Source organism: Pseudophryne corroboree, chromosome 1 (genome assembly GCF_028390025.1).
Source record: "Pseudophryne corroboree isolate aPseCor3 chromosome 1, aPseCor3.hap2, whole genome shotgun sequence".
Lineage (NCBI taxonomy): Eukaryota > Metazoa > Chordata > Amphibia > Anura > Myobatrachidae > Pseudophryne > Pseudophryne corroboree.
The window spans coordinates 1,036,283,303-1,036,427,481 of record NC_086444.1 but is presented as its reverse complement, the minus strand read 5'-3'; the positions used below and the strand labels follow the sequence as shown (position 1 = coordinate 1,036,427,481).

At 46.0% G+C, this 144,179-nt stretch overlaps 1 protein-coding gene across 1 annotated transcript; it reads right to left on the bottom strand.

The window, feature by feature from the left end:
- Positions 1 to 43,007: 43,007 nt before the first annotated feature.
- TLR3 (toll like receptor 3) lies at positions 43,008 to 121,803 on the bottom strand. The gene is made up of 5 exons (XM_063920795.1): positions 121,601 to 121,803; positions 115,339 to 116,215; positions 115,050 to 115,244; positions 62,454 to 64,288; positions 43,008 to 46,106 (listed from the first exon to the last, which is right to left on the bottom strand). Exons 2-5 carry the CDS (start codon positions 115,900 to 115,902, stop codon positions 45,878 to 45,880), a joined length of 2,823 nt encoding a protein of 940 aa, XP_063776865.1. The 5' UTR covers positions 115,903 to 116,215; positions 121,601 to 121,803; the 3' UTR covers positions 43,008 to 45,877.
- Between the last annotated feature and the right edge of the window lie 22,376 nt (positions 121,804 to 144,179).

Here is a 144,179-nt window from a genome sequence, read left to right as displayed (position 1 = left end):
CAGTACGGTAGGCCACTGCTGTGTACCTACCTCTGTGTCGTCACTCGTCATCCATTAAGTATACTATCCATCTACATTCTATACCTGTGGTGCATTTTAGTTTTGCAGTTTGCTGACAGTGTCCACCAGTATACTATATATATACTTATAGCAGTACGGTAGGCCACTGCTGTACCTACCTCTGTGTCGTCACTCATCATCCATTAAGTATACTATCCATCTACATTCTATACCTGTGGTGCATTTTAGTTTTGCAGTTTGCTGACAGTGTCCACCAGTATACTATATATAGCAGTACGGTAGGCCACTGCTGTGTACCTACCTCTGTGTCGTCACTCGTCATCCATTAAGTATACTATCCATCTACATTCTATACCTGTGGTGCATTTTAGACAGTTTTGCAGTTTGCTGACAGTGTCCACCAGTATACTATATATAGCAGTACGGTAGGCCACTGCTGTGTACCTACCTCTGTGTCGTCACTCGTCATCCATTAAGTATACTATCCATCTACATTCTATACCTGTGGTGCATTTTAGACAGTTTTGCAGTTTGCTGACAGTGTCCACCAGTATACTATATATAGCAGTACGGTAGGCCACTGCTGTGTACCTACCTCTGTGTCGTCACTCGTCATCCATTAAGTATACTATCCATCTACATTCTATACCTGTGGTGCATTTTAGTTTTGCAGTTTGCTGACAGTATCCACCAGTATACTATATATATACTTATAGCAGTACGGTAGGCCACTGCTGTACCTACCTCTGTGTCGTCACTCGTCATCCATTAAGTATACTATCCATCTACATTCTATACCTGTGGTGCATTTTAGACAGTTTTGCAGTTTGCTGACAGTGTCCACCAGTATACTATATATAGCAGTACGGTAGGCCACTGCTGTGTACCTACCTCTGTGTCGTCACTCGTCATCCATTAAGTATACTATCCATCTACATTCTATACCTGTGGTGCATTTTAGTTTTGCAGTTTGCTGACAGTGTCCACCAGTATACTATATATATACTTATAGCAGTACGGTAGGCCACTGCTGTACCTACCTCTGTGTCGTCACTCGTCATCCATTAAGTATACTATCCATCTACATTCTATACCTGTGGTGCATTTTAGTTTTTCAGTTTGCTGACAGTGTCCACCAGTATACTATATATAGCAGTACGGTAGGCTACTGCTGTGTACCTACCTCTGTGTCATCACTCGTCATCCATTAAGTATACTATCCATCTACATTCTATACCTGTGGTGCATTTTAGTTTTGCAGTTTGCTGACAGTGTCCACCAGTATACTATATATAGCAGTACGGTAGGCCACTGCTGTGTACCTACCTCTGTGTCGTCACTCGTCATCCATTAAGTATACTATCCATCTACATTCTATACCTGTGGTGCATTTTAGACAGTTTTGCAGTTTGCTGACAGTGTCCACCAGTATACTATATATAGCAGTACGGTAGGCCACTGCTGTGTACCTACCTCTGTGTCGTCACTCGTCATCCATTAAGTATACTATCCATCTACATTCTATACCTGTGGTGCATTTTAGACAGTTTTGCAGTTTGCTGACAGTGTCCACCAGTATAGTATATATAGCAGTACGGTAGGCCACTGCTGTGTACCTACCTCTGTGTCGTCACTCGTCATCCATTAAGTATACTATCCATCTACATTCTATACCTGTGGTGCATTTTAGTTTTGCAGTTTGCTGACAGTATCCACCAGTATACTATATATATACTTATAGCAGTACGGTAGGCCACTGCTGTACCTACCTCTGTGTCGTCACTCGTCATCCATTAAGTATACTATCCATCTACATTCTATACCTGTGGTGCATTTTAGACAGTTTTGCAGTTTGCTGACAGTGTCCACCAGTATACTATATATAGCAGTACGGTAGGCCACTGCTGTGTACCTACCTCTGTGTCGTCACTCGTCATCCATTAAGTATACTATCCATCTACATTCTATACCTGTGGTGCATTTTAGTTTTGCAGTTTGCTGACAGTGTCCACCAGTATACTATATATATACTTATAGCAGTACGGTAGGCCACTGCTGTACCTACCTCTGTGTCGTCACTCGTCATCCATTAAGTATACTATCCATCTACATTCTATACCTGTGGTGCATTTTAGTTTTGCAGTTTGCTGACAGTGTCCACCAGTAAACTATATATATACTTATAGCAGTACGGTAGGCCACTGCTGTACCTACCTCTGTGTCGTCACTCGTCATCCATTAAGTATACTATCCATCTACATTCTATACCTGTGGTGAATTTTAGTTTTGCAGTTTGCTGACAGTGTCCACCAGTATACTATATATATACTTATAGCAGTACGGTAGGCCACTGCTGTACCTACCTCTGTGTCGTCACTCGTCATCCATTAAGTATACTATCCATCTACATTCTATACCTGTGGTGCATTTTAGTTTTGCAGTTTGCTGACAGTGTCCACCAGTATACTATATATAGCAGTACGGTAGGCCACTGCTGTGTACCTACCTCTGTGTCGTCACTCGTCATCCATTAAGTATACTATCCATCTACATTCTATACCTGTGGTGCATTTTAGACAGTTTTACAGTTTGCTGACAGTGTCCACCAGTATACTATATATAGCAGTACGGTAGGCCACTGCTGTGTACCTACCTCTGTGTCGTCACTCGTCATCCATTAAGTATACTATCCATCTACATTCTATACCTGTGGTGCATTTTAGACAGTTTTGCAGTTTGCTGACAGTGTCCACCTGTATACTATATATAGCAGTACGGTAGACCACTGCTGTGTACCTACCTCTGTGTCGTCACTCGTCATCCATTAAGTATACTATCCATCTACATTCTATACCTGTGGTGCATTTTAGTTTTGCAGTTTGCTGACAGTGTCCACCAGTATACTATATATATACTTATAGCAGTACGGTAGGCCACTGCTGTACCTACCTCTGTGTCGTCACTCATCATCCATTAAGTATACTATCCATCTACATTCTATACCTGTGGTGCATTTTAGTTTTGCAGTTTGCTGACAGTGTCCACCAGTATACTATATATAGCAGTACGGTAGGCCACTGCTGTGTACCTACCTCTGTGTCGTCACTCGTCATCCATTAAGTATACTATCCATCTACATTCTATACCTGTGGTGCATTTTAGACAGTTTTGCAGTTTGCTGACAGTGTCCACCAGTATACTATATATAGCAGTACGGTAGGCCACTGCTGTGTACCTACCTCTGTGTCGTCACTCGTCATCCATTAAGTATACTATCCATCTACATTCTATACCTGTGGTGCATTTTAGACAGTTTTGCAGTTTGCTGACAGTGTCCACCAGTATACTATATATAGCAGTACGGTAGGCCACTGCTGTGTACCTACCTCTGTGTCGTCACTCGTCATCCATTAAGTATACTATCCATCTACATTCTATACCTGTGGTGCATTTTAGACAGTTTTGCAGTTTGCTGACAGTGTCCACCAGTATACTATATATAGCAGTACGGTAGGCCACTGCTGTGTACCTACCTCTGTGTCGTCACTCGTCATCCATTAAGTATACTATCCATCTACATTCTATAGCTGTGGTGCATTTTTGACAGTTTTGCAGTTTGCTGACAGTGTCCACCAGTATACTATATATAGCAGTACGGTAGGCCACTGCTGTGTACCTACCTCTGTGTCGTCACTCGTCATCCATTAAGTATACTATCCATCTACATTCTATACCTGTGGTGCATTTTAGTTTTGCAGTTTGCTGACAGTGTCCACCAGTATACTATATATAGCAGTACGGTAGGCTACTGCTGTGTACCTACCTCTGTGTCGTCACTCGTCATCCATTAAGTATACTATCCATCTACATTCTATACCTGTGGTGCATTTTAGTTTTGCAGTTTGCTGACAGTGTCCACCAGTATACTATATATAGCAGTACGGTAGGCCACTGCTGTGTACCTACCTCTGTGTCGTCACTCGTCATACATTAAGTATACTATCCATCTACATTCTATACCTGTGGTGCATTTTAGTTTTGCAGTTTGCTGACAGTGTCCACCAGTATACTATATATAGCAGTACGGTAGGCCACTGCTGTGTACCTACCTCTGTGTCGTCACTCGTCATCCATTAAGTATACTATCCATCTACATTCTATACCTGTGGTGCATTTTAGACAGTTTTGCAGTTTGCTGACAGTGTCCACCAGTATACTATATATATACTTATAGCAGTACGGTAGGCCACTGCTGTACCTACCTCTGTGTCGTCACTCATCATCCATTAAGTATACTATCCATCTACATTCTATACCTGTGGTGCATTTTAGTTTTGCAGTTTGCTGACAGTGTCCACCAGTATACTATATATAGCAGTACGGTAGGCCACTGCTGTGTACCTACCTCTGTGTCGTCACTCGTCATCCATTAAGTATACTATCCATCTACATTCTATACCTGTGGTGCATTTTAGACAGTTTTGCAGTTTGCTAACAGTGTCCACCAGTATACTATATATAGCAGTACGGTAGGCCACTGCTGTGTACCTACCTCTGTGTCGTCACTCGTCATCCATTAAGTATACTATCCATCTACATTCTATACCTGTGGTGCATTTTAGACAGTTTTGCAGTTTGCTGACAGTGTCCACCAGTATACTATATATAGCAGTACGGTAGGCCACTGCTGTGTACCTACCTCTGTGTCGTCACTCGTCATCCATTAAGTATACTATCCATCTACATTCTATACCTGTGGTGCATTTTAGTTTTGCAGTTTGCTGACAGTATCCACCAGTATACTATATATATACTTATAGCAGTACGGTAGGCCACTGCTGTACCTACCTCTGTGTCGTCACTCGTCATCCATTAAGTATACTATCCATCTACATTCTATACCTGTGGTGCATTTTAGACAGTTTTGCAGTTTGCTGACAGTGTCCACCAGTATACTATATATAGCAGTACGGTAGGCCACTGCTGTGTACCTACCTCTGTGTCGTCACTCGTCATCCATTAAGTATACTATCCATCTACATTCTATACCTGTGGTGCATTTTAGTTTTGCAGTTTGCTGACAGTGTCCACCAGTATACTATATATAGCAGTACGGTAGGCTACTGCTGTGTACCTACCTCTGTGTCGTCACTCGTCATCCATTAAGTATACTATCCATCTACATTCTATACCTGTGGTGCATTTTAGTTTTGCAGTTTGCTGACAGTGTCCACCAGTATACTATATATAGCAGTACGGTAGGCCACTGCTGTGTACCTACCTCTGTGTCGTCACTCGTCATCCATTAAGTATACTATCCATCTACATTCTATACCTGTGGTGCATTTTAGACAGTTTTGCAGTTTGCTGACAGTGTCCACCAGTATACTATATATAGCAGTACGGTAGGCCACTGCTGTGTACCTACCTCTGTGTCGTCACTCGTCATCCATTAAGTATACTATCCATCTACATTCTATACCTGTGGTGCATTTTAGACAGTTTTGCAGTTTGCTGACAGTGTCCACCAGTATAGTATATATAGCAGTACGGTAGGCCACTGCTGTGTACCTACCTCTGTGTCGTCACTCGTCATCCATTAAGTATACTATCCATCTACATTCTATACCTGTGGTGCATTTTAGTTTTGCAGTTTGCTGACAGTATCCACCAGTATACTATATATATACTTATAGCAGTACGGTAGGCCACTGCTGTACCTACCTCTGTGTCTTCACTCGTCATCCATTAAGTATACTATCCATCTACATTCTATACCTGTGGTGCATTTTAGACAGTTTTGCAGTTTGCTGACAGTGTCCACCAGTATACTATATATAGCAGTACGGTAGGCCACTGCTGTGTACCTACCTCTGTGTCGTCACTCGTCATCCATTAAGTATACTATCCATCTACATTCTATACCTGTGGTGCATTTTAGTTTTGCAGTTTGCTGACAGTGTCCACCAGTATACTATATATATACTTATAGCAGTACGGTAGGCCACTGCTGTACCTACCTCTATGTCGTCACTCGTCATCCATTAAGTATACTATCCATCTACATTCTATACCTGTGGTGCATTTTAGTTTTGCAGTTTGCTGACAGTGTCCACCAGTATACTATATATATACTTATAGCAGTACGGTAGGCCACTGCTGTACCTACCTCTGTGTCGTCACTCGTCATCCATTAAGTATACTATCCATCTACATTCTATACCTGTGGTGCATTTTAGTTTTGCAGTTTGCTGACAGTGTCCACCAGTATACTATATATAGCAGTACGGTAGGCCACTGCTGTGTACCTACCTCTGTGTCGTCACTCGTCATCCATTAAGTATACTATCCATCTACATTCTATACCTGTGGTGCATTTTAGACAGTTTTGCAGTTTGCTGACAGTGTCCACCAGTATACTATATATAGCAGTACGGTAGGCCACTGCTGTGTACCTACCTCTGTGTCGTCACTCGTCATCCATTAAGTATACTATCCATCTACATTCTATACCTGTGGTGCATTTTAGACAGTTTTGCAGTTTGCTGACAGTGTCCACCTGTATACTATATATAGCAGTACGGTAGACCACTGCTGTGTACCTACCTCTGTGTCGTCACTCGTCATCCATTAAGTATACTATCCATCTACATTCTATACCTGTGGTGCATTTTAGTTTTGCAGTTTGCTGACAGTGTCCACCAGTATACTATATATAGCAGTACGGTAGGCCACTGCTGTGTACCTACCTCTGTGTCGTCACTCGTCATCCATTAAGTATACTATCCATCTACATTCTATACCTGTGGTGCATTTTAGACAGTTTTGCAGTTTGCTGACAGTGTCCACCAGTATACTATATATAGCAGTACGGTAGGCCACTGCTGTGTACCTACCTCTGTGTCGTCACTCGTCATCCATTAAGTATACTATCCATCTACATTCTATACCTGTGGTGCATTTTAGACAGTTTTGCAGTTTGCTGACAGTGTCCACCAGTATACTATATATAGCAGTACGGTAGGCCACTGCTGTGTACCTACCTCTGTGTCGTCACTCGTCATCCATTAAGTATACTATCCATCTACATTCTATACCTGTGGTGCATTTTAGTTTTGCAGTTTGCTGATAGTGTCCACCAGTATACTATATATAGCAGTACGGTAGGCCACTGCTGTGTACCTACCTCTGTGTCGTCACTCGTCATACATTAAGTATACTATCCATCTACATTCTATACCTGTGGTGCATTTTAGACAGTTTTGCAGTTTGCTGACAGTGTCCACCAGTATAGTGTATATATAGCAGTACGGTAGGCCACTGCTGTGTACCTACCTCTGTGTCGTCACTCGTCATCCATTAAGTATACTATCCATCTACATTCTATACCTGTGGTGCATTTTAGTTTTGCAGTTTGCTGACAGTATCCACCAGTATACTATATATATACTTATAGCAGTACGGTAGGCCACTGCTGTACCTACCTCTGTGTCGTCACTCGTCATCCATTAAGTATACTATCCATCTACATTCTATACCTGTGGTGCATTTTAGACAGTTTTGCAGTTTGCTGACAGTGTCCACCAGTATACTATACAGTATATAACAGTACGGTAGGCCACTGCTGTGTACCTACCTCTGTGTCGTCACTCGTCATCCATTAAGTATACTATCCATCTACATTCTATACCTGTGGTGCATTTTAGTTTTGCAGTTTGCTGACAGTGTCCACCAGTATACTATATATATACTTATAGCAGTACGGTAGGCCACTGCTGTACCTACCTCTGTGTCGTCACTCGTCATCCATTAAGTATACTATCCATCTACATTCTATACCTGTGGTGCATTTTAGTTTTGCAGTTTGCTGACAGTGTCCACCAGTATACTATATATAGCAGTACGGTAGGCCACTGCTGTGTACCTACCTCTGTGTCGTCACTCGTCATCCATTAAGTATACTATCCATCTACATTCTATACCTGTGGTGCATTTTAGACAGTTTTGCAGTTTGCTGACAGCGTCCACCAGTATACTATATATAGCAGTACGGTAGGCCACTGCTGTGTACCTACCTCTGTGTCGTCACTCGTCATCCATTAAGTATACTATCCATCTACATTCTATACCTGTGGTGCATTTTAGACAGTTTTGCAGTTTGCTGACAGTGTCCACCAGTATACTATATATAGCAGTACGGTAGGCCACTGCTGTGTACCTACCTCTGTGTCGTCACTCGTCATCCATTAAGTATACTATCCATCTACATTCTATACCTGTGGTGCATTTTAGACAGTTTTGCAGTTTGCTGACAGTGTCCACCAGTATACTATATATAGCAGTACGGTAGGCCACTGCTGTGTACCTACCTCTGTGTCGTCACTCGTCATCCATTAAGTATACTATCCATCTACATTCTATACCTGTGGTGCATTTTAGACAGTTTTGCAGTTTGCTGACAGTGTCCACCAGTATACTATATATAGCAGTACGGTAGGCCACTGCTGTGTACCTACCTCTGTGTCGTCACTCGTCATCCATTAAGTATACTATCCATCTACATTCTATACCTGTGGTGCATTTTAGTTTTGCAGTTTGCTGACAGTGTCCACCAGTATACTATATATATACTTATAGCAGTACGGTAGGCCACTGCTGTACCTACCTCTGTGTCGTCACTCGTCATCCATTAAGTATACTATCCATCTACATTCTATACCTGTGGTGCATTTTAGTTTTGCAGTTTGCTGACAGTGTCCACCAGTATACTATATATAGCAGTACGGTAGGCTACTGCTGTGTACCTACCTCTGTGTCGTCACTCGTCATCCATTAAGTATACTATCCATCTACATTCTATACCTGTGGTGCATTTTAGTTTTGCAGTTTGCTGACAGTGTCCACCAGTATACTATATATAGCAGTACGGTAGGCCACTGCTGTGTACCTACCTCTGTGTCGTCACTCGTCATACATTAAGTATACTATCCATCTACATTCTATACCTGTGGTGCATTTTAGTTTTGCAGTTTGCTGACAGTATCCACCAGTATACTATATATAGCAGTACGGTAGGCCACTGCTGTGTACCTACCTCTGTGTCGTCACTCGTCATCCATTAAGTATACTATCCATCTACATTCTATACCTGTGGTGCATTTTAGACAGTTTTGCAGTTTGCTGACAGTGTCCACCAGTATACTATATATAGCAGTACGGTAGGCCACTGCTGTGTACCTACCTCTGTGTCGTCACTCGTCACACATTAAGTATACTATCCATCTACATTCTATACCTGTGGTGCATTTTAGACAGTTTTGCAGTTTGCTGACAGTGTCCACCAGTATAGTATATATAGCAGTACGGTAGGCCACTGCTGTGTACCTACCTCTGTGTCGTCACTCGTCATCCATTAAGTATACTATCCATCTACATTCTATACCTGTGGTGCATTTTAGTTTTGCAGTTTGCTGACAGTATCCACCAGTATACTATATATATATACTTATAGCAGTACGGTAGGCCACTGCTGTACCTACCTCTGTGTCGTCACTCGTCATCCATTAAGTATACTATCCATCTACATTCTATACCTGTGGTGCATTTTAGACAGTTTTGCAGTTTGCTGACAGTGTCCACCAGTATACTATATATAGCAGTACGGTAGGCCACTGCTGTGTACCTACCTCTGTGTCGTCACTCGTCATCCATTAAGTATACTATCCATCTACATTCTATACCTGTGGTGCATTTTAGTTTTGCAGTTTGCTGACAGTGTCCACCAGTATACTATATATATACTTATAGCAGTACGGTAGGCCACTGCTGTACCTACCTCTGTGTAGTCACTCGTCATCCATTAAGTATACTATCCATCTACATTCTATACCTGTGGTGCATTTTAGTTTTGCAGTTTGCTGACAGTGTCCACCAGTATACTATATATATACTTATAGCAGTACGGTAGGCCACTGCTGTACCTACCTCTGTGTCGTCACTCGTCATCCATTAAGTATACTATCCATCTACATTCTATACCTGTGGTGAATTTTAGTTTTGCAGTTTGCTGACAGTGTCCACCAGTATACTATATATATACTTATAGCAGTACGGTAGGCCACTGCTGTACCTACCTCTGTGTCGTCACTCGTCATCCATTAAGTATACTATCCATCTACATTCTATACCTGTGGTGCATTTTAGTTTTGCAGTTTGCTGACAGTGTCCACCAGTATACTATATATAGCAGTACGGTAGGCCACTGCTGTGTACCTACCTCTGTGTCGTCACTCGTCATCCATTAAGTATACTATCCATCTACATTCTATACCTGTGGTGCATTTTAGACAGTTTTGCAGTTTGCTGACAGTGTCCACCAGTATACTATATATAGCAGTACGGTAGGCCACTGCTGTGTACCTACCTCTGTGTCGTCACTCGTCATCCATTAAGTATACTATCCATCTACATTCTATACCTGTGGTGCATTTTAGACAGTTTTGCAGTTTGCTGACAGTGTCCACCTGTATACTATATATAGCAGTACGGTAGACCACTGCTGTGTACCTACCTCTGTGTCGTCACTCATCATCCATTAAGTATACTATCCATCTACATTCTATACCTGTGGTGCATTTTAGTTTTGCAGTTTGCTGACAGTGTCCACCAGTATACTATATATATACTTATAGCAGTACGGTAGGCCACTGCTGTACCTACCTCTGTGTCGTCACTCATCATCCATTAAGTATACTATCCATCTACATTCTATACCTGTGGTGCATTTTAGTTTTGCAGTTTGCTGACAGTGTCCACCAGTATACTATATATAGCAGTACGGTAGGCCACTGCTGTGTACCTACCTCTGTGTCGTCACTCGTCATCCATTAAGTATACTATCCATCTACATTCTATACCTGTGGTGCATTTTAGACAGTTTTGCAGTTTGCTGACAGTGTCCACCAGTATACTATATATAGCAGTACGGTAGGCCACTGCTGTGTACCTACCTCTGTGTCGTCACTCGTCATCCATTAAGTATACTATCCATCTACATTCTATACCTGTGGTGCATTTTAGTTTTGCAGTTTGCTGACAGTATCCACCAGTATACTATATATATACTTATAGCAGTACGGTAGGCCACTGCTGTACCTACCTCTGTGTCGTCACTCGTCATCCATTAAGTATACTATCCATCTACATTCTATACCTGTGGTGCATTTTAGACAGTTTTGCAGTTTGCTGACAGTGTCCACCAGTATACTATATATAGCAGTACGGTAGGCCACTGCTGTGTACCTACCTCTGTGTCGTCACTCGTCATCCATTAAGTATACTATCCATCTACATTCTATACCTGTGGTGCATTTTAGTTTTGCAGTTTGCTGACAGTGTCCACCAGTATACTATATACATACTTATAGCAGTACGGTAGGCCACTGCTGTACCTACCTCTGTGTCGTCACTCATCATCCATTAAGTATACTATCCATCTACATTCTATACCTGTGGTGCATTTTAGTTTTGCAGTTTGCTGACAGTGTCCACCAGTATACTATATATAGCAGTACGGTAGGCCACTGCTGTGTACCTACCTCTGTGTCGTCACTCGTCATCCATTAAGTATACTATCCATCTACGTTCTATACCTGTGGTGCATTTTAGACAGTTTTGCAGTTTGCTGACAGTGTCCACCAGTATACTATATATAGCAGTACGGTAGGCCACTGCTGTGTACCTACCTCTGTGTCGTCACTCGTCATCCATTAAGTATACTATCCATCTACATTCTATACCTGTGGTGCATTTTAGACAGTTTTGCAGTTTGCTGACAGTGTCCACCAGTATACTATATATAGCAGTACGGTAGGCCACTGCTGTGTACCTACCTCTGTGTCGTCACTCGTCATCCATTAAGTATACTATCCATCTACATTCTATACCTGTGGTGCATTTTAGTTTTGCAGTTTGCTGACAGTATCCACCAGTATACTATATATATACTTATAGCAGTACGGTAGGCCACTGCTGTACCTACCTCTGTGTCGTCACTCGTCATCCATTAAGTATACTATCCATCTACATTCTATACCTGTGGTGCATTTTAGACAGTTTTGCAGTTTGCTGACAGTGTCCACCAGTATACTATATATAGCAGTACGGTAGGCCACTGCTGTGTACCTACCTCTGTGTCGTCACTCGTCATCCATTAAGTATACTATCCATCTACATTCTATACCTGTGGTGCATTTTAGTTTTGCAGTTTGCTGACAGTGTCCACCAGTATACTATATATATACTTATAGCAGTACGGTAGGCCACTGCTGTACCTACCTCTGTGTCGTCACTCGTCATCCATTAAGTATACTATCCATCTACATTCTATACCTGTGGTGCATTTTAGTTTTGCAGTTTGCTGACAGTGTCCACCAGTATACTATATATATACTTATAGCAGTACGGTAGGCCACTGCTGTACCTACCTCTGTGTCGTCACTCGTCATCCATTAAGTATACTATCCATCTACATTCTATACCTGTGGTGAATTTTAGTTTTGCAGTTTGCTGACAGTGTCCACCAGTATACTATATATATACTTATAGCAGTACGGTAGGCCACTGCTGTACCTACCTCTGTGTCGTCACTCGTCATCCATTAAGTATACTATCCATCTACATTCTATACCTGTGGTGCATTTTAGTTTTGCAGTTTGCTGACAGTGTCCACCAGTATACTATATATAGCAGTACGGTAGGCCACTGCTGTGTACCTACCTCTGTGTCGTCACTCGTCATCCATTAAGTATACTATCCATCTACATTCTATACCTGTGGTGCATTTTAGACAGTTTTGCAGTTTGCTGACAGTGTCCACCAGTATACTATATATAGCAGTACGGTAGGCCACTGCTGTGTACCTACCTCTGTGTCGTCACTCGTCATCCATTAAGTATACTATCCATCTACATTCTATACCTGTGGTGCATTTTAGACAGTTTTGCAGTTTGCTGACAGTGTCCACCTGTATACTATATATAGCAGTACGGTAGACCACTGCTGTGTACCTACCTCTGTGTCGTCACTCGTCATCCATTAAGTATACTATCCATCTACATTCTATACCTGTGGTGCATTTTAGTTTTGCAGTTTGCTGACAGTGTCCACCAGTATACTATATATAGCAGTACGGTAGGCCACTGCTGTGTACCTACCTCTGTGTCGTCACTCGTCATCCATTAAGTATACTATCCATCTACATTCTATACCTGTGGTGCATTTTAGACAGTTTTGCAGTTTGCTGACAGTGTCCACCAGTATACTATATATAGCAGTACGGTAGGCCACTGCTGTGTACCTACCTCTGTGTCGTCACTCGTCATCCATTAAGTATACTATCCATCTACATTCTATACCTGTGGTGCATTTTAGACAGTTTTGCAGTTTGCTGACAGTGTCCACCTGTATACTATATATAGCAGTACGGTAGACCACTGCTGTGTACCTACCTCTGTGTCGTCACTCGTCATCCATTAAGTATACTATCCATCTACATTCTATACCTGTGGTGCATTTTAGTTTTGCAGTTTGCTGACAGTGTCCACCAGTATACTATATATAGCAGTACGGTAGGCCACTGCTGTGTACCTACCTCTGTGTCATTACTCGTCATCCATTAAGTATACTATCCATCTACATTCTATACCTGTGGTGCATTTTTGACAGTTTTGCAGTTTGCTGACAGTGTCCACCAGTATACTATATATAGCAGTACGGTAGGCCACTGCTGTGTACCTACCTCTGTGTCGTCACTCGTCATCCATTAAGTATACTATCCATCTACATTCTATACCTGTGGTGCATTTTAGACAGTTTTGCAGTTTGCTGACAGTGTCCACCAGTATACTATATATAGCAGTACGGTAGGCCACTGCTGTGTACCTACCTCTGTGTCGTCACTCGTCATCCATTAAGTATACTATCCATCTACATTCTATACCTGTGGTGCATTTTAGACAGTTTTGCAGTTTGCTGACAGTGTCCACCTGTATACTATATATAGCAGTACGGTAGACCACTGCTGTGTACCTACCTCTGTGTCGTCACTCATCATCCATTAAGTATACTATCCATCTACATTCTATACCTGTGGTGCATTTTAGTTTTGCAGTTTGCTGACAGTGTCCACCAGTATACTATATATATACTTATAGCAGTACGGTAGGCCACTGCTGTACCTACCTCTGTGTCGTCACTCATCATCCATTAAGTATACTATCCATCTACATTCTATACCTGTGGTGCATTTTAGTTTTGCAGTTTGCTGACAGTGTCCACCAGTATACTATATATAGCAGTACGGTAGGCCACTGCTGTGTACCTACCTCTGTGTCGTCACTCGTCATCCATTAAGTATACTATCCATCTACATTCTATACCTGTGGTGCATTTTAGACAGTTTTGCAGTTTGCTGACAGTGTCCACCAGTATACTATATATAGCAGTACGGTAGGCCACTGCTGTGTACCTACCTCTGTGTCGTCACTCGTCATCCATTAAGTATACTATCCATCTACATTCTATACCTGTGGTGCATTTTAGTTTTGCAGTTTGCTGACAGTATCCACCAGTATACTATATATATACTTATAGCAGTACGGTAGGCCACTGCTGTACCTACCTCTGTGTCGTCACTCGTCATCCATTAAGTATACTATCCATCTACATTCTATACCTGTGGTGCATTTTAGACAGTTTTGCAGTTTGCTGACAGTGTCCACCAGTATACTATATATAGCAGTACGGTAGGCCACTGCTGTGTACCTACCTCTGTGTCGTCACTCGTCATCCATTAAGTATACTATCCATCTACATTCTATACCTGTGGTGCATTTTAGTTTTGCAGTTTGCTGACAGTGTCCACCAGTATACTATATACATACTTATAGCAGTACGGTAGGCCACTGCTGTACCTACCTCTGTGTCGTCACTCATCATCCATTAAGTATACTATCCATCTACATTCTATACCTGTGGTGCATTTTAGTTTTGCAGTTTGCTGACAGTGTCCACCAGTATACTATATATAGCAGTACGGTAGGCCACTGCTGTGTACCTACCTCTGTGTCGTCACTCGTCATCCATTAAGTATACTATCCATCTACATTCTATACCTGTGGTGCATTTTAGACAGTTTTGCAGTTTGCTGACAGTGTCCACCAGTATACTATATATAGCAGTACGGTAGGCCACTGCTGTGTACCTACCTCTGTGTCGTCACTCGTCATCCATTAAGTATACTATCCATCTACATTCTATACCTGTGGTGCATTTTAGACAGTTTTGCAGTTTGCTGACAGTGTCCACCAGTATACTATATATAGCAGTACGGTAGGCCACTGCTGTGTACCTACCTCTGTGTCGTCACTCGTCATCCATTAAGTATACTATCCATCTACATTCTATACCTGTGGTGCATTTTAGTTTTGCAGTTTGCTGACAGTATCCACCAGTATACTATATATATACTTATAGCAGTACGGTAGGCCACTGCTGTACCTACCTCTGTGTCGTCACTCGTCATCCATTAAGTATACTATCCATCTACATTCTATACCTGTGGTGCATTTTAGACAGTTTTGCAGTTTGCTGACAGTGTCCACCAGTATACTATATATAGCAGTACGGTAGGCCACTGCTGTGTACCTACCTCTGTGTCGTCACTCGTCATCCATTAAGTATACTATCCATCTACATTCTATACCTGTGGTGCATTTTAGTTTTGCAGTTTGCTGACAGTGTCCACCAGTATACTATATATATACTTATAGCAGTACGGTAGGCCACTGCTGTACCTACCTCTGTGTCGTCACTCGTCATCCATTAAGTATACTATCCATCTACATTCTATACCTGTGGTGCATTTTAGTTTTGCAGTTTGCTGACAGTGTCCACCAGTATACTATATATATACTTATAGCAGTACGGTAGGCCACTGCTGTACCTACCTCTGTGTCGTCACTCGTCATCCATTAAGTATACTATCCATCTACATTCTATACCTGTGGTGAATTTTAGTTTTGCAGTTTGCTGACAGTGTCCACCAGTATACTATATATATACTTATAGCAGTACGGTAGGCCACTGCTGTACCTACCTCTGTGTCGTCACTCGTCATCCATTAAGTATACTATCCATCTACATTCTATACCTGTGGTGCATTTTAGTTTTGCAGTTTGCTGACAGTGTCCACCAGTATACTATATATAGCAGTACGGTAGGCCACTGCTGTGTACCTACCTCTGTGTCGTCACTCGTCATCCATTAAGTATACTATCCATCTACATTCTATACCTGTGGTGCATTTTAGACAGTTTTGCAGTTTGCTGACAGTGTCCACCAGTATACTATATATAGCAGTACGGTAGGCCACTGCTGTGTACCTACCTCTGTGTCGTCACTCGTCATCCATTAAGTATACTATCCATCTACATTCTATACCTGTGGTGCATTTTAGACAGTTTTGCAGTTTGCTGACAGTGTCCACCTGTATACTATATATAGCAGTACGGTAGACCACTGCTGTGTACCTACCTCTGTGTCGTCACTCGTCATCCATTAAGTATACTATCCATCTACATTCTATACCTGTGGTGCATTTTAGTTTTGCAGTTTGCTGACAGTGTCCACCAGTATACTATATATAGCAGTACGGTAGGCCACTGCTGTGTACCTACCTCTGTGTCGTCACTCGTCATCCATTAAGTATACTATCCATCTACATTCTATACCTGTGGTGCATTTTAGACAGTTTTGCAGTTTGCTGACAGTGTCCACCAGTATACTATATATAGCAGTACGGTAGGCCACTGCTGTGTACCTACCTCTGTGTCGTCACTCGTCATCCATTAAGTATACTATCCATCTACATTCTATACCTGTGGTGCATTTTAGACAGTTTTGCAGTTTGCTGACAGTGTCCACCTGTATACTATATATAGCAGTACGGTAGACCACTGCTGTGTACCTACCTCTGTGTCGTCACTCGTCATCCATTAAGTATACTATCCATCTACATTCTATACCTGTGGTGCATTTTAGTTTTGCAGTTTGCTGACAGTGTCCACCAGTATACTATATATAGCAGTACGGTAGGCCACTGCTGTGTACCTACCTCTGTGTCATTACTCGTCATCCATTAAGTATACTATCCATCTACATTCTATACCTGTGGTGCATTTTTGACAGTTTTGCAGTTTGCTGACAGTGTCCACCAGTATACTATATATAGCAGTACGGTAGGCCACTGCTGTGTACCTACCTCTGTGTCGTCACTCGTCATCCATTAAGTATACTATCCATCTACATTCTATACCTGTGGTGCATTTTAGACAGTTTTGCAGTTTGCTGACAGTGTCCACCAGTATACTATATATAGCAGTACGGTAGGCCACTGCTGTGTACCTACCTCTGTGTCGTCACTCATCATCCATTAAGTATAATATCCATCTAGATTCTATACCTGTGGTGCATTTTAGTTTTGCAGTTTGCTGACAGTGTCCACCAGTATAATATATATATACTTAAAGCAGTACGGTAGGCCACTGCTGTACCTACCTGTGTCGTCACTCGTCATCCATTAAGTATACTATCCATCTACATTCTATACCTGTGGTGCATTTTAGTTTTGCAGTTTGCTGACAGTGTCCACCAGTATACTATATATATACTTATAGCAGTACGGTAGGCCACTGCTGTACCTACCTCTGTGTCGTCACTCGTCATCCATTAAGTATACTATCCATCTACATTCTATACCTGTGGTGCATTTTAGTTTTGCAGTTTGCTGACAGTGTCCACCAGTATACTATATATAGCAGTACGGTAGGCCACTGCTGTGTACCTACCTCTGTGTCGTCACTCGTCATCCATTAAGTATACTATCCATCTACATTCTATACCTGTGGTGCATTTTAGACAGTTTTGCAGTTTGCTGACAGTGTCCACCAGTATACTATATATAGCAGTATGGTAGGCCACTGCTGTGTACCTACCTCTGTGTCGTCACTCGTCATCCATTAAGTATACTATCCATCTTCATTCTATACCTGTGGTGCATTTTAGACAGTTTTGCAGTTTGCTGACAGTGTCCACCAGTATACTATATATAGCATTATGGTAGGCCACTGCTGTGTACCTACCTCTGTGTCGTCACTCGTCATCCATTAAGTATACTATCCATCTACGTTCTATACCTGTGGTGCATTTTAGTTTTGCAGTTTGCCGACAGTGTCCACCAGTATACTATATATAGCAATACGGTAGGCCACTGCTGTGTACCTACCTCTGTGTCGTCACTCGTCATCCATTAAGTATACTATCCATCTACATTCTATACCTGTGGTGCATTTTAGTTTTGCAGTTTGCTGACAGTGTCCACCAGTATACTATATATAGCAGTACGGTAGGCCACTGCTGTGTACCTACCTCTGTGTCGTCACTCGTCATCCATTAAGTATACTATACATCTACATTCTATACCTGTGGTGCATTTTAGTTTTGCAGTTTGCTGACAGTGTCCACCAGTATACTATATATAGCAGTACGGTAGGCCACTGCTGTGTACCTACCTCTGTGTCGTCACTCGTCATCCATTAAGTATACTATCCATCTACATTCTATACCTGTGGTGCATTTTAGACAGTTTTGCAGTTTGCTGACAGTGTCCACCAGTATACTATATATAGCAGTACGGTAGGCCACTGCTGTGTACCTACCTCTGTGTCGTCACTCGTCATCCATTAAGTATACTATCCATCTACATTCTATACCTGTGGTGCATTTTAGTTTTGCGCAGTAAATATAGTATTAGGCAATTGCTATTGATACTGGCATATAATTCCACACATTAAAAAATGGAGAACAAAAATGTGGAGGTTAAAGGGAAAGATCAAGATCCACTTCCACCTCTTGCTGAAGCTGCTGCCACTAGTCATGGCTGAGATGATGAAATGCCATCAACGTCGTCTGCCAAGGCCGATGCCCAATGTCATAGTAGAGAGCATGTAAAATCCAAAACACAAAAGTTCAGTAAAATGACCTAAAAATAAAAATTAAAAGCGTCTGAGGAGAAGCGTAAACTTGCCAATATGCCATTTACGACACGGAGTGGCAAGGAACGGCTGAGGCCCTGGCCTATGTTCATGGCTAGTGGTTCAGCTTCACATGAGGATGGAAGCACTCATCCTCTCGCTAGAAAAAAGAAAAGACTTAAGCTGGCAAAAGCACAGCAAAGAACTGTGCGTTCTTCAAAATCACAAATCCCCAAGGAGAGTCCAATTGTGTCGGTTGCGATGCCTGACCTTCCCAACACTGGACGGGAAGAGCTTGCGCCTTCCACCATTTGCACGCCCCCTGCAAGTGCTGGAAGGAGCACCCGCAGTCCAGTTCCTGATAGTCAAATTGAAGATGTCACTGTTGAAGTACACCAGGATGAGGATATGGGTGTTGCTGGCGCTGGGGAGGAAATTGACTAGGAGGATTCTGATGGTGAGGTGGTTTGTTTAAGTCAGGCACCCGGGGAGACACCTGTTGTCCGTGGGAGGAATATGGCCATTGACATGCCTGGTCAAAATACAAAAAAAAAATCAGCTCTTCGGTGTGGAATTATTTCAACACAAATGCGGACAACAGGTGTCAAGCCATGTGTTGCCTTTGTCAAGCTGTAATAAGTAGGGGTAAGGACGTTAACCACCTCGGAACATCCTCCCTTATACGTCACCTGCAGCGCATTCATCATAAGTCAGTGACAAGTTCAAAAACTTTGGGTGACAGCGGAAGCAGTCCACTGACCACTAAATCCCTTCCTCTTGTAACCAAGCTCCTGCAAACCACACCACCAACTCCCTCAGTGTCAATTTCCTCCTTACCCAGGAAAGCCAATAGTCCTGCAGGCCATGTCACTGTCAAGTCTGACGAGTCCTCTCCTGCCTGGGATTCCTCCGATGCATCCTTGAGTGTAACGCCTACTGCTGCTGGCGCTGCTGTTGTTGCTGCTGGGAGTCGATCGTCATCCAAGAGGGGAAGTCGGAAGACCACTTGTACTACTTCCAGTAAGCAATTGACTGTCCAACAGTCCTTTGCGAGGAAGATGAAATATCACAGCAGTCATCCTGCTGCAAAGCAGATAACTCAGGCCTTGGCAGCCTGGGCAGTAAGAAACGTAGTTCCGGTATCCATCGTTAATTCAGAGGCAACTATAGATTTGATTGAGGTACTGTGTCCCCGGTACCAAATACCATCCAGGTTCCATTTCTCTAGGCAGGCGATACCGAAAATGTACACAGACCTCAGAAAAAGACTCACCAGTGTCCTAAAAAATGCAGTTGTACCCAATGTCCACTTAACCACGGACATGTGGACGAGTGGAGCAGGGCAGACTCAGCACTATATGACTGTGACAGCCCACTGGGTAGATGTATGCCTCCCGCAGCAAGAACAGCAGCGGCGGCACCAGTAGCAGCATCTCGCAAATGCCAACTCGTTCCTAGGCAGGCTACGCTTTGTATTATCGCTTTCCAGAATAGGCACACAGCTGACAACCTCTTACGGCAACTGAGGAAGATCATCGCAGAATGGCTTACCCCAATTGGACTCTCCTGGGGATTTGTGACATCGGACAACGCCAGCAATATTGTGCGTGCATTACATCTGGGCAAATTCCAGCACGTCCCATGTTTTGCACATACCTTGAATTTGGTGGTGCAGAATTATTTAAAAAACGACAGGGGCGTGCAAGAGATGCTGTCGGTGGCCCGAAGAATTGCGGGCCACTTTCGGCATTCAGGCACCGCGTACAGAAGACTGGAGCACCACCAAACATTCCTGAACCTGCCCTGCCATCATCTGAAGCAAGAGGTGGTAACGAGGTGGAATTCAACCCTCTATATGCTTCAGAGGATGGAGGAGCAGCAAAAGGCCATTCAAGCCTATACATCTGCCCACGATATAGGCAAAGGAGGGGGAATGCACCTGACTCAAGCGCAGTGGAGAATGATTTCAACGTTGTGCAAGGTTCTGCAACCCTTTGAACTTGCCACACGTGAAGTCAGTTCAGACACTGCCAGCCTGAGTCAGGTCATTCCCCTCATCAGGCTTTTGCAGAAGAAGCTAGAGACATTGAAGGAGGAGCTAAAACAGAGCGATTCCGCTAGGCATGTGGGACTTGTGGATGGAGCCCTTAATTCGCTTAACCAGGATTCACGGGTGGTCAATCTGTTGAAATCAGAGCACTACATTTTGGCCACCGTGCTCGATCCTAGATTTAAAACCTACGTTGTATCTCTCTTTCCGGCAGACACAAGTCTGCAGAGGTTCAAAGACCTGCTGGTGAGAAAATTGTTAAGTCAAGAGGAACGTGACCCGTCACCATCTCCTCCTTCACATTCTCCTGCAACTGGGGGTGCGAGGAAAAGGCTAAGAATTCCTAGCCCACCCGCTGGCGGTGATGCAGGGCAGTCTGGAGCGAGTGTTGACATCTGGTCCGGACTGAAGGACCTGCCAATGATTACTGACATGTCGTCTACTGTCACTGCATATGATTCTCTCACCATGGAAAAAATGGTGGAGGATTATATGAGTGACCGCATCCAAGTAGGCACGTCAGACAGTCCGTACGTATACTGGCAGGAAAAAGAGGCAATTTGGAGGCCCTTGCACAAACTGGCTTTATTCTACCTAAGTTGCCCTCCCTCCAGTGTGTACTCCGAAAGAGTGTTTAGTGCAGCCGCTCACCTTGTCAGCAATCGGCGTACGAGGTTACTTCCAGAAAATGTGGAGAAGATGATGTTCATCAAAATGAATTATAATCAATTCCTCCGTGTAGACATTCACTAGCAGCAATTGCCTCCAGAAAGTACACGGGGACCTGACATGGTGGATTCCAGTGGGGACGAATTTAAAATCTGTGAGGAGGGGGATGTACACAGTGAAAGGGGTGAGGAATCGGAGGATGATGATGAGGTGGACATCTTGCCTCTGTAGAGCCAGTTTGTGCAAGGAGAGATTGATTGCTTCTTTTTTGGTGGGGGCACAAACCAACCCGTCATTTCAGTCACAGTCGTGTGGCAGACCCTGTCGCTGAAATGATGGGTTCGTTAAAGTGTGCATGTCCTGTTTATACAACATAAGGGTGGGTGGGAGGGCCCAAGGACAATTCCATCTTGCACCTCTTTTTTCTTTCATTTTTCTTTGCATCATGTGCTGTTTGGGGACAATTTTTTGGAAGTGCCATCCTGTCTTGATTGACACTGCAGTGCCACTCCTAGATGGGCCAGGTGTTTGTGTCGGCCACTTGTGTCGCTTAGCGATGTCACACAGCCACTTTGGTGCACCTCTTTTTTTTCTTTGCATCATGTGCTGTTTGGGGACAATTTTTTGGAAGTGCCATCCTGTCTTGATTGACACTGCAGTGCCACTCCTAGATGGGCCAGGTGTTTGTGTCGGCCACTTGTGTCGCTTAGCTTAGTCACACAGCCACCTTGGTGCGCCTCTTTTTTTCTTTGCATCATGTGCTGTTTGGGGACAATTTTTTGGAAGTGCCATCCTGTCTTGATTGACACTGCAGTGCCACTCCTAGATGGGCCAGGTGTTTGTGTCGGCCACTTGTGTCGCTTAGCGATGTCACACAGCCACCTTCGTGCGCCTCTTTTTTTCTTTGCATCATGTGCTGTTTGGGGACAATTTTTTGGAAGTGCCATCCTGTCTTGATTGACACTGCAGTGCCACTCCTAGATGGACCAGGTGTTTGTGTCGGCCACTTGTGTCGCTTAGCGATGTCACACAGCCACCTTGGTGCGCCTCTTTTTTTCTTTGCATCATGTGCTGTTTGGGGACAATTTTTTGGAAGTGCCATCCTGTCTTGATTGACACTGCAGTGCCACTCCTAGATGGACCAGGTGTTTGTGTCGGCCACTTGTGTCGCTTAGCGATGTCACACAGCCACCTTGGTGCGCCTCTTTTTTTCTTTGCATCATGTGCTGTTTGGGGACAATTTTTTGGAAGTGCCATCCTGTCTTGATTGACACTGCAGTGCCACTCCTAGATGGGCCAGGTGTTTGTGACGGCCACTTGTGTCGCTTAGCGATGTCACACAGCCACCTTGGTGCGCCTCTTTTTTTCTTTGCATCATGTGCTGTTTGGGGACAATTTTTTGGAAGTGCCATCCTGTCTTGATTGACACTGCAGTGCCACTCCTAGATGGGCCAGGTGTTTGTGTCGGCCACTTGTGTCGCTTAGCGATGTCACACAGCCACCTTGGTGCGCCTCTTTTTTTCTTTGCATCATGTGCTGTTTGGGGACAATTTTTTGGAAGTGCCATCCTGTCTTGATTGACACTGCAGTGCCACTCCTAGATGGGCCAGATGTTTGTGTCGGCCACTTGTGTCGCTTAGCGATGTCACACAGCCACCTTGGTGCGCCTCTTTTTTTCTTTGCATCATGTGCTGTTTGGGGACAATTTTTTGGAAGTGCCATCCTGTCTTGATTGACACTGCAGTGCCACTCCTAGATGGGCCAGGTGTTTGTGTCGGCCACTTGTGTCGCTTAGCGATGTCACACAGCCACCTTGGTGCGCCTCTTTTTTTCTTTGCATCATGTGCTGTTTGGGGACTATTTTTTTGAAGTGCCATCCTGCCTGACACTGCAGTGCCACTCCTAGATGGGCCAGGTGTTTGTGTCGGCCACTTGTGTCGCTTAGCTTAGTCACACAGCGACCTTGGTGCTCCTCTTTTTTTCTTTGCATCATGTGCTGTTTGGGGACAATTTTATTGAAGGGCCATCCTGCCTGACACTGCAGTGCCACTCCTAGATGGGCCAGGTGTTTGTGTCGGCCACTTGTGTCGCTTAGCCATCGGTGCAAATTTTAGGACTAAAAATAATATTGTGAGGTGTGAGGTGTTCAGAATAGACTGGAAATGAGTGGAAATTATGGTTATTGAGGTTAATAATACTATGGGATCAAAATGACCCCCAAATTCTATGAGCTAAGCTGTTTTTTAGGGTTTTTTGAAAAAAACACCCGAATCCAAAACACACCCGAATCCGACAAAAAATTTTCGGTGAGGTTTTGCCAAAACGCGTCCGAATCCAAAACACGGCCGCGGAACCGAACCCAAAACCAAAACACAAAACCCGAAAAATTTCCGGTGCACATCACTAGTTCAAACCAGTGTGATTTCAGGAAACTCAACACCACGTTAAGATCCCAAGGTGCCACTGGAGGCACAAAAGGGGGCTGAATATGCAGCACTCCTTTTACAAACGTCTGAACTTCAGGTAGAGAAGCCAGTTCTTTTTGAAAGAAAATGAATAAGGCCGAAATCTGAACCTTAATGGAACCCAATTTAAGGCCCAAAGTCACTCCCGACTGTAGGAAGTGAAGGAAACGGCCCAGCTGGAATTCCTCCGTCGAGGGCATTCCTGGCCTCACACCAAGCCACATATTTTCGCCATATACGGTGATAATGTTGAGCCGTCACGTCCTTCCTAGCCTTTATCAGCGTAGGAATAACTTAATCCGGAATGCCTTTTTCTGCTAGGATCCGGCGTTCAACCGCCATGCCGTCAAACGCAGCCGCGGTAAGTCTTGGAACAGACAGGGCCCCTGTTGCAACAAGTCCTGTCTTAGAGGCAGAGGCCACGGGTCCTCTGTGAGCATCTCTTGCAGATCTGGATACCAAGTCCTTCTTTGCCAATCTGGAACAATGAGTATTGTGCTCACTCCGCTTTTTCTTATGATTCTCAGCACCTTGTGTATGAGAGGAAGAGGAGGAAATACATAGACCGACTGGAACACCCACGGTGTCACCAGTGCGTCCACAGCTATCGCCTGAGGGTCTCTTGACCTGGCGCAATATCTCTGTAGCTTTTTGTTGAGGCGGGATGCCATCATGTCCACCTGTGGCAGTTCCCATCGACTTGCAATCTGCGTGAAGACTTCTTGATGAAGTCACCACTCTCCCGGGTGGAGGTCGTGCCTGCTGAGGAAGTCTGCTTCCCAGTTGTCCACTCCCGGAATGAACACTGCTGACAGTGCGCTTACGTGATTCTCCGCCCAGCAAAGAATTCTGGTGGCTTCTACCATCGCCACCCTGCTCCTTGTGCCGCCTTGGCGGTTTACATGAGCCACTGCGGTGATGTTGTCTGACTGAATCAGAACCGGTTGGTCGCGAAGCAGGGACTCCGCTTGACGTAGGGCGTTGTATATGGCCCTTAGTTCCAGGATGTTGATGTGAAGGCAAGTCTCCTGACTTGACCACAGCCCTTGGAAATTTCTTCCCTGTGTGACTGCCCTCCACCCTCGGAGGCTTGCATCCGTGGTCACCAGGACCCAGTCCTGAATGCCGAATCTGCGACCTTCGAGAAGGTGAGCACTCTGCAGCCACCACAGGAGAGACACCCTGGCCCTGGGGGATAGGGTGATCAACCAATGCATCTGAAGATGTGATCCGGACCACTTGTCCAACAGATCCCATTGAAAGGTCCTCGCATGGAACCTGCTGAAGGGAATGGCCTCGTATGATGCCACCATCTTTCCCAGGACTCACGTGCAGTGATGCACCGACACCTGTTTTGGTTTTAATAGGTCTCTGACCAGTGTCATGAGCTCCTGAGCCTTCTCCATCGGGAGATAAACCCTCTTCTGGTCTGTGTCAAGAATCATGCCCAGGAAAGGCAGACGAGTCGTAGGAATCAGCTGCGAATTTGGAACATTTAGAATCCAGCCGTGCTGTTGTAACACTTCCCGAGAGCGTGCTACGCTGATCAGCAACTGCTCTCTGGACCTCGCCTTTATGAGGAGATCGTCCAAGTATGGGATAATTGTGACTCCTTGCTTCCGCAGGAGTACCATCATTTCCGCCATTACCTTGGTAAATATTCTCGGTGCCGTGGAGAGACCAAACGGCAACGTCTGAAATTGGTAATGACAATCCTGTACCACAAATCTGAGGTACGCCTGATGAGGTGGATAAATGGGGACATGAAGGTATGCATCCTTTATGCCCAGAGACACCATAAAATCCCCCCCTTCCAGGCTTGCGATGACCGCTCTGAGCGATTCCATCTTGAACTTGAACCTTTTCAGGTAAACGTTCAGGGATTTTAAATTCAATATGGGTCAGACCGAACCGCCCGGTTTCGGTACCACAAACATGGCCGAATAATAACCCTTTCCTTGTTGAAGGAGGGGACCCTTGACCACCACCTGCTGAAGATACAATTTGTGAATTGCAGCTAACACTATTTCCCTCTCTAAGGGGGAAGCTGGCAGGGCCGATTTGAGGTATCGGTGAGGGGGCATCTCTTCGAATTCCAGCTTGTATCCCTGAGACACAATCTCTATCACCCAGGGATCCACCTGGGAGTGAACCCACTTGTGGCTGAAATTTTGGAGACGCACCCCCACCGGGCCTAGCTCCGCCTGTGGAGCCCCAGCGTCATGCAGTGGATTTAGTGGAAGCCGGGGAGGACTTCTGTTCCTGGGAACTAGCTATGTTGTGCAGCTTCCTTCCTCTGCCCCTGCCTCTGGCAAGAAAGGACGCACCTCGGACTTTCTTGCCTATTTGTGATCGAAAGGACTGCATTTGGTAATACGGTGCTTTCTTAGGTTGTGAGGAAACATATGGCAAAAAATTTGACTTTCCAGCAGTAGCTGTGGAGACCAGGTCCAAGAGACCCTCCCCAAACAATTCCTCACCCTTGTAAGGTAAAACCTCCATATGCCTTTTTGAGTCGGCATCACCTGTCCATTGCCGAGTCCACAGGACCCTTTCTGGCAGAAATCGACATTGCATTTATTCTAGAGCCCAGTAGGCTAATGTCTCTTTGAGCATCTCTCATATATAGGACAGCGTCTTTAATATGCCCCAGGGTCATTAATATAGTATCCTTGTCTAAGGTATCAAGTTCCTCAGATAAGGTATCCGTCCATGCTGCTACAGCGCTACACACCCAGGCCGACGCAAATTGCCGGCCTTAGTAAGGTACCTGAATGTGTATAAATGGACTTCAGTGTACCCTCTTGCTTTCTATCCGCAGCATCTTTTATGGTGGCCATATCCTGTGACGGCAGGGCTACCCTCTTGGATAAGCGTGTTAAAGCTTTGTCCACCCTAGGGGAGGATTCCCAGCGTAACCTGTCCGTTGGCGGGAAAAGATACGCCATAAGCATCCGTTTGGAAATCTGCAGTTTTTTATCTGGAGATTCAAGCCTTTTCACATAACCCATTTAGCTCGTGTGAAGGGGGAAAGGTCACCACCTGCCTTTTTTCCCCATACATATGAACCCTCTTGTCTGGGACTGGGGTTTCCTCTGTGATGTGCAACACATCCTTAATTGCTATAATCATATAACGGGTGGATTTAGCCAATTTTGGCTGTAACTTTGCATCATCGTAATCGACACTGGAGTCAGAGTCCATGTCGGTATCTGTGTCAACAATTTGGGATAGTGGGCGCTTCTGAGACCCTGACGGCCTCTGCGACATAGGATCAGGCATGGGCTGAGACCCTGACTGTCCTAAGGTTTCAGCTTTATCCAACCTTTTATGCAAGGAATTAACATTATCATTTAAAACCTTCCACATATCCATCCAATCAGTTGTCGGCGCCGACACCACATTCATTTGCTCCCGCTCTGTTTCCACATAGCCTTCCTCGTCAAACATGTCGACACAAGCGTACCGACACCACACACACAGGGAATGCTCTTTTTGAAGACAGATCCCCCACAAGGCCCTTTGGAGAGACAGAGAGAGAGTATGCCAGCACACACCCCAGCGCTATATAACTCAGGAATCACACAGTAACTTAGTGTTAACCCAGTAGTCGCTGTAATAATGATTTTTGCGCCTAATTATGTGCCCCCCCTCTCTTTTGTACCCTCTTCTACCGTGTATCTGCAGGGGAGAGCCTGGGGAGCTTCCTCTCAGCGGAGCTGTGGAGAAAAAATGGCGCTGGTGAGTGCTGAGGAAGAAGCCCCGCCCCCTCAGCGGCGGGCTTCTGTCCCGCGTTTATGTACAATATTATGACGGGGCTCATACATATATACAGTGCCCAACTGTATATATGTCCAACTTTTGCCAAGAGGTCCTAATTGCTGCCCAGGGCGCCCCTCCCCCCCCTGCGCCCTGCACCCTTACAGTGACCGGAGTATGTGGGTGTAGTGTGGGAGCAATGGCGCACAGCTGCAGTGCTGTGCGCTACCTCAGTGAAGACTGGAGTCTTCTGCCGCCGATTTCGAAGTCTTCTTGCTTCTTTCACCCGGCTTCTGTCTTCCGGCTCTGCGAGGGGGACGGCGGCGCGGCTCCGGGATCGGACGACAAAGGGTGAGATCCTGTGTACGATCCCTCTGGAGCTAATGGTGTCCAGTAGCCTAAGAAGCAGGACCTATCTGCAGAGAGTAGGGCTGCTTCTCTCCCCTCAGTCCCACGATGCAGGGAGTCTGTTGCCAGTGTGATACCCTGAAACTGCAGCCCAAATCAACTGTGGCACTACAGGTGCCAGCATGACTTTAATCAAAGTAAAATGTTTGCTGGAGTTGCATAAGCACTGTGCCAGCAGCCTACAGCTTGCAGCACAGAAGGAGTTAACAGCACAGCTCATAGCTATACAGATCAGTCTGCAAAATGCAAAGGGCATGACTCACTCATTTGCAGACTCAGAGCGGGAAACTGAGAGCGGGAAAGACAGAGCGGGAAATCCCAGATTTAGAATGTGACCCTGGGAATGCAGGGTTATAAAAAGGTTGTCCTGCAGTGAGACACAACACAGCTACAACAGAATGAGAGCAGCAGCAGCAGAGCAGAGAGCAGACAGACAGTGAGGAGAAGCACATGTTTTAGCTAGCTGAAGTGTGGTGGATTAACCAGAAAGATGTAGCCCCAGTGAGGGCTCCCCACATGTTTAGGTGGGGAGTGATGCCAGCCACAGCAAAGCATTTGACAGAGGGAGACATCGCAGTGTGAGAGCAGCAGTATGCAGAATCCAGTGAAAGGGTGATGCCAGGAGAAAAGTGTGCTCAATGTGTGAGTCTCAAGAGGTATCTGGGTGAAGTGGTTGGAAGCCACGCGGCGTGAGTAAGTGCCCCCATGGAAAAGTATCTCGAGAGGTATCTGGGTGAAGTGGTCGGAAAGCCACGTGGCGTGATTAGAAGCCCCCGAAGGAAAAGAATCCTCGCTCAGTAAGAGAGAGAGAGAGACGGCAACCTGATGTGTAGCACTACTGGTCACCGAATGCCCTGGTATGTACTGATGTTCGCTATAAATATGCCGCTGCGACTAAGCGATGCGCTGGAGGAGGTGCCCTGATATGGGATCCACTGTAACTGATATACTTTGTGCTGGAGGAGTGTTCACAAGTTATCCCTGAAATATCCGTTTGATGTTGAAATAAACTTTATGCTGTTTTTCTGAGATGGCCTGGCGCCCAATTCTTTATGCGCTGCACCGACACCGGTAGTCCACACCCACAATGTACTTGTAGTTAAAGACCTGATTCTTCAGGGGACCCTCTGGTAACTGTGCCTGAACCCATGACAAGCCGGGGTAAAGTAAGTGTGATGTACTATACACGGTGACTGCAGATTTTGCATACCAGATACCCGTGGGGTATCACACCAGCAGAGCTCCCTGAAATAAAAAAACCTAACAAAATACTTTCTTATAGCAAGCTCAGGAGAGCTCACTAAACAGTACCCAGCTCGTCCGGGCACAGATTCAAACTGAGGTCTGGAGGAGGGACATAGAGGGAGGAGCCAGAGCACACCAGAATCCAAATTCTTTCTTAAAGTGCCCATGTCTCCTGCGGAGCCCGTCTATTCCCCATGGTCCTTACGGAGTCCCCAGCATCCACTAGGACGTTAGAGAAAATAATAATTACAACAATGAAAACAATGGGTAGTGTTTCTTTGAATATTACTTCCTCAGATAAAAAGTTAATTAGTACAATGACCATGTAAACCATTTAGAACAAAAATGTTAATATTTATTATAATATGCAATAGAATCACATAAAAGACCGTCAGAGCTGTACATTTTTTTAGGACCATGTAGGCAACAGGGAAAAGTAGTCTATTTACAGTATAAGTATATAGGGGCACAGTTCTGTGGTAACTTGTTATGGTCCTGTCACATGGGGTCCCAGAGCAAAATACAGTAGTTTGAGAACACTATTGTATGTGCATCAAGAGGGATACTGTATTTTGAGTAACAGTTTGTGGGATGATGGTTGAAGTCACCTGCTACACAGCCTTTTACATAATAATCCCAAATTCTTGCCCCTTCCCTGTAGAGAATTTGACATCAGCCACAAGCCCCAACCCCACTGCTCCTCCCCTCCACCCCCGTCAAGCACCACTTGACCAATGACGGTGAAGCAGAGTGAGACAGGGGCCGCCAACCACAGACAGGATAGGTGTGGTACGATTTAAAACTTTGGGGGGGATGCCAGCTGTCTGCTGCATACATATGCAGATAGGGCCAGCCCTGGGCATACTGTTGGTGGTTGTGGCCACCGGGCACTCACCTGCTCCCACCCTCCTCTCTACTCACCTGCTAACCCCCCCCCCCCCCCTGCAACTGGGTGCTCACCTACCCCCCCATTCTAATGGGTGCTCACCTAACTCGCTGCCTGTCAGCCACTGGGTGCTCACACTCCCCCACCTCTCCCTCTCTGCCAGCCACTGAGTACCCACCTGCCCCCACCTTACCCTGTCACTTGCTAACACCACCCCTGCCTCTGGATACTTACCTTACCCCACTTCTCCTGTCACTGGGTGCTCACCTCCTCCCCTTCCCTTCCTCCCTGTCAGCTACTGGGTGCTCACCTCCCTTCTGCTGACTATTCACCTTCACCCTCCCCCCCCCCCTTTCTCTGCTGAGTACTCACCTGCCCCCCACATTCCCATGTGCTCACCTGCTAACACATAAACTGGAATCTCACTGAAACTACTTTTCAAAGACATCTGTGCTATGGGGCAGCAATGCTAACTATTATGTAATCCGTGTTGCTCTAATGTGCCCAATCACTGCCACATCGGTGGATGTGCAAAAATCAGTTTGTCTGTCCAAAGAGGCTTTTCTGGCACCCACAAATGTGGGGGAAAAATCAGGCAGAAAATTAGTATTTGCTCTGCACCTTCACATTTTCTAGCATTTGGAAATCTTTCTTTAATTAGGAATAAAAAGGGTGGTAGCCTCGTACTTTAATGCCTGATTATTCGAGACCCTATTTAATGTCTATTAAATTAACATGTTAACAGGCGTTAACACATAGAATCCATGATAAGTCTATGGACCTAAGCAGGGGCGGATCCAGAAGAAAATGAAAGGGGGGGCACCATGATAGGGGAACGGTAAGTTATATTTTCATGCACCTAAGGCACGCGCGCTCCCATATAAGGGGTGTGGTATCACAGAGGGCGTGGCCTCACAGAATACACCATCAAGTAATGATTGGCTGTAGGAGCGCATCCTGGTTTATTGCCAATGTTTCACCCTGATGAAAAGGCTGATTGGGCCTTGAAATGTTGGTCACTTGTTCCATTTGTTATGGGAGCCTGGAAGGCACCCCAGCACAATATAATTATTATAGTTTTTAGTTGGAGGTGGCAGGTGCAGCATACCTTGTTTTGGGCACTGCACTGAGACTCGGACTGCAGGACACGAACTGCCCATCTTTGATTAGCAGAAGCAGCCAGCTGGATCTCCAACAAGCAGCATAAGACATCTGCAGGACAGCCCTGTCACAATCACAGGGGCCGCCTTCTCAGAGCTGAGGCTGAGTGTGACTTCACCTAGGATGGTGGTAAAGGAAGTGGAGGAGGAAGCGCTGGGAAACTGTGCGGTGCAGTGAGGGCTAATTAAGCCTTCTGCGCCATCATAAGCAACAGTCTTACTGGGTGGTCTTCTGTTTGCCGGCGGTCGGGCTCCCGGCGCTCAGTATACCGGCGCCGGGAGCCCGACAGCCGGCATACCGACAATTATTTTCCCTCGTGGGGGTCCACGACCCCCATAGAGGGAGAATAAAATAGTGTGGCGCGCGTAGCGCGCCACCGTGCCCGTAGCGTGGCGAGCGCAGCGAGCCCGCAAGGGGCTCATTTGCGCTCGCCAAGCTGTCGGTAAGCCGGCGGTCGGGCTCCCGGCGCCGGGATGCTGGTCGCCGGGAGCCCGACCGCCGGCCACCCGTAGTGAACCCGTCTTACTTGATGCTGGTATTTGAACCCCTCGCCTGGGCTGGACTCTGGCTGGCTGGCAGTGGGGGAGGTAGGTTGCAGTGTGAGCAGGGGGAGGCTGGAGCTGCAGCTCCAGCATCCCCATTGGTTACCACACAGACTTGCTGTTAGAGCAGCAGCGGGTCCTAGTGCCTGCCGGCTCTTTCATCAAATCTGACTGACAGAAATAGCAGTAGTGCTGCTGCTGTTCTCCTTTTGAAAAATGAAGAATTCAGAAACGACAAGTGGGGCACGGACCCGAGTGCCCCCCCGAATCCGCCTATGGACCTAAGCGTTAACAAGGTTGCCACACCTGTTAACATGCTAGTTATCAGGGATTCTCTTCATGCCTGCTCAGGCTCAAAAAAAAAATCCCCATTAGCTGCAGACTGTAGGCTTCCTTAGGGGCTAATTGAACGGCCCTGGGGGATGGGGAATCAATTAATTAATCTCCTCCCTTAGTGCATGTTAGTTTTAACAGTTCAGCAGCTTAAAAAAAAAAAGTGAATACAGAACATCAAAGCTAACTAATGTGGGGAGATCAGGGTAAAGGTGCCATCTCGTGGAGTAGATGGGCACCTCAAAACACACAGCAGCTAGGGTTTTCGTGCAATCTAGCCATGGCTAGTTTTTCTGTGCAGTACATAAAACAAAATATAAAAATAAGTCCTATCCCATCTGGGCACTAACTTAATAGATTCCCTCTCTAAGGGTTGTAGGACCTAATGTTCGTACCACAAACACAGGCATAGTACTTATAGTCAGTAAGTCACAGTGCCTGCTACCTGTTTCCCAGGTAGTGAGACCCTGAACCAAGCCCTGACACAGCGTTCCTCAGCAGGTGCAGGTGTAAGAGGGTGCAACTAGGTGTCCCTTAGGCTGTACTCACTACTTCTACCAGACGTTGTGGTCCCCAAACCTTGGTCATTTTCCAGGAAGCAGACAATTGGGCAACTAGAGGAAATGAACACTGGGACAAATGGATAAACACGCAATTAATGGGTATCCACTCTTCACACAAGAGGGGAAGAGGATACGTCAAGGGTGACTGCGATCTTCCCTGGTTAGATGAATGCTCAACATTGGCATGAAACCTCAGAAATCCAATTATCACCTATACAGCACTCGTGGGCTGAGGTGTACTATGGACCTCACACGCCCATGCAAGGTCCACTGAACAGGTGCTCACAAAAGGAGATACAAACACAGAGCACTACTCACACTGGCACTCTTGTCACTTTACTGGGGTAGGTCTTACAGCTCCTACAGAAAAGAACACAACAGCCTATTTACGCTAATAACAGGCTACACTGCACACAATAGGGCCAAATAACAAATTTTTGCACAGAACTATCACCTGTTAAGAACTAACAAACAGCTTTAACAAATGAGCTGTATTCTTTATATTCCAATCACACACATTAATGAGAACAATCAGCTCAAGTATAAGGAGCATACAGTGACAACAAACATGACCGATCAACAGTGCTAGTATACTGTAAGTCGTCTACCCTCTGCTGTACCTGGCTGGCCGGCCCTAACCTAGCAACAAGTTGGAATGGCGCTCAGGCCTGTGGAATGGGTGCACGTGTAAAACAGGGGTACCTAAGAGCACAGTCACCCACTTGCAAGAAAGGGTTGCGAGAGCATGTGGAACTGGACCGCTCCTCCACACTCAACCCAATCACTTAACTGGGGCTGCTACTGGACACGTTACAGGGGTTTTAATTTATTGGCCCTACTGTATGGCCGTACTCTAAGGTAAACCAAAATCTTTCTTGATGCTCGGGTCTAGCGCCCACCTAACCAGTGGTCACTCAAGTGACCTGGGTCTAGGGGACTCAGGTCCCTTTTACCATCTAGCTGGCCACTTAGTGATCTGGGCCTAATACCAAGATCACCTGAGTATATGAGGCTCAGGCCTATGGACCTGCCTAACACGAGGCAAGTTGGAGAGTCCTGGGCCTACTGCTCAAAGCGCTCACACAACAGGCCTCAGGCTTCAAGCATGCCTATTTGTACACTGATGATCTGGGCCTAATGCCCAGATCACCTTATTCACTTGAGGGGGACACTGAATAGAGCCTAGCGCCCTCCTAAATGTGTCACAGGCCTGAGGCCTGACTTATGGCTACAAGACTAGTGCCTGCCTTTCAGTGGGCAGATTATGGTGACTTGGGCCTAATGCCCAAGGCCACCTGGTAACTATTGCAGGGCCCCAACCTCCTATTGCACCCAGGCCTGTTGCCTGATACTGCCTCCTCAGGCCTGGCTACCCTAGTGGTCTAGGGGGAATTTACAGAAAGGTGGTGGTGGCGGCTCAAGGCTGCCTACCTATAATGCTGGGAGAGGCTGCAGTGGGGAGATTCGTTAGCTCTTTTATTTCCCACACACTTCAGTACTCTCCGGTCCTCAACTTCCAGTTGGATCCTTGCCGTCTTCCAGACTCCTCCGCAGGGTCTTCTGCTGCCTCCACCGCCATCTTCTGTTTTGATCCTGCCAGATTCTGTCCTTTTCCACAGCCGCTGGAGCTCTTCTTCCTGTTGGGAGCTCTTCACAGCTCTTTCTCTGCTGAAGAACTGTGCTCTCCCTTTCGGCAGTGTTTAATATAAGACACTGGGAGAGGCAGAGCTATTATGCTGAAAGCCATGATTGGCTCACCGAGGATGCTCCAGATTGGCTGACAACCTATGACCCGTGATTGGCTCACAAATGGCGCCAAATTCAAATTGCCGCAGCCCCACTGGACGAGCTTGAATACATTTGGATGCAAGCTCGTCCGCGCTGTCCCGCTGCACCACCATCATGGCGCCCTCCACCAGACTCCAGTGAGAAACCCCAGCCGCCTCCTACTCCATAATGGTACCCCTGCTCACATAGGCACTAATTAGTCTGCTCTCAGGCTGAAGGCCTAAAGACACCAAAAGGGCCTTGTGGATGTAGTCCTCCTTTCTGTCTCACATCCGCCCATGGCCACCCATGTCAGGCTTTTACCAAAAGCTCTCAGCAGAGCAACCACAAACATCTTCCTGGGCTTTTAAAATACATAGGTGGGAACCCTGGGGCAAACATATCTCCCTTTACCAGTGCTTCTATCACACTAAGGATTGCATAGTTTTTCACAATACAATTACAGAACAGTTATTGTGAGCTACTGTAACTACAGTGTCAATAGCTAGCAAAGTACTCATAGACAAAGTAAATTGCACAAATACACAAAAAAATAGGTTTATTTAGTATTGAATTTAATTACAAAGCCTAACTGGCTGCTAACTTACTTAATTTCTACGAAATTAATGGCCTGAGAGAGATACTGATTCTATTACATTACATTACACACCAGCATAGCTCTGCATTCTGTAGTGCTGTTAAGAGTCTGTGAAACTTTATCCCAAGTTATGACTTCCACTTTTGCCCAGCTGCATGCCAAACACATGCCCTGACCACTTCCATATTACACAAACCAGTCACATATAGAACAGTCTTCCCACATCTTAAGTATGTCTCAATGACAATTGTACAAATAGAGAATTAGACTAGACACAGCATCTACATTAGATGACGTTTGGAAAGTCATTCTGTCATTCAGTCAATGGAATTATCCGGTATGAGTTTAAAGGGGAGTACTCACGGAGCGATCGCTGCTTAAAATCTAAGCAATCTGACTAGATTGCTTAGATTTTAAGCAGTGATCTCTCCGTGTGTACCCCTCACAGCGATAGAGATAATCAGCCCCACGCATCACTATCGCTGGTGCTACAGTAGATTGGCTTCAGTTCACCCGCTGGGTGAAATGAGCGGAACCCCCTGCACGCTCAGCACACATCTCTCCCCACATCTGCCAGTGAGTACTGGCCTTAATACACTTTCTTATGTCCAGCAGGACTTTGACAGGGTTATTTGACGACTCAGCAGAGTCAAGTTGAATATACTGACCACATTAGGTGCGGTAAACAATTATCAGTTGCCCCTGATGGACTTCACGTAGGGAGCATAAAACTGGCACGGCATTACACAAATCCTTTATGTATTTTTTCAGACAATATATGCTTAACATATCAGTGTGTGCACCAATCATTACACTAATTAATACAAAAAAAAAGGCAGTGACTTATTTAATAACACTGTTTTAAGATGCTAATTTCCCAGAACAGCCAATGAAAAATGAGCTTTTATTTTCTAACACACAAGACAGATAACAGTTGATAACTGAGCACAGCAATTAAACAACTTTAATTAGTGTTAATAAATAACCCATATTTATAACTCTTTATCGCTGCTGTTTTTTTTTTGCTTAAATGTGTGACATGTCAACTAGGATAGAGAATAGGAGAATATGGGGGTCATTCCGAGTTGATCGCTCGCTGCAGATTAGGGGAAAAAACGGCATTTCTGCGCATGCGTATGCCCCGCAATGCGCACGCGCGACGTACGGGTACAACGAACGATGTGATTTTGCACAGGTTCTAGCAAAGAATTAAGTTGCACATTAATTAAGAATTAAGAATTAAGGCCGCAGAGTGATTGACATGAAGTGAGCATTTCTGGGTGTAAACTGACCGTTTTCAGGGAGGGTTTCAGGGAAAATGCAGGCGTGGCTGGGCGAACGCTGGGCGGGTGTGTGATGTCAAATCCAGACACGAATAGGCTGAAGTGATCGCAAGCTACTCTGAAACTGCACAAACTGTTTTTGCAGAGCGCGGCTGCACAAGCGTTCGCACTTCTGCTAAGCTAAAATACACTCCCCAGTGGGAGGCGGCATAGCGTTTGCACGGCTGCTAAAAACTGCTAGCGAGCGATCAACTCGGAATGACCCCCAATAGGTGGTGCCAAACACAATCTTAAGATTCATTTTCAATTTGGGAGTACAAAGAATAACCAAACAGTTGGGCCAATGTGTGTAAATAGCGTAAAGAATATACACTACATAAAATACCTAAGCTACACTAATAACATAAGGTACACACTACATCTTTCACTGCCAGTGTAGCTGTTTCATTTACTACAGGAGGACCATAGGACAACCTTACTGAAGAAATAGAAGTGCTAGACCACTACTAATACTTTCTCAGTGGGCTCTGTTAGGAACAAGTATTGCTATCTTCTGGTTTAGTTCCATGGACTACAGGGAATGAAGAGGGGCGACCTGGAGATAGGTTAGCAATAAGTTGGAGAAAGAGTGGGGTAGTGTATTCTTTTTTTTTTTTTTTTTTTAAATCAAATAATTATTAACTCAGTGTGTGTATGGGGGGGAAGGGGGGGGGGGGGCGAGGGTGTCATTGACACACAAAAAAATAAGAATTTACTCACCGGTAATTCTATTTCTCGTAGTCCGTAGTGGATGCTGGGAACTCCGTGAGGACCAGGGGGAATAGACGGGCTCCGCAGGAGACTGGGCACTCTAAAAGAAAGATTAGGTACTATCTGGTGTGCGCTGGCTCCTCTATGCCCCTCCTCCAGACCTCAGTTAGGGAAACTGTGCCCGGAAGAGCTGACATTACAAGGAAAGGATTTGGAATCCCGGGTAAGACTCATACCAGCCACACCAATCACACCGTACAACTCGTGATAACTATACCCAGTTAACAGTATGAACAACAACTGAGCCTCATTCAACGGATGGCTCATAACAATAACCCTTTAGTTAAGCAATAACTATATACATGTATTGCAGAGAGTCCGCACTTGGGATGGGCGCCCAGCATCCACTACGGACTACGAGAAATAGAATTACCGGTGAGTAAATTCTTATTTTCTCTGACGTCCTAGTGGATGCTGGGAACTCCGTAAGGACCATGGGGATTATACCAAAGCTCCCAAACGGGCGGGAGAGTGCGGATGACTCTGCAGCACCGAATGAGCAAACTCAAGGTCCTCCTCAGCCAGGGTATCAAACTTGTAGAATTTTGCAAATGTGTTTGAACCCGACCAAGTAGCAGCTCGGCAAAGCTGTAAAGCCGAGACCCCTCGGGCAGCCGCCCAAGAAGAGCCCACCTTCCTAGTGGAATGGGCTTTTACTGATTTAGGATGCGGCAGTCCAGCCGCAGAATGTGCCAGCTGAATGGTGCTACAGATCCAGCGAGCAATAGTTTGCTTTGAAGCAGGAGCACCCAGCTTGTTGGGTGCATGCAGGATAAATAGCGAGTCAGTTTTCCTGACTCCAGCCGTCCTGGAAACATAAATTTTCAAAGCCCGGACTACGTCCAGCAACTTGGAATCCTCCAAGTCCCGAGTAGCCGCAGGCACCACAATAGGTTGGTTCAAATGAAACGCTGATACCACCTTTGGGAGAAATTGGGGACGAGTCCTCAATTCTGCCCTGTCCATATGGAAGATCAGATATGGGCTTTTACATGACAAAGCCGCCAATTCTGACACACGCCTAGCTGAAGCTAAGGCCAACAGCATGACCACCTTCCACGTGAGATACTTTAGCTCCACGGTCTTAAGTGGCTCAAACCAGTGTGATTTCAGGAAATCCAACACAACGTTAAGATCCCAAGGTGCCACTGGAGGCACAAAAGGGGGCTGAATATGCAGCACTCCCTTAACAAACGTCTGAACTTCAGGCAGTGAAGCCAGTTCTTTTTGAAAAAAAATAGATAGGGCCGAAATCTGGACCTTTATGGACCCCAATTTGAGGCCCATAGTCACCCCTGACTGTAGGAAGTGCAGAAATCGACCCAGCTGGAATTCCTCTGTTGGGGCCTTCCTGGCCTCACACCAAGCAACATATTTCCGCCATATGCAGTGATTTCTTGTAGTTCTGGGTACCAAGTTCTTCTTGGCCAATCTGGAACGATGAGTATAGTTCTTACTCCTCTCTTTCTTACTATCCTCAGTACCTTGGGTATGAGAGGCAGAGGAGGGAACACATAAACCGACTGGTACACCCACGGTGTCACTAGTGCGTCCACAGCTATCGCCTGAGGGTCCCTTGACCTGGCGCAATATTTTTTTAGCTTTTTGTTGAGGCGGGACGCCATCATGTCAACCTGTGGCAGTTCCCAACGATTTACAATCTGTGTGAAGACTTCTTGATGAAGTCCCCACTCTCCCGGGTGGAGGTCGTGCCTGCTGAGGAAGTCTGCTTCCCAGTTGTCCACTCCCGGAATGAACACTGCTGACAGTGCTAGCACGTGATTCTCCGCCCATCGAAGAATCCTTGTGGCTTCTGCCATTGCCATCCTGCTTCTTGTGCCGCCCTGGCGGTTTACATGGGCGACCGCCGTGATGTTGTCTGACTGAATCAGTACTGGTTGGTTTTGAAGCAGGGGCTCTGCTTGACTCAGGGCATTGTAAATGGCCCTTAGTTCCAGTATATTTATGTGTAGTGAAGTCTCCAGACTTGACCACTGTCCTTGGAAGTTTCTTCCCTGAGTGACTGCCACCCATCCTCGGAGGCTTGCATCCGTGGTCACCAGGACCCAGTCCTGTATGCCGAACCTGCGGCCCTCGAGAAGATGAGCACTCTGCAGCCACCACAGCAGAGATACCCTGGCCCTCGGGGACAGGGTGATCAACCGATGCATCTGAAGATGCGATCCGGACCATTTGTCCAACAGATCCCACTGAAAGATCCTTGCATGGAACCTGCCGAAGGGAATTGCTTCGTAAGAAGCCACCATCTTTCCCAGGACTCGCGTGCAGTGATGCACCGACACCTGTTTTGGTTTCAGGAGGTCCCTGACCAGAGATGACAATTCCTGGGCCTTCTCCACCGGGAGAAACACCTTCTTCTGTTTTGTGTCCAGAATCATTCCCAGGAAAGGCAGACGCGTTGTAGGAATCAGCTGCGACTTTGGGATATTCAGAATCCAGCCGTGCTGTTGCAACACTTCCTGAGAGAGTGCTACGCTGACCAACAACTGCTCTTTGGACCTCGCCTTTATGAGGAGATCGTCCAAGTATGGGATAATTATAACTCCCTTCCTTCGAAGGAGTATCATCATTTCGGCCATTACTTTGGTAAATATTCTCGGTGCCGTGGAGAGACCAAACGGCAACGTCTGGAATTGGTAATGACAGTCCTGTATCACAAACCTGAGGTACTCCTGGTGAGGTGGGTAAATGGGGACATGCAAGTAAGCATCCTTGATGTCCAGCGACACCATAAAATCCCCCTCTTCCAGGCTTGCAATAACCGCCCTGAGCGATTCCATTTTGAACTAGAACTTCTTTATATAAGTGTTCAAGGATTTTAAATTCAGAATGGGTCTCACCGAACCGTCCGGTTTCGGTACCACAAACATTGTGGAATAGTAACCCCTTCTCTGTTGAAGGAGGGGGACCTTGATTATCACCTGCTGGAGGTACAGCTTGTGAATTGCCGCCAGTACTACCTCCCTTTCCCTGGGAGCAGCTGGCAAGGCTGATTTGAGGTAACGGCGAGGGGGAGTCGCCTCGAACTCCAGCTTGTATCCCTGAGATACAATTTGTACAGCCCAGAGATCCACTTGTGAGCGAACCCACTGGTTGCTGAAGTTTCGGAGACGCGCCCCCACCGCACCTGGCTCCGCCAGTGGAGCCCCAACGTCATGCGGTGGACTTAGTGGAAGCAGGGGAGGATTTTTGTTCCTGGGAACTGGCTGCCTGGTGCAGCTTCTTTCCTCTACCCCTGCCACCGGCCAGAAAGGATGCGCCTCTGACCCGCTTGCCTTTCTGAGGCCGAAAGGACTGCATTTGATAATACGGTGCTTTCTTAGGCTGTGAGGGAACCTGAGGTAAAAAAGTCGACTTCCCAGCTGTTGCTGTGGATACGAGGTCCGAGAGACCGTCCCCAAACAATTCCTCACCCTTATAAGGCAAAACCTCCATGTGTTTTTTAGAATCAGCATCACCTGTCCACTGCCGAGTCCATAATACTCTCCTGGCAGAAATGGACATTGCATTAATTCTAGATGCCAGCAGGCAAATGTCCCTCTGGGCATCCCGCATATATAAGACTACGTCTTTTATATGTTCTATGGTTAGCAAAATAGTATCCCTGTCGAGGGAATCAATGTTGTCTGACAGGGTATCAGTCCATGCTGCTGCAGCACTACACATCCAGGCTGAAGCAATAGCAGGTCTCAGTAGAGTACCAGAGTGTGTATACACAGACTTCAGGATAGCTTCCTGCTTTCTATCCGCAGGCTCCTTTAGGGCGGCCGTATCCTGAGACGGCAGTGCCACCATTTTAGATAAGCGTGTGAGCGCCTTGTCCACCCTAGGGGATGTTTCCCAACGTAACCTATCCGTTGGCGGGAAAGGGTACGCCATCAGTAACCTCTTAGAAATCACTAGATTCTTATCAGGGGAACTCCACGCTTCTTCACACAATTCATTTAATTCATCAGATGGGGGAAAAGTCACTGGCTGCTTTTTCTCCCCAAACATAATACCCCTCTTGGTGGTAACCGGGTTAACGTCAGAAATGTGCAATACATCTTTCATTGCAGTAATCATGCATCGGATGGCCTTTGTAGACTGTACATTTGTCTCATCCTCATCTACACTGGAGTCAGACTCCGTGTCGACATCTGTGTCTACCATCTGAGCCAGAGGGCGTTTATGAGCCCCTGACGGCCTCTGAGTCGCCTGGGCAGGCGCGGGCTGAGACCCCGGCTGTCCCAAGGCTGCTGCGTCATCGAACCTTTTATGTAAGGAGTTGACACTGTCGGTTAAGACCTTCCACATATCCATCCAATCAGGTGTCGGCCCCGTCGGGGGCGACACCACACTTATCTGCCCCTGCTCTGCCTCCACGTAACCCTCCTTATCAAACATGTCGACACAGCCGTACCGACACACCGCACACACACAGGGAATGCTCAGACTGAGGACAGGACCCCACAAAGTCCTTTGGGGAGACAGAGAGAGAGTATGCCAGCACACACCACAGCGCTATATAACACAGGGATTTACACTATACAAAGTGATTTACCCAATAGCTGCTTAAATATCTTATTTGCGCCTAAATTTATGTGCCCCCCCTCTCTTTTTTACCCTTCTTGTATCAGGATACTGCAGGGGAGAGCCTGGGGAGCTGCTTCCAGCGGAGCTGTGAAGGGAAAATGGCGCTGGTGTGCTGAGGAAGAATGCCCCGCCCCCTCAGAGGTGGGCTTCTGTCCCGCGTTTTGTGTACTGTAATGGCGGGGGTTTTAACACATATACAGTGCTAGACTGTATATGTGTATTTTTTAGTGCCAAAAGGTATTAAAATTGCTGCCCAGGGCGCCCCCCCCCAGTGCCTTGCACCCTACAGTGACCGGAGTGTGTGGTGTGCAGTGGGAGCAATGGCGCACAGTTGCGGTGCTGTGCGCTACCTTAATGAAAACAGGAGTCTTCAGCCGCCGATTTCATCGTTCTCTTCGGTCTTCTGGCTCTGCAAGGGGGACGGCGGCGCGGCTCCGGGAACGGACGATCGAGGTCAGGCCCTGTGTTCGAACCTTCTGGAGCTAATGGTGTCCAGTAGCCTAAGAAGCACAAGCTAGCTGCAAGCAGGTAGGTTTGCTTCTCTCCCCTCAGTCCCACGTAGCAGTGAGTCTGTTGCCAGCAGATCTCACTGAAAATAAAAAACCTAACAAATACTTTCTTTTCTAGCAAGCTCAGGAGAGCCCACTAGGAGCACCCAGCTCTGGCCGGGCACAGATTCTAACTGAGGTCTGGAGGAGGGGCATAGAGGGAGGAGCCAGTGCACACCAGATAGTACCTAATCTTTCTTTTAGAGTGCCCAGTCTCCTGCGGAGCCCGTCTATCCCCCATGGTCCTTACGGAGTTCCCAGCATCCACTAGGACGTCAGAGAAAAGTGCTTCCAACTCTGCTCAGGACCCAGTGAGTGCAAAGGGAGACAAATGACAGAAGTGTATTTATCTCCCTTAGGATGCTTCAGACAGTGATTCCTTCTGGTGACGATGCTGGTGCAATGGCATTACATGATAACATCAAAATTTCAGGGGTGGAAGCGGTACAGGGCGGAAAATCTCCCTGCTCCAGCGCTATATGCAACTAAACCAAAAATAAAAAGTACAACAACAAAAATATTAGTAATAGACTTCTGAGAGCAACAACACAATTAAAACATATAGCGACTAATTCTGAGTCACTTGCAGACGCAGCTGCTGTAGAGATATCACAGTTCTGTATAATGCGGGATGGTGTATCCCTCCAAACAAGTACAATAAATTGCACACCTGAATGGGAATTCCACTGAGGATATAGGGGGTAATTCAGAGTTGATCGCAGCAGCAAATTTGTTAGCAGTTGGGGAAAACCATGTGCACTGCAGGTGGGGCAGATGTAACATATGCAGAGAGAGAGATTTGGGTGGGGTGTGTTCAAACTGAAATCTAAATTGCAGTGTTAAAATAAAGCAGCCAGTATTTACCCTGCACAGAAACAATATAACCCATCCAAATCTAACTCTCTCTGCAAATGTTATATCTGCCACACCTGCAGTGCACATGGAGGGTCATTCCGAGTTGATCTCTCACTAGCAGTTTTTAGCAGCCGTGCAAACGCTATGCCACCGCCCACTGGGAGTGTATTTTAGCTTAGCAGAAGTGCGAACGTTTTTATCGCAGAGCGCCTGCAAAAAATTTTTGTGTAGTTTCAGAGTAGCTCAAAACCTACTCAGCACTTGCGATCACTTCAGAGTTATGATTCCAGCACTCTGGTCTGAGGAGATCTTATTGCAAGGACCGGAGCACTGGAACGTAATGCTGGGAAAGGGGAATGGAAAGGGAATAGCCCCTGGCGCCCTATCTCCGTTGTCTCGCCCGTGCTGTCAGTACACTCTTGCGAGACTATGGTTGCTTGAGCCCATGGCAGCCGCGTTTGAAGGGCGGATTACGTCTGCCCAACTTCGATGCCCCCTCAGGTCTTAATGAGAGACAAAGAGTGTACTGAGACAGGGTGATAACAAGGGGCCCTCTAACTGAAACAACCAAAGCCAGGGGCTACTAACTAGCCTAAAACTAAGTGTATGTGCGGCTTGCCGCCAAAGGAAAAGAACAACAAAGGAAATGCTGACCACACGCCGACACAATACTCTTGTGTCCCGGCGGTGACCGCATAAGCAGAACCCTCTGCAAAACACCAGTGACAGAAATAATAACGGAAAACAGCGGCCTAGGCCGACGAACGCGGCAGAGCCGCTACTCATGGAACCGGTATGAATACTGGCAAACGGACAGGAACTCCCAATGCTGCTGACACAGACTCTCAGAACTGGAGGACAGGCAGAATCCCAAACGACAGACCGGTGGACACCAAGAAGCCAAAAACTCGACTAGGCATAGGCAAAGCCACTGGACTTCTGTACAGGAACACTTCACGGCAGGACACGGGATCAGACACAGGAATCGACACAGGGACTGACACAGGAATCGACACAGGAAGCAGTTCGACAGACAATGCTACACAGGAGCTCAGGAATTGGCAGGCATTGTCAGGAACAAGCTCAGAACTCAAGCAGACTAGAAACCAAGAAATATCACCAGCGTCTGTGAATAGCACTGAGCCAGCATATAACAGAGAGGCCTAATTAATAATCTCATGCAGCTACCCTGTTGCATGACTCCAAACTGACAAGATGCAATTAGCAGCCAGGTGAGGCTGAACACATGGGAACAAGCTGCAATTACACAGACTCACCAGCGGCAGCAACCAAGAGTACTCTTAAACAGAGCAACGGGAAATCCTGGCCTGCGAAACAACTTATAAACATAAAATAGGAATGAACCACTACCTGTGGTTCATAACAGTATCCCCTCCTTAAGGGTGAGTTCCGAGCACCCCATGACACCCACGGGGAACATGAACAGAAGAATAACATAAAATACCTAACTGACATGCAAAACAGGAATGAGCCACAGCCGTGGCTCATAACATTCAGACTATTCAGTTCCGGATTTGACGTCAGACACCCGCCCACCGTTCGCCCAGTCACGCCTGCGTTTTCCCTGGCACGCCTGCGTTTTTCCGAACACACTCTAAAAACGGTCATTTGCCATCCAGAAACGCCCACTTCATGTCAATCACTCTGCGGCAACCAGTGCGACTGAAATGCATCGCTAGACCCTGTGCAAAACTGCATCGTTCGTTGTACCTGTACGTCGCGCGTGCGCATTGCGCCACATGCGCAGAACTGCCGTTTTTTAGCCTGATCGCTGCTCTGCGAGCAAATGCAGCTAGCGATCAACTCGGAATGACCACCCTGGTTTTGCCCAACTGCTAACAAATTTGCTGCTGCGATCAACTGTGAATTACCCCTATAGAGTTAGCCGTATGATGTAAGTGATGCACATAAGCTCACCGCTGCAGAGACTGATTTCCAGTGGATCTCCCAGCAAAGTCCACTGATCTGTAAGTGGAAGACCCAGCTGTGACTGATCTCAGCCGCATGGACAGTGAAACCGGTGAAGTCTGTTACAGAGCCTGCACTCAGCGGTACACGCATGCTGTGGGGCTCAGTCAGATGTACAATGAGCCGATGGAGTGCAGAGAAGGGAGATGCCTTGGTGCAGCACTCCATCCCTTTGCTAAATTATTTGTTTTTCTGAAAACAAAAAGTGAAATATTCCGTACGTACATATGGCCCATGTTCAGTTTACCAAGTTACTTGACCCTAACGCACTTTTCAGTTTTAGTTTAAAAGCATTCACCCTTTCCTTGTGAGCGGGCCACTCTAGAATGCAGCGACTCTTGAACATGCCTCTTCTCAGGTGGATGGTGTGATTTAGTTTATAATCTGGGATGTCCTCAAGAAATAAGAGAATGATGGAATCACGACTCTGCTCAATAGCTTGCTGGACGGCATGTTGTATCTTGAATCTTAAAGAAACAAAGCAAATAATTTATTACATGCACCAGACATACTTCATAGACAGGCAGCAAGTTATACATCTTACCAATGGAAATAAATCTGAGTCCCATATGCTGCTGCATTAATGTTCAGCTCTGAAGGCTGCTGAAACCCCAGGGGCCTCTTGGGATCATTATATAATTTATATATCTCTAAAATGTATCAAGATATTATTGTTAAGGGAATTGTTACTACAGAATAGGACTTCTCTTTCCCTTTGGTTTATTCTTTAGCTATTGCTGCTGGCTCACCATATATATGTAGGTCCTGTAAAACCTCACTGAAACCTGATAAAGTGCTTATAACTGGACTAACGCTTGGGGATTCAGAACTACAAAACACTGAACATGTTCAGAATTTTGGTGTTCTCCTGGATGAGAAAAAACATTTTGCTATCCCTAATGCACACTGAGTGAAAAATAACACTACATAATATCAATCTGATTGAGCAGCTTGGCAATAAATGTGCATTGTAGTTAGAGAGGCATGGATGGGACAGCATTAGGAGGGATTGCTGACTCCAGAGTGCCATTGGAGAAACGAGGGGTGTCTCCAGGTAAGCTGGCTCTCAGATGCTGTAGGAGTCATTATCATGTGGCCTTACACTGGGCTATTAGACCCAGACATATTTGTAATTATTTATGGGGTGGGTTTGGGGTGCGGTTCCCCCTGTGCTGGTGTGGCTGGGCTGCTTCAGGTCGGCACACGTTAACACTTTATTAACACATATTTTTCCCTATCACATTTTATATATTTTTGTATTATTTTAATCTAACTTCTCACTTACATCGCACTTATGTGCTTCTTATTAACCCTTATTAACTTTCACCTGTGTGCTGCCCTGGGGTGGCCGGCCTATGCCGGCATGATGGGGTCCCACACTTAGTATTAGGGACCCACAGTGACAGAGATGCCTTGCCGTTCAACCTGGGTGCTTAGCCCTATTTCTACAGATATATGCAACCAAGATCTCTGTATTATCTGATATTATGTAGTGTTATTTTTCACTATTAGCAGTATCTAGAATCTCCCTGAAAGCACCTGGCGGTCGAGAATTTTTGTGGCACCAACTTTTTGGAAATTGCTTCCTCGCACATTTTGAGAGACCTCCACTCTAGATTCCTTCAAAAACACACTCAAGACTTAATATACCTTTTTTCTAAATCTTTTCCTTAATGTCCCTTTAACAACTTGCCTGGCATGGTAGCATCAGATGCGACCATGCCTGCAAGTGCTCTATCTTACCTGGTCGCACAGGATGCGACCAGTCAGAGGACTAGATGCATCATCGCTTGGAAAATGATAAAATGGGGAGTGAAAAAGTACCAGCCAATCAGGTCCTAACTGCCATGTCACAGCCTCTGTTTGAAAAATGTCAGTTAGGAACTGATTGGCTGGTAATTTTTCACTCTCCATTTTATCACTTACCAAGCGATGATGCATCTAGCCCACAGAGTGTTAGCAGCGGCAGGGAAGGGAAACTTCCTTCCGCTGGTGCTGTCAGAGGGACCGGAAGATCCCTCTGCCTCCCTGCACTCTCCCCCACTGATTGCCGTGCTGCCAATCACTACTGATCGGTCAGCACGGCAGGATTCCCCCCCCCCCCCTCCAGCGGTTGCAGACAACGGCAGCCACTGGGGAGTGTAAATGAACCCTCCCAAGCCACCCCCAGACCCCCCCTGTATACCTGCAGGCTGTACCGGCTTTCAAAATGAAAGCCGCGATGGTCGCGATGTTCCAGATGGTTGCGATGTTCCCGATCGATGTTTCGATGTTTGAAAAATATATATATTTTGTAAAATAAAAAATATATATTTTTTTTTCATTTTTTTTTTTTTACTAATTTCATTTTGGATAGGGTTAAATTCATGTTCTTCACCTAATTCCCTCATAAAAAAAACCCAGACAATTTCGGAGCGGTTTTTGGTTAAATAAATCGTCAGTTAAGTGGTTAATTCCTAATAAAAAAAATACAACCCAAAGTCTTACATTTTGTATGTTGTATTTTTTTTAAATGCATACTATTTTGAGTCCAGTTGCAAAAAAAGTAGTATAAAAATAGCATTATTATTATTATCATCATTATTAATTATTATTATCATTATTACTACTACTACTACTACTACGATTATAAAAATTACTGCTAAAATGGAACCTGGTCTATCCTCTTCTTGTTACTACCTGAATTTGCAGTTTTCGAATAGTTCCGAGTTCGAGGTTTTTGACGCCAGGCAAGGATTTTAAAATGAGGCAAAAGGTCACCTCAGATCTGGCGTGTTTTGGATTCTATAAAAGTCCCTCCATCAGTGATAAGGGCGTCATTTCATGCAGGATGGAGGAGGGTTGGGATGTGGGACTGGAGGCTGCAGCACTGTTACTGTGTCAGTGAAGGGCTTTGGGCTGCAGTACTATTGTGACTGTGTCAAACTGTGAAGGGCTGTGGGGTGCAGCACTGCTGTTACGGTCAGTGACGTGCTGTGGGCTTCAGCACTACTGTGACTATGTCAGACTGTCAGTGAAGGATTGTGGGGTGTAGCGCTGTTGTGACTATGTCAGTGAAGGGGTATGGGCTACAGCACTACTGTAACTGTGTCAGACTGTCTGTGAAGGACTGTGTGCGGTAGCACTACTATGACAGACTGCCAGTGAAGAGTTGTGGGATGCAGCACTGCTGTGACTATGTCAGACTGTCAGTGAAGTGCTGTGAGCTGCACCACTGCTGTGACTGTGTCAGGTAAGGGCTGTTGGCTGCAGGACTGTGAGGCACTGTGTTGTGTGTTCAGTGCAGGCACCGTGTTAAAAAAACAAAAAAATAAATAAAACTAACATAAAATAAGGGTTATTAGGACCCATTGTGCCACCATTACTAGAAGCGCTGTGAGTCGCAGTATGTAAAAGAAAATACATAAAACTTGTGTGTGTTGTTCAGGTCCAGGCATTGTGTTGTAAAATAACGTTCATTAGCTGCCAGTGTGCCACCGTTACTAGAAGTGCTGTGAGTTAGGATGAATCAGTCGATAGAAGAGCAGGAGCAGCAACCCAGTACTAGTGCTATGGCTGCTGCCAGTCATGATAGTACTTAATAATAATAATTTTATTTATATAGCGCGATTTCTCCAACAGGACTCAAGGCACATCTACTGTATTAAATGTGGTCCGGGGGTCACAAAGTTTAAGAAAGGGCACCTGGAACCTAAACAATATTTCACAATGTTAAAGAAAACATCACCCCTAATAATAAAGGGAACATATATTGCAGAAAAACATACAACTGCCAACATGCCATACACCACACACAGTGGCAAGGAAAGTCTCAGGCCATGGCCCTTGTTTATGAGTGGATGTCCTGCTAGTGCTACTGCTGAATCATGCTTTACAATACCTATTGCGGAGGTCAGGGCCAAATGCAATCAAGCATCTTCTTCTGTAACATCATATAATGATGACGCTGGAGACGAGCACGGTCATCGAGTGACCGGAACCGGAAGTGACGTTGAGCGTGTGCACACAAGGATGGAGCGGCAAGGTGCTAGAGCCACGAGCCGGGGGGAGCCAGCAGCCGGCAGCCAGGGGGAAGGCAGCAGCCAGTGGCCGTACCTATTGCGGAGGCCAGGGCCAAATGCAATCAAGCATCTTCTTCTGTAACATCATATGATGATGACGCTGGAGACGAGCACGGACATCGAGTGACCGGAACCGGAAGCGACGATGAGCGTGCGCACACGAGGATGAATCGGCAAGGTGCTAGAGCCACGAGCCGGGGGGAGCCAGCAGCCGGCAGCCAGGGAGAAGGCAGCAGCCAGCAGCTGGGGGGAGCCAGCAGCCGGAGGGATCCAGCGGCCAGAGGGAGCCAGCAGCCGGTGGGGAAGGGAGCCTGCAGCCGGGGAGAACAACTTCTGTGCACAGATCAGTGGAGCAGGGTGCAGATAAGTATTAACTTTTTCTATTAGCTTTTCCCACTGTGTTGCATAACTGATTGTCATCCTTTGTCCATTACTGTATTTTATTGTTAATTCCCTGTATTTATAATAAATGTATCCATATCCTATCCATTTTTTTATTTATATTTATTTATTATTTATTTATTGTCCCTTATTTTAGTTATTTATTGTCCTTTATTGTTCCTTATATATTCATTATATATTGATTGTCCCGCTCTTTTTGATTTTCTGAAGGTAACAAGGACTTAGCACTAATTAAAAAATGGGGGTGGCCGAGAATCTCACTCAGCGCGTGTCATGCATGATGTATGCGCACCTGGCACAACAGTCCGAGTGTGGGTACATCTGTGTGAGATGTGAGCGTACGGCCACCCTGGAAGCCCAGGTAACTGATCTAGAGCAGACCGTTACGCGACTGAGGAGCATTCACAATCTCGAGCAAAGTTTAGATAGAAGGGAACAACTAAAACATTTAACTTTAGAAAAGCTAACTTCAATATGCTGAAACAGGCACTAAACAACATTGACTGGGAAGTTTTGTTTCATGGTAAAGACACAACGAAAATGTGGGATGCTTTAAAAGGGTTGCTTGATAGCAATATTGACAAATTCATTCCCATGAGCAGTAAACGCAGGAGTACTAAAAACAAACCAATGTGGCTTAATAAGAAGCAATGGCTAAAAAGAGGTGTCCTTTCAAAACATTTAAAGATAATGGAGGGGAGGAGTCATTCCAGCATTACAAGGAATGCAATAAAAAATGCAAAAAAGTAATAACGGCAGCTAAAATTGTAAGAGAAAAGCAAATCGCTAGAGAGAGTAAAAGCAATCCTAAAAAGTTTTATAAATACATAAACAGTGAAAGGTTAAAGAAGGAGAATGTAGGCCCATTAAAAGATGAATTGGGAGCTTTGATAAACGATGATAAAATAAAAGCGGAAATACTGAACAATTTTTTTTCCCTGAGTATTCACCAGGGAGGATCAGTTGGTATGAGTAGTGCATAACGATAGTGAAGGTAATGACTCTTGGCTGGATGCTTGTTTAAGTGAGGAAGCTGTCTTGGAGAGACTAAGCAAAATAAAGATTAATAAATTACCATGCCCTAACACCAGGCCCAGATGGTTTTCATCCAAGGGTTATTATGGAGTTTAGGTCACAGCTAGCAAAACCCCTATACTTGATTTTCCATAGTTCAATCAGATCAGGCAGGGTACCTAAGGATTGGCACATAGCGGAGGTAGTGCCTTTATTTGAAAAGGGAACTAAAAATAATCCTGGTAACTATAGACCAGTTAGCTTAACCTCTATAGTGGGTAAAATATTAGAAGGTATTTTGAGGGATAGCATAGAGGATTATCTGCAGGTTAATACGATTACCTGTATTAGCAAAAGTCAGCATGGGTTTGTAAGGGACAGATCATGTCAAACTAACTTAATTAGCTTCTACAAGGAAGTGAGCGAGAATCTTGATCAGGGAAAAGCAGTGGATGTGGTGTATATAGATTGTGCAAAAGCCTTCGATACAGTGCCTCACAGGAGACTGATCATCAAATTAAGGGAACTTGGTCTAGGATATACTATTTGTACATGGATAGGTAATTGGCTGGATAACAGAGTACAACGAGCAGTGGTCAACGGGATGTTCTCGAGCTGGGCAGCAGTAGTCAGCAGAATACCACAAGGGTCCGTACTCGGCCCGCTACTGTACAATATATTTATCAACGATCTAGGAATAGGCCTGGAAAGCACAGTGTCAATCTTTGGAGATGATACGAAGTTGTGTAAGGTAATTAATTCAGATAGCGATGTGGAGTCTCTACAAAATGACTTATTTAAACTTGAAACCTGGGCATCTAAATGACGAATGAAGTTCAATATAGGAAAATGCAAAATTATACATTTTGGGACAAAAAACACACAAGCATCGTATACTCTAAATGGGGACATTATAGGGGTAACAGTGGTGAAAAAACAAATTTGGGGGTGCTCATAGATAATAGGCTTAATAACAGTACACAATGTCAAAATGCTGCAAAAAAGGCAAGTAAAGTGCTCGCATGCATAAAACGGGGCATTGAGACAAGGGATGAGGATGTAATCCTGCCACTGTACAAATCATTGGTACGTCCGCACCTGGAATATTGTGTTCAATTTTGGGCACCATATTATAAAAAAGATATCGGGGAACTAGAAAGAGTTCAAAGGCAGGCTTCTAAATTGATTAAAGGGCTAGAGACACTGGAGTACAAGGAAAGGCTTGCTAAGTGAAATATGTATACGCTAGAAAAGAGGAGACTAAGAGGTGACATTATTAATATATTCAAATATGTAAAGGGTCATTACAAGAAGTTAGCAGGCGATTTATTAATTAAAAGAACTCTGTATAGGACACGTGGGCACTCGCTGAGGCTAGAGGAGAGAAAATTCCGTACACAACATAGGAGACGGTTCTTCACGGTAAGGGCAATAAAAATTTGGAACTCCCTGCCGGAGAAGGTAGTAATGGCAGACTCTGTAAATGCATTTAAAATCCGATTGGACAAATTTCTAACTGGAAAGGGTATCCAGGGTTATAGCATTTAACATAGTGACATTAATCTGGGAGGGGTAAGAATCAGTGTTGTCAATTGGTACTAAGCCATTACTTTAGCAGGTACATTATAATATGAACAGCTGATCACAAAATACAGGTTGAATCTGATGGGCATTTTGCCAGTTTTCAACCTCACTAACTATGTAACTATGTAACACCTTCTCACTCTGAGTGTAGTGGTGTCACCTTTAAAATAGAGAAATCAGTGCCCTCAAAAATAGAACATTAAGGCTGAAGAACAAACTGTGTAGTCAGAAACTTCACAAAATCCTGAGGAGAGTCCAGGGGTGTCCACGTTAGCCATCTGTGAGTCTGACATGTTCCAGATGTGACGATGAATACCAACACTGTTGGCAAACCTAAGCACATCAATAGCTTGGTTTGTAGGTGAGGGTGCTTTTGCCAAAACCAGAAAACAAAGCCAAAACACTGGGGTCGCACATCTCTACTTGCTACTGATCTTTGGCTTAGGCTGTTATTCACACTCATTGGTTCCATTAATGGTATATACACAGAAACAGACTGGCTCACAGGGGCATTGGCGGGACCTGCTGCCTGTCCGTGACAATGTTTAGAGGCACTCGGTTCTCTGCACCCACTCCCGCACGTACAATTGGCATTGCTGGATCATAATCAGTCAGTGATGCCAAATGTGGGGTACACAAAGTGGCTGTAGCTGCAGGCAGCCACATCTGCCTGTTTTATTTCTAAAATACAAGAATCTGTTCAACTAAATTGGGTGTTTGTGCGCGTGCAAGTAGGAACCCCATGCCGGCCATTGATTTCATGCTTACTGGTGCTCATTGGTACCTGCACTTGCATTAGCCCCATGCTAGGTGCTAGACATCCTTCAGAAATAAGCTTCCCTTCACTGTAGTCATTAATTGCACAGAGCTTTTGGTACACTCCCATAAGTCAGAGTGATTCTGTGCAATAGCTTTGTCACCACCCAGATCCCACCCCGAAATGCCCTAATTTACGGAAAAACAGATCTGGGCACGTTGCTTCCGATTCAGAATAGGAAGGACATATGCAAAAATGCATAAAATTGCTTCTGTGCATGTGCTGTATGCAAAAACTCCCACTTGAGCCTGTTAAGAAAGATCTGTGGGATTCACAATCAGCTCCTGTAGGTGCACGTGCTGGATGCCTCTAAACATTGTGAACGCATGCACAGACTTATAGAGGGTGTGAACATGGATGACCAGGCACCTAAACACTAAAGCATAGCGATCTGATTTGGAGTCTCCATAGTAACATGGTAACATCATTCTGTTGTAACTCCAGCAAGGGCTAGGCAAATTAGGGCAAGAAATTAAAGCAGCAACTGGTTACTAGACACATTGGGCCTAATTCAGAGTTGATCGCAGCAGCAAATTTGTTAGCAGTTGGGCAAAACCATGGCCCTCATTCGGAGTTGTTCGCTCACTAGCTACTTTTAGCAGAAATGCAAAGGCAAAGCCGCCGCCCTCTGGGAGTGTATCTTAGTATAGTAGAATTGCTAACGAAAGATTAGCAATTCTGCTATTAAGTATTTCCTTGCAGTTCTGAGTAGCTCCAGACCTACTCTTAGACTGCGATCACCTCAGTCCGTTTAGTTCCTGGTTTGACGTCACAAACACGCCCAGCGTCCGGCCAGCCACTCCCCTGTTTCTCCAGCCACTCCTGCGTTTTTACCTGGCACGCCTGCGTTTTTTTGCACACTCCCTGAAAACGGACAGTTTCCGCCCAGAAACACCCACTTCCTGTTAATCACACTACGATCAGCAGAGCGATTGAAAAGCTTAGTTCGCCCGTGAATAAAATAGCATAGTTTTGTGTAAAATTGCTTAACGCGTGCGCCCTGCTGTGCATACGCATGCGCAGAACTGCCGGATTTTAGCCTGTTAGCAAGTCTGCTAAAAATTAATGACCACCCATGTGCAGTGCAGGTGGGGCAGATGAAACGAGAGATTTGGGTGGGGTGTGTTCAAACTGAAATCTAAATTGCAGTGTAAAAATAAAGCAGCCAGTATTTACCCTGCACAGAAACAAAATAACCCACCCAAATCTAACTCTCTCTGGAAATGTTATATCTGCCCCCTCCCCTGCAGTGCACATGGTTTTGCCCAACTGCTAACAAATTTGCTGCTGCAATCAACTCTGAATTACCCCCATTGATACAACATTGTTGAGGGATAGGAAGTTAATTACAAGTAAAACTAAATAACAGTAATACGGTAAATACATAAATAAAATACTGACAGCCCCTTTCACAAGTTAAAATGTCAGTGACACTTATTCTGATGCATTGTGTGTGGGGTAACAGTCACGCGCGAGTGAAACACAGAATGGCCGTGGATGTATCTCTATTTCTCTTACGTCCTAGAGGATGCTGGGGTCCACATTAGTACCATGGGGTATAGACGGGTCCACTAGGAGCCATTGGTACTTTAAGAGTTTGAGAGTGTGGGCTGGCTCCTCCCTCTATGCCCCTCCCACCAGACTCAGTTTAGAAAATGTGCCCAGAGGAGCCAGTCACAGCTAGGGGAGCTCTACAGAGCTTCTCTGGAAAAAGTTTATTTTAGAGTTTTTTATTTTACAGGGAGGCTGCTGGCAACAGCCTCTCTGCATCGTGGGACTAAGGGGGTGAGTAGTGTCCGCCCTGCGGGGTCTGAGCCACTATCTCCACTGACAGGACACTGAGCTCCTGAAGGGATCGAACGTTCCCCGCCACAGGGGATCGCTCACCCCGGCAGCATGCCGCCACCCCCTTACAGAGCCAGAAGATCAGTGGCGAGTCAGTCACTGGCCCCCCTAGCAAGCGGGGAGCCGGTGTGAAGATGGCGGCAACAGGGTATGGAGCGCAGTACTAACTGCGCTCCGGGGCTCAGCGGTACATAGGGGGTCATTCCGAGTTGTTCGCTCGTTAATTTTTTCTCGCAAAGGAGCGATTAGTCGCTAATGCGCATGCGCAATGTCCGCAGTGCGACTGCGCCAAGTAAATTTGCTATGCAGTTAGGAATTTTACTCACGGCATTACGAGGTTTTTTCTTCGTTCTGGTGATCGTAATGTGATTGACAGGAAGTGGGTGTTTCTGGGCGGAAACTGGCCGTTTTATGGGAGTGTGTGAAAAAACGCTACCGTTTCTGGGAAAAACGAGCGAGTGGCTGGAGAAACGGAGGAGTGTCTGGGCGAACGCTGGGTGTGTTTGTGACGTCAAACCAGGAACGAAACTGACTGAACTGATCGCAGATGGCGAGTAAGTCTGGAGCTACTCAGAAACTGCTAAGAAGTGTCTATTCGCAATTCTGCTAATCTTTCGTTCGCAATTTTGATAAGCTAAGATTCACTCCCAGAGGGCGGCGGCTTAGCGTGTGCAAAGCTGCTAAAAGCAGCTTGCGAGCGAACAACTCGGAATGACCCCCATAGTGCGGCGCTGTGAGGGGCGCCCTGAGCCAGCGCCTACACTGACCTCTGAAGCCTGTCAGGGTCCCGTGATCGCTGCCAGCATGAATCCTCAGTCCAGTATAATCTCCTGAAGAGCGAGAAGACAGCGCCATTAAGGGGGCGGAGCTTCTCCTCAGAGCGGACCCAGCAGCGTTCAGCACCATTTTCCTGCCTGCAGCAACGCTGTCAGTGAAGAGCAGTCCCTCCAGAGCAACTCCAGCTATCTCTTACATTACCAGGGGGTTATAGAAGGGGGGGGGGGGGGGGAAGCTGTGTAAAGACTGTGTAACCTATTAAGGTGCACAGTCAGCGCTGGTTGGGGTCTCCTTATACCTTGAAAGCACTGTTTGAGGGTTGGCTCCAATCTCTGTGTCTCTCTTGCCATTCTTGGGGGTGAAACTGTGTGTGTGTGTGTGTGTGTGTGTGTGTGTGTGTGTGTGTGTGTGTGTGTGTAGTATTTGGGGTCTCCATTTAGCTATGTCCAGGGACTCTGTGTCATATGATGCAGAGTATATGTCCTCTCAGGATGATCTATTTCCATGTAATCAGGACTGCATTGTTTTAGCGCAGATACAAGCAAAGGAGCCTGAATGGTTATCCTCTATCAAATCTATGATTTCTCAGATTTCTACTAGGGTTGCACAGAATGAATCAGCAACTCAGGTTTTACAGAACTCTATGGCAGTTTGGTCCGGTTATGTTACCTCAGGGCCCCCCTCTGTAGGTTCCCACAAACGTGCTCTTGCCCAGATTATGCAAGATGACACGGATACCAATTCTGATGCGGTCGACGGTGATGGGTACGTGCTGCGGGGGGCGGCATCTCTTGCTAAAGGGGTGCAGTTGATGATAGAGGCTATCAGGGATGTGTTGAATATTGCTGATACAACACCTGAGCAGGTTAAGGAGGCTTACTTCACTGACAATAAGAAAGCCTCACTGACCTTCCCTGCGTCCAAAGAATTAAATGCTATTTTTGAAAAAGCATGGGAAAACCCGGAGAAAAAATTCCAGATCCCTAGAAGAGTTCTGGTTGCTTTTCCCTTCCCTGAGGAGGATAGAAAAAAAATGGGAAAACCCACCCATAGTGGACGCGTCTGTATCCAGACTCTCGAAAAAGGTGGTTTTACCTGTCCCAGGATCTACCACCTTAAAGGAGCGCCTGATCGCAAAATTGATACTATGCTCAAATCCATATACACGGCTTCAGGGGCGATACTACGTCCTACTATTGCCTGTGCATTGATTTCCAAAGCTATAGTAAAGTGGTCAGGTACATTACTTGAGGATTTGGATACAATGGATAAAAGTGACGTTGAATTGTTTTTACGGAACATTCAGGATTCTGCAGGATTTATAGTGGAATCAATGAAATACCTGGGTTCAGTTGCTGCTGGAATATCTTCCATGTCTGTCTCAGCTCGTCGAGGACTGTGGCTGTGCCAGTGGTCTGCCGACGCGGAATTCAGGAGAGGTGTGGAGACCCTACCCAACACAGGTCAGGCTCTTTGGGGAAGCGTTTGATGCGTGGATCTCCACGGCTACAGTGGGTAAGTCACCTTTTCTTCCCTCAGCTGCACCCGCTACAAAGAAACCTTTTTCTTCAGCTGCATCGGGTTGATAAAACAAGAAAGGCCAAACCGTCCAACACCTTCTTTAGAGGAGGTCACCAAAGTTCAAGAAACCTGCCGCTGCAGGTTCCCAGGAACAGAAGCCTGCTTCAGGTACGCCAAAGTCCTCAGCATGACGGTAGACCGCATGGCCTGGAGGTAGGGCCGGTGGGGGCGAGACTCAGACATTTCAGTCACGTCTGGGTGTCGTCCGGCCTGGATCATTGGGTACAAGATATTGTGTCCCAGGGGTACCGGATGGAATTTCAAGAGCTCCCTCCTCATCGGTTCTTCGAATCAGGCTTGCCAGCTTTGCCAGCAGACAAGGATACCCTACAGGGAGCCATCCAGAAGTTGGTGGAGGCACCGGTTTATTGTACCAGTTCCTTGTTTTGCATCTGGGGAGGGTTACTATTCGAACCTTTTCGTGGACCCGAAACCGGATGGTTCGGTCAGGCCCATTCTGAACTTAAAATCACTAAACCCCTTTCTGAGGGAGTTCAAGTTCAAAATGGAGTCTCAAAGGGCGGTGATATCAGGTCTGGAGGAGGGGGAATTCCTGGTATCCCTTAATATCAAGGATGCGTACCTCCACATTCCGATTTGGCCGCCGCATCAAGCTCATCTCCGATTCGCACTGTTGGACTGTCATTTTGAATTCCAGGCCCTGCCATTCGGCCTCTCCACAGCACAGAGGGTATTCACCAAGGTGATTGTGGAAATTATAGTTCTCCTCCGCAGACAGGGGGTGAACATAATTCCATATCTGGATGATCTGCTGATAAAGGCATCGTCCAAGGAGAAGCTGTTACAGTCCATAGCTCTCACGACCCAGCTTCTCAGGGAACATGGTTGGATACTGAATCTTCCAAAATCACATCTGGAACCTATCAGGAGGATGTCATTTCTGGGAATGATCCTCGACACGGAAGTGCAGAGGGTGTTTCTTCCAGAGGAAAAAGCGTTGGTGATACAAATAATGGTCCGGGATGTCCTGAAGTCAGCCCGGATGGCAGTTCATCAGTGCATTCGCCTTCTGGGGAAGATGGTGGCCTCTTACGAGGATCTGCTGTACGGGAGATTTCATGCTCGGTCCTTCCAACTGGATCTCCTGGACAAATGGCCGGGATCTCATCTACACATGCACCAGAGAATACATCTGTCACCAAGGGCCAGGATCTCACTCCTCTGGTGGCTGCAATTACCGCAGCTTCTGGAGGGCCGCAGGTTCGGGATTCAGGACTGGATCCTTCTAACCACGGATGCAAGTCTCCGGGGCTGGGGCGCAGTCACTCAAGGGGAAACCTTCCAAGGAAGGTGGTCAAGTCTGGAAACCAGCCTGCCGATAAACATTCTGGAATTAAGAGCCGTCTACAACGGGCTTCTCCATCTTCTAAGAAATCGGGCCATTCAAGTGCAGTCAGACAATGTAACGACAGTGGCTTACATAAACAGACAGTGCGGAAATAAGAGCAGAGCTGCAATGTCAGAGGTAACAAGAATCATCCTCTGGGCAGAAAAACACGCGTTGGCACTGTCACAATCTTCATTCCGGGAGTAGACAACTGGGAAGCGGACTTCCTCAGCAGACACGATCTCCATCCAGGGGAGTGGGGCCTCCATCCGGAGGTGTTCACGGAGGTGACAAATCTTTGGGGTGTACCACTAATAGACATGATGGCCTTTCATCTCAACAAGAAGCTTTGGCGGTCTTGTTTCAGGTTGAGGGACCCGCAAGCCATGGCGGTGGACAACCTAGTGACTCCATGGGTGTTCCAGTCGGTATACGTGTTTCCTCCACTTCTACTCATTCCAAGGGTTCTAAAACTCATAAGGAAAACAAGAGTTCAGGCAATCCTCATTGCTCCGGACTGGCCAAGAAGGGCTTGGTACGCGGATATTCTGAATCTACTGCTAGAAGAGCTGAGGCCTCTTCCTCTTCGGGAGAACCTGCTACGGCAGGGGCCGTTCGCTTATCAAGACTTACCGTGGCTACGTTTGACGGCATGGAGGTTAAAAGCCTGATATTAGCTCGGAAGGACATTCTGAACAAGGTTATTCCTACCCTGATACAGGCTAGGAAAGGAGTAACGTCAAAGCGTTACCATCACATTTGGAAAAAATATGAGTCTTGGTGTGAATCCAAGAAGTTTCCTACGGTGGAGTTTAAACCTGGACGATTTCTCCTCTTTCTCCATGCAGGTGTGGATATGGGCCTGAGATTAGGTTCCGTAAAGGTCCAGATTTCGGCCCTATCCATTTTCTTCCAGAAACAGTTGGCTGCCCTCCCTGAGGTTCAGACTTTTTTGTAGGGAGTTCTGCACATCCAGCCTCCATTTGTGCCTCCTACCGTGCCCTGGGATCTTAATGTGGTGTTGCAGTTCCTCCAGTCGGACTGGTTTGAGCCTCTACAGGAGGTTGAGGTCAAGTTTCTCACATGGAAGGCTGTCACTTTGCTGTCCTTGGCTTCTGCTAGACCTGTGTCGGATTGGGGGCTTTGTCATGTAAAAGCCCCTACTTGATCTTCCATGAAGATAAAGCTGACCTCCGGACACGTCCGCAGTTCCTTCCGAAGGTTGTGTTGGCATTTCATATCAACCAACCTATTGTGGTGCCAGTAGCTACTGACTCCTCAGTTTCATCAAAGTCCTTGGATGTTGTAAGGGCTCTGAAAATCTATGTGAAGAGGACTGCTCATCACAGAAAATCGGACTCTCTGTCCTATATGATCCCAAGAAACTTGGGTGTCCTGCTTCTAAGCAGACAATCTCTCGCTGGATCAGGTTCACTATCCAGCATGCGTATTCTACGTCAGGATTGCCGTGTCCTACGTCTGTTAAGGCCCACTCTACTCGCAAGGTGGGGTCTTTCTGGGTGGCTGCCCGGGGTGTCTCGGCTTTACAGCTTTGCCGAGCGGCTACTTGGTTGGGGTCGAACACGTTTGCTAAGTTCTACAAGTTCGATACTTTGGCCTCTGAGGACCTAAAGTTTGGGCAATCAATTCTGCAGGAGCCTCCGTGCTCTCCCTCCCGTTCTGGGAGCTTTGGTACATCTCCATGGTACTAATGTGGACCCCAGCATCCTCTAGGACGTAAGAGAACATAGGATTTTAATTACCTACCGGTAAATCCTTTTCTCGTAGTCCGTAGAGGATGCTGGGTGCCCACCCAGCGCTTCGTGATCCTGCAGTGGTTACTTAGTTCAGTACTGCTTAGTTCTTGGTTAAGTACTATTTTGTTACTTGGTAAGTAATATTGTTCAGCCGTTGCTGATGTTTCAAGCTAGTTAGCTTGGTTTGCTTTGTGTGTGAGCTGGTGTGAATCTCGCCACTATCTGTGTAAAATCCTTCTCTCGAAGATGTCCGTCTCCTCGGGCACAGTTTCTAGACTGAGTCTGGTAGGAGGGGCATAGAGGAAGGAGCCAGCCCACACTCTCAAACTCTTAAAGTGCCAATGCCTCCTAGTGGACCCGTCTATACCCCATGGTACTAATGTGAACCCCAGTATCCTCTACGGACTACGAGAAAAGGATTTACCGGTAGGTAATTAAAATCCTATTATAAAATGGTGCCATCCAGCAAGTTCTATTCTCTACGCTTAGATAATTGAGATAGTGCACATATACGATTTTCACCTGCATGTAGTTGCTGTATACTATAAGAGGGAAAGCAAACTTTTAAAACTAAGCTACAGGTACTGTAAGTACAGTACATACAGCATTTTCATTGCTTGTATAACTGCATATCAGGAGTAAAGTAAATATTGTTTTTTATGATAAAAGAGGTCCTATACAAATTAATTTAGTGATAAATTGGGGTTGTATTAATTAATTATGTAACTGTTGCTACAGATAAAAAATAAAATTGTAGTTTGTTTGCCGTTAGCCATACACAATATCCAAAAATAAATGGGTTACATAGGCTCCTGAAAGAAAGATGTGCCATCGAAATGGATAGCACATCTAAATAGCAATGAAAATTGGTCTGATCATAAAGATGTGACACCTCCCTGCACTTCGGTGGCTTTATTTCAATTATTGTACCATGTTACTGGGAAACACACAGTTCTCTGGTGTCTTCCTGATGAACCTGGGGCACTCACAATATTGGGGAAAAATACTCTGCATTATATATCTCAAAAATAAAAAAATAGTACAATCATCAACTATGGTTTTATTTTTCAACAATAACCGCGAAAATGCCGCAGGTGTGAATACCTAATTTTTACGAGATTTTTTTATTTTTATTTTTTCACCAATTTTTTTTAATCTCCCCCCATCATGGTCACCTATCTGGTATTTGGCTTTGCGTCCCTGAGGCCGGTAAACCCAGACCCCCGATAAGCATCAGCATCGGGGCTAATAGGATAGCCCCTAGTGAACCAATTAGCTGCAGTAAATTTACCATGGCTAATTGGATACCCCCCTCAGTATGAAACTATGTTTACACCCATAGTTTATATTTAAAAAATTTAAGTTTCATAGTCTTTAATGAAAAAAGTAATATAATAAATAAGTAAAATATGCTTTATTTGAATAATAAAGCATTTTTTCTTTGTTTCTGACACCCAGCTATCAACAGCCTCAGATCATAATAGCGGTAGGAGGACCTGCAGCTGGCAGTAGCAAATAGGCTACCCCATGCACATGAAAGCCCTGTTTCCTATAGCTCTCACTAACCATAAGAAATATATTTTTCCGTATATTATATTATGCTACAGGTTTAAAATTGTCACACTTACCTTCTACACCATTGATCATTTAAAAAATAGTTAGTGATAACAAAAATGATCTTTCTACTTCTGTTGATACTGTTGACTATTGATTGTAGAACAGATAATCCACCTTCAAAATCTCTTTCCTCAAAGCAGAATTTAAGTTTGCAGGTCTTGTCTTTTTCAAGAGGAAGCAGATATCGGTCAACCCAAGCCATGTCTTTCTGGGCATGTATGATATAAGCATCATAATCAAATATTTTATTACCCGGATCAATTTCTCTAAAGCCAAGAATTTTGTTCTCCAAAATACTCCAGTAAAACTTAGTTCTCCAGCCTTGGAAATGTAGAAACAAAACCAAAAACATAAAACAACTTGTTAAAGTGAAAGTGGTGATAAAAACGGCTTTAAAAGGAGCAGTGTCCTTGCAAGGTGAACTATCAAATGACTGCACTAAACCATCATGGTAATTCATGGGCGTGTTACAAACATATTGCAGGGGCCGGCCTTGGACACTTGTGTTTGTACTGTTAAGCCAATTAGCAAACCACATTATGCTTTCACATGTGCAATCAAATGGGTTCACAGCCATATTTAAACTGTTCAGGTTCCTAAAAACATTTTTAAATGTTTTTTCTTCAACTGAAGTTATGAGATTTCTATGAAGATCCAAAGCCACAAGTGAGCTTTGGTCATCGAATAATGATGGTGGCAGGATGTTAACATTATTTTCACCCATTTCCAAGATGTTTAAGCTTGAGAGTCCTTTGAAGGCATCAGAAGGTATCTCATCAAAGCCGTTGGACAACAAGTCAAGTATTTCCAGCCTAATGAGTCCTTTCAGGAACAAAACAGGTCCACCAGGATTAGCTTTTTTCCACAGTCGTTCCAGATTGTTGTGCTGCAGATTGAGAATTCTAAGATTATGAAGCCCAGCAAACATAGCCTCTCCGATGTTAGCAATATTGTTGTTACCAAGGTCCAACAAGGTTAGGTTCTGCAGATGGCTAAACGGAGATGTGCTCAGACTTTTAAAAGTTAATGCTGACTTTCTGAGGTATAATTTTTCAAGAGTTGGAACAGTAATAAATGAATTACTTGTTAAAGTCAGTTGTTTGTTGTACGATAAATAAATCATTTTAAGACTTTGAAGCCCTTCAAATTCATGTCCACGAAGCTCTTGGTCAATCCTATTCAGGCCTAAATCAAGCACTTGAAGATGTTCCAGATAGGAAAAAGCTCTATATTCTAGTTTAGCTAAGTTTGTTTTTGTCAGATTCAGCAATATTAATTGTGATTTTGAGAAAGATGAAAATGTGTTATTAGTAACAACTGGAAAATTGCATCCACTGAAGCTTACATTCTTTAAACTTATCAGACCTGTAAAAGTGACTTCTGTAGGGGCCAGTTGTTTATTGTTTTCCAGATTTAAGTACTCCAGGTTTTTGAGCCACTGGAATGATAAGTCATCAATTTTAATGTCTTTTGAACTGCTGAAAAAGTTTTTTAAGTTCAAGCTCTTGACACTGGATAAACCATTAAATGATCTGGAACTTAGATGACTGACTTGATTTTCCTCCAAGTTTAAAATTCTCAAATGTTGCAAATAAATAAAAGAATTATTATCAATCACGGACAAGCTGTTTTTGGAGATATCCAAACTTGTTAGATTTGTGGCGGCTAGCCCTTTTAAAGTTGTATTGTGTATCTTTGAAAGTTGACTATTAAGTAGAATAAGGACTTCAATTTTAGTACTGGCTAATTCTGAGCAAACTTGTTCTGTCAACTTGGTCCCAAGTGTCATGTTAGCCATTATAAGTGTACGAAGATTTCCTAGTTGCTGAAAGCAGTCTTGTTGAATCTAAGGGGAAAAGAGACATGACATTTATACTGTATTTCACAATATGTTGTTTGAGGAGTAATATTTCAGACTAAGAGGTAAATTTAATACAGCTTCTAAAAGTGAAAAGTGGGTGTGCCCCATAGCAACTAATTAGATTGTAGCTCTGTAGCATCCTAGAGAATGACACACAGAATCTGATTGGTTGCTAGGGGCAACAGTACCACTTTTCACTTTTAGAAGCATTAGTGAATTTAATCCTAAGAATAAAAAAAATGCATGTGGCAAACATATGGACATTGTGCGCGTCTCTCTCTCTCTCTATCTTTATATATATATATTAAATAAAGTCCCTGCTAGGCATCTGTCTGTCCGTTCGGGCTAATCTCAAGAACCGCTGATGGATTTTGATGCAGTTTCACAATTTCAAAGAGCATTTCTTGAGGAAGGTTTAGGTGTATGAATAATTAATCTGTCACAAGTCAGATGAGTAGTGATGATTTTAGTAAATCAAGTCAGTAAGAAAAGATTGGTAGGACACACAATGGTCAAGGGTTGTACTGCAGTAGCAGCAGCTGTGTTCAAGTTTATTTTTTTGCATTAGAACTATAGACAGTCAAGATGGGATCCGGTCTGAAGGTCGACAATGTTTAGGTCGACCACTACATGTCGACAGTCACTAGGTCGACAGGGTCAGAAGGTCGGCAGGTCAAAAGGTCGACATGAGTTTTTTTTAAAAAAATCTTTTTTTAAAAAACTTTTTCATACTTAATGATCCACGTGGACCGGGAACCCCAATTAGTGCACCATGTCCCCTCGCATGGAGCGAAGCGAGCCATGCGAGGGGACATGGTGCACTAATTGGGGTTCCCGGTCACTCTACGAAGAAAACGACACCAAAACCCCCCCAAAAACCTCATGACGACCTTTTGACCTAGAACATGTCGACCTTCTGACCCTGTCGACCTAGTGACTGTCGACCTATAGTGGTCAACCTAAATATTGTCTACCTAGACACTGTTGATCTAATGATCCACACCCAGTCCAGATACCTGTATCCAAGGGAGTACTGTAGCTACCGTGGGTGCAGGGAATGCGGTGGTTATAGGGCCCACTGCACCGCCGGGCTACCACCTCTCCCTGTACCCAGCGCACCACAGAGGACATGACAATGATGAAAGTGAGAGAACAAAGTGGTTGTTGCACTGGCTGCACCATGCAGCAACTTGACGATCACAGACAGCTGCGCCTTCCTACTCCTGCTTACTCCCACTATATAACTATGGGAGTGGGACTACATGGGGCACTGCTTGGGGCAAACATTTAGTGTGGGACAGTGAATGGTGTCCTACAGTATATCAGGAAAGATGATCCCTCCTGCAAACTGCTTCTTAGTCACAGGCAGACTACAGCCTGTGACCAGGAAGCAGTTTGCTTCAGGGATCATCAGAGCTGCGGACCCCTGTCACACTGATCAGCAGCAGCTCCCCTTTTCCTCCATCCTCTCATAGAAGCCTTCAGTCTGCAATTCTGCACGGGGGAGGGAATCATCACAGCTCATCCTTCATATATGTTCCCGCACCCATCTCTCCTTAATGCTCCTCCACCTGCTTCCATGAGTCATCAGTAATATATGCAAGTCTTTCCCATGAGTGCCTCTGCCTCCTGATGTTTGCCTTTGACCCTCTCCTAATGAGTCTCTGCCTCCTACCTTCCCATGTGCACTTATCATCTTCCCTCCCCATATCTACCTCTGCCCTCGCCTCACCAAGCGTGCCTCTGCCCCCTTCCCATGAGTGCTTTTACCACCCTATGTGCACCTATCTACTCCCTCCTCAAATGTACCTCTGCCTCTTGCCTCACCAAGCATGCCTCTGACCCCCCTCCCCATGAGTGCCTCTGCCTCCTACCTCCCTAAGTGCACCTATCATCTCCCCTTCCCATATGTACCTCTGTTCCTTTCCTCACCAAGCGTGCCTCTGACCCCCCTCCCCATGAGTGCCTCTGCCTCCTACCTTCCCAAGTGTACATATATCAGCTCTCCTTCCCCTGTGTACCTCTGCCGTCCCTCCCCATGAGTGCCCCTGACCACTGCCTCCCAAATTGTGCCTATGATCTCCCCTCCCCATGTGTGCCTCTGACCCCCTTTCCCCATGTGTTCCTCTGACCCCCCTCTCCCTATCTGCAACTCTGCCTTGGCCACAATCTCTACTGTGCCTTTGCCCCCTCTCCAAGGCTGGTGGCTGCTGATCAGAAGTAGCATGGATAAAATTAGACAAATCCGTGTTCAGAGCCACATAATTGAATCTAAAGATAGCAGGTAAATACAATTTTTATTTTAATAATGATTAAAGGGATTATGTAGTAGGTTTAAGATTAAGTAGAGTTTAAGGAGTTCTGTGTTCTTGCAAATTCATCCATGCGGTCGGTCCCTCTGGAGCTAATGGTGTCCAGTAGCCTAAGAAGCCCAAGCTAGCTGCAAGCAGGTAGGTTCGCTTCTTCTCCCCTTAGTCCCTCGTTGCAGTGAGCCTGTTGCCAGCAGGTCTCACTGTAAAATAAAAAAACTAAAATATACTTTCTTCTAAGAGCTCAGGAGAGCCCCTAGTGTGCATCCAGCTCGGCCGGGCACAAAAATCTAACTGAGGCTTGGAGGAGGCTCATAGTGGGAGGAGCCAGTGCACACCAGGTAGTCTAAAAGCTTTCTTTTAGTTGTGCCCAGACTCCTGCGGAGCCGCTATTCCCCATGGTCCTTTCGGAGTTCCCAGCATCCACTAGGACGTTAGAGAAATACAATTTTTATTTTAATAATGATTAAAGGGATTATGTAGTAGGTTTAAGATTAAGTAGAGTTTAAGGAGTTCTGTGTTCTTGCAAATTTGCTGCTACATTTAAAGCATTGGGGGCCCCTTCATATTTTGCTATGGGGCCCAAAAGTTTTAGCTATGCTCCTGTCTGTATCTCTACACAGTATAAAATAAAGTCGCTGGTAGGCGTCTGTCTGTTGGAATATACAGTATTTGAATATATTTAAATTGGAATATATGCTCCGATCTTCAAATAATAGACATATATTGCTATATTACTGGTTTATGAAAAAGCTTTGCTAATACCCCTTTCAGATATGCATCAAAATCCCGGGTTTATGCACATGAACCCCTTTCAGACATAAGACCTGGGAACTAAACAGGTATAACACAGGAATTTCGCAGGTCTCAGTTTGAGGGGTGGTCTTCAGTATGCCGGCGGTCGGGCTCCCGGCGACCAGCATACCGGCGCCGGGAGCCCGACAGCCGGCATACCGACACTTATTCTCCCTCGTGGGGGTCCACGACCCCCTGGAGGGAGAATAAAATAGTGTGGCGCGCGTAGCGCGGCGAGCGCAGCGTGCCCGCAAGGGGCTCATTTGCGCTCGCCACACTGTCGGTAAGCCGGCGGTCGGGCTCCCGGCGCCGGTATGCTGGTCGCCGGGAGCCCGACCGCCGGCATATCGTAGTGAACCCCAGTTTGAGACTACCATTCACACCACATCAAAATCCCGGGAAATTCCCAGGTTTTATGCGTTCACACTGAACCTGGTTCTGCCCTGGAATTTGAAGTGTAGTTATGTAGTTATAGGTGACACTTAAAAGGAAGATTATTCAGCCTTTGCTATTTAATGGCAAATATGTGGTTTTATTATGTGTTCTTAATGCTGAGCTACTTTTTTTTTATTACCAGCTATCAGCGGGTATTACCATTTCCCAGTTTCAGATCTGCACTTCTCATGCATGAACTTCCTGTAAGTATACAGCATTTGTATAGTTTACTGTGTAATAGTTGAAACTTCACTGGGTTATTATATTGCCATTAGCCAAACAGGCAACCAGACACTTTTCTTCTAACCCGGGTCTAAAAATAAGATTTTACTCACCGGTAAATCTATTTCTCGTAGTCCGTAGTGGATGCTGAGGACTCCGTAAGGACCATGGGGAATAGACGGCTACGCAGGAGACTGGGCACATCTAAAGAAAGATTTAGGTCTATCTGGTGTGCACTGGCTCCTCCCCCTATGACCCTCCTCCAAGCCTCAGTTAGGAACTGTGCCCGGAAGAGCTGACACAATAAGGAAGGATTTTTGAATCCCGGGTAAGACTCATACCAGCCACACCAATCACACCATATAACACGTGATAGGAACCCCGGTTAACAGTATGATAACAATTGGAGCCTCTGAAGAGATGGCTCACAACAAAACCCGATTTTTGTAACAATAACTATGTACAAGTATTGCAGACAATCCGCACTTGGGATGGGCGCCCAGCATCCACTACGGACTACAAGAAATAGATTTACCGGTGAGTAAAATCTTATTTTCTCTGACGTCCTAGTGGATGCTGGGGACTCCGTAAGGACCATGGGGATTATACCAAAGCTCCCAAACGGGCGGGAGAGTGCGGATGACTCTGCAGCACCGAATGAGAGAACTCCAGGTCCTCCTCAGCCAGGGAATCCAATTTGTAGAATTTAGCAAACGTGTTTGCCCCTGACCAAGTAGCTGCTCGGCAAAGTTGTAAAGCCGAGACCCCTCGGGCAGCCGCCCAAGATGAGCCCACCTTCCTTGTGGAATGGGCTTTTATTGATTTAGGCTGCGGTACTCCTACCGCAGAATGCACCAGCTGAATAGTGCTACAAATCCAGCGCGCAATAGACTGCTTAGAAGCAGGAGCACCCAGCTTGTTGGGTGCATACAGGATAAACAGCGAGTCAGTTTTTCTGACTCCAGCCGTCCTGGAAACATAAATTTTCAGGGCCCTGACTACGTCCAGCAACTTGGAATCCTCCAAGTCCCTAGTAGCCGCAGGCACCACAATAGGTTGGTTCAAGTGAAAAGCTGAGACCACCTTCGGAAGAAACTGAGGACGAGTCCTCAATTCTGCCCTATCGATCTGGAAAATCAGATAAGGGCTTTTTCAAGACAAAGCCGCCAATTCTGAAACCCGCCTGGCCGAAGCCAGGGCCAACAGTACGACCACTTTCCACGTGAGATATTTCAATTCCACAGTCTTAAGTGGTTCGAACCAATGTGATTTCAGGAATGCCAAAACCACATTGAGATCCCAAGGTGCCACTGGGGGCACAAAAGGAGGCTGAATATGCAGAACTCCTTTGACAAAAGTCTGAACTTCAGGCAGTGAAGCCAGTTCTTTCTGGAAGAAAATCGACAGAGCCGAAATCTGGACCTTGATGGACCCCAATTTGAGGCCCAACGTCACCCCTGCTTGCAGGAAGTGTAGGAATCGACCCAGTTGAAATTCCTCCTTCGGGGCCTTCATGGCCTCACACCAAGCAACATATTTCCGCCAAATGCGGTAATAATGTCTTGCGGTGACATCCTTCCTGGCTTTGATCAGGGTAGGGATGACTTCCTCCGGAATACCCTTTTCCTTTAGGATCCGGTGTTCAACCGCCATGCCGTCAAACGCAGCCGCGGTAAGTCTTGGAACAGACAGGGTCCCTGCTGCAGCAGGTCTTGTCTGAGCGGCAGAGGCCAAGGGTCCTCTGCCAGCATCTCTTGAAGTTCCGGGTACCAAGCTCTTCTTGGCCAATCCGGAACCACGAGTATCGTTTTCACTCCTCGCATTCTTATTATTCTCAGTACCTTGGGTATGAGAGGTAGAGGAGGAAACACATAAACCGACTGGTACACCCACGGTGTCACTAGAGCGTCCACAGCGATCGCCTGAGGGTCCCTTGACCTGGCGCAATGTCTTTTCAACTTTTTGTTGAGGCGGGACGCCATCATGTCCACCCGTGGTCATTCCCAACGGTTTACCCGCATTTGGAAAACTTCTGGAAGAAGTCCCCATTCTCCCGGGTGTAGGTCGCCCATCGGAGAATCCTTGTGGCTTCTGCCATCGCCATCCTGCTTCTTGTGCCGCCCTGTCTGTTTACATGGGCGACCGCCGTGATATTGTCTGATTGGATCAGTACCGGCTGGTTCTGAAGCAGGGGCCTTGCTTGGCATAGGGCATTGTAAATGGCCCTTAGCTCCAGAATATTTATGTGAAGCTAAATCTCCTTGGAAATTTCTTCCCTGTGTGACTGCACCCCAGCCCCGAAGGCTGGCCTCCGTGGTCACCAGGACCCAGTCCTGTATTCCGAATCTGCGGCCCTCTAGTAGATGAGCCCTCTGCAGCCACCACAGCAGTGACAACCTGTTTTTTGCCGACAGGGTTATCCGCTGTTGTATCTGTAGATGGGACCCGGACCATTAGTCCCACAGGTCCCACTGGAACGTCCTTACGTGGAACCTTCCGAATGGAATTATGCTTCGTACGAAGCTACCATTTTTTTTTATTTTTTTTCAGGACTCGTGTGCTTCCACTGGAAGAAACACTCTTTTCTGGTCTGTGTCCAGAATAAGTCCCAGGAACAGAAGACGTGTCGTCGGGACCAGCTGTGACTTTGGAATATTGATAATCCAGTCGTGCTGTTGTAGCACTTCCCGAGAGAGTGCTACCCCCACTACCAACTGTTCTTTGGACCTCGCCTTTATCAGGAGATCGTCCAAGTACGGGATAATAAAAACTTCCTTCTTGCGAAGGAGTATCCTCATTTCGGCCATTACCTTGGTAAAGACCTTCGGTGCCGTGGACAACTCCAACGGCAGCGTCTGGAACTGATAGTGACAGTCCTGTACCACACATCTGAGGTACTCCTGGTGAGGAGGGTAAATGGGGACATGCAGGTACGCATCCTTGATGTCCAGGGAGACCCTGTAATCCCCCTCGTCCAGGCTCGTAATAACCGCCCTGAGCGATTCCATCTTGAACTTGAATCTTCTGATATAAAAGTTCAAGTATTTTAATTTTAAGATGGGTCTCACCGAACCGTTCTGTTTCGGTACCACAACCATTGTGGAATAGTAACCCCTTCCTTGCTGAAGGAGGGGCCCTTGACAATCACTTGTTGTGATTATAGTGTTGAATAGCCACCAACACCGCCTCCCTGGCAGAGGGAGGTGCCGGTAAGGCAGATTTTAGGAAACGGCGGGGGGAAGAACGTCTCGAACTCCAGCCTGTACCCCTGAGATACTACTTGAAGGACCCAGGGATCCATGTGAGAGAGCACACTGGGCGCTGAAATTTCTGAGACGGGCTCCCACCGTACCCGGGTCCGCCTGAGCAGCCCCAGCGTCATGCTGTGGACTTACCGGACGCAGGGAGGACTTCTGCTCTTGGGAACTAGCTGTGTGCTGCAGCTTTTTCCTCTACCTTTGCTTCTCGGCAGAAAGGATGAGCCTCTAGCCCTCTTGCTTTTCTGGGGCCGAAAGGACTGTACCTGATGATACGGTCTTTCTTTTGTTGTGGGGTAGCCTGTGGCAAAAAAGTCGATTTCCCAGCAGTAGCTGTGGAAACGAGGTCTGAAAGACCATCCCCAAACAGTTTTACCCCCTTATAGGGCAAAACTTCCATGTGCCGATTCGAGTCGGCATCGCCTGACCATTGCCGAGTCCATAACCCCCGTCTGGCGGCAATGGACCTAGCGCTTATTTTTGATGCCAGCCGGCAAATATCCCTCTGTGCATCACGCATGTATAAGACCACGTCTTTTATATGCTCTATTGTCAGCAAAATATTGTCCCTATCCATAGTAATTTTCCGACAGGGAATCTGACCACGCAGCGGGAGCACTGCACATCCATGCCGAAGCAATGGCTGGTCGCAATATAATGCCCGAGTGTGTGACTATATCTTTCAGGGTAACCCCCTGCTTTTTATCAGCAGGTTCCTTCAGGGCGGCCGTATCCGGAGACGGTAGTGCCGCCTTTTCTGATAAGCGTGTAAGCGCTGTATCTACCCTATGGGGTGTTTCCCAACGTGACCTATCCTCTGGCGGGAAAGGGTACGCTGCCAATTACCGTTTAGAAATTATCAATTTCTTACCGGGGGAAGACCACGCTTCCTCACACACCTCATTTTATTTTCTCAGATGCAGGAAAAACTACTGGTAGTTTTCTCTCAGCAAACATAATACCCTTTTATGTGGTACCTGGGGTATTATCATAAATGTGTAATACATTTTTCATTGCCTCAATCATGTAACGGGTGGACCTATTTGGAGGGTACACTAGTCTCATCGTCGTCGACACTGGAGTCGGTATCCGTGTCGACATCTGTTTCTGCCATCTGAGGTAGCGGGCGTTTTTAGAGCCCCCCATGACATTTGAGACGCTGGAACAGGCACAAGCTGAGTAGCCGGCTGTTCTGTGTCGTCGACCTTTTGTGTAAGGAGTTGACACTTTCACGTAATCCTTCCATAAGTCCAACCACACCGGTGTCGATCCCGCAGGGGGTGACATCACATTTACAGGCATTCGCTCCGCCTCCATATCATTATCCTCCTCATACATGTCGACACAGCCGTACCGACACACAGCACACACACAGGGAATGCTCTGACAGAGGACAGGACCCCACAAAGCCCTTTGGGGAGACAGAGGGAGAGTATGCCAGCACACACCAGGGCGCTATATATCACAGGGATATCACATATAAGAGTGTTTTCCCTTATAGCTGCCTATATATATTGTATACTGCGCCTAAATTGTGCCCCCCCTCTCTTTTTAACCCTTTCTGTAGTATTGACTGCAGGGGAGAGCCAGGGAGCTTCCCTCCAACGGAGCTGTGAGGGAAAAATGGCGCCAGTGTGCTGAAAGGAGATAGCTCCGCCCTTTTTTCGCGGACTTTCTCCCGCATTTTTATGGATTCTGGCAGGGGTTAAAAAGCACCTATATAGCCTCTGGGGCTATATATGGTGCCAGTTTGCCAGCCAAGGTGTCAGTATTGCTGCTCAGGGCGCCCCCCCCCCCAGCGCCCTGCACCCATCAGTGACCGAAGTGTGTGGTGTGCATGAGGAGCAATGGCGCACAGCTGCAGTGCTGTGCGCTACCTTGGAGAAGACCGAAGTCTTCAGCCGCCGATTTTCCGGACCACCTTCTTGCTTCTGGCTCTGTAAGGGGGACGGCGGCGCAGCTCCGGGAACGGACGACGAGGTCGGGTCCTGTGTTCGATCCCTCTGGAGCTAATGGTGTCCAGTAGCCTAAGAAGCCCAAGCTACCACCACTTAGGTAGGTTCGCTTCTTCTCCCCTTAGTCCCTCGATGCAGTGAGCCTGTTGCCAGCAGGTCTCACTGAAAATAAAAAACCTAACAAACACTTTCTTCCTAGGAGCTCAGGAGAGCCCCTAGTGTGCATCCAGCTCAGCCGGGCACAGAAATCTAACTGAGGCTTGGAGGAGGGTCATAGGGGGAGGAGCCAGTGCACACCAGATAGACCTAAATCTTTCTTTAGATGTGCCCAGTCTCCTGCGAAGCCGTCTATTCCCCATGGTCCTTACGGAGTCCCCAGCATCCACTAGGACGTCAGAGAAAACCCTGGATGCACTCACACTAGAGGTGACCCGGGTTATACCTGGAAAAACCCTGGTACAGAGCAACGACGTTGACCCGGGACTTCAACCTGGGTTGTTTCTGCTCACACATAGCAAAATCCCGGGTCCATTCGTATGCGCAGGCAAAAACTAGGGATGTGCACTTGAAATTTTTCGGGTTTTGTGTTTTGGGTTCGGTTCCGCGGCCGTGTTTTGGGTTCGACCGCGTTTTGGCAAAACCTCACCGAATTTTTTTTGTCGGATTCGGGTGTTTTGGATTCGGGTGTTTTTTTCAAAAAACCCTAAAAAACAGCTTAAATCATAGAATTTGGGGGTCATTTTGATCCCAAAGTATTATTAACCTCAAAAACCATAATTTCCACTCATTTTCAGTCTATTCTGAATACCTCACACCTCACAATATTATTTTTAGTCCTAAAATTTGCACCGAGGTCGCTGGATGACTAAGCTAAGCGACCCTAGTGGCCGACACAAACACCTGGCCCATCTAGGAGTGGCACTGCAGTGTCACGCAGGATGGCCCTTCCAAAAAACACTCCCCAAACAGCACATGACGCAAAGAAAAAAAGAGGCGCAATGAGGTAGCTGTGTGAGTAAGCTAAGCGACCCTAGTGGCCGACACAAACACCTGGCCCATCTAGGAGTGGCACTGCAGTGTCACGCAGGATGGCCCTTCCAAAAAACACTCCCCAAACAGCACATGACGCAAAGAAGAAAAAAAGAGGCGCAATGAGGTAGCTGTGTGAGTAAGCTAAGCGACCCTAGTGGCCGACACAAACACCTGGCCCATCTAGGAGTGGCACTGCAGTGTCACGCAGGATGGCCCTTCCAAAAAACACTCCCCAAACAGCACATGACGCAAAGAAGAAAAAAAGAGGCGCAATGAGGTAGCTGTGTGAGTAAGATAAGCGACACTAGTGGCCGACACAAACACCTGGCCCATCTAGGAGTGGCACTGCAGTGTCACGCAGGATGGCCCTTCCAAAAAACACTCCCCAAACAGCACATGACGCAAAGAAGAAAAAAAGAGGCGCAATGAGGTAGCTGTGTGAGTAAGCTAAGCGACCCTAGTGGCCGACACAAACACCTGGCCCATCTAGGAGTGGCACTGCAGTGTCACGCAGGATGGCCCTTCCAAAAAACACTCCCCAAACAGCACATGACGCAAAGAAGAAAAAAAGAGGCGCAATGAGGTAGCTGTGTGAGTAAGCTAAGCGACCCTAGTGGCCGACACAAACACCTGGCCCATCTAGGAGTGGCACTGCAGTGTCACGCAGGATGGCCCTTCCAAAAAACACTCCCCAAACAGCACATGACGCAAAGAAGAAAAAAAGAGGCGCAATGAGGTAGCTGTGTGAGTAAGATAAGCGACCCTAGTGGCCGACACAAACACCTGGCCCATCTAGGAGTGGCACTGCAGTGTCACGCAGGATGGCCCTTCCAAAAAACACTCCCCAAACAGCACATGACGCAAAGAAGAAAAAAAGAGGCGCAATGAGGTAGCTGTGTGAGTAAGCTAAGCGACCCTAGTGGCCGACACAAACACCTGGCCCATCTAGGAGTGGCACTGCAGTGTCACGCAGGATGGCCCTTCCAAAAAACACTCCCCAAACAGCACATGACGCAAAGAAGAAAAAAAGAGGCACAATGAGGTAGCTGTGTGAGTAAGCTAAGCGACCCTAGTGGCCGACACAAACACCTGGCCCATCTAGGAGTGGCACTGCAGTGTCACGCAGGATGGCCCTTCCAAAAAACACTCCCCAAACAGCACATGACGCAAAGAAGAAAAAAAGAGGCGCAATGAGGTAGCTGTGTGAGTAAGATAAGCGACCCTAGTGGCCGACACAAACACCTGGCCCATCTAGGAGTGGCACTGCAGTGTCACGCAGGATGGCCCTTCCAAAAAACACTCCCCAAACAGCACATGACGCAAAGAAGAAAAAAAGAGGCACAATGAGGTAGCTGTGTGAGTAAGATAAGCGACCCTAGTGGCCGACACAAACACCTGGCCCATCTAGGAGTGGCACTGCAGTGTCACGCAGGATGGCCCTTCCAAAAAACACTCCCCAAACAGCACATGACGCAAAGAAGAAAAAAAGAGGCGCAATGAGGTAGCTGTGTGAGTAAGCTAAGCGACCCTAGTGGCCGACACAAACACCTGGCCCATCTAGGAGTGGCACTGCAGTGTCACGCAGGATGGCCCTTCAAAAAAATACTCCCCAAACAGCACATGACGCAAAGAAAAATGAAAGAAAAAAGAGGTGCAAGATGGAATTGTCCTTGGGCCCTCCCACCCACCCTTATGTTGTATAAACAGGACATGCACACTTTAACCAACCCATCATTTCAGTGACAGGGTCTGCCACACGACTGTGACTGAAATGACGGGTTGGTTTGGACCCCCACCAAAAAAGAAGCAATTAATCTCTCCTTGCACAAACTGGCTCTACAGAGGCAAGATGTCCACCTCATCATCATCCTCCGATATATCACCGTGTACATCCCGCTCCTCACAGATTATCAATTCGTCCCCACTGGAATCCACCATCTCAGCTCCCTGTGTACTTTGTGGAGGCAATTGCTGCTGGTCAATGTCTCCACGGAGGAATTGATTATAATTCATTTTAATGAACATCATCTTCTCCACATTTTCTGGAAGTAACCTCGTACGCAGATTGCTGACAAGGTGAGCGGCGGCACTAAACACTCTTTCGGAGTACACACTTGTGGGAGGGCAACTTAGGTAGAATAAAGCCAGTTTGTGCAAGGGCCTCCAAATTGCCTCTTTTTCCTGCCAGTATAAGTACGGACTGTCTGACGTGCCTACTTGGATGCGGTCACTCATATAATCCTCCACCATTCTTTCAATGGTGAGAGAATCATATGCAGTGACAGTAGACGACATGTCCGTAATCGTTGTCAGGTCCTTCAGTCCGGACCAGATGTCAGCATCAGCAGTCGCTCCAGACTGCCCTGCATCACCGCCAGCGGGTGGGCTCGGAATTCTGAGCCTTTTCCTCGCACCCCCAGTTGCGGGAGAATGTGAAGGAGGAGATGTTGACAGGTCGCGTTCCGCTTGACTTGACAATTTTGTCACCAGCAGGTCTTTGAACCCCAGCAGACTTGTGTCTGCCGGAAAGAGAGATCCAAGGTAGGTTTTAAATCTAGGATCGAGCACGGTGGCCAAAATGTAGTGCTCTGATTTCAACAGATTGACCACCCGTGAATTCTTGTTAAGCGAATTAAGGGCTCCATCCACAAGTCCCACATGCCTAGCGGAATCGCTCCCTTTTAGCTCCTCCTTCAATGCCTCCAGCTTCTTCTGCAAAAGCCTGATGAGGGGAATGACCTGACTCAGGCTGGCAGTGTCTGAACTGACTTCACGTGTGGCAAGTTCAAAAGGTTGCAGAACCTTGCACAACGTTGAAATCATTCTCCACTGCGCTTGAGACAGGTACATTCCACCTCCTATATCGTGCTCAATTGTATAGGCTTGAATGGCCTTTTGCTGCTCCTCCAACCTCTGAAGCATATAGAGGGTTGAATTCCACCTCGTTACCACTTCTTGCTTCAGATGATGGCAGGGCAGGTTCAGGCGTTTTTGGTGGTGCTCCAGTCTTCTGTACGTGGTGCCTGTACGCCGAAAGTGTCCCGCAATTCTTCTGGCCACCGACAGCATCTCTTGCACGCCCCTGTCGTTTTTTAAAAAATTCTGCACCACCAAATTCAAGGTATGTGCAAAACATGGGACGTGCTGGAATTTGCCCATATTTAATGCACACACAATATTGCTGGCGTTGTCCGATGCCACAAATCCACAGGAGAGTCCAATTGGGGTAAGCCATTCCGCGATGATCTTCCTCAGTTGCCGTAAGAGGTTTTCAGCTGTGTGCGGATTCTGGAAACCGGTGATACAAAGCGTAGCCTGCCTAGGAAAGAGTTGGCGTTTGCGAGATGCTGCTACTGGTGCCGCCGCTGCTGTTCTTGCGGCGGGAGTCCATACATCTACCCAGTAGGCTGTCACAGTCATATAGTCCTGACCCTGCCCTGCTCCACTTGTCCACATGTCCGTGGTTAAGTGGACATTGGGTACAACTGCATTTTTTAGGACACTGGTGAGTCTTTTTCTGACGTCCGTGTACATTCTCGGTATCGCCTGCCTAGAGAAGTGGAACCTAGATGGTATTTGGTAACGGGGGCACACTACCTCAAGAAATTGTCTAGTTCCCTGTGAACTAACGGCGGATACCGGACGCACGTCTAACACCAACATAGTTGTCAAGGCCTCAGTTGTCCGCTTTGCAACAGGATGACTGCTGTGATATTTCATCTTCCTCGCAAAGGACTGTTGGACAGTCAATTGCTTGGTGGAAGTAGTAAAAGTGGGCTTACGACTTCCCCTCTGGGATGACCATCGACTCCCAGCAGCAACAACAGCAGCGCCAGCAGCAGTAGGCGTTACACGCAAGGATGCATCTGAGGAATCCCAGGCAGGAGAGGACTCGTCAGAATTGCCAGTGACATGGCCTGCAGGACTATTGGCATTCCTGGGGAAGGAGGAAATTGACACTGAGGGAGTTGGTGGGGTGGTTTGCGTGAGCTTGGTTACAAGAGGAAGGGATTTACTGGTCAGTGGACTGCTTCCGCTGTCGCCCAAAGTTTTTGAACTTGTCACTGACTTATTATGAATGCGCTGCAGGTGACGCATAAGGGAGGATGTTCCGAGGTGGTTAACGTCCTTACCCCTACTTATTACAGCTTGACAAAGGCAACACACGGCTTGACAAATGTTGTCCGCATTTCTGGTGAAATACTTCCACACCGAAGAGCTGATTTTTTTGGTATTTTCACCAGGCATGTCAACGGCCCTATTCCTCCCACGGACAACAGGTGTCTCCCCGTGTGCCTGACTTAAACAAACCACCTCACCATCAGAATCCTCCTTGTCAATTTCCTCCCCAGCGCCAGCAACACCCATATCCTCCTCATCCTGGTGTACTTCAACACTGACATCTTCAATCTGACTATCAGGAACTGGACTGCGGGTGCTCCTTCCAGCACTTGCAGGGGGCGTGCAAATGGTGGAAGGCGCATGCTCTTCACGTCCAGTGTTGGGAAGGTCAGGCATCGCAACCGACACAATTGGACTCTCCTTGTGGATTTGGGATTTCGAAGAACGCACAGTTCTTTGCGGTGCTTTTGCCAGCTTGAGTCTTTTCAGTTTTCTAGCGAGAGGCTGAGTGCTTCCATCCTCATGTGAAGCTGAACCACTAGCCATGAACATAGGCCAGGGCCTCAGCCGTTCCTTGCCACTCCGTGTGGTAAATGGCATATTGGCAAGTTTACGCTTCTCCTCCGACAATTTTATTTTAGATTTTGGAGTCCTTTTTTTACTGATATTTGGTGTTTTGGATTTTACATGCTCTGTACTATGACATTGGGCATCGGCCTTGGCAGACGACGTTGCTGGCATTTCATCGTCTCGGCCATGACTAGTGGCAGCAGCTTCAGCACGAGGTGGAAGTGGATCTTGATCTTTCCCTAATTTTGGAACCTCAACATTTTTGTTCTCCATATTTTAATAGGCACAACTAAAAGACACAGAGGTAGCTACAGCCGTGGACTACCGTACTGTGTCTGCTGCTAATATAGACTGGATGATAATGAGATGAAATCAATATATATTATATCACACTAGTACTGCAGCCGGACAGGTAGATATATTTATTATGTAATGACTGATGACGGACCTGCTGGACACTGTCAGCTCAGCAGCACCGCAGACTGCTACAGTAAGCTACTATAGTAGTATGTATAAAGAAGAAAGAAAAAAAAAACCACGGGTAGGTGGTATACAATTATGGATGGACGAGCGACTGCCGACACAGAGGTAGCTACAGCCGTGGACTACCGTACTGTGTCTGCTGCTAATATAGACTGGATGATAATGAGATGAAATCAATATATATTATATCACACTAGTACTGCAGCCGGACAGGTAGATATATTTATTATGTAATGACTGATGACGGACCTGCTGGACACTGTCAGCTCAGCAGCACCGCAGACTGCTACAGTAAGCTACTATAGTAGTATGTATAAAGAAGAAAGAAAAAAAAAAAACCACGGGTAGGTGGTATACAATTATGGATGGACGAGCGACTGCCGACACAGAGGTAGCTACAGCCGTGGACTACCGTACTGTGTCTGCTGCTAATATAGACTGGATGATAATGAGATGAAATCAATATATATATATATAATATCACTAGTACTGCAGCCGGACAGGTATATATATTTATTATGTAATGACTGATGACGGACCTGCTGGACACTGTCAGCTCAGCAGCACCGCAGACTGCTACAGTAAGCTACTATAGTAGTATGTATAAAGAAGAAAGAAAGAAAAAAAAACCACGGGTAGGTGGTATACAATTATGGATGGACGAGCGACTGCCGACACAGAGGTAGCTACAGCCGTGGACTACCGTACTGTGTCTGCTGCTAATATAGACTGGATGATAATGAGATGAAATCAATATATATATATATATATAATATCACTAGTACTGCAGCCGGACAGGTATATATATTTATTATGTAATGACTGATGACGGACCTGCTGGACACTGTCAGCTCAGCAGCACCGCAGACTGCTACAGTAAGCTACTATAGTAGTATGTATAAAAGAAAGAAAAGAAAAAAACCACGGGTAGGTGGTATACAATATTATATATATATTATATACAATTATATATATATATATATATATATATATATATATATATTAAACTCACTGGTGGTGATTATTAAACTGGTGGTCAGGTCACTGGTCACACTATCAGCAACTTGCAAGTAGTACTCCTAAGCAGACAATCACAATATATATTATACTGGTGGTCAGTGTGGTCACAATGGCAGTGTGGCACTCTGGCAGCAAAAGTGTGCACTGTACGTTATATGTACTCCTGAGTCCTGCTCTCAGACTCTAACTGCTCCCCACTGTCAGTGTCTCCCCCACAAGTCAGATAATACAGTCACACTATCTATCACTTCAGCAAGTAACTACTAGTACTCCTCCTAATGCTCCCCAAAATTACTACTGTGTCTCTCTCTACTATCTCACTCTCTTCTCTATAAACGGAGAGGACGCCAGCCACGTCCTCTCCCTATGAATCTCAATGCACGTGTGAAAATGGCGGCGACGCGCGGCTCCTTATATAGAATCCGAGTCTCGCGATAGAATCCGAGCCTCGCGAGAATCCGACAGCGGGATGATGACGTTCGGGCGCGCTCGGGTTAACCGAGCAAGGCGGGAAGATCCGAGTCGCTCGGCCCCGTGTAAAAAAAACTGAAGTTCGGGCGGGTTCGGATTCCGAGGAACCGAACCCGCTCATCCCTAGCAAAAACCCAAGTTTTTGCTGTAGGTCTAAAAGGGGTATAAGAGACATTTGCTGATATCACTACAAATAAGACTCTTATACCCCTTTCACACCACACAAATAACCCGGTAGATTGCTTGGTCGATGCAGGTGCGATGTGAAAGGGGTAAGGCCTGAATTCCTGGGTCACATGACCTGGTATTTCAACCCGGGAAGAAAGCAGGGTTATTCCCGGGTTATTCCTGGGTTATTATCGGGTCAGGTGCTGTGTGAACGGGTAACCCAAGTCGATGCAATCCGGGACCCATTCATAGTATGGAGGTTCTCATCTCCAAGCACCACTCCGCACCCGCCCTTGATGATGCCAGCGCAGCCTCCTCTCCCCTCCCCGATGCCAACCCGACCCGGCATATTGTCAGTCTGAAAAAAGTCTCATGGTGGGTCGCACTCGGGAAGGACCCGTATACAGTTCCCGGATGCGAACCGTGATTGTGATGTGAAAGCGATATTACTAAACAGATATCAGCAAACAGGAGATGCATTGGTGCCTTATTTCTATATAGTAAACAACTGAAATAAGAGACATCCTTGCTGCTATAATAAATACTACTAAAATAAACTGCTGATTATATGCTGTGATAACGAGTGCTGTTGTGAAATTACTTTTTTTCACAACAGAGAAATAGTTTTATTGCAAGCTATATTTATTCTAATAAGAAACTGTGTTTGGTTTAACCATTACAGTTTTTTGAAACCTACTAATTACCATCAGCAAAATACATGTGTTCTAACAACTACTGCTATTTAACTATTTGTGTTACCTCTCAAAAAGGAGTTTATTTCATAATTTGTGAAAATAGGCGCTGTTTAGGAATTGATTGTCTTATGTCATAGAAGTTATTTTTAGTTTTAAATAATTGTTTTATTCCCACTGGGGGGATGGAGGGTTAGGTTTAGACAGCAGAGACGGGGGTTAGGTTTAGGCACCTCTGGTGGATGGTTAGGGTCAGGCACTAAGGGGGGAGGTTAGGTTTAGGCTGCGGGGACCAGAGGGTTAGGTTGTAGAGAAAAAGGGTAAATACCCCATACTCACCCCTGTTGGGATTTCGTTCTTTGGGATCTCGGTGTCGGTAATATACATGCCAGGATCCCGTGCGCCGGCAATTAATACTGCTTCCTTGATCAGAGATGTGCAGAAAAGTAAGGTAGGGTTGGCACTGTCTCACCTGTCAGACATTTTACTCCAGAGTTTTGACTATAAATATGATTAGAATGATAGAAAAATAAAATTTATAATATATTCTTTGTGTTTTAATAAACTTTAGTCAAAACTCTGGCCTACAGTATATGTTAGTATGACAGGAAAGGCTCTGCCTCACCTCACCGCACATCACTGATATAGATATATATATATATATATATATCCCTTTAAACCGGGACACTCATGAATTACACAGATTCTGTGGCTGCTTGACGCCAAGCATACACTTCACTTGGTTTTAATCAGCCACAGAACCTGTGTAATCCATGAGCATCCCAGTTTAAAGGGATGGTATGGTAAGCCTAATTACATGCGATAGGATTAATAAAAAACCTATTTTGATTGGAAATGACTGCTTGCCAGCTCTTTATTTTTTTCTACAGCCATGTGTTTGTAGGTTGAGTAATCCCTATATTTATAAAAGCAGCAGACAATCAGGTATCCACTCTGGGGGTAATTCTGAGTTGATCGCAGCAGGAACTTTGTTAGCAGTTGTGCAAAACCATGTGCACTGCAGGGGAGGCAGATATAACATGTGCAGAGAGAGAGAGATTTGGGTGTGGTGAGTTCAATCTGCAATCTAAATTGCAGTGTAAAAATAAAGCAGCCAGTAATTACCCTGCACAGAAACAAAATAACCCACCCAAATCTAACTCTCTCTGCACATGTTATATCTGCCCCCCCCCTGCAGTGCACATGGTTTTGCCCAACTGCTAAAAAATTTCCTGCTGCGATCAACTTGGAATTACCCCCTCTGTGCACTTAATTGAGGCCAAGTTTTTTCTTTCTTTTTTTACCTTTATGCAGTTAGTAAGTGTAAATGTTTCCCAAGTACACCGCTGACACCGTAGCACAATGATGATGGTGACTGGTAAGAAACCAAGCAGATAGTAGGGGGCAGGTGCACAGCAAGGTGGATTCAACTCTTCATCCATTCACAAAATGTGGGAGCACATGCACCCCAATTCCATCCTACTCCGAACCAGATCTAATCTCCTTGAGTTTAACCAACATTGCCCTTTTATTTACAACCAAATTACTATATCCCATTATGCGTAAATGCATCCTTCTTCTGCTGGTAAGCAATATAATGAAATCTACTGATAATAAGGTTTCAAGCAACAAAATCCATGCAGAAAGATTTAGAGGCTTCTGAGTACACCAAGCCGTTGGTACATCTGCAATAAACCATAAGAGAATCTGCAACAATGTGTGTGAAAATTTGAAGGGTATATATTAAGGCAATCTTTATACTTCAAGTCATAGGCATCCGAATGAGCTCAGTCACAGATTCCAAGACCCCCTTTAACATTCTGAAAAGAATAAGTGATCTTTTGTTTTTGTCTGTGTGAAATGCTACTATACATCTGCACAATTCTGTCAACTGTTATTCCTTCCCTGAGCTGTGCTGATGGAAATGAGGAGCAGGTGCTGTCCAGCTGCTGAGCAACCAGGGGTGTAATTTCATGTCAGGCGCCTGGAGGTGACATAAACGTTGGTATCCCCTGGATGACGCGCAGCAGCTCCTCTGCTTTATAGCGGTACAGCGCTATCACTCTGCTTCTGTATTCAGCATTGGAGTACATGCATCAATCGGGCTAATGGAAAGGGATTCGGAAGATCCCTTTTCAGTAAAATTAGCAAAATAGTAGTCCGTAGGCTACTGCAGGCTAACGCCATGCTCAGAGGGTGTTAGCTACTGGGGCCATATTGGAGATATCTGCTGCCATCCCTTCTTGCTAGATCTAGGGGAAACTTTGATTTTGCAGGTATCCCCTGAAATGGTCTGTTTTCGGGGGATTTCCTGCAAAATACCCTTAATAAATATGACCCTAATTATGGTGGTAAAGCACCAAGTTATAGTGCCAATATGATTACTATGCCATAATTAACATACTGTGCTTGACCTTACACTCCCTACAATGTGATTATTGACATTGTGACTGTTGCATAATTACCTACCTCCCTGCTGTGCATCTTAGTGCGAGTTACTGTTCTCTAGTTTATAATACTGCTTTCAGATTGCAATGCCGGGTCCCACCCGGGAATTGGAAACGGGTCCTTCTCGGATGTGACCCAGCACTGGACCTTTCACACTGCCCTCCCGACCAGGCAATGTGCCGGGTTGGATTGCCATAGCGGCGGGGGGTGAAGCCGGCATCGGGGACGGCGCTGGGATATGAGCTCATCTCTGCACCGCCTCTCCCTATGTAGTGAATGGGTCCTGGGTCACATCGACCCGGCAACCCGTTCACACTGCCACTGACCCAGGATTTCTGAAGGACCCTTTCATATCGCACAGTGACCCGTATCAACCGGCAATATACTGGTTCGATACCGGGTTATTTGTGCAATGTTAAAGGGGTATAAGTTATTGTTCCCTAGTGAGTCTTTAGCAAAATTAGGTCTAAAAGTAGCTTTCTGCATTGTCCTTAAGTGGAAGGGCTGTGCAGGAAATATATCCCAACACACAAGTCTGTATGTATCAAGTTTCACTTTCCGGAGCTTGTATCCAATAGGCAACTGCCTATAGGAGCCTAATTTTCATAATTCCCATAAAGATATCCCCCGACTTATGTAGTCACTAGTGGCAGCCGCACATGTGTAGTAGGACACACAGATCATAAACCTGGAAGTCCGCACATTACATAGGACTGCTCTTATCGGAAAAGAGCTGTCATTTGGATAAATCATTCCAAATCTACACGCATACGGTGTAAATAAATGCTGCTATGTTTGCAGCAAAAGTCTTGTATTCAGAGTGCAATACTTCACACATCCCGCCCACAACCACACCCTAATTAATATTATTTTATTCTGATACATTCCTGGAACTGTTTCTCTCGTTTTAACCAAGGAAATGTCCAATTTTTCATGAAACCATGACTTGATGGAGATTGTAGTGCTCCAGGCTCTACGATGGCAGTAATGGGGTGCAAAAATGTACCAGCTCAGCAGCAAAGTGCCCCGGAAAATGTTAGCAAATATATAAAATATTGTTTAATTAAAAATGGTTTCAAGGAACACTTTATATGAGACAACATGTATTTAGGTTTACTGGTCCTTTAATAATTACTGCAAACAAAATGTATATCCAGGGCTAAATTATGCTAATGCCGCAGAGGCGTCTTCTGTAAATAGAGGGCTCCTGCCAGCTTCTGTGATCCGCTGCAGTATCTGAGGACGCAGCATCAGATCACTTGCAAGAATATTGTCCACCTGAATAATCCTCAGGTTACTCCGAATGACCGTCTCAGATCCATAGCCGAGGCCACTAAATCTGTGTCCAAAGATGCAGGCACTCCCAACAGACAGGGGCAGCATGCCTCCGTTTTTAGGAATGATATTCTGCTCCACCCCCTCCCCGCACTCAAAAAGCCACAGCCTGTCAATCATGCTGTGGCTTCGGGGGCACTGCGTGCGCAGATGCAAGGCTTGTTCTGCACATGCACAGTCCTTCCGTCATCAGAGTTGCACGCAAACCATCGGGTTTGTGTACAAGTCTGAATCAGACTCTATCTGGGGTATTCAATTATCCGCAAATTCGCGGCAATTTTTCGCCCGAAAATTTTTCGCGGCAATCGGCCGAAAATTGCAGCGAAAACGCTCCGTTTTTTTCGACCTATTCAATTCGGACCGGGTTTCACGTGAAAATTCTTGCAGTGAAAAGTGCAGGTGAAAATGGGGAAATCAGCCTGTACCCCAAAAAATGCTAAACTAACATAGGAAATCAGAAGAGAAGTGAATTAGAGATCACATTAGAGAGTTTTTGGGGACTTAAATTGTGTGAAATGGCTGTTATATGCATTTTTTTTTAAAATGCAAAAAAATTATAGAAAGCAAGTTTTTTTGAGCAAAATAAATGCTCTCATTAAATTTGGGGTACATGAAAATGGGTATAAGTATATATTTGGGTCATTTTAGGGTACTTTAAAAAAAAAAGTGGAAACAGACCGATTACTCCCATCTGCAAGCCTAAAAAACACCTGTCCCACTCATAAAGCACCCCAATATACCTGTCCCATACCTTGAACCCCAATTTCCATCACTTTTTACTTTTTCACCCCAAAAATGACATGTCATTATTGGCCAATTAAAAATAATTAAAAACTTCAACGTGCCTAATTAGTCATTAAGGGGGGTGTCCCAGGTGTTCTGTACCATATCCAAACATTTTTACCTTAAAATAGTGACTTTTCCCAACTTTTCACCTGCTTCAGAGAAGGTGAAGTGAAATTAGTGAAAAAATGATCACCGATAAATTTCCCAGGATAATTGAATAGGCTGTAATTGCGTTTCACGTGAAAAGTAGAGATGAGCGCCGGAAATTTTTCGGGTTTTGTGTTTTGGTTTTGGGTTCGGTTCCGCGGCCGTGTTTTGGGTTCGACCGCGTTTTGGCAAAACCTCACCGAATTTTTTTTGTCGGATTCGGGTGTGTTTTGGATTCGGGTGTTTTTTTAAAAAAAAACTAAAAAACAGCTTAAATCATAGAATTTGGGGGTCATTTTGATCCCAAAGTATTATTAACCTCAAAAACCATAATTTCCACTCATTTTCAGTCTATTCTGAATACCTCACACCTCACAATATTATTTTTAGTCCTAAAATTTGCACCGAGGTCGCTGGATGACTAAGCTAAGCGACCCTAGTGGCCGACACAAACACCTGGCCCATCTAGGAGTGGCACTGCAGTGTCACGCAGGATGGCCCTTCCAAAAAACACTCCCCAAACAGCACATGACGCAAAGAAAAAAAAGAGGCGCAATGAGGTAGCTGTGTGAGTAAGATAAGCGACCCTAGTGGCCGACACAAACACCGGGCCCATCTAGGAGTGGCACTGCAGTGTCACGCAGGATGGCCCTTCCAAAAAACACTCCCCAAACAGCACATGACGCAAAGAAAAATTAAAGAAAAAAGAGGTGCAAGATGGAATTGTCCTTGGGCCCTCCCACCCACCCTTATGTTGTATAAAACATGGACAAGGACATGCACACTTTAACCAACCCATCATTTCAGTGACAGGGTCTGCCACACGACTGTGACTGAAATGACGGGATGGTTTGGACCCCCACCAAAAAAGAAGCAATTAATCTCTCCTTGCACAAACTGGCTCTACAGAGGCAAGATGTCCACCTCATCATCATCCTCCGATATATCACCGTGTACATCCCCCTCCTCACAGATTATCAATTCGTCCCCACTGGAATCCACCATCTCAGCTCCCTGTGTACTTTGTGGAGGCAATTGCTGCTGGTCAATGTCTCCACGGAGGAATTGATTATAATTCATTTTAATGAACATCATCTTCTCCACATTTTCTGGATGTAACCTCGTACGCCGATTGCTGACAAGGTGAGCGGCGGCACTAAACACTCTTTCGGAGTACACACTTGTGGGAGGGCAACTTAGGTAGAATAAAGCCAGTTTGTGCAAGGGCCTCCAAATTGCCTCTTTTTCCTGCCAGTATAAGTACGGACTGTGTGACGTGCCTACTTGGATGCGGTCACTCATATAATCCTCCACCATTCTTTCAATGGGGAGAGAATCATATGCAGTGACAGTAGACGACATGTCCGTAATCGTTGTCAGGTCCTTCAGTCCGGACCAGATGTCAGCATCAGCAGTCGCTCCAGACTGCCCTGCATCACCGCCAGCGGGTGGGCTCGGAATTCTGAGCCTTTTCCTCGCACCCCCAGTTGCGGGAGAATGTGAAGGAGGAGATGTTGACAGGTCGCGTTCCGCTTGACTTGACAATTTTCTCACCAGCAGGTCTTTCAACCCCAGCAGACTTGTGTCTGCCGGAAAGAGAGATCCAAGGTAGGCTTTAAATCTAGGATCGAGCACGGTGGCCAAAATGTAGTGCTCTGATTTCAACAGATTGACCACCCGTGAATCCTTGTTAAGCGAATTAAGGGCTCCATCCACAAGTCCCACATGCCTAGCGGAATCGCTCCGTGTTAGCTCCTCCTTCAATGTCTCCAGCTTCTTCTGCAAAAGCCTGATGAGGGGAATGACCTGACTCAGGCTGGCAGTGTCTGAACTGACTTCACGTGTGGCAAGTTCAAAGGGCAGCAGAACCTTGCACAACGTTGAAATCATTCTCCACTGCGCTTGAGACAGGTGCATTCCACCTCCTATATCGTGCTCAATTGTATAGGCTTGAATGGCCTTTTGCTGCTCCTCCAACCTCTGAAGCATATAGAGGGTTGAATTCCACCTCGTTACCACTTCTTGCTTCAGATAATGGCAGGGCAGGTTCAGTTGTTTTTGGTGGTGCTCCAGTCTTCTGTACGTGGTGCCTGTACGCCGAAAGTGTCCCGCAATTCTTCTGGCCACCGACAGCATCTCTTGCACGCCCCTGTCGTTTTTAAAAAAATTCTGCACCACCAAATTCAAGGTATGTGCAAAACATGGGACGTGCTGGAATTTGCCCATATTTAATGCACACACAATATTGCTGGCGTTGTCCGATGCCACAAATCCACAGGAGAGTCCAATTGGGGTAAGCCATTCCGCGATGATCTTCCTCAGTTGCCGTAAGAGGTTTTCAGCTGTGTGCGTATTCTGGAAAGCGGTGATACAAAGCGTAGCCTGCCTAGGAAAGAGTTGGCGTTTGCGAGATGCTGCTACTGGTGCCGCCGCTGCTGTTCTTGCGGCGGGAGTCCATACATCTACCCAGTGGGCTGTCACAGTCATATAGTCCTGACCCTGCCCTGCTCCACTTGTCCACATGTCCGTGGTTAAGTGGACATTGGGTACAACTGCATTTTTTAGGACACTGGTGAGTCTTTTTCTGACGTCCGTGTACATTCTCGATATCGCCTGCCTAGAGAAGTGGAACCTAGATGGTATTTGGTAACGGGGGCACACTGCCTCAATAAATTGTCTAGTTCCCTGTGAACTAACGGCGGATACCGGACGCACGTCTAACACCAACATAGTTGTCAAGGCCTCAGTTATCCGCTTTGCAGCAGGATGACTGCTGTGATATTTCATCTTCCTCGCAAAGGACTGTTGGACAGTCAATTGCTTACTGGAAGTAGTACAAGTGGGCTTACGACTTCCCCTCTGGGATGACCATCGACTCCCAGCAGCAACAACAGCAGCACCAGCAGCAGTAGGCATTACACTCAAGGATGCATCGGAGGAATCCCAGGCAGGAGAGGACTCGTCAGAATTGCCAGTGACATGGCCTGCAGGACTATTGGCATTCCTGGGGAAGGAGGAAATTGACACTGAGGGAGTTGGTGGGGTGGTTTGCGTGAGCTTGGTTACAAGAGGAAGGGATTTACTGGTCAGTGGACTGCTTCCGCTGTCGCCCAAAGTTTTTGAACTTGTCACTGACTTATGATGAATGCGCTGCAGGTGACGTATAAGGGAGGATGTTCCGAGGTGGTTAACGTCCTTACCCCTACTTATTACAGCTTGACAAAGGCAACACACGGCTTGACAAATGTTGTCCGCATTTCTGGTGAAATACTTCCACACCGAAGAGCTGATTTTTTTGGTATTTTCACCAGGCATGTCAACGGCCCTATTCCTCCCACGGACAACAGGTGTCTCCCCGGGTGCCTGACTTAAACAAACCACCTCACCATCAGAATCCTCCTGGTCAATTTCCTCCCCAGCGCCAGCAACACCCATATCCTCCTCATCCTGGTGTACTTCAACACTGACATCTTCAATCTGACTATCAGGAACTGGACTGCGTGTGCTCCTTCCAGCACTTGCAGGGGGCGTGCAAATGGTGGAAGGCGCATGCTCTTCACGTCCAGTGTTGGGAAGGTCAGGCATCGCAACCGACACAATTGGACTCTCCTTGTGGATTTGGGATTTCGAAGAACGCACAGTTCTTTGCGGTGCTTTTGCCAGCTTGAGTCTTTTCATTTTTCTAGCAAGAGGCTGAGTGCTTCCATCCTCATGTGAAGCTGAACCACTAGCCATGAACATAGGCCAGGGCCTCAGCCGTTCCTTGCCACTCCGTGTGGTAAATGGCATATTGGCAAGTTTACGCTTCTCCTCCGACAATTTTATTTTAGGTTTTGGAGTCCTTTTTTTACTGATATTTGGTGTTTTGGATTTTACATGCTCTGTACTATGACATTGGGCATCGGCCTTGGCAGACGACGTTGCTGGCATTTCATCGTCTCGGCCATGACTAGTGGCAGCAGCTTCAGCACGAGGTGGAAGTGGATCTTGATCTTTCCCTAATTTTGGAACCTCAACATTTTTGTTCTCCATATTTTAATAGGCACAACTAAAAGGCACCTCAGGTAAACAATGGAGATGGATGGATACTAGTATACTTATGGATGGACTGCAGAGTGCCGACACAGAGGTAGCTACAGCCGTGGACTACCGTACTGTGTCTGCTGCTAATATAGACTGGATGATAATGATATGAAATCAATATATATATATATATGTATGTATATATAATATCACTAGTACTGCAGCCGGACAGGTAGATATATATTTATTAGGTAATGATGACTGATGACGGACCTGCTGGACACTGTCAGCTCAGCAGCACCGCAGACTGCTACAGTAAGCTACTATAGTAGTATGTATCAAGAAGAAAGAAAAAAAAAAACCACGGGTAGGTGGTATACAATTATATGGATGGACTGCCGAGTGCCGACACAGAGGTAGCTACAGCCGTGGACTAACGTACTGTGTCTGCTGCTAATATAGACTGGATGATAATGATATGAAATCAATATATATATGTATATATAATATCACTAGTACTGCAGCCGGACAGGTATATATATTTATTATGTAATGACTGATGACGGACCTGCTGGACACTGTCAGCTCAGCAGCACCGCAGACTGCTACAGTAAGCTACTATAGAAGAAAGAAAGAAAAAAAAAACACGGGTAGGTGGTATACAATTATAATATTATATATATATTAATTATATACAATTATATATATATATATATATATATTAATTAAACTGGTGGTGATTATTAAACTGGTGGTCAGGTCACTGGTCACACTATCAGCAACTTGCAAGTAGTACTCCTAAGCATACAATCACAATATATATTATACTGGTGTGGCACTCTGGCAGCAAAAGTGTGCACTGTACGTTATATGTACTATGTACTCCTGAGTCCTGAGTCCTGCTCTCAGACTCTAACTGCTCCCCACTGTCAGTGTCTCCCCCACAAGTCAGATAATACAATACAGTCACACTATCTATCACTTCACTTCAGCAAGTACTAGTAGTAGTAGTACTCCTCCTAATGCTCCCCAAAATTACTACTGTGTCTCTCTCTAGTGAGACTGTCTCACTCTCTTCTCGAATCTCTATATATAAACGGAGAGGACGCCAGCCACGTCCTCTCCCTATGAATCTCAATGCACGTGTGAAAAATGGCGGCGACGCGCGGCTCCTTATATAGAATCCGAGCCTCGCGAGAATCCGACAGCGTGATGATGACGTTCGGGCGCGCTCGGGTTAACCGAGCAAGGCGGGAGGATCCGAGCCTGCTCGGCCCCGTGTAAAAAACCCTGAAGTTCGGGCGGGTTCGGATTCCGAGGAACCGAACCCGCTCATCTCTAGTGAAAAGTCAGTTTTTTCACCCGAAATCCGGACTTTTCACGTGAAAAGTCCGTTATCACTGCTAATTGAATATACCCCTAAGAGTGAGATTCAAATGCTATATCACGCCCAATTTCCTTCTAAAATGATCTCCGTTATCGCGCATATTGCGCCCATAGTAACCAGGTTTACTGTGTAAAGGGTTGGGTGCCTCACTACTCCGGGGGTAGCGAGCTGAAATAATGATACAACGTCCCTGAGGGCAGAAACAGAACGAGTGTGGAAAGGGGTGAAAAGAATTGAATCCCGCCCTAAGTCCCATTTCAGGCAGAGATACACATGATGTAGTGTCTTTTTTATTCACAATTATTTGTTTAATATTAAGAGTATCATGTTCTCCATTCAAAATTAAGGCGGGAGTTGTGATGCACAATTATCATAATAGTGTGCAACTGAAGGTCACACGGGTCATTCCTCAATATATAATTTATCTCTGTCGTTTACTGGTGTAGTTATGCTTAGTTACCCTGTACTTGTTCTATATGGTCTTCAACTGTAAGTCACTGTTTTCCTGTTTTGATTATGTGCATATGTACTCTGTAATTGGCCGCTGCGGAACCCTTGAGGCGCCATATAAATAAAGGATAATAATAATAATAGTAAAGAGTTTACCTAAATCCACCATTACAGTGCAGGTTTTAAAGGATATCCATGCTTAAGTCCATATGGTTAAATAAAATTGACTGAGCTACTAATTAAGTCACCTGTGCTCAAACATGGGTAGCCTTAAAACCTGGACTGTAATGGCGGAGATTGGGAAACTCTTATTTAGGAAAAAGCTGGTTTTAATAAACAATGTGCAAATATGTGCTTCTCACTTAGCACTTCTGTTACCGCTTTTGCAAGATGGTTAATTTTTGGTTACGCTTCAATTGGCAATTGCTGAGGTTTGGCGCTCCCGTTACACATTGCAGTCAGGGACGTAAAGGTGAAAGAGTTATGTCCCAGTACTACCTAATTGCACATTTAGACCTCCTGATTCAGGTCTTAATGTCCTTAAGTGCGCTGTGTTGTCACCTGGAACGGGGCTGCACATTTGTGGGTATCTCTGGATGTTGTGGTGGCATATGGATAAAGGTGTGAGAAAAAGGTGCGGGCTTCAGTCCCTTCATAATCTTTATGTGTGCGTTACATAACAGATTGTGTAGATGGCGTGAGTGTATGATCAAATGACAACAGGAAAGTGTTTTGTTCATATGTTTGTAAATCCAGTCATCAGGACACAGAGACATGCGAGTTCACTGCTGTGCTGTTTATTCCATCCAACTCCAGACACACTACACACTGGACCACCCACTTCCCAGCATCCCCCTGGTCAGAGCCGGCCCTAGGCATAGGCAAACTAGGCAATTGCCTAGGGCATTTGGTATGCCTAGGGGCACAAGCAGCTTCTGCTGATTAAAATGATATGCATCATGCCTATATTCTGTGTGTAGCATTTCGTATACAGATACAGCCACAGTCGCACACAGTATATAGGCATGCCGCATATAATTTTAATCAGCAGAAGCTGCTTGTGCATCCTAGCCACATAGCAATGAAATAAGATGCATTTTCATAAAAAATAGGCACCCAACGTTAGCAGAGCTGCCAGTTGACTCACGCCAGGAACTATATGTGTATAAGGGCATTAATAATGTGTAACATATGTGTAAGAGGCACTATGTGTGTCATTATGTGTATAAGGGCATTAAAAATGTGCAGCATATGTGTAAGGGACATTATGTGTGTCATTATGTGTATAAGGGCATTAACAATGTGCGGCATATGTGTAAGGGAAATTATGTGTATAAGGGCATTAATAAAGGTTGGCATAATGTGTAAGGCGCATTATGTTTATAAGGACATTAATAATGTGTGTCATGTGTAAGGGGCATTACTGTGTGATATTATGTGTAACAACACAAGACAGAGAAAGATTGTCTCTTTGCTGGCGCACTTAAGGGAGAAAGAATAAATTTATTTATATTTCTAATATTTATTAAAAAGTAACTTTTATTAACTTCATTTTAAAATGATGCAATTGAGAAAAATAAATGTGAACAAATATGTGCAGAATTCTGTGATTTCTGTGAAATAATTCACTAATATGAAAGAAAAATTTTTAAAATAAATGCAAAACTGTTACACAATGCTTGATTTTTGTTTTTACAGTAAAAGACTGTTACACAATGCTTGATTTTTGTTGAATTACTTGAATATATGTTCTGGATCGTGAGTGAATAAGTGGTAATTATATGTGGGTTAGAGTTATAATATATATCATTTTAACAGGTTGATTCTGGATATAAATAATCAGTTTACATAATTCCGTGATTTCTGAATTCCCCACTGATTTTATATAATTAATTTTACCAACTTCGTGGCCCACTTTATTATACAGATGAGGTATTTACATTCACTCACATGTGGATAAAGGAGAGTTGGAGTTATGGGTAATAATCCTATCTGATCAGATATTGATTGCACATGAAATTAATTAGAGAGTATTTAAATCTCTATCCATAATTTAGTGCAATCAATAAGCAGCAGTCTGAGATGTGGACTCTAAATTTGGCAATGTGCACCATCTGTGTCTGACATATATTTAACAAACTCACGATATATATCTCAAGCACAAGCTCTGTAATTGGCAATACTCAAATAATCAGAAAATTAGTATCAGAGCTGTAATAAGTATGGGGCTTACACTAAGTATTCATTTAGATTATATCCAGGGGGCATTATGCATATATCACTGTGGGATATATCCCACTGTTATTGGTAAGAGTGCATTTTAGATTTATTAGAGGTCATTCATGTCTCTATCCGTAGTTAGGTACGATCATAAATAACAGTCTGTGGTACAGACTTTAAGTTAAACAGTATGTACCCTCTGTGATTGAATGATATTCTTTAAACACGGCGTGTATATTCAGGCTACAAGTGTTAATACAATCATAGACATAGATCTGTGATGCAGACTTTATCAGTGTGCATCCTCTGTGTCCAAGTTAAATTTATTGGACACAGTGTATGTATTCAGGCTACAAGCTCCGTGATTAACAATATTGACCCGGTCAGGGATTGGTGACTGAAACTACAATGGATATACAGCTTGCCCAAAAATCCCAACTATTTGTCGGCCGATTTGTATAGAAATACTGTCAGTCTAAGTATTCCTGGTTGTGCGGGAGTCAGTATGTCCCATATTGTATATCAATTGGTGGGTATTTACATGTGTTTTTAAATCGCTGTTTCAAATCACTATGAGCCGTGCCTCATTATTACTGGTGAATAAGAGCTCTATGAGAGGGGCTTGATGCCTGATGTAAAGGTCATGGATTGTGACAAAAAGTAATTAAATAAGCATAGAGTTTTGACACAGTAAAGGTATGATTACTATGATATAATCAGATAGGATTAGTTCATGTCTGACATGTGTATTTGGATAGAGACGCCTTAGACACCAGTTAGTGTTTGATCCAGATAAAATGGATCGGCTGATCACCGTGTCATGCACTCGATACTCCCAAAATGCTACCTGGATTCTAAGGCTCTGACTGCACTATTCTGTCTATAGCATAATTGCCTACTTAACAATGCCCTATACTCTATAACATTAGACTGCGCTGATAGGTATGTTATATTGTAAATCCCTACTTAACATTTGCCTATCTATTATTCTCCTTCATTCTCCTATCCACATTGTCCTATATTAAAATCAAGTCATTGTCAATTGTATAAACAGTTAGATTAGCTTATTAGCAAAGCTTAGAAACGCCGACGTGCACGTTTCGCAATTGCTTTTACTAGGCGAACCCGATTGTCCAGTCACGGGTCCTTTTAACAATGCCATTGGCCTATCCAATATATATGTGTATAAATGCATTACCAAGTGTGGCATTATCTGTATAAGGTGCTCTACTGTGTGGCGTAACGTATAGAAAGGGCACTACTGTGTGGTCTGATGTGAATAAATAGCAGTATGGTGTGGTGTAATGTGAATAAGGAGCAATATGGTGTGGTGTAATGTCAGCAAAAACACATATCTTTTTGGTCTGTGCGCCGAATGTACACACATGGGGTAGGAAAACAAAAAAACGGACTGCTATGGGTGGGGGGTGATGGTGCTGGGAAAGGGGTGCAGGGTCAGAGGTGGAACTAGCATTGGTGCTAAGGGGCACCAGCCAAAATTTTGCCTAGGGCATCATATTGGTTAGGGCCGGCTCTGTCCCTGGTCCCAGGGACCATCACTGAAGATTCAGGCTTACACAGATTAGTAAGGGAGTGTCTACAAATATTAAGCATTCTAATACACTAACATCACATCCTCTTTTCTTTAAAGATAAGCCCTGTACGCTTCAATGCAACAATTAACAACATCATCTAACAGGTTTCAATGAGTCTCTCAGGTCTGCATATTTCCCTTTTGGGTCTTTCATACACAGTCTGTGTTTCATCTACCATGTTGGACCTTTCTAGAATCATGGTTTGTTCACCATTATGAGGATCATCATACATGTCAGATGAAGGGTATTCTTCAGTCATGTTGTCTTCATTATGGTTAGGTTGAGATCTTTAATCCACCCGATTTCTTCTTACTTCCGTTCCACGCTCTGTACGTATAGTATAAGATCTTGGTGCTACTTGTGCTTGCACAATACCTTTCTGCCCCCAAATACCTTTCTTGTGATCTCTGAGACGGACTTGGTCACCCGATTTTAGATCAGATAAGCTTTTTGCTCGCCTGTCATGGAACAGTTTCTGTTTCGCCTGTTGATGTTCCTTACTCAGTCTGACCAAGGCTGAGTTATGTGTATTAAGCAGTTCATCATGTATCGGGAGATTTGCTCTAATCCTCCTTCCCATCAGCATTTGTGCAGGAGAAAGTCCATTCTGTAAAGGTGTACTATGGTAAATTAAAAGACTTTTGTAGAAATATTCTTTACCTTCTTGAGTTTTTTTCATGAGACTCTTTACAGTTTTTACTGAACTTTCCACCAACCCATTTGAGCGTGGATAGTGGGGACTTGATGTAGTATGGACAAATTCCCACTCATCAGCATATTGTCTAAATTCAGCACTGGAAAACTGAGGACCATTGTCAGTGAACACTTCCATAGGAACACCATGCCTTACAAAGATTGACTTCATGCAATTGATTACGGCTATACTAGTAGTTGTATGTAGTGTCTTCACCTCAGGGTAGTTAGAGTAATAATCAGTCACGACAATGTATGTTTTCCCATTACAATCAAACAAATCTGCACCAACTTTCTGGTACGGTCTCTCTGGCACTGCGTGAGGACTCAGTGGCTCGACTTGTTGTTTCGGTCTATACGTAAGACATAATTCACATGTAGCTGTAGTCTGTGCTATGTCTTGGTTCATTCTTGGCCAACACATAACTTCACGCGCTCTCCGCTTACATTTTTCTTCTCCTAAGTGGCCTTCATGTATCTTGCACAGCATAGTTTTTCTTAGTCGTGCAGGTATGACAAACCTATTGCCTTTGTAAATAATACCATCGACAACTGTAAGGTCACTGCGGTACATCCAATAATCATTGATAGACAGTGGGCACGCATGTTTTTCTGCTGGCCAACCTTTCAGAATGATATCTTTCAACACTTTCATTGTGTCATCTGTCTCAGTTTCTTTCCTAATCTGTTCTTGTCTTGCAAGAGACACTGGTAGAGAAGCTACGATCAAATTAACATAGGCTTCTATCTCTTAATCCATCAGACTTTTGGAACCTTCACTTTTGTCCACAGCACGAGAAAGTGTATCAGCAATGTACATGTATTTACCGGGACAGTACAGCAAGTGTACATCATATTTCTGTAGTCTGATAAGCATTCGTTGAATACTCATGGGACAGTCATGTAATGATTTAGTCATGATAGCTACCAATGGCTTGTGGTCAGTTTCCACTGTAAATGTTTGACCATACACAAACTGATGAAATCGCTCACATGCATATGTGATCGCTAGAAGTTCTTTTTCTATCTGAGCATAACTTGTTTCAGCACTTGTCAGTGCTCTTGATGCATAGATTACTGGTTGCCATGTATCCTCATGTTCTTGTAACAGCACTGAGCCTAGACCAAATTGCAAAGCATCTGCTGAAATTCTTACTCTTTTCGCAGGATCAAAGAATTTTAGCACTGGTATCTCTGTAATGATCTTGTCATGCCGCCGCCCTGTCCGCCTTACTTACCTCTCCGGGCGCGGACAAAACAATAAAATTAATGAGTTCATAACGTGCACCTCAAGGAATGTGGTCTATTATTTGGGATGTAGCTGTGATTTATTCTACATTGGCAGGACCAGTAGGAACTTAAAAACAAGATTTACAGAGCATCTCCGTAATATAAAAAACGGTGTAGAGACACATGCACTCTCATACCATTTCAAACAAATTCACGGTCAGGATATTAAACAGTTAAAAGTATTTGGAGCATTAAAACAGATAAAGGGGAATTGGAGATGCAATAATATAGCTGCAATACTAGCAAAAACTGAGATGCAATATATTCACTCATTAAAAACTCTAATCCCGGGTGGCCTGAACAAGGATTTCGAGGTAAAATGGTTTCTTAACTAGGGGGTATGTAGAAGTAATCAAATATGTCTGACTAGTAGTGATTTCCTTTTAGCCCAATATCTCATATTAACTGGAAAAATATGAACTATGTGTATTGTAATCTTCCAAAAGTTTGTTTGGATAAAATAGCCCTTCCTGCTATGATAATAAAGGGAATCTGTCCTTGTTTCCAGAAAGCAACATGGCGGTACATATATTTCCGCCCTCCTTTATACATAACACTATAGTAATGAGGAAATGGGATGTCAGTGATTTCTTTCTAACCCATTATCTCATAGCAATTGGAAGAGTATGGATTGTGTGTATTATAGTCTTTTCTTAAGATCACTATTTCTGTCATGGTAATAAAGGAAATTCCTTTCTTCCAGGAAGCAACATGGCGGTATACCTATTTCCGCCCTTTTATATCTATAATATTGTAGCTGAGGAGATGTGCTGTGTAAACTCCTCTTTGGATTTTTAAAAATGGCTGCTGAAGGACTTCCGGTCGTAGAACATCACGTGACCGGACTGATTCTCGGAACGAATATGAGACACACTGATGCGGACCGCAGTGGTCACGTGACGGATTGATCACGTGACAGGAAGTAATGTTGTGATAGAGGGACAGGACTCAGTCTTTCCGTTGTGTGGAACTCTATTAACAGTATAGACGGAAGTTGATCCTGGTTACACAGGACACTTCCGGTCAATGAAATTTTATATTTTATGGTTTTAAATGATTTGTAATTATGTTAGCATTCTGGAATATGAACTATATGGATATTTTATTATCCTATAGAGTAGTCTTTTTATGTTAGATTAGTCTAGGATGATTTAATGAATGTAAAAATGTTATGAATTGTAAGTGAGAGTGGCTCCTCCCAGTAATTAGGAATACTAATTCACAAGGGTATAAAGAGCTGGAAGAGGAGGTCATTAGGACTATGCCTTGACAAAGATCAGCGATTTTGATCGAAACGCGTTGGCTGACGGTGAGGATTCGTGACGGACATACCAGACGAGGAGAGGACGGGGTGCTGACCATTGAAGCTGGTTTTCCCTGGGGCTGCTGAAACATCTGCACAGCTTTTTTATAAGCACTTCTAAAATCCAAAATCTGGTAGGAAGCCACCCTCACATTTTACTGGATGTAAAAATGGACATGTGTCATATCAATGTGACTGAAGTATAATACATCATTGGAATTTTTTTAGTATTAAAAAATTGTATTTTATATATACGTGTGGATTATATGTGTTATTGATCTAAATCCATAGACCCACGTTGCATTTTCTAAGGAAGGGACTTGTATGACGTTAATACACTAGATTGTGTTTTGTCTTTCTCTTGCATGAGTTGTTGGACCTTTTTGGATTAACATCATCTATTAATACTCACAATAAAACCTAACAAGAAGAAGGTGGGACGCGTGAGAGTAATATCGACCTCCTAAGATAAGTAGAGGTTTATTCCCTTCTTCACGTATTTAAAAAACTTGGGGAGCGCAGTGGATAGGAGATCTAAATCTTTTTTACTATCTAGTTAACTCCACTGGGGTGAGGGTAACGCCCATTTTTTGGATCTCCATTCACTTGCTGCTATTAAGCGCTTTCTTTACAGGTGTTTTCTTTTTCTTTTCATTTCCTACAGACCGGTCCAAGGTGGCATATATTATTTCTCTGCTGGAAGGATCTGCCTTGGATTGGGGGTCTCCATTATGGGAACGTTCTGATTCACTGGTTTCCAATTACTCCGAATTCATCACGTCTTTTCGACAAATTTTTGACGAGCCTGGCAGGATGACTTCGGCCTCTTCTGACTTGCTTCGCATCCGTCAAGGCTCCCGATCTGTGGGTCAGTATGTGGTTCATTTTCAAACCATTGCCTCTGAACTTCGCTGGAATAATGAGGCTCTGAGAGCTGCTTTCTGGAACGGTCTCTCCGATCGCCTGAAGGATGAGTTGGTCACTCGGGAGCTTCCGGATTCTTTAGAGGAATTGATCTCTCTCTGTGTCAAGGTAGATCTCCGGATGCAGGAACGTGGAGGTGAACGTAGTCGACCGGATCGTTCTAGGTTCCGGCTTCCCCCTGCAAGGCAAGCGGTGGTCCCAAGTCCGGACGAACCCATGCAGATTAACCGATCCAGATTGTCCCCGGAGGAGCGGCAGCGTCGTCATGAAGGTAAACTCGGTCTGTACTGCGGAGCTGCGGGTCACTTCATCAAGTCCTGCAAATCCCGTCCGGGAAACGGGCAGGCCTAGCTTGTTCCGGAGGAGTCAAGTTGGGGGTTACGACCAAATCTTCTCCGACTTCGGACTGTTTGCTTCCTGTAACGTTAACCACCAAGGTTACTTCCAAGTCTTTTGAAGCCCTGTTGGACTCCGGGGCTGCGGGGAATTTTGTTTCTTCTCTCTGTGTCCAAAGCCTGAATTTGGAAGTACGGTCCATCGAACGGCCTATTTCCTTGACTGCTATCAATGGTACTAGGATATCCAAGGGTATCATAACAGAGCGCACGGTTCCAGTTAAACTACAGGTCGGGGCTCTACATCAAGAATATTTGGAGTTCCTGGTGATTCCGGAAATGCATCACGATCTGGTTCTCGGAATGCCTTGGCTCAAAATTCACAATCCCCATATCGATTGGGAAACCGCACAGATTCGGTCTTGGAGTTATTTTTGTCATGCTAACTGTCTCACCCCTGTCTGTCCGCTTCGTGTTTCTACTAAGGCGGAGGAAGAACTTATCCCGGAGGCGTACCAAGAGTTCAAGGATGTGTTCTCGGAACAGGCGGCTGATCAGTTACCACCCCATAGGTCTTGGGATTGCCCCATTGACCTCATCCCAGGGAAAATGCCGCCCCGGGGTCGCATTTATCCTCTGTCCCTTCCAGAGACACAAGCTATGTCAGACTATATCAAGTCCAATCTTCACAAGGGATTCATTCGCCCCTCTATCTCCCCGGCTGGAGCAGGCTTCTTCTTCGTGAAAAAGAAGGACGGGGGGTTAAGACCATGTATCGACTACCACGGCCTAAATGATATTACCATCAAAAATAAATACCCCTTGCCTCTAATCACAGAGCTATTTGATAGAGTTCATGGTGCCCACGTTTTTTCCAAGCTCGATTTGAGGGGGGCCTATAACCTTATACGCATCAGAGAGGGAGATGAATGGAAGACCGCCTTCAATACCCGGGATGGGCATTATGAGTATCTGGTGATGCCGTTCGGTCTTCGCAATGCTCCTGCTGTCTTCCAGGGATTCGTCAACGAAATCTTCCGAGACATGTTATACCTAAGTGTCGTGGTATATTTGGATGACATACTGATTTTTTCCAAAGACCTTGCTGAACACAGGATACAGGTCAAAGAGGTACTCCACCGTCTACATGTGAATCATCTCTATGCCAAGATATTCAAGTGTACCTTCGAAGTAACATCAATACCGTTCCTTGGTTATATCATCTCAGGGATGGAGCTTCGCATGGACCCGGAGAAACTTTCCGCCATTCGGGACTGGGCACAGCCACTCTCCTTGAAAGCAATACAAAGATTCCTGGGTTTTGCGAACTATTACAGGAAGTTCATTAGAAGTTTCTCCACCATTGTTGCACCCATTACCGCCTTGACGAGAAAGGGTTCCAACCCGGGTTTGTGGCCTCCCGAAGCTATAGAGGCTTTTTCCCACTTGAAATCGTCTTTTATGTCCGCCCCAGTACTCCAACAACCAAATTTCGAGGAACCTTTCTTCCTAGAAGTTGACGCCTCCTCGGTCGGAGTTGGGGCTGTTCTTTCTCAGTACTCCTCAGATAAGAGATTACATCCGTGTGGTTTCCACTCGTAAATTCTCTCCGGCTGAACGAAACTACACTATTGGAGACCAGGAACTCTTGGCAATTAAATCTGCCTTGGAAGAGTGGAGATATCTCTTAGAAGGGGCCAAACATGTGATTACCATTTACACTGATCACAAAAATTTGTTGTACATCAAAACCGCACAGTGCTTGTATCCTCGCCAAGCTAGATGGGCACTCTTCTTCACTCGATTCTCTTTTCTTATCAAGTACCGAGCCGGGACTTTCAATACTAAAGCGGATGCACTGTCCCGTTCAAACTCCCACAGATGAAGAGGATTCTTTTGAGCGGAGTTTAATTCTGAATCCAATTTCTGTCTCCGCTGCCTCAACTACTCCAGGTCCTCCTCCTGGAAGAATGTCCGTACCAGCTAAATTCCGGTCGAGGATTCTACAGTGGGCCCATATCTCCAAGTTTTCCGGTCATCCCGGCGCCCAGAAGATGTAAAAGTTTCTGCAAAGATCCTACTGGTGGGACTCCATGAGGAAGGATGTACAGGATTACGTTAATTCTTGTCCACAGTGTACACAGCATAAATCTCCTCGCCTACCTCCTGCTGGGTTACTTCGTCCTCTGTCCATTCCTATGAAACCCTGGACTCACATATCCATGGACTTCGTCACCGACTTGCCCTGTTCCAAAGGTTTCAACACTGTCTGGGTGATCGTCGACCGTTTTTCGAAGATGGCGCACTTCGTTCCATTGACTGGTCTGGCGATAGCTCCTAAATTAGCTCTAATATTTGTCCGAGAACATTTTCGGTTGCATGGGTTACCGCAAGAGATAGTCTCTGATCGAGGGGTACAGTTCACCGCAAGGTTTTGGAAAGCTCTCTGCTCGGCCTTACAAATTAAACTTAAGTTTTCGTCCGCTTATCACCCCCAAACTAATGGACAAATGGAACGAGTCAATCAATCAAGGCTTGAAGACTTTCCTCCGTCTGTATCTCTCCCCTTCGCAGGACAACTGGGTAGAGTTATTGCCTTGGGCAGAGTTTGCACATAACCATTCATTTCATTCCTCCACTGGCGAATCTCCGTTCTTCATCAACTATGGCTTCCACCCACAAGTTCCGGAATTACCAATTCTTCCAACAGGAGAGGTTCCAGCTGGGACTTCCACTCTACTACACTTTAGACAAATTTGGAGGAAGGTTCATGCTAGTCTTAAAAAGGTTTCTGTCCGATACAAGTTCTTCGTAGACAAGAAACGGCGAGCCGCTCCTCAATGCAAGGTTGGTGACAGGGTATGGCTCTCCACACGTAACCTCCGGCTAAAGGTACCCACCATGAAGTTCGCCCCAAGGTTCATCGGTCCTTACCCTGTGCTACAAATCCTGAATCCTGTGGTCTGCAAGTTGGGGTTACCTTCTCATCTACGCATACCAAATGCCTTTCATGTTTCTCTTCTTCGTCCTCTCATCCTTAATCGTTTTCATTCTAAGCCTTCAAGCCCCACTTCGGTAGAAACTGAAACTGGGACAGACTTCGAAATCAAAACTATTCTGGACTCTCGTTATCTTCATAAGAACCTGCAATATCTGGTAGAATGGAAAGGTTATGGTCCTGAGGAGAGAAGTTGGATAGGAGCTTCTGAGGTCTCAGCTCCTCGACTAATCCGAATCTTCCATGCCAAGCACCCTACGAAACCTGGGAAGTGTCCAGGGGCCACCCCTAGAGGAGGGGGTACTGTCACGCCGCCACCCCGTCCGCCTTACTTACCTCTCCAGGCGTGCTGGTCCTCCCTGCGGCCGTCCTCGCTGGCGGCTCCCGGCTTCCGTCACTCGGCCCGGCGTCTGGGCGGGTGACGTCATCAGGCGCTTCCCACCAATCAGATGGTGGTGGGAAGTATAAATTCAAGCGCCAGGCACTGCATCAGTGCCTGAGTATCATCTATTCTGCCTACAGAAGCTGTGATCTCCAGTGCTCTAGCACCTCCGTGCCTCCAAGCACCTCCGTGCCTCCAAGCACCTCCGTGCCTCCAAGCATTCCCGTGCCTCCAAGCGCCTCAGTGTCTCCAAGCACCTCAGCGCCTTCCCGCACCTCAGTGCCTACAAGCACTTCAGTCTCTTCAAGACCCAGTGCACTTTAGCGCAGTTTGTGCCTCCAGCCCCTGGTATTCCTCACTGGTTCATCAGCACCTTTCAAGTTCTGTCTTTCAGGAGATCTTCAGCGTCCACGCGTGCCTCCTTTCTGCCGACCTGATCCTGCATGAGGAAAACTTACATTCGGCCATCTCTGCTGCGGCCCAGTTGCGGTTCCTCTTCACGGTCACCGGAAGAAACCCCGAGTCCACAACACTCCCAAACCAGGTCAGTGATAGATCTGTTTCAAGTTTTGCCAACTTTCTTCTTGTTCATGTGACCACATCCACTCGTTATCTTTGTCCAACAACCATCTAAGAGAGGCTGTTCGTTCAGAGAGTTGAGAAATAAACTTTCCTAAGTAAGTTATCATTCCTAGGAATCTTCTGACGTCGTCTTTGTTGTTAGGACGTTCCATGTTCACTATGGCTGATATTTTCCTTGGGTCTGGTTTTACACCTTGATCCGAGACCACATCGCCCATAAAGGTAAGTGTATTCACGCCAAATTTACATTTGTCCTTGTTTAGCTTTAGATTCACTTTCCATTACTTATCTCAATCTAGAATCATGTTCTTCCTTTGTAGATCCCCAGACAATAATGTCATCCATCATTGTTTCAACACCTGGAATATGTTCAAAAATCATGTGTATCTTTTTGTGATATACTTCTGGAGCAGACAATATTCCATATGGTAGTCGAAGAAATCTGTATCGACCTTCTGGTGTATTAAATGTACAAAGCTTTGAGCTGGCCTCATCTAGCTTCATTTGCCAGAATCCTGAAGATGCGTCCAATTTACTGAACCATATTGCTCCCGCAAATTGCGACATGATTTCATCTCTGGTTGGTAGTTTGAAATGTTCTCGTTTAATAGCTTTGTTTAAATCTCTGGGGTCTAGACATATTCTGAGTTGTCCATTTTTCTTTTCAACAATTACTAAGGAGCTTACCCATTCAGTAGGCTCATCAACTTTCTGTATCACACCCAAGGCTTCCATGCGATTTAACTCTTTTTTCAGTTTTTCTCTCAGCGCAAATGGCACTTTTCTACAGGGTGTATCACTGAAGAAACTTGCGTGTCTATATTTATTTTATGCTCTCCAGGCAAACAACCTAGACCTTCAAACAAGTCTCTGTATTCTGTAAACATCGATTTGCAGTCATCTTCTACTTGTAATGTCACCATAAAAACTCTCTTTAGCAAGCTTAGTTTCTCACAGGAACTTAAATCCTAGAATCAGTTGCACATTTTTAATCCACAATCAGTAGAGATGTTTTAAACTGTTGTCCCTTATATTTCACTAATCATGTACCTTTCACAGGAATTTCCTCCCCAGTGTACCCTGTTACTTTCACTTTGGCTGGATGAATTTTAGGTTTTACTCTAAAAGTCTTATAGTCTTGAAACGATATTAAATTCACCTGCGCGCCAGTATCCAGCTTAAAGGGAATGACAATCTCGTTCACAGTAAAAGGGACAATCCATTCTTTCTTATCTGCACTGCAAAGTTCAATGCAATCCACAAAGAATTCTTCTGTTTGTTTAACAGCATGCACATTGCTTGTTTCCCTTTTCATTTTACAGCATTTGGCAACATGATTAAGTCTACCACATTTCATGCAGGTTTTACCATAAGCAGGGCACATTTTAGGATTGTGAGCATTTCTACATCTACTACACATTTCCTTGTTAGACTGTGGCTTAGACTGCTTCATTCTTGAGAATGGAGGTTTGCTTGGCTCTGTTTCCTGCACTATATGGACAGCAGCATCAACTTCCTTGTGTAACTTTTTGGCTTGAAATTTAGTTATTTCTGCAGATCTGCACATAGTCACTGCCTTTTCTAGTGTTAGGTCTTGCTCTCTCAGCAATCTCTCTCTCAGTCCATTATCAGGTATTCCACAGACAATACGATCTCTAATCAGTGAATCATTTAAATCACCAAACTCACAGGTTTTACTGAGTGATTGCAGCTCTGTAACATACTGATCAAATCCATCTAGAGACTTCTGATCACATGTGAAAAACTTATATCTTTCATATGTCACATTTTTCCTTGGCACAAAGTAATCTTCAAACTTTTGCATTATAGAAGATAGCACCATATTCTGCCCCTCATAAAACTGAAAACTATTATAAATGTCCAGCACATCCTCTCCTATCACATGGAGGAAAATGGATGCCTTCGTTTTGTCAGCCTCTGTATCAGCTCCACATGCAGCAAGATATATTTTAAACCTTTGCTTAAATCTTTTCCAGTTTTCAGACAAGTTACCAGACATCAGCATGCCTGTTGGAGGAGATAGTTTATCCATGGTTACTCACTGTTTGAAGAGAGGAGCACACGGCAGGCTTTGCAGATACTGATTATCACAGCCTTACAGACTTCTGCAGGATTCTTTCACACTCTGAGAGCACTAGCAGTCCAAGTTCAAATTCTTCTGACACCATGTTATGTTCATATGTTTGTAAATACAGTCATCAGAACACAGAGACATGTGAGTTCACTGCTGTGCTGTTTATTCCATCCAACTCCAGACACACTACACACTGGACCACCCACTTCCCAGCATCCCCCTGGTCCAAGGAACCATCACTGAAGATTCAGGCTTACACAGATTAGTAAGGGAGTGTCTACAAATATTAAGCATTCTAATACACTAACATCACAGAAAGAGTATGAGCAAACCCGTTTCAGTGCTAGACAGAGCTGCAGCAATCCTCATTTGTAACATATCACTGTGACTCACTACGCCTGAGAAACTTAGAACAGTCCATTTCTGCCTTGAAGGTAGATGAGAGGTTACATTGTTTAATGATGTCATGGTAGGCTACCAACCTCTCTCAAAGTGGTCCCTGCACATATTGTATTAAAATGATGTGCCCACTCTCCCCTTAAATGTCACTGGATACAAATAATCCAGTTTGTGCATGTTCAGATTTTCTTGGTGTGGCAGGTTGGAGGTCTCTACCAGTGAACCAAATTACAGGCATATTAATGTTTACAAAAATACATTGTATGTTAATAAGAGGAAGGAATAGGCTAGCAATAGCATGAAAGGTGACGAGATATGTTTATCAGGGCCGGCTCCAGGCATGTTCGAATAGAGTGGCCGCGCAGGTCGCCACCCTTAATGGGCGCCGCGCGCTGGCGCCGCCATATTCGTATCTGGAGCCGACCCTGTTGTGCAGCTCTCCCCAGCCTTTAACTGTGGTGCGCGCTGTGCGGCGCTGGCGTCTGACGTCAAACGCCGCGCAGCGCGCATAGAGCACACCACCGTTAGAGTCCTCCAGTCCCACGCCTGCAGACAGCCACACTCCCCCTCCCGCGCATAGAGCACACCACCGTTGGAAGAGTCCTCCAGTCCCGGGCTGCGCCCTCTGACAGCAGCATTCCCCCCTCCCGCGCCGCAGGTATTGTGGGGCCACTGGGGGGCATTTATGGATCGGTCACTGTGGGGTCATATCTGCACTGTGGGGTCATTTATGGATCTGTCACTGTGGGGGCATATCTGGCACTGTGGGGGCATTTATGGATCTGTCACTGTGAGGGCATATCTGCACTGTGGGGGCATATCTGCACTGTGGGGGCATATATGGATCTGTCACTGTGGGGGCATATCTGGCACTGTGGGGGCATTAATGGATCTGTCACTGTGGGAGCATATCTGTCACTGTGGGGTCATCTGCACTGTGGGGGCATTTATGGATCTGTCACTGTGGGCGCATATCTGGCACTGTGGGGTCAGCTGCACTGTGGGGGGCATTTATGTATCTTGCACTGTGGGGGCATTTATGTACCTGGCACTGTGGGGGCATATCTGGCACTGTGGGGTCAACTGCACTGTGGGGGCATTTATGAATCTGTCACTGTGGGGTCATCTGCACTGTGGGGGCATTTATGGATCTGTCACTGTGGGGGCATATCTGCACTGTGGGGGCATTTAAGTATCTGGCACTGTGGGGGCATATCTGCACTGTGGGGGCATTTATGTATCTGGCACTGTGGGGGCATTTATGTATCTGGCACTGTGGGGGCATTTATGTATCTGGCACTGTGGGGGCATATCGGCACTGTGGGCGCATTTATGTATCTGGCACTGTGGGGGCATTTATGTATCTGGCACTGTGGGGGCATATCTGCACTGTGGGGGCATTTATGTATCTGGCACTGTGGGGGCATTTGTGTATCTGGCACTGTGAGGGCATTTGTGTATCTGGCACTGCTGGGGAGCATTTATGTATCTGGCACTGTGGGGACATATCTGGCACTGTGTGGCCATTTATGTATCTGGCATTGCTGGGGGGCATGTCATGTGTATCTGGCACTGCTGGGGGGCATGTCACGTGTTGCTGGCACTGCTGGGGGGCATGTCACGTGTTGCTGGCACGGCTGCGGGGCATGTCATGTGTAGCTGGCACTGCTGGGGGGCATGTCATATCTATCTGGCACTGCACATTATGTTTATCTGACACTATACTGGAGACATTGTGTGTATCTGACACTATACTGGAGACATTGGGGTATATGCAATTCACTGCGAATCGCGGCAATTTTTCGCCGTTTTTTAATTCGACTAAATTCGCCAGGTGAATTCCGGAAGGTGGCTTCCGGAATTCACCATATTCAATGAAAAACGGATTCGCCAGAGTCGCGGGCGAAAATCGGCCGATTTGGCGGATTTTGCCGCGATTTTAAAAAACGGTAAAAAACGGGAAAAACCCGGAAAAAAAAATGGCGTGGGGTCCCCCTCCAAAGCATAACCAGCCTCGGGCTCATCGAGCTGGTCCTGGTTCTAAAAATCCGGGGAAAAATTGGCCAGGGATCCCCCGTATTTTTAAAACCAGCACCGGGCTCTGCGCCTGGTGCTGGTGCCAAAAATACGGGGGACAAAAAGAGTAGGGGTCCCCCGTATTTTTAACACCAGCATCGGGCTCCACTAGCTGGACAGATAATGCCACAGCCGGGGGTCACTTTTATGCCGTGCCCTGCGGCCGTGGCATTAAATATCCAACTAGTCACCCCTGGCCGGGGTACCCTGGGGGAGTGGGGACCCCTTCAATCAAGGGGTCCCCCCCCCCAGCCACCCAAGGGCCAGGGGTGAAGCCCGAGGCTGTCCCCCCCCATCCAATGGGCTGCGGATGGGGGGGCTGATAGCCTTTTGTGATAATAAAAAGATATTGTTTTTTCCAGTAGTACTACAAGTCCCAGCAAGCCTCCCCCGCAAGCTGGTACTTGGAGAACCACAAGTACCAGCATGCGGGAGAAAAACGGGCCCGCTGGTACCTGTAGTACTACTGGGGAAAAAATACCCCAAATAAAACAGGACACACACACCGTGACAGTAAAACTTTATTACACACTACCGACACACTCATACTTACCTATGTTGACACGCCGACTGCCACGGTCTCCGACGATCCGAGGGTACCTGTGAAAAAATGATACTCACCTTCCAGCGTCCAGAGATAAATCCACGTCCAGAGAGATAAATCCACGTACTTGTAAAAAAAAAAAGAAAACGCAAATACCCGCTCCATACCGGACTAGAAAGGGGTCCAACGCTTTCACATCAGACCCCTTTCTCCCGAATGCCGGGACATCACGTGACTCCTGTCACTGAAGTCCCTTCAGCCAATCAGGAAGCGCTACTTCCGTGGCGCTCACCTGATTGGCTGTGCGCTGTCTGTACTGTGACAGCACATCGCAAAGCCGCTCCATTACTTTCAATGGTGGGAACTTTGCGGGTAGCGGTGGGGTCACCCGCCGGTCAGCCGCTGACCGGCGGGTGACCTTACCGCTAGCCGCTAAGTTCCCACCATTGAAAGTAATGGAGCGGCTTTGCGATGTGCTGTCACAGTACAGACAGCGCACAGCCAATCAGGTGAGCGCAACGAAGTTGCGCTTCCTGATTGGCTTAGAGACCTTTCTGTGACAGCTGTCACTGACAGGTCTCATTCGTGGAAAGGTGTCCCATGTGTCAGCATGGGACCCCTTTCAGTCCGGCATGGAGCGGGTGTTCGGTTTGTTTTTTTGCCAAGTACGTGGATTTATCTCTGGACCATGGCTGAGGTGAGTATATTGATCTTTTCTTTTCAGGTATCCGTGGATTCTACATGGAGAAGAGGACCGATGTCGGCGTGTGAACATAGGTAAGTATGTGTGTGTCGACGTATGAAATAAAGTTTTACTGTCGACGGTGTGTGTGTCCTGTTTTTATTTGGGTATTTTTTCCCCAGTAGTACTACAGGTACCAGCGGGCCCGTTTTTCTCCCGCATGCTGGTACTTGTGGTTCTCCAAGTACCAGCTTGCGGGGGAGGCTTGCTGGGACTTGTAGTACTACTGGAAAAAACAATATCTTTTTATTATCACAAAAGGCTATCAGCCCCCCCATCCGCAGCCCATTGGATGGGGGGGGACAGCCTCGGGCTTCACCCCTGGCCCTTGGGTGGCTGGGGGGGGGGGGACCCCTTGATTGAAGGGGTCCCCACTCCCCCAGGGTACCCCGGCCAGGGGTGACTAGTTGGATATTTAATGCCACGGCCGCAGGGCACGGCATAAAAGTGACCCCCGGCTGTGGCATTATCTGTCCAGCTAGTGGAGCCCGATGCTGGTGTTAAAAATACGGGGGACCCCTACTCTTTTTGTCCCCCGTATTTTTGGCACCAGCACCAGGCGCAGAGCCCGGTGCTGGTTTTAAAAATACGGGGGATCCCCTGTCAATTTTTTCCCCGCATTTTTAGAACCAGGACCAGCTCGAAGAGCCCGAGGCTGGTTATGCTTTGGAGGGGGGACCCCACGCCATTTTTTTTTATGATTTCACCGTTCCAGCATTAAAAAAAATAAAATAAATAATAATATTTTAAAAAATATATAAATAATATTTGTGCCTCCAAAAAAAAAAAAAAAGTACCTAATCCCTTCTAATATAAATAGATCTGCTATTCCCCCCCCAAAAAAAACAAAAAAAAACATGTTTAAAATTTTTTTATTTGTTTTCACCCTCCAAAGTGTGGCGGATTGAAAATGACGAATTTGCTGTCTAAAAGCACTGCTGTCGAATTTCCAAACTTGAATTGAATATGCTTTGGTCGAATTGCAGCACTTGTATCATTGCAGAAAAGTCGAATTTGCAAAAATTCGAATTTCAAAAAGTCGAATTTTGAAAGTCCGTTTTTTGGTCGGAAAGCACTGAATTGCATAGGCGATTTTTTTTTTTGGTCGAAAATGACCCGAAATTCGACAATTTCGGGAATTCGACCGCAATTGCATATACCCCATTGTGTGTAAGGAACACTACTGTGGCTTTTATGTGTAAGGCTGCTAATTGTGTGCGTAGAGGGGGGGTGAAAATATATTTATAGTCTGATAAAATGAAGTTACGAGGCCACACCCACTTTTCCTGGAGCGGGGGGGGGGGGGGGGGGGGGGGCGCTTTTACATTTTCTCGCTCAGGGTGCTGGTAGGCCTGGAGCCGGCTCTGATGTCTATAGTCACATTCTGAACACATGCAGAAAATGTAAAACCCCCTCTAGGAATCCTGGTTTGTCCCTGACTAGGACCAGGCTTGGACTGGCCCACAGGGGTACAGGGGAAACCACTGGTGGGCCCCACTGCCTGGGGCCCCACCTCCTGCTCTAAGGATCAGGTTCCAGACTGTGCACTTGAATTATACATTATACATATGTTACCTTATACTGGACTATGGTTTATTTTCTACAGTGCATTGCTGTTATTAATCTGTTATCAATCTGGTACATTATCATGCATGCAGCAGCTTAACTTACTGTATATATTTATGAAGGGGCCCAGATGTTGCACTCTCTAATGCTTAGTCAAACCAATGATGTGTCAGGCCACCCCCCCTCTGTGGACTGACCACACCCCTAAACATGGGCCCCTACCACTACATCCCCCCGGTGGGCCCTACATGCCCCAGTCCGACACGGACTAGGACTATAACTTACTCCCCCTTAGCACTTTGCTTCTATAAACTAGCTGCTGTATGTAATATTGCTGATATTGGGGTTACTAGAGCTCAATACCTCATTCTGTTCTCTGCTAGTTCACTCACTTTGTGGGGATACCAGGTTACTTTTAGCTTACCCTTGTTTATTCACAATCCCCTTATTATTATCATATGCCTGGCTACAACTGGGGGAAGGGCACCAGATTTGAGTGGGCGCCGTGACAAACAGAGTAAAAATGCGGGAAACCCAAGATGAGTCGGAAGCATGCCATGGTGGTCTTCAGAGGGTAGGACAGGGCTTGATTAAGGAAGGAGCATAGGGGGAGAGTACTCCCGGGCCCTCCTCTCTTAGAGGGCCCCCATCCGGAACTCCCCTAATTCATGTTTAGCTGATGTCCAGTCCGGTAATTGTGACTAGACTCCGGTGCCTGCACTAGGGCTTATCAGCAGGGTACATGCATAGAGGGACAGGGATCAGTCGGCACAATAAAGTTTTTTTATGTATCTGTGCTGTGTGTGTGACATACTGATCCAAGTACAGTAAGTAGTGGTAGAGGGAGGGGTAACACAAACACAAGCTGCTGCAGAGATATAGGGGGAGATGCTCAGGCTGCTGCTGTGATACGGGAATGGGGGGGAGGGGACATAGACTGCCTTCCCTTGTAGTCCTCCAAGCCCTTAAAGTCGCATTCTTTTAGTTTGCAAATCACATTTCTCCTACTTGTAATGGGAAATGTGGTTTGCTCAAATTTAATGTCAAAGAATACTGGAGGGATCCTTTGCGATAACAACGCCATCTACAGATGGTGTTATGCAGGCTTTGCTCCATTTCCATTACTGCTGTTCTGCCTTCCTGCATGCAGACAGGCAGAGCAGAGCCCGGAGTCGGCTTCTGTGATCAGCCTGTGAGTCTAACAGACCAGAGGCTGATCACAGAAAAAAAGAAATAGTTATAATAGAAAATAAAATAAAACGTACCTCCATTTAGGGATCAGTGATCAGTGATCTCCTGTTCTATGACTTGGTTAGTTGAGATTCCGGCTGGGGCTTCCACTGCAGCTCAGCTGATAGCACCGATCAGCTAACCGAGTCACAAAGAAGGAGCTCACTGATCACCAATCCCTGGGAGCAGTGTGCAGGTAAGTTTATTCTATTATAGATGGAAGAGGGATAAGAGATGAGGCAGGGAGCCGTGCAGCAGCACAGGAGGAGATTCGGGGAGACGGGGCAGATGCGCAAACATGATCTCAGGGTTTTTTTTGTGCAAAGTTTCCCAAGGAATACAGGGAGGGGATTTGCAGGGACAGAGCTTTCTCACAAGCTCTGTCCCAGCATGCAAATTTTAAAACATCATGCAATTTTTTCAAATATCGCAATGCAAATGTATTGCATCACAACCACATCTAAGATGCAGATAGTGATATTCACCATAGTAATTTGATTAGTTCGATGTTTACTGCTGATTTATATTGATGTACCAGCATGCCTTGCTACAGTTTTGCTATTTGGCCATGCTAAAACTGTTGCAGGGCATGCTGGGATGTGTAGTTCAACAACAGCTGGAGGCCCGAAGGTTCCTCATCCCTGATGTATAGTATGTAAATGGCTGAAACATTCTCTATAAAAATGTATGCGCTATATGAATAAATGTTAATAAAATAAGTAAATGTTAATGTTGAGACAAACTTTTTGATGGGTCTGGGACATTTAAATAGAGCCGTGCTAAAACAAAAAAGATTTACAGAATAAATGATTTCTTTTAGTGCTCCCTCTTTGTTAATGCCTCATTTTGATGAGCGGAACAGCAGCTTTGCGATACCTGAGCCTGGGGAGGACACAGATGTTTCCCCAATGTCTCCTGAGGCTCAGGCATCCACGCTTACTTATCTGAACAGGAAAGCACCTACACGTATGCAGTTATTGCTACATATACTGTAGTACTGCTGAAATTGTTTGCCTGCTGGCACCTCTGCAATGATCAACAGAATGAGATTACGATGGCAAGTAGGTCTCTCATACAGGCAATGTTCAAGTACATTTCTGATAGTTATTTATAAATAGGGGTGTGACAATATACAACTTTGATGCGACTGCACCAATGCCACTAGGCCGGGGCTTGATTTAGAGGTGGACATAGTTGCAACGGCGACTTGCATCTTTTTACACACCAGTGACTGCATCCTTATGGTAATGCTGCAACCAATGGTTTTCCTATTGATACGCCCACCAGCTGTGACGTCAATCTGTTGCTGAGCTTATTAAGGCGCACCAACGGTTGCACCACTGGAGATTGCAGCAGCTCTTTGGAGCTGGAATCTTCCTCTCACCATATCCACCTCTGTCAGTAAAAATTGCATCTTTAGATGCAGTCATTGACTGCAACACGCCGACATCTGGCTAGCCACTACCCCAGTTACCACCAAGGAACGCACACCGACATTGCATGCACGTTTGATCTGCGTCTTTGTGCAGTAACAATATCGTCTCAATGGCAGTGCAACTCGGACGCATGAGTGGACTGAAAACGTTGTCTGCTTACTTGCAATTTCACCATAGCGTCCAGTCCAACTCTGGATCAAGCCTTATAACTTATAGAAGCAGTTCTCACCAGTTTCACAGGGTTGGACGAAAGATCAAGCTTCTGCATAGTGTTGTTGCTGCTAAGAAACGTTAGAGCCTCCTTCTTTAATTCTGTGATCATGTTGTGGGAAAACAGAAGTTCAGTCAGATTCGGTAACTGTTCCTTGTCTCCAAGAGCAGTAGATGTCATTTTATTGTGAGATACATCCAGAATTTGCAAACTCTGCAAAGACAGAAATCACAGAAATCAGACTGACTGATAACCAGACAAGAAAGTTTGGTGGAAAATTTGACAACTGCACTATACTGTAAATCACCTGTAGGTTTTCAAATGGGTTCTCAGTAATTTCCCTGATTCCATTTGAATTCATATACAGCTCGACAAGGCCTTGGCAGGAGAAGAAGCCTTTCTCCGGAATCTTCACAAACTCATTGTGTTGCAGGTTTAATATTTTCAGCATTGGTAATTTCGGACACAATTCTGTTTCTAGAATGTGTAGCGTGTTATAACCGACATCTAGGTGTTCTAGTTTGTCATATCTAGAGATATTAGCTGCAGGCAGCCTCTTCAGTCTATTATGGGAGAGATCTAGTACTTTAATACTGGCTGGGAGATCGGGTGGGATTACAGTCAATTCCCTGTGACTGCAGTCAGCTTTTTCTAGAGTGACAGTACAGCCTTTCTCAGCCATGACACAGAGCGCACTTATTACATATACAGAACACAGCAAGTATGCTGGGGAAAGATATGCAGTTTTCATTTTAATTCTGTAATAAATGTTTTTAAAATGTTTTAAAAAAATGTCAGTAAAACAATTTAAGCTCAAAAATAAGAAATTTTTGGAGATACTTTGGATGATACTGAGGCAGTTTGTGATCATTTGCTGGATCTCCAATACGACATAATATTTTTGTGCTGTAGGGCTCAATATATGGACCCTTCTATTGCAGCAACCAATTTAATTATTTACATTTTTAGCTGCATTACCAACTAAGATAAAGAACATTTCAGTTTTCCATTTAACTACTGTATGCCTGCAGGAAAGATGGATGAGTCACAATCTCCAATGCGCTGCTGCAGCAGAGTGATTTTCACTTTAGCTTGTTACTGTGCTGGAGAGCTGGGTGGAATTTGTCTGTGTTGTGGTCTTCTATGGTTGGCTCTGATCCTCGGGGCGAAGTCTGGTGAGCTGACTGCAGTAAATACAAAGTTAGAGTACGTTAATGACAAATGACAGTAAGAAAACTAGAAACCATGGCCCTCATTCCGAGTTGATCGCTCGCTGCCGTTTTTCGCAACGTAGCGATCAGGCTAAAAATCGGCTGTTCTGCGCATGCGTATGGTACGCAGTGCGCACGCACGAAGTACTTTCACACAAAACTATGCAGTTTTACACAAGCTCGAGCAATGCTTTTCAGTCGCTCGAGTGTTCGTAGTAGGATTGACAGGAAGTGGGTGTTTCCGGGCGGCAACTCAGCGGTTTCAGGGAGTGTGCTGAAAAACGCAGGCGTGCCTGATAAAAACGCAGGAGTGGCTGGGGAAACGGGGCAGTCATCGCAAGGTAGGAGTAAGTATCGAGCCACTCTGAAACGGCATGAAATTTTTTAGTAGCAGAACTGCTAACCTTTCGTTCGCACTTCTGCTAAGCTAAGATACACTCCCAGAGGGCGGCGGCTTAGCTTTTGCACTGCTGCTAAAAGCAGCTTGCGAGCGATCAACTCGGAATGAGGGCCCATATCATGTGAGAAAGTGTACAATGCTGCAAGTTAGGTAATAGTAAAAAAAGAGGAAAAATAGCACAGAAATCTGACACCATGTGGTAAATTTACTAAGGTGGGAGTTCTATTTAAGATGGGATGTTGCCCATAGCAACCAATCAGATTGTACTTCTCATTTATCTAGCACATTCTAGAAGATAATACCTGGAATCTGATTGGTTGCTAGGGGCAACATCTCATCTTAAATAGAACTCCCATCTTAGTAAATTTACCCTCATGTATATCCAATACCCGCGATAGTGCCGTGGGGCCGAAAAACGGGTGTTTACATTTATTTATTTTTAGCAGAGGAATAAGTGAAGACGAATGCTGCGTCCCGGGGTAAGGCAGCCACATATATTGCATACAACATTACATGTATATTTTTGTGTGTTAACTGCCCCCACCGTGTATTTATCAAATCGCCTATGGTAGTGCAGGTTAATGTTTCACCAGTTTCTAATTGATTCAAATGTATGCCCTTATTTATCAATCAGCCTGAAACCTAGTGGTATTTTCCGTTTTCACTCACAGTGGTATTGTGATTTCTCACACCACGACGAACATTCCAGCAGCGCTGACGAATGTAGTTTAGCGTTGGCGTCCTCGCTTAGTGCGCATGCGTCATCCTCAGCAAAATCAGGCACATGCACAGTACTGACTTGTGTACGCCCCGGCCAAAGGGAATAATAAAATACCAAGAAAACATATGTGGAAAAAAACATTTTACAGACACTGTGTGCGCGCACCATCCGGTGTGGCCAAATGCCACATGGGGCGTGGCCAATGAAAAAGGGGGCGTGATACACATATGAGGAGGCCAGATACACATATGACCCCAATAGTGCCAGATACACGTTGCCCCACAGTGCCAGATATACATTGCCACAGAGTGCCAGATACACAAATGCCACCACAGTGCCAGATACACAAATGCCCCCACAGTGCCAGATACACAAATGCCCCCACAGTGCCAAATACACAAATGCCCCCACAGTGCCAAATACACAAATGCCACAGTGTCAGATACACATTGCCCCACAGTGCCAGATATACATTACCCCACAGTGTCAGATACACATTGCCCCACAGTGCCAGATACACACATGCACCCACAGTGCCAGATACACAAATGCCCCCACAGTGCCAGATATACATTGCCCCACAGTGCCAGATACACAAATGCCCTCACAGAGCGCATCGCCTCTATTGCCTATCAATGCTCGTGAAGTCCGGTCTCCGGTGGCGGGTATCTCAAATGAGGCGCTGGTTCGTTAGCCAATCAAAGCTCGCAGACCGGCAGTCAATCAGGAGCCGCGGCTGCCGGTCCGCGAGCTCCGATTGACTAGCATACCAGTGTCTTATTGAGACTCACCCTGCCGCCGCCGGAGACCGGACTTCACAGAAAATTGAGGGGCAGGAGAGGCGCTGCGCTCTCCTCCCCTCACACAGCAGCCAGCGGGATGCAGGTATGGTGGACGGCCAGCTGGTATGGGCCGCCCCGTACCGCCATACTTACTCTTACATCTATAGTGGGGAAAGTATTGGAAGGTATTTTAAGGGACAGTATTCAAAAGTTCCTTGAAGCCAATAAGGTCATTAAAAGGATCCAACATGGATTTGTGAAGGATAGATCATGTCAAACCAACTTACTTGGCTTTTATGAAACAGTACTGTAAGTGCGAACCTTGATCAGGGTAAGGAGGTGGATGTAATTGTTTTTAGACTTTGCCAAAGCTTTCGACACAGTACCACACATGCGACTTATCTATAAGCTTCTAGAAATAGGGCTAGGAAGCACAATATGCACTTGGGTCAGTAATTGGTTAAATAATAGGGAACAGCGTGTTGTGGTCAATAGATCATATTCAAATTGGACTAAAGTGCTAAGTGGTGTGCCACAAGGGTCTGTACTTGGACCACTTTTGTTCAACATTTTCATCAACGACCTAACAGTAGGTCTAGAGAGCATGGTGTAAATTTTCACAGACGATACCAAATTGTGTAAGGTTATAAATACGGAGGGGGATGCTGGGTCTCTTCAGAACGACTTAATTAAACTGGAAGCATGGGCAGCAAAATGGAGAATGAGGTTCAACACAGGCAAGTGTAAGGTATTGCACTGTGGTGGTAAGACCAAAAATAACACCTACATACTAAATGGGGTAATATTAGGGGATTCTGTACTGGAAAAAGACGTAGGGGTTACATAGATAACAAATTAAGCAGTAGTACCCAAAGTAGGAGTGCAGCAAAGAAGACTAATAAGATATTAGTATGCATTAATCGGGGAATTGATGCAAGGGACGAGAGTATTATACTCCCATTATATAAATCACTAGCGAGGCCACATCTTGAATACTGTGTGAAATTTTGGGCACCATATTACAAAAAGGATATTCTGGAGCTAGAAAAGGTTCAGAGGCGGGCTACCAAACTAATTAAGGGCATGGAGACGCTGGAATATGAGGAAAGGCTTGGAAGGCTAGGCATGTTTACATTGGAAAAGAGGAGACTTTGGTGGTCATTCCAAGTTGTTCGCTCACTAGCAGTTTTTAGCAGCCGTGCAGACGCTATGCCGCCTCCCACTGGGAGTGTATTTTAGCTTAGCAGATGTGCGAACGAAAGGATCGCAGAGCGGCTACAAAATAATTTTGTACAGTTTCAGAGTAGCTTCAGACCTACTCAGCGCATGTGATGGCTTCAGACTATTCAGTTCCTGTTTTGACGTCACGAACACGCCCTGCGTTCGCCCAGCTACGCCTGCGTTTTTCCTGGCACGCCTGCGTTTTTTCGAACACTCCCTGAAAACGGTCAGTTGACACCCAGAAACGCCCTCTTCCTGTCAATCACTCTGCGGCCAGCAGTGCGACTGAAATGCTTTGCTAGACCTTGTGTGAAACTACATCGTTCGTTGTAATAGCACGACACGCATGCACATTGCGCCGCATGCGCAGAAGTGCCTTTTTTTGCCTGATCACTGCGCAGCGACCGAAAGCAGCTAGCGAACAACTCGGAATGACCCCCTAAGAGGGGACATGATCAACATCTACAAATATATAAGGGGTCAATACACAGAGCTTGGGAGGGACCCGTTTTCAATAAGATCAGCACAGAGGACACGTGGTCACTTGCTTAGGTTAGAGGAGAGGAGTTTCCGCACATTGAGGTGAAAATGTTTTTTCACAGTAAGGACAATACGTGTTTGGAATTCCCTGTTAGAGAGAGTAGTAATGGCGTACTCAGTCAACACCTTTAAGAATGGGTTAGATAAATTCCTATTGAATAAAGATATTCAGGGTTATGGTGCGTAGTCACACATTATAGTTAATATAACTAGTCCTAACATAAATATAACTAGTCCTAAAATAAAACTGCATAGGAGACCACAATCAGGTTGAACTCGAATAGAATAGATATCTGGTGCTGAAGCGGCTGCTGGACTTGAAATCATAATTACATGCACTGCCCCAGGACGCTGACACGGTGACTGTTAATACGGGTGTAGTATGGTATGCCGGCGGCCGGGCTCCAGGCGACCAGCATACCGGCGCCGGGAGCCCGACCGCCGGCATACCGACAGCGTGGTGAGCGCAAATGGGCCTCATGCTATTTATTCTCCCTCCAGGGGGGTCGCGGACCCCCACGAGGGAGAATATATGTCGGTATGTCGGGTGTTAGGATTCCGGCGCCGGTATACTGTGCGCCGGGATCCCGACATTCGGCAACCTTAAGACCACCCGTTAATACTACTACTAGTACAGACATTACACTGTCTGTACCTCAGGCAGTCAGGCTCCCCTCTGAGAGATGACGTGCGGTGCCCCTAATGCAGCAGTGACCCCGGGCCCTGCAAGTTGCATACCCTCCAACATGACCCGCCCCACTAGATACAAAATGCTCTGTTACTGGACTTCCCTCTTAATTTATTATTGCCATCACCTGTGAAGAAACAGCTTTCTTATCATTTAACTAGTTCAACACAGGTGATGGGAATCATAAATTAAGAGGGAAGTCCAGAAACAGAGCATTTTGTACCTAGTGGGGCGGGTCATGTTGGAGGGTCTGAAGTTGCCGCTGTGCTGCTTGAGGACAGACTGACTGAGTCAGAGATGCGCCCGCCTCCCCAGCCACAGGAGCGCGATTTCGTCATGATCACGCTCCCAGCAGGCTGGGAAGGGGAGGCGCAGAAGCGGAGGCTCGGTGGCGTTGGCGCACATCGGCAGCGGTAACTGGTGAGCGCAGTGAGCGGCAGCCCAGCAGTGGTGGGTACGGCATATCCACGGCTAAATTCTGAACGGTACGACATAGCCACGCGTACCCGCCCACTTGTACCGCTGACTATAGTTTTATTGTCAATTTTAGATTTTTTTGAATTGAAATATGTATGTACAATTCAGTCTATTCTTTGTCTTTTTTTTCTCCAAAACTTTTTGTGCATTTTTTGCTTTTATATAAAGTGACATCTATCCTAACATTTTATCTAAAAGCACTTATGGTATATTCATTATAAAATGTTTTGCTTTGCAGATGTTGGGGATAAAGCAAATGGGCAGATATAGCCAGACTTTCCCATTATTTTCCTTATGAAGCCAAATTGTTACCCCAATACTAAGCCATGTTATTGCACTGTGTACAGAGACCAGCCGATTCTTTGTTAGAAAGCTTATGTGCATGTAACCAGCACTGGTTATTCCAAACACACAGAACCAGGCCCTGTCTATATATCACAACTTATGTATCTGGTAAAAAGCAGGTTTACAAATATCCACAGAACAGTAACCGACACATTGATAGCTTTAAATGAATGTAGAAACTTACTGATCCTGATCATGGGAGGAATGATTCTGTACAAAGTTTGCAGGAACAGCAATATAAAAGAAACCTCGGTGACAGAAACTGTGCATGTGAACTGTAGGTGGAGACCCAGGAGCTGGCAGAGAACATAAGGCTGGGCTTGGAGCTTTCTTATAGGGAGGGGTTAGTTACATGCTGCAGTGTGTTTTGTTTGTAGCTGTACATGAACTGAAACTGCTTTGAATTATATGTCTGTGGTTACAGCCTAATGCTGTGATACATGCAGACATCCTTAATGCATACCTCCCAACATGACCCGCTCCAGGAGGGACAGAATGCTCTGCTCCTGGACTTCCTTCTTACTGTATGATTGCCATCACCTGTGGTGAAACACCTTTCTGAGCCATTGACCTGTTCAACACAGGTGCCAGCGATCATACATTAAAAGTCCAGAAGCAGAGCATTGTGTCCTTCCCAGAAATCGAACAAAACGGTGCTGAAAAACAACATTGATTAACATATGGCTAAAACTCGGTGCTTCCTTTTTTAACAGCGTGTTCTCAAAGCTACAGATCAGCAACATGTGCTACTACTGTATTTGTATAATGAAGCCTCCCATACTGTATAATATTACTGAGTGGTATCGCTTGGTCGGAATGCTGTAGGCAGGGTCTAAACTGCAGCAAAGCAAAGTAAACACCTGTCAGAAAGCTCCATTCACTTTAGTGGCAGCTGCTGCCCATGGGCTACAGCTCAGACCACACATTGCATGGGGGAAGGGGTGTCTAACACATGTAGGAACATAGAATTTGCCAGATATGAACCATATGGCCCGTCTAGTCTGCCCATTCTTTGATCCATTAGGTAATCTCAACATTTTTGATCCTTAGTTGTTTGTAATGATATTCAAATGCTTATCCCAAGCTTGTTTAAATTCCTCTAGGCTCCCGAAAAATCAGGTGGCGCTCCCGGCCCCCCCAGAAAGGTAGGCAAGTCTCCCAGAGCTGGCTTAACCTATCTCCCCCCCCCCCCCCCCCCCCCAACCTCCTGCACCTCCCCGTGGCTGTCGTTGAAAGTAAGTGGTCTGGGGAGGCCGGTGACACGATTCGCGCTAAATCGAGTCATCATAGCCGCACCTCTGACTTTTCAATACCACTAATATTGGCATTGAATAGTGGGGCCAGGGCCACAATCACGCATACGTGCCCCCGCAGCGCCCACCCATGATGAAGTCATGCCCCTCCCTGGTCCGACCTGGTTGCTCCCTCCTGCATGAGGCAGCCAAAAAGTAGTTAAGTATGCTCTACTGTCTTAGCCATACAAACATAGACTATAAACATACATGTAGTGTTGTATGTAATATATGTGCTGCTGGCTGCCTGTCCTCTGGGATGAGTCGTGCTGTGCGTTTCACAGCCGCCACTATACCTGGGACGAAGCATTCAGCTAAACTTGGCCTTCAAAGGCTGCCCCCCAGCTCCCATTTGCTAGTTTCACAGGAGTCTGGGGGCAGGCTTATAGAGGAAAGACAAGCCAAATGTTGTGTCCCGTGGGCAGCTGTGGCTAAGTGGAACACAGTGCTGCTGATCCCAGGAACAGGCATCCAGCACATATATTACATACAACATTACATGTATGTTTATATTACATACAACATTACATGTATGTTTATATGTGTTTACCGACCCCATCATGCAATGTGTTGTCTGCGCTGCAGCATACTTACCTGCATTACTAATCTCCTCTCCGGGAGTGCCCGGAGAGGAGAAGCAGGTGGGCGGCAACGGAAGAGGGGCCAAGCTAATGACATCTTTAGGCCCCACCCCCTCACAAGAAAATTATGAGATTGGGCCATATGCATGGAGGAGGGGCTAAAATGATGCAATTAGCATATAAGTGCATCATTAGGCCCTGCCCACTCCACCTGGTCTGCGGGTTTCTCCATATTTATCTCCCCACTTCACTAGGAAGTGGGCAGACTGCGGGAGGGGTGCCCACTCTTCCGGGGCTGCGCGGGACTACCCGAAAAACCATGTGTCTCCCACAGAATCAGAGAGAGTAGGCGCTGCAGTCCACGGGCAGCAGCCGCCACTGATTTTCTTATTTAAGTTTTTCAACTATCAGATTTAAGTCAGGTTTATTAGGCTTTAGGAATGCACATTGAATGTGCTAAATTAACCCCTGTGTGTACTTGAGTTTTAAATGTCAAAAATAAATGTTCTTATATGGATTCTATATAATAATAATAATAAAGATTTATACAGCACTGTGCATCAGAGTGGACAGAGGAAAGGAAGAGTCATTACTGTATGGTAAAAAGGTACATTAAGCATACCTCCCAACATGACCCTCTCCAGTAGGGACAGAATTCTCTACTCCAGGACTTTCCTTTTAATATATGATTGCCATAACCTGTGGTGAAACACCTTTCTTATCCATTAACCTGTTCAACACATGTGATGTCAATCATACATTAAGAGGGAAGTTCAGGAGCAGAGCATTGTGTCCCTCCTGGAGAGTGACATGTTGGAGGTATGGTAAATGTCCCCCTAAGTCACATACAGAAAATGTATGCAGACATTTGCTGTGATCTTAAAATAAATACTAGCACTCCCTAATCATGATAAATATCCTCTAACTAGGTGCTTCATCGCGCCCTACGGGCGCTCTTCACACCGTCGCAAGGGGCTACGCCCCCTTAACCCTTGCATGCCTTTCTGAGGTTCAATATTTGTATTATATGGAGTATTACCTGCATTCCTTTGTTAGTGGTTAAATATTGCACAATGAAAGGGCGTGCGATGGTGAAGGAGGCGCAGCCCCTTGCGACGGCGTGAACAGCACCTGCAGGGCACGATGTACAGAATGTAGTGGGTGCGGGGGGGACTGCGGATGGGGGAGGGTGTCTGTAGATGCTGCGGATGGAGGGGGGGCGGAAGCGGGGTGGCCCAGATGGGGAAGGGTCAGGAGGTGCTGCGGGTGGGGGAGGGGCAGAGTAGTGGGGGCTGCAGATGGGGGAGGGGTCCGGAGGCAGTGTAGGTGGGGGAGGGGCAGGGGTGCCATGGGTGGGAGAGGGGCAGGTGCGGGGATGTTGCGGATGGGTAAATGGGTTCCATAGGTGCTGTGGGATGGGAAGGGGCGGGGGTGCCGGGGGTGGGGTAGGGGGTCCGGAGGCGCCGTGGGTAGGGGAGGGGCAGGTACGGGTGGTGCGGCGGATGGGGAAGGGGGTCCGGAGGCACTGCAGGTGGTGGAGGGGCAGATGCAGGGGTGCAATGGGTGGGTGAGGGGGGGACCGTGGATGGAGGAGGGTGTCTGCAGATGCTGCGGGTGGAGGGGGGCAGGTGTGGGGGGAGACATATATGGGGGGTGGATAGTGGAGGGGGTCTGGAGGTGCTGTGGGTGGTGGAGGAGCGGAGGAGTGGGAGTCGCGGGTGGTGTAGGGGGTCTGGAGGCACAGCGTGTGGGGGAGGGGTGGAGTGCCGCATGTGGTGGAGGGGAAGGTGCAGAGGTGTGGTGCATTGGGGTGGGGTCTGGAGGCACTGCGGGTACTGTACCTGCCAAAAAGGTAGTTGGAGGGTATGCAGTAACAGGGCCAGGACAGGGGTGACAGGGTCAAAACAGGGGTGACGAGGCCAGGACAGGGGTGACAGGGTCAGGACAGGGGTGACAGGGCCAGGACAGGGGTGACGGGGCCAGGACAGGGGTGACGGGGCCAGGACAGAAGCGACGGGGCCAGGACAGAATTGACAGGGACAGGATAGGGGTGACAGGGCCAGGGTAGGGGCGGCAGGACCAGGACAGGGGTGACAGGGCCAGTATAGGGTTGACAGGGCAAGCACAGGGGTGACAGGGCAGGATAGGGGTAACAGGGCCAGGATAAGGGTGACAGGGCCAGAATAAGGGTGAAAGGGCCAGGATAAGGGTGAAAGGGCCAGGATAAGGGTGACACGGCAAGGCCAGGGGTGACAGGGACATGACAGAACACAGGACATGGGAGAGATTGGTATTAGGGACAGAACAGTGGTGACAGACAGATGTGTCTTACCGGAGTCACTGCTGCTGGCTGCTGCTGTTCCATTCCAACCTGTTGGGATTTGCTGCTGGTGGAGACTTGACATGGCTGATTCTCTCAGGCTGGAGTCCTGCTTCCTCTGCCCATCCGCATCCCTCCCCCAACTCCTCAGTCACACACCGCGGACCTTGCGCGGCTGCCGGGCACTGTGGTAAGGGGAGACTGGGAGTGACTGGTTAGCCCCCAGGAGATGCTGTGACTGGAGGGAGGAGGGGGTCATAGCATGCACGCGGCGCGGACCTCGCGGCTGCTGGGCACTGTGGTAAGGGGAGACTGGGAGTGACTGGTTAGCTCCCAGTAGACGCTGCGGCTGGAAGGAGGAGGGGGTCGGAGCCTGCAAGCAGCTCGGACTTCTGCAGCGCTACCCGCTGGCTAAAGTGTGAGAAGGAGCTGGGCGCACCTCACTGTATGCGGCAGCGCTGCAGCTAGCGGTGGGGTTGCCGGGGCTGGAGATAACAGAGGCAGTACGGAACCTGCACAGCGGCAGGTGCCCCATAAAACTGCAGCTAATAAGTGTGGAGTGTGCCAGAAAGTGACGCTCCTCCGCGCCAGAGAGACCCTGCTGAGTATGCTGATGTGGGCGGTCAAGCACACAGTGAGCCGGTGCCCATCTGTATGTACGGCATACCCACTCACACACCCCCATACCTCCCAACTGTCCCGATTTTCGCTGGACAGTCCCATTTTTGTGGTCTGTCCTGCTGGGGGTGGGGAGGGGGGCAGTTGAAAAGCTCCTGCACTCGCTGTTCTGCTTAGCAGAGCAGCGGTGAATAGACGCTGTGCATATGCGCACAGCGTCTATTTAGTGGAGACAGAGGGAGAGGGGGCATCAGGGGGTACGTACCGGGGGCCCCCCGGCTGGAGTAGCTCTGTCCCAGCTCAGAAGCTCCCCCGTCCTGCCAGCAACAGCGGCAGCATTGTGCCATAGTTACCTACTTTCTGGCAGCCCTCTCCGGGAGAGAGCTGCCAGGTCGGCTCAGTGGAGGGGCTGTCCGGGACGATGATGAGAGGAGGGGGCGGGGAGGAGGCGGAATGGGGCGTGGTGGAGGCGGGTCGGAGGCGGTACGAGGGCGGGGTTACAGCGACAACACGTTTAAGCCACGCCCCCACTCTGTAATGCCGCTATAACCGGCATTTTCTAGCAGGGGGCATGACTACGATGACGCGATTCTTGTTGAATCGCGTCATCGAGTGTCCGGACCGCCCACTTTACTCTCAAAGTGGGCGGCCGGGCAGGAGGGAAGTGAAAATTCGGGAGACTTGTCTGCTCTTCCGTGGGGCCGGGAGGGTCACCCGATTTTCGGGAGCCTCCCGGCCATTCCGGGAGAGTAGGCAAGTATGCATTGTGCTACAGTCAGCATACGCTGCTGCGTGTTGGCAGGTCTGTGGTGTTGCAGGGAGGCAGCAGTCTCCCTGCGTTATTCTGCCTGTGCGGGTGTGTAGGGGGGAGCGACCACCTCCTCCGGATTTAGCCCTAGCTGAGGGGCCAAAATCCCATTAAAAAAAAAAAAATCCCAGAATTTGCATAAGGGGCGTGGCCACGGGGCCCGCGATTAGGCCACACCCCCATCCCACAGCAGGCACAGCAATGAGATAGGGCTCCCCTGTCTCAAGTGCCCTGGGCCCCCCGGACTCATAATCCGCCCCTGGAGGCATGCCAGCAGCTCACAGAGCGCTGGGCATGCCCCCTCACTGCCGAAAACGGGTGCCCTCCCGTGAAGCCACGCCCCCTTTTAGTTGGTCACGCCCCCTTTACGCCACGCGTGTCCCTCCTTCTGCCTGAAGAAAGCTGGGAGGTATGCACCCCTGCCTGTGCCATGCCCATACTATCTGCTTCTGCTCCTAGTCTCCTATAGATTTGCCCAGATCTGTGACTCATTTGATTAACTCCGCCCAGTGTTGTGACTCCGCCCAGCGTTAGCAAATGAGTCACAAAGTCACAGATCTGGGCTATTATATAGGAGATTTGTGAACAGTAGAACAAACAAAACAACAAATTTATATTTTGGTTTAAACAATTCCGTACTTATATACATATGATATGGTACACTCGGAATAAACAATGGGGTGGATTCATCAAAGCTTGGAGAGAGATAATGTATCACCCAATCAGCTCATGTCATTTTTCCAAAAGCAGCCTGTAAAATAGCAGAAGCTGATTGGTTTATACTTTATCTCTCTCCAAGCTTTGATACATCTACCCCTAATCACCAATCAATCTGCTCCTGTCATTTTTTTCAAACACAGGTCCCCATTTGTTAATGAGCCTTATTCCCAGCGGCATATTTCATTTGTTGGTCGTAAGTACATCCCTATTTCATTTAGTATCTCAGGGATACTAACCATACCTCCCAACATGACCCTCTCCATTAGGGACAAAATGCTCTGCTTCTGGACTTTTCTCTTAATTTATGGTTGCCATCACCTGTGCTGACACACCTTTCTTATCCATTAAACTGTTCAAAACAGGTGCCGGCAAACTTAGAGTGACCATATTATCCCTTTTACCTGGGACGCTCATGGATTACACAGGTTCTGTGGCTGATTAAAACCAGCTGAAATGTAGGCTTGAAGTCCGCTAGCCACAGAACCTGTGTAATCCATGAGCATCCCAGGTAAAAGCATACTTACCTACTCTCCCAGAAGCTGCGGGAGGCTCCCGTTTTTTGGGGTAGCCCCCCGCACCCCCGGAAGAGTGGGCAAGTCTCCCGCATCCTGCTCGCACCCTAGTGATGCGAGCAGGATGGAGAGATAACCTCCCGTCGGGTGGAGAAGGGGTTAAAATGACGCAAATCGCGTCATTTTAGCCCCACCCCCTTCCCGCGGACCCGCGAATCGCGGCATTTCCTGATGCGGGGCTTAGTGATGTCACAATCCGGCCCCGCCCCCCGAAGACACCTGCAGCGTCTCCTCTCGGGGCTTCTCCCGGAGAGGAGAAATAAAATGTAGGTAAGTATGGGTAAAAGGGATAATATGGTCACTCTACTTAAATTGAGAGAAAAGTCCAGAAGCAGAGTATTTTGTCCCTCCTGGAGAGGGTCATGTTTGGAAGGTATGTACTAACTAATATGCCATTGTTATTTAACATTATTACTTACTCCTCCAGCGAGGTCCAGCGAAATCATCCTCATTAGCAGAGTCCTCAATTCTGTTGCTGGCAGGCTAGCCCTGTCGGCGACAGGTGCTCTGTAAATGCTTATGCACGGTGGCCAGTCTACAAATGTGCATTACACTTTCACGCAGGGACTCGCCAATTGCTGGAAGAGTCATTTCAGTATCTGTGTCCATCTGCCATATTTTGTAAACCTCATTAAACATAATTAATTTGACTGCACTCTAGCAGCAAAACACCTTGGAGACAGGACCGGATTAACAATGGGGCGGATGGAGCTGCAGCCCCAGGCCCCCCATTGAAAATAGGCCCACAGATCCCCTGCAGTTCAGATAGGGTTGACAGGAAAAAAAAAAGTTTTCTCCTGTCATCACCTATAGCATTCCCTCACTCGACTCCTGTCACGGAAAGCCAAAACTCTGCCTATCCCGACTGAGGTTGCCAGCAGCTGTCACTGCACAATGAAGCTCATACTGAGGATCGAAATAAGCTCCTCCCCCAAATCGCGATAAGCTCCGCCTCCTGGTGCATCTACAGCTGTGCCCACGATTGCTCAAAGTTCTTCTCACATGCCATCCCAAGCTGTGTCTCTGGGGGACCATTATAAACTCAGCCCTCTGGTTCTTCCACTGCTGAGCCCCTTGTTGCCTGAAGCCACACCCCCGGGCCGTCCTAAGCCCTGCCCACTGGACAGTACACTGCAGTGCTCCCTGCCCGAGTTATCTGTGAGGTGTTCTGCAGTTGCGGTTTGAGGTACAAAGGAGTATATGCTGTGTAGCCCTATGCCCAGGACTTTCTCACACTGAGCCGTTGTGTTAGCACCCGAAATCCCAACATTGAAAGTTATGTGTGCATGTTCTATGACCTTAATGGCATACTGTTTTAATCTATCGTGCATGATAATCAATTGAATTCTGGCCAGTCTGTATATGGACGCTACTGTGCGGTGTAATGTGACTCGGACACTACCTTGCGGTGTAATGTAACTATCGGACACTGATGTGCGGTGTAACGTGACTATCCGATGCTGCCGTGCGGTGTAATGTGACTATCGGATGCTGCGTGCGGTGTAATGTAACTATCGGACACTGCCATGCGGTGTAATGTGACTATCGGATGCTGCATGCGGTGTAATGTAACTATCGGATGCTGTCAAGCGGTGTAATGTAACTATCGGATGCTGCATGCGGTGTAATGTAACTATCGGATGCTGTCAAGCGGTGTAATGTAACTATCGGACACTGCCATGCGGTGTAATGTGACTATCGGATGCTGCGTGCGGTGTAATGTAACTATCGGATGCTGTCAAGCGGTGTAATGTAACTATCGGATGCTGTCAAGCGGTGTAATGTAACTATCGGATGCTGCGAAGCGGTGTAATGTAACTATTGGATGCTGCCAAGCGGTGTAATGTAACTATAGGACACTACTGTGTGGTGTAATGTAACTGTCGGACGCTGCAGTGCGGTGTAATGTAACAAACAGACGCTGCCGTGAGGTGTAATGTGACTCGGACACTACTGTGCGGTGTAATATAACTATCGGATGCTGCCGTGCGGTGTAATGTAACTATCGGACTCTGCCATGTGGTGTAATGTGACTAGGGCACTACTAAGCGGTGTAATGTAACTGTCGGGCGCTGCCGTGTGGTGTAATGTGACTCGGGCCCTACTGTGCGGTGTATTGTAACTATCTGACGCTGCAGTGCAGTGTAATGTGTCGAAGTCGGAAAATATTACAAACCCGCACTACACATACAGACACCATTCAGAGTGGCTTCTGTGCGGTTGCGTATTAGCCGTGCATGCGCAGACCTGGACGCTGCATACATTGGCTCGTAAAGCCCTGCGTATTAGCGTGGGGTATGGGTAAATACGGTGACATACGCAAACGCATAGAAAGGCCCCCAAAGCCATGTTCCATATTCTATCCTTATAGTACAGAATTTGTACAGACTGTGTAATCTTCAAAGGCAAGTTACTGTTCACACACAAGCTAATCAAACCACACATACACATTCTTCTAAAACAATGTCTTGAATATATCAAGACATGTCTTGTTTACGCAAAGGTTTGTGATCATGAAACAGGCACCCTGATCTGTGAGGAAAGTAAATATCTCTAGTTATCCTTATTGTTTCAGAGTGTATACTGAAGACAACCAAAACCAGACTGTCATTGTTTAATAGAAACCAGGACAATAGGAGACAAATATACTATACAAAGAACACAAGCCTTGCTGATACAAATCACTAACAGCTGACAACTTACATTTATATAGATCAGAGGTATAACATTTATAGTCAAAACTCTTGGAATTATATATATATATATATATATATATATATATATTTGTGTGTATCTTGAGAATGGTTGGTCATTTCATGTGTAGGATCATGTTGCTTGGAGATAACATAACAAAGTAACCTAATGAGCATGGAAATATCTGTCACACATTACATATTTCCCAAACTTAGTACACACATTACACATAGTCTCCCCTTTCCCCTCATGCAACTTTTACTTATTTGCAAGGCACAACAAGGGAATTATACACCTTTACAGTATGCGAGGGGACAGTAACTAATCAGAGCATCATGCATGGTATCTACGTGTTCGGATAATTATGAGTAATAATCCGGTGTTGGTTTGGAGAAGATCGCATGTCGTTGCGAATAGTTATTCGCAAAGGCAGATTAAAGGTATATTTGTGTTTATTATGTACTTGGTATGAGGTGGGAATCCAGAGCTGACCAGCAGTACACACCCCTGGATCAAGGCATCGCCCATCTCTTCAAACCGACCAATGACCTGTCCTGTACTGTAAACGACCATCCCTCCAACCAATCGGTGGAGAGCATACAACCCCATTGTATTGTATTTTGGGCAAGGGTATATAAACCTTGCACCTGGGCCGGTCACTCTCTCTCTCTCTTGCTCTAAGGTCATCTTGCCAGATCGACTAGAGGACCGGATCCGGGTTGCGCAGGCGAACAAACGTACGTATCATTGGGTGTGACTCTCTCTCTGTGATTGAATTGTATTGTGTTGTACCATTTATATTTTAACTTATTGTAATCCCCTTTTACAAATATATTATTACTTGTTGCTGCTTTGGACCACAACATACAATCAAATACTGGTGTCGCATTCAGTTTCTGTTGAGCGTTTATATAGTGTAATTGCCACACCTAGAGCTGCCTCGTGCTCTCAGCGTGCCAGTCTGTGTGTATGCACTGAGTGTAAGCTGCACGGCTACTCCGGCGTGTGTGGCGTGTGTACGCAAAGTGCGTGCACAGTACGGGACTGTGTACGCTAACTGGGGACAGAGTATGTAGGTAAAGGATTTATTACAGCGGCCGCAGCAGCTTCAGTTACAGTGTGCAATAGGGGCTAGTGGCTGCTTTCCAAGAAGTCTATTGAACTTCTCAGTTGAGGGCATCATCCGGCTCGTCTCATACCCGGCTTTTGCACAACATTGCAGGCGCTTGCCAGCAGCAAGGGGTGGATTAGCATTATTATATTGTGTTGAGCTATCTTGTGCTGCTGAACCGCGCCTGTACTGCATTGGTTAGGGATGCTGGCGTGAACCGCAAGGACAAAGGGAAAAAAAGCCATTTAAAAGTTTTTTGTTTTTTCTTTTGCACATGTAACCTTGCGTAAAGGCGCACACAGCGTACCCATACTTTGCATCCATCCCACATATTGTTGCCATAGGTTATAACGGTCATTTATAGGTTTGTGTGAAACCGGATACATCTGTGTTGCTATATACATTTGAAGTAATTGTGTTAATAATATAGTTGTAAGAACACAAAACTCAGCTCTAGCCTAGTCTTTTAGGTTAAACAGAGCAATTGTGGGGTGTGTTCGTGAGCGACAATAGTTTATATCGCTCACATTTATACTGTGTGATTTGTTTTAGTGCGGGCGCACTTTTGTACACGTGGCCCGGACAAAGTACGTGAGCGCGCACAAGCGTGAAAAGGCACGTGCGGTTGCGTAATTACGCAAGTTGCGTAAGATCGCTAACGCCAAGGACAAACCACACAATAGTTCAATTTAAAGCGGAGTAGTAGATGTTTATCTACAAATAGCACATAACTATCCGGTTTCAAACGCAGAATATAATAACATTGATAAAGTGTTTTACCTCTGGGGAAAGCTATCAGTTAACAGGAAAGGATATTTTTCTGATCAGAAAACTATAGAGTGTTAGTGTGGGCTGAAAAAGGTGTGAATGTATTGAACCCCGCTTGGTGAACTTGGTGAACTCGGTGAAACTCGGTGAACTTGGTGAGCACGGTCTAGGTGAACACGTGCAACGGAGTGTGATAATGCTTTGTGAAGTTGTTGTTTTAATGGTTTTTTTTTCTTGGTATTACACTCCGGCTGTTTTGGAGCACAGTGTGAAGACTCCAGTGATCCTACAATTTATAGATAGCAAGTGTCTATAAGCGGTATGATTGGACCGCACGGTTGTGTGAGCGATACGTGGTGCAACGTGATACGAAGTTTTGCATATTTGTGCGTAAATCTCGTCATCATACGCGTTGTGTAAAGCACATGCAAGCGTGATTTGTGTAATAATTGTCTTTTAGGCAGATATTCACTGGGTACGGTAAGTTACTCCTACAGGCCCAGGGGATATAGGCCGAAGTAGGGCCTGCACTGGCTACGCGTGTCTGCTAAATAGGGCGGATCCGTGGTACTCGGAGCAGAAGAAGTTAGTGGAAGAACTTTGAGGACTTCCACCGTTAGACTACTGTGTTTGGAGCATTTTAGGAAGTTTTCCCGTGTTAAAAGGGTCCACAATGGGAGCCAAGTGCACAACACAGGGACGTTCCTCAGTCAGGGTTCAGACAGCAGAATTAAGACCCAGGGGGTCAGCTCGGTTGGTAATGTGGGGGAAGTATGGTCCCCACACTGAGACCTTTTGTGATGAATGGACACGAATGACTGTGGGGGATAAAGCATAATTTCCTGGGATAGGTAGTTTAGATCCAGAGGTACTACACAATGTAAGGATTAGAATATGCCTGCTCAAATCCAGAAAGCTTGTGGCAACAAGAGGGGGATGTGCAAAGGGAGCTTGCTCGCACAGCAAGTTCCAAACCAGGCAGAAGCGTGAATGCGACAGCACCACCACCACCATATGTTGATGGAGAGAAGAGTGTCACCACCAATGATACAAAGGTAGAGGTCAGGGATATGCACAGCGAATGTATTAAAACTAACGCTTGTACCTTGTACCCTGTTTTACCTTCTCCCCAAGATTACAGCAACGTAGAGGATGAGCCTAGCATGATCTCAGCCCTTGCCCTGGCTGCCACCATATACGACACAAGGGTGGGCATTGCCCAACCACCAAGGGCAGTGGCCACATCAGCCAGTGAGGGGGCAGATGAGATCGTGGTGACTGGTAAGTACGGTACCGTCCATTATGCAGAAACAGTGACTCCCCGTATTGTAGAGACAAACAAGAAAGATGTGGTTGAGTTGTATCCAGTTAGGGTGATTGCAGTCCCTAACGGGAGAACTGACACTCAGGGGGTGACCCCAATCAGGAACATTGCAATGTACTGTCCCTGGTCCCGTGTGGAGCTGAGGTCAATTATGGCAGAATTCCCTGACCCCAGAAAGGATTTAGTCGGATGCCAGAAATATATAAGAGATTTATGACTTTCCCAAGAACCCACAAACAAAGATTGGCGGACGGTGTTGCGAGCGAGTCTCCCCTCTAACATTGACATCCCAAAATTTATTACAGACTGCAACCTAAATGCAGAAGTGCCACTCACTGATGCTTACAATCAGGAGAATGTCAGGCAAATCAATATACAACTAGGTTTGTATTTCCCAGCCGTAGTTAGATGGAATAAGATTTTTTCCATAAGACAGAAAGAGAATGAACTGGCATCCGAATATTTCCACAGAGCTTTGATGGAAATGGCTAAATTCACTGGGATTGAGGATATTAGAGACAATGTCAACCACAGGGGAGTAGCTGTCTCTGTATTAATGGAGGGATTGAAGGAGGCACTGAAAACCAGGGTGCAAACTTCTCTGCCAAACTGGAGGGGTATTACGGTGACTGCACTTAGGGAATCAGCACTGGAGCACGACCGTAATATCCAGAAAACCAGGGAGGCACAGGGGGAGCGGTTGATGGTGATGAGCATCCAAGCACTGGAAGGAGCACCAACTCGACCGAAACCTCAGGCCCCTGACACATGGAAAAAGCCAAGAGTTTGTTATCTGTGTAAAAGGGAAGGGCATTATGCAAGCAATTGTAACAGCACACAAAAATTCAGACCCCCTAGACAAGAACACGAGCAAAGTAATTATACACATAGAGGAGATCAGGGATCATACAGGAGAGAGTACGAGCCGCATAGAGGGGAAACAAGGAGGTACCCACCACAGGAGGACTGGCGAGCCCCCGAAGACTTACCGTTATCCCCCTCACATATCATAGCCGCCAACGCCCAAAGGGTGGGTCCACGGCCCCAATAGAGGTTAGGCCACACCTGTAGTCTGCAGCCTGTGAAACTAATCGCTGGCCCTGGGAATGAACCTGAGGTCTTGGTCAAAGTAGCAGGAACACTACAACCATTTCTTGTAGATACAGGGGCGGCCAGATCTGTACTCAAAGCTCCAACCAATTTACTGACCACGGGCAAAACAATTTCGGCAATCGGAGTAACAGGAACAGTGCAACAATACCCTTTGAGTAGACCTGCAGAGATTACGATAGGGCCCTTGCAGACCAAGCATTCCTTTTTGCTAGCTGCATCGGCTCCGACTAACCTGCTTGGAAGAGATTTATTGTGTAAAATGCGGTGTGTCATATATTGTACTCCTGAGGGTGTCTTCTTAGATATACCTGAGAATCACGTTCAAGAAGTGTAAGATATATTAGACACCCCTCAAAGGCTAATGTCGCATTCTGCTGTTATAGACAAGTGTCCATCAAAGGTAGAGAAAATGATCTCACGAATACCGGGTTCCCTTTGGACCAAAGATGGACAAGACACTGGATTGATGGCGAATGTAGCCCCAGTAGTAGTACAAGTAAAAGATGGTAGGATAGCTCCAAAAATCCCTCAGTATCCTCTGAAGCCAGAGGTGGAATTAGGAGTGTACCCCGTCATAGAGCGCTTGCTACAACAGGGCATCCTAGTCAGGACGTCCAGCACTGCCAATAGTCCCATCTTCCCTGTGAAAAAGAGTGGGGGGAGGGGTTACCGGCTAGTGCAGGATTTAAGAGGGGTGAACAAAATAGTTGAGAGTCAATTCCCCGTAGTGCCCAATCCATCTGTCATCTTGATGCAGATCCCCGCAACCTCTTCATACTTCACTGTCATTGATCTCTGTTCTGCCTTCTTTTCTGTCCCTCTCCACCCCGACAGTCAGTACCTTTTCGCCTTCTCTTACAGGGGAGTACAGTACACCTGGACTCAACTACCCCAAGGCTTCATTGACAGCCCAAGTATCTTCTCCCAAGCACTGCATGACTATTTGCAATCCTTTCAACCTGAAAGTGGCTCAGTGCTAATACAGTATGTTGATGACTTATTGTTGTGCTCTGACTCATTTGAAACGTCCTTGGCAGATACGAAGCAGCTGCTGCTTCACCTCTCCCAGACAGGACACAAGGTTTCAAAGGATAAATTACAGTTGTGCAGTAAAAGGGTGAGGTATTTGGGGCATTGCTTGACACAAGGACAACGACACCTCACTGCTGATAGGATAGAAGCGATTCGCAACATGACTCTGCCACAAACCCAGCAACAGATCCGCACTTTCCTAGGAATGTGTGGGTACTGCCGAAACTGGATCCCAGGGTTCTCCATACTGGCTTTACCTTTGCAAGAGATGGTCTCTTCAAACAAACCAGATCGGATTTCGCACACAGATGAGTCCAAACTGGCATTTGAGAGACTCAAACAGTGCCTATCACAGGCACCTGCATTAGGTATGCCAGATTATGGGAAACCCTTTAAATTGTACGGTACAGAGAGTGCTGGGTGTGCGGCAGGTGTTTTAACACAGAAACATGGTGATGCCAGCAGACCAGTAGCATACTACAGTGCACAGTTGGACACTGTCTCTCCCCACATGCTTGCGAAGTGTTGCAGCGATAGCTTTGCTAGTGAGTAAGAGCGAAGACGTAGTGTTAGGACACAACCTGACCGTCCATACACCTCATGCAGTATCAGCCTTACTGAACTCTGCCCAAACCAGACATGTCTCATCTGCGCGGTTTACAAGGTGGGAATTATCACTAATTGCCCCTGTAAACATCACCATTAAGAGATGCAGCACACTAAATCCTGCAACTTATCTGCCAAGTGTGCCTGGACAGACACAAAGGGTGGAGGATGAGAATGATGGTGAAGGAGGATTTAGTGCAGACACTGACATGCATGACTGTATGGAATAACTTAACCAAACTTTCACTGCAAGACCTGACATCAGTGACAACCCCTTAGATGACGTAGATTTTACCTTTTACACTGACGGTAGTTGCCACAGACAGACGGACTCGGGAGACCTGTGCACTGGGTACGCAGTTGTAGACGACAGAAGTATCATAGAAGCTGAGCCCCTGGGCCCACCGCACTCAGCACAAGTTGCTGAGCTGGTCGCCCTAACCAGAGCGTGTGAACTGGCCAAGGGTAAGTCAGCTAATATATACACAGATTCTAGGTGCGACTTTGGAGTGGTGCATGATTTCGGGGCCCTATGGCGCCTCAGAAATTTCATGACAGCAGCTGGCACACCCGTGGCGCATGCGACCCACATCAAAAGATTGCTATCAGCAATACAAGACCCCGACAGAGTGGCTGTTATCAAGTGCAAAGCTCACACTTACAGTCAAGTCCCAGTGTCACTTGGTAACAGCCGGGCAGACGAAGCTGCCAAGGCAGCAGCAAGTTCAGCCACACTAACCAACATCACACCACTGATGACATTTAACACAATAAGCACACAACAACTCATTGAAATGCAAGATTTGTGTTCCCTGCAGGAGAAGTCCGTCTGGAAGGCGAAGGGATATGGAAGAGAGTCTTCGGGCCTCTGGACAGATGGGCACGTAAGCCAGTGGCCCCCAAGGCATATCTTGCAGCCCTAGCGGAAGCAGCTCACGGCCTGACCCACTTGAGCAAGGAAGGTATGTGCAAACTGGTCAGGGCATACTGGAGTGCACTAGGGTTCTCATCTCATGCAGGTAGGAGGGCAATGGCTTGTATCACCTGCATGAGAAAGAATGTTGGGAAGACAATACCGACAGAACCATCCCATATCCCTCCTACGGACGGACCCTTCCAGGTAATACAAATAGACTTCATACAGTTACCACCCTGTAGGAATCTGAAATATGTCCTAGTGTGTACAGATGTCTTTTCAAATTGGGTAGAAGCATTCCCCGCTGCCACAAATACTGCTATGTTCACTGCAAAGAAAATTGTGCAGGAATTTGTGTGCAGATATGGTATCCCTAGAATAATTGAAAGTGATAGGGGTACCCATTTTACAGGTGAAGTCTTTCAGGTCATGTGCAAACTGATGGGTATTAATAGCAAGCTACATACTCCGTACCGGCCACAGGCGAGCGCAAAGGTGGAAAGAATGAATAGCACTATTAAGAACAAGCTTAGCAAAGTGATGGTTGAAACTGGATTGTTGTGGCCAGAGGCATTGCCACTAGTGTTGTACAGCATCAGAACCACTCCCAGGTCACCACTTAACCTATCACCCTTTGAAGTTCTTTTTGGGCGACAACCTCACGTAATGATTGACCCCCAGGATGATTTGAAATGTAATAATGAAGTGACTGTGCAATATTTGATTAGGATGAGCCAGCAGCTCAGAAATCAACAAAGAAATCTAAAGCTGGTGATTCCTGACCTACCAAACAGTAATTGTCATGACATTGAACCTGGGGACTTTGTGATGATTCAAAATTTTCTACGCTCAGGTTGCCTCATTGACAGGTGGGAAAGACCATACCAAGTTTTATTGACCAGTACAACAGCACTAAAGGTCGGCGAAAGAGAGACTTGGGTCCACTCGTCCCATTGCAAGAAAGTTACAGACCCGGAGACAGCTCATGATAAGGAGAAAGGTGAAGAGAACCTTGTATCGCTGGAGCAGCTATTCCGGGAGAACTAAAAAGGCAAGACTGTTGAGCGGCACCCGAGCGTAGGGAGCGGAAAGAGCAAAGACGACTGGTGCAGCCAGAGACGGTTAACAAAGATCAAGGAAGGTTGTCGCACCAGTTTTTCTTTTTTTTCACCTCCCCTTGCATTTTTCCTTTCTTTTCTCCTTCTTATTTTCCTCCTTTCCCCTAACGAAATGGATCGGTTACAAGAGACTGTGTTTCGGGTTCTGTTAGTGACTTTGGTTTTAATAAGGACAACTTGTTTTTGTGAGGGTCCCAGAGAGGTGGAGCAAGGATCTGGAGTGAGTTCTGATGGAGAGTACGGGTTGGTAGGACCCCAGGATCAGCGTATCACTTTCACCAAGGCTAGCATCAGAAAAAGGAAATCCACAAACTGGAACCCAACTCATCAATCACCAAAAATGTAATTTTATTGTTGTATGTACCGTTACATGTCTTCTGTTCATCTCTGTAGGGCTAGGTTGGTGAAACACACATAGTCATTAGATAATAGGGACACATAATTGCTCACACATATGGATCCCCACGATGTATCATCAGATAAATGTGCTCCCCATTTATCATATAGCTCGGTGGAGTTTGTTGGACCATGTACAGACCCTTAATACGGGATGAGAAGGAATATAATGAATACTTCGCAAAACCTAGAAGCTTACACTGCACGATGATACATTCCCCTCAAGCATTTACTCATACATACACGCTTTTTCCTATCACAATAGGCCACACATTTTCTCACCTATGACTTTTTCTCTCACTTCAAGGTGCATACTCTAAACACTGTATGTATTATTATGTAAATATTTTCTGCATATTAATTATGGCAGTTATTGTTGACTGCCAAAGGGTGGACTGTCGAAGTCGGAAAATATTACAAACCCGCACTACACATACAGACACCATTCAGAGTGGCTTCTGTGCGGTTGCGTATTAGCCGTGCGTGCACAGACCCGGACGCTGCATACATTGGCTCGTGAAGCCCTGCATATTAGCGTGGGGTATGGGTAAATACGGTGACATACGCAAACGCATAGAAAGGCCCCCAAAGCCATGTTCCATATTCTATCCTTATAGTACAGAATTTGTACATACTGTGTAATCTTCAAAGGCAAGTTACTGTTCACACACAAGCTAATCAAACCACACATACACATTCTTCTAAAACAATGTCTTGAATATATCAAGACATGTCTTGTTTACGCAAAGGTTTGTGATCATGAAACAGGCACCCTGATCTGTGAGGAAAGTAAATATCTCTAGTTATCCTTATTGTTTCAGAGTGTATACTGAAGACAACCAAAACCAGACTGTCATTGTTTAATAGAAACCAGGACAATAGGAGACAAATATACTATACAAAGAACACAAGCCTTGCTGATACAAATCACTAACAGCTGACAACTTACATTTATATAGATCAGAGGTATAACATTTATAGTCAAAACTCTTGGAATTATATATATAAATATATATATTTGTGTGTATCTTGAGAATGGTTGGTCATTTCATGTGTAGGATCATGTTGCTTGGAGATAACATAACAAAGTAACCTAATGAACATGGAAATATCTGTCACACATTACATATTTCCCAAACTTAGTACACACATTACACATAGTCTCCCCTTTCCCCTCATGCAACTTTTACTTATTTGCAAGGCACAACAAGGGAATTATACACCTTTACAGTATGCGAGGGGACAGTAACTGAACAGAGCATCATGCATGGTATCTACGTGTTTGGATAATTATGAGTAATAATCCAGTGTTGGTTTGGAGAAGATCGCATGTCGTTGCGAATAGTTATTCGCATAGGCAGATTAAAGGTATATTTGTGTTTATTATGTACTTGGTATGCGGTGGGAATCCAGAGCTGACCAGCAGTACACACCCCTGGATCAAGGCATCGCCCATCTCTTCAAACCGACCAATGACCTCTCCTGTACTGTAAATGACCATCCCTCCAACCAATCGGTGGAGAGCATACAACCCCATTGTATTGTATTTTGGGCAAGGGTATATAAACCTTGCACCTGGGCCGGTCACTCTCTCTCTCTTGCTCTAAGGTCATCTTGCCAGATCGACTAGAGGACCGGATCCGGGTTGCGCAGGCGAACAAACGTACGTATCATTGGGTGTGACTCTCTCTCTGTGAATGAATTGTATTATACCATTTATATTTTAACTTATTGTAATCCCCTTTTACAAATATATTATTACTTGTTGCTGCTGTGGACCACAACATACAATCAAATACTGGTGTCGCATTCAGTTTCTGTTGAGCGTTTGTATAGTGTAATTGCCACACCTAGAGCTGCCTCGTGCTGTCAGCGTGTCGGTCTGTGTGTATGCACTGAGTGTAAGCTGCACGGCTATTCCGGCGTGTGTACGCAAAGTGCGTGCACAGTACGGGATTGTGTACGCTAACTGGGGACAGAGTACGTAGGTAAAGGATTTATTACAGCGGCCGCAGCGGCTTCAGTTACAGTGTGCAATAGGGGTTAGTGGCTGCTTTCCAAGAAGTCTATCGAACTTCTCAAATGTAACTATCGGATGCTGCCGTGCTGTGTAATGTGACTCGGACACTACTGTGCGGTGTAACGCAACTATCGGATGCTGGTGTGCGGTATAATGTGATTAGGACACTACTGTGTGGTATAATGTAACTGTCGGACGCTGCAGTGCGGTGTAATGTAACTATCGGACGCTGCCATGTGGGGTAATGTGACTCGGACACTACTGTGCGGTGTAATGTAACTATTGGACGCTGCTGTGCGGTGTAATGTGACTCGGACACTACCGTGCGGTGTAATGTAACTATAGGACGCTGCTGTGCGGTGTAACGTGTCTCAGACACTACCGTGCGGTGTAATGTAACTATCAGGCGCTACCGTGCGGTGTAATGTGACTTGGACACTACCGTGCTGTATAGTGTAATGTGACTTACGGACGTTACCATGCGGCGTGACCAATGTATGCTGCTGTGCGGTGTAATGTGACTATCAGACGTTGCTGTGCAGTGTAATGTGACTAACTGACTCTGCTGTGTGGTATAATGTGACGAACGGATGCTGCCGTGTGGCGTAATGTGACTAAAGGATGCTGCTGTGTGGTGTAATATGACTAACGGACCCTGACGTGTGGCGCAATGTGACTAACGGACGCTACCGTGGGGTGTAATGTGACTAAAGGATGCTGCCGTGTGGTGTAATATGACTAACGGAGGCTGCCGTGCGGTGTAATGTGACTAATGGAGGCTGACGTGCAGTGTAATGTAACTAACGGACGCTACTTTGCCGTGTAATGTGACTAATGGACTCTACTGTGCGGTGTAATGTGAGTATATAATGTATGCTACTGTGCAGTGTAATGTGTATAACGGACGCTACTGTGCGCTGTAATGTGAGTCTATAAAAGACGCTAATGTGTGGTGCAATGTGACTAACAGATGCTACTGTGCGGTGTAATGTGACTTAGCGGATGCTACTGTGCGGTATAATGTGACTTAGCGGATGCTACTGTGCGGTGTAATGTGACTAACAGACGCTACTTTGTAATGTGAATTGGTACGATTATGTGACCACGCCCCCTCCCCATAAAGTCACATCCCTTTATAAAATATGGAGGGTGGTACCAATGGTCTTTCTGGCACAGGCACCAAAATGTCTAGTTATGGCTCTGGTGGTCACTGATGCTCTCTGTAGTATATGGGGGTCACTGATGCTCTCTGTAGTATACAGTGGTCACTGATGCTCTCTGTAATATATAGTGGACACTGATGCTTTCTGTAAAATACGGTGGTCACTTATGCTTTCTGTAATATATGGTGGTCATTGATGCTCTCTGTAGTATATGGTATACTAGTTTTATAAGATGGGGGGGCGGTTTATATATTTTTATATGTAAAGACTTTTTTCAGATATTTTTTATCATCCTAAATATTTTTTATTTCAAAGTGTGTTTGTATTTTTTTATTAAAAAGTAAAACCCAAACCGGCTCAAGCATGCACATCTGCAAAGCAGTAAGTTAACCCTTACAGCCCTGGTGCAGTATTGCCATTGCAGCTACAATGTTTTATTTTCTAAACAGACAACAGCTAAGAAGGCAGTTAATTTTATAATTTACTGCAGTGGCTGGAAATGTAATATATAGTGGTCACTGATGCTCTCTGTAGTATACAGTGGTCACTGATGTTCTCTGTAATATAAAGGAAACCACTGAACACATAGGGTCAGGTCTCTCCTATAGCTGAACTTCTTCATAAAAAATAAAAATAAATGCAATGGGCTGGTGGTTGACGGCAGGCACGGGGGGCCCTGAGAGAGTGGGGCCCAGGATAACATATCCCCTGCTCCCCTCTCCTTAATCCAATCTGCTGCAGCGGTACACAACAGGCCTTTCCTATATTTCAGCTCCAGGTCCATGGGGACATTAAGCTGGCACTGCTTGGAGAGACTGCATGATCCACGTTGTGCTAATCTTGGCCAGCCCCAGGGGGGGGGGGGGTACAGGGAACAAATTACCCGGGCCTGGGCTGCTGGAGGGGCCCGGCAGGGACTCGGGTCCGATACCCCCCTTCTTCCCCAGTATACCAGTGCTGTGTGCCAGAGTCTTTACTCTCTTGTCTTGTGGCCAGTGTCATCTCTGAGAAAATGGTGCTGACCGGGGAGGAGAGACTCGCTTCCTGTTTAAGCAAGGTAGAAAGCGGGTGCCTTCCCCCATGCTCCCGCCCTGCTTCCCCTGTGGGGTGCAATTATGCTATTATATAATTATTTTTATACTCTTGGGTGTCACTACAGTGTCACTCGGACCCCTACAGTGGGCTCTCTACACCCCTGACAAGGTACACACTTTTTTTTACCATTTGGGCAGCTGTGTGGCACTGCTTCTGTGATGGGAGAGAGGAGCATTCAGACCTTAAGAGGATTTTAAGAAGCTTTATGAGACTTTTTTGGAATTATTTATATTGTGGAACATTTCATTGGGACTATTTATTCACCTTGTTAAGTAGATTTTAGACCATTACTACTCATGAAGGTAAGTATAGTGCTGTTTGCCCACCCTGTCATATGTTTGCAGAAATATGTGGCACATGTAGCTGGATTGCAGGTTTGCATACCTCATAACCGTCCCGTTTTTGGGCAATGTGGGCCACAGTGTCCCGCGGTGGGGGCAGTTGGGAGGCCTCCTGCCACTCTGTATAGCAGAACAGCAGTGAACAAACTCTGAGG

What these genes read in the sequence shown, in the direction of transcription:
- TLR3 (XM_063920795.1), bottom strand. Translation starts at nt 115,902, where the DNA reads ATGATCACAAACTGCCTCAGTATCATCCAAAGTATCTCCAAAAATTTC. An exon ending in ACCCATTTGAAAACCTACAG is followed by an intron (nt 115,245 to 115,338) that starts GTGATTTACAGT and finishes CTGTCTTTGCAG; the next exon opens with AGTTTGCAAATTCTGGATGT. An exon ending in CGTCCAACCCTGTGAAACTG is followed by an intron (nt 64,289 to 115,049) that starts GTGAGAACTGCT and finishes TTTTCCCCTTAG; the next exon opens with ATTCAACAAGACTGCTTTCA.